This window comes from Rhinoraja longicauda, chromosome 19, assembly GCF_053455715.1.
Source record: "Rhinoraja longicauda isolate Sanriku21f chromosome 19, sRhiLon1.1, whole genome shotgun sequence".
NCBI classification, from domain to species: Eukaryota; Metazoa; Chordata; class Chondrichthyes; order Rajiformes; family Arhynchobatidae; genus Rhinoraja; species Rhinoraja longicauda.
In genome coordinates, this window is record NC_135971.1 from 9,593,762 (window position 1) to 9,723,482 (window position 129,721).

General features: G+C 47.5%; 3 protein-coding genes, 1 long non-coding RNA gene and 1 pseudogene across 6 annotated transcripts; 3 read left to right on the plus strand and 2 right to left on the minus strand.

Moving 5' to 3' along the window:
- Positions 1-2,248: 2,248 nt before the first annotated feature.
- LOC144603107 (proline-rich transmembrane protein 1-like) lies at positions 2,249-28,002 on the minus strand. Of its 2 annotated transcripts, none has more exons than XM_078416250.1 (4): positions 27,750-28,002; positions 24,609-24,901; positions 21,454-21,624; positions 2,249-2,521 (listed from the first exon to the last, which is right to left on the minus strand). In XM_078416250.1, exons 1-4 carry the CDS (start codon positions 27,766-27,768, stop codon positions 2,393-2,395), a joined length of 612 nt encoding a protein of 203 aa, XP_078272376.1. In that variant the 5' UTR covers positions 27,769-28,002; the 3' UTR covers positions 2,249-2,392. The 2 variants fall into 2 exon arrangements, with proteins under 2 accessions (XP_078272376.1, XP_078272375.1); XM_078416249.1 differs by lacking the exon at positions 2,249-2,521 and adding an exon at positions 12,224-13,417.
- Positions 28,003-45,287: 17,285 nt separating this feature from the next.
- Positions 45,288-87,258, minus strand: LOC144603106 (proline-rich transmembrane protein 1-like). The gene is made up of 4 exons (XM_078416247.1): positions 86,943-87,258; positions 51,444-51,742; positions 49,449-49,628; positions 45,288-46,418 (listed from the first exon to the last, which is right to left on the minus strand). The coding sequence occupies exons 1-4, from the start codon at positions 86,959-86,961 to the stop codon at positions 46,242-46,244; spliced, it is 675 nt and encodes a 224-aa protein (XP_078272373.1). The 5' UTR covers positions 86,962-87,258; the 3' UTR covers positions 45,288-46,241.
- A 6,490-nt stretch (positions 87,259-93,748) lies between these two features.
- On the plus strand, positions 93,749-100,785 carry LOC144603104 (E3 ubiquitin-protein ligase TRIM39-like; annotated as a pseudogene). The gene is made up of 3 exons (XR_013548541.1): positions 93,749-94,718; positions 94,808-94,903; positions 100,253-100,785. The product of XR_013548541.1 is annotated as an E3 ubiquitin-protein ligase TRIM39-like (transcript).
- Positions 100,786-103,515: 2,730 nt separating this feature from the next.
- On the plus strand, positions 103,516-110,414 carry LOC144602813 (nuclear factor 7, brain-like). The gene is made up of 7 exons (XM_078415936.1): positions 103,516-103,926; positions 104,022-104,117; positions 104,203-104,436; positions 105,067-105,089; positions 105,187-105,334; positions 109,470-109,985; positions 110,376-110,414. The coding sequence occupies exons 1-7, from the start codon at positions 103,516-103,518 to the stop codon at positions 110,412-110,414; spliced, it is 1,467 nt and encodes a 488-aa protein (XP_078272062.1).
- A 9,320-nt stretch (positions 110,415-119,734) lies between these two features.
- Positions 119,735-120,637, plus strand: LOC144603113 (uncharacterized). The gene is made up of 3 exons (XR_013548544.1): positions 119,735-120,127; positions 120,227-120,322; positions 120,408-120,637. It is a non-coding gene; the product is annotated as an uncharacterized LOC144603113 (long non-coding RNA).
- Positions 120,638-129,721: the final 9,084 nt, after the last annotated feature.

Here is a 129,721-nt window from a genome sequence, read left to right on the forward strand (position 1 = left end):
TTCCTGAACTGCAGCCAAAGAGGTACATGATAGCGCGACAATTTTCGGCCCACCTTACTCACCGTCGTCCCTTTGGTGCTGATGGAAGACGTTTCATTGAAATCGGCGTTATATTTTTAAAGTTATTCGCATTTTAAAGTTTAAATCTATCTCCTGGGGAGGGAGGGGGGGGGAGGGGGCAGGGAAGGAGGGGAGGAGGGAGGAAGGAGCGAGGATAAGGGGGGTTGAGGGGGATGGAGTGGGGGGGGGGGAGAGCGGAGGCGAGGGGAGAGGAGGGGGAGGGGAGGGGGGAGGAAGGAGTGGGGATAAGGGGGGTTGAGGGGGATGGAGTGGGGAGGGGGAGCCTCTGGAAGGCGGGAGGGGAGGAGGGAGGGGGAGGGGAGGGGAGGAGGGGAGGGGGGAGGGGAGGGGGAGGGTGGAGGGGAGGTGGGAGGGGAGAGGGGAGAGGGGGGGGAGGGGAGGGGGGAGGAAGGTGTGGGGATAAGGGGGGTTGAGGGGGATGGAGTGGGAGGGGGAGCCTCCGGAAGGCGGGAGGGGAGGAGGGAGGGGGTGGAGGGAAGAGGGGTGTGGGGGGAGAGAGGGGGGGAAGAGAGAGGGGGAGGGGAGAGGGGAGGGGGAGAGGGAGTGGGTGGAGGGAGGGTGAGGGGTGTGGGGGAAGAGAGGGGGGAGGGAGAGGGTGAGAGTGAGGGGGAGAGGGGGGAGAGGGGAGGGTGGAGGGGAGGAGGGAGGGGGAGGGGAGAGGGGAGGGGGAGAGGGAGGGGGTGGAGGGAGGGTGAGGGGGGAGGGGGGTGGAGGGAGGGCGAGGGGGAGGGGGGGATGGAGAAGAGGGCGGGCGGAGGAGAGGGTGCTGCACCAATGCAGGAGAGGTTTGGGCCCAATGGGTCCACTTGGCCTAGTATCCCTCTGAAGCTGGTCCATTCAGCTGTACCTGTCTCAATGTTTCTTAAACATTGTGATAGTCCCTGCCGTTCCATACACCCATTACAATTTGTATAAAAAATACCTCGGGTTCCTATTAAATCTTTCTCCTCTCACCTTAAACAAGAGGAGTTGAGTATAGGAGCAAAGAGGTCCTTCTGCAGTTGTACAGGGCCCTGGTGAGACCGCATCTGGAGTACTGTGTGCAGTTTTGGTCTCCAAATTTGAGGAAGGATATTCTTGCTATTGAGGGCGTGCAGCGTAGGTTCACTAGGTTAATTCCCGGAATGGCGCGACTGTCGTATGTTGAAAGACTGGAGCGACTAGGCTTGTATACACTGGAATTTAGAAGGATGTGATGAGATCATATCGAAACGTATAAGATTATTAAGGGGTTGGACACGTTAGAGGCAGGAAACATGTTCCCAATGTTGGGGGAGTCCAGAACCAGGGGCCACACAGTTTATGAATAAGGGGTAGGCCATTTAGAACTGAGACGAGGAAAAACTTTTTCAGTCAGTTATGAATCTGGAATTCTCTACCTCAGAAGGCAGTGGAGGCCAATTCTCTGAATGCATTCAAGAGAGAGCTGGAGAGAGCTCTTAAGGATAGCGGAGTCAGGGGGTACGGGGAGAAGGCAGGAACGGGGTACTGATTGAGAATGATCAGCCGTGATCACATTGGATGGCGGTGCTGGCTCGAAGGGCCGAATGGCCTCCTCCTGCACCTTTTGTCTATTGTCTAAACCTCTGTGCTCTAGTTGTCGATTCCGCTACTCTGAGCAAGAGACTCTGTGCATCTATCTACACGATCTATTCCTCCCATGGTGTAAGGGGCAGGTGAGAGAAGAACACAGACGAGTGGGGAGGGGTGGGGGGGCTTTTGAGAGGCAGATGCTTCTATCTCTGCTCATCTTTCAGCCGGCACACACCAAGTGAAGCAGTCAAAAATGGCGACAGGCAAGAAAAAACAGGCGCTGCTACATTTTATTTTACACGAAACCTAAGTGAAGCGAGCAGTGTTGAAATAACGGCTGCTACTGCAGCCAGACACTGTCGCCCACGACCATGGTTCCCCTCCGTACACGCTGAGCAGAGTACCCCCAACAACGTCCATCTCAGGCCTTGCCCGTGCCAAGTTGCAGAGGGATGATCGCCTTCGGCAGCGGCTGTCTGAAGTCACGCTGAAACTGGTTGGGCTAAGGGATTCCCTGCACCAGTCCGAACCAGGCTAATGCTCACAAAGTCGGCCGGTGGTCAGAGAGATGTAACCTACCCTCCCCTCCCCTCCCCCCCTCCCTCCACCCCCCCTCCCTCCAACCCCCCCCCCTTCCCACCCTCCCACCCCCATGCAGTCTTATCAACGTAGCATCAGCCCGAGTTGATGGAACGCATCTTTCTCTGTTGCCACCTGCCCACCGCCCACCTCTTCTTCCCCATCTCCGAGGGGGGCAATCAGTGGGCCGGGGCCGACCCTACAGCAGATGAGAGGTCCAGGTGAGGGACAGGAGGTGCAGGGTGCAGATGAAGCCTCTGCAGTACAGCTGGAGCGAGCAGGAAGAGGTCCACATGGGCCAAAGCCTATCCAGCACGAAGCCCGCCACCTGCCGAGAAGACACAGGACGTCAGCACAGAGTCAGAGAAACACACAGACACACTGCCGAGGAGTGCAAAGTCAGAGTCACACAGTCACAGAGGCACACAGACGCACTGTCACAGAGTGTAAAGTCAGAGTCACACAGTCACAGAGGCACACAGACGCACTGTCACACAGTCATAGAGACACACAGACACTCTGTCACACAGTGTAAAGTCAGAGTAACACAGTCACAGAGGCACACAGACACACTGTCACAGAGTGCAAAGTGCGTGCAGCATAGGTTTACTAGGTTAATTCCTGGAATGGCGGGACTGTCATATGTTGAAAGACTGGAGCGACTAGGCTTGTACACACTGGAATTTAGAAGGATGAGAGGAGATCTTATCGAAACGTGTAAGATTATTAAGGGGTTGGACACGTTAGAGGCGGGAAACATGTTCCCAATGTTGGGGGAATCCAGAACCAGGGGCCACACAGTTTAAGAATAAGGGGTAGGCCATTTAGAACTGAGATGAGGAAAAACTTTTTCAGTCAGAGGGTTGTGAATCTGTGGAATTCTCTGCCTCAGAAGGCAGTGGAGGCCAATTCTCTGAATGCATTCAAGAGAGAGCTAGATAGAGCTCTTAAGGATAGCGGAGTCAGGGGGTATGGGGGAGAAGGCAGGAACGGGGTGCTGATTGAGAATGATCAGCCATGATCACATTGGATGGCGGTGCTGTCTCGAAGGGCCGAATGGCCTCCTCCTGCACCTATTGTCTATTGTCTATTGTCTGCCGTGGAGTGCAAAGTCAGAGTCACACAGTCACAGAGACACACAGACATACTGTCACAGAGTGTAAAGTCAGAGTCACAGACAATAGACAGTAGACAACAGGAGCAGGAGTAGGCAATTCGGCCCTTCGAGCCAGCACCACCATTCAAGTAGTATAAGAAAATAACTGCAGTTCCTGGTACAAATCAAAGGTATTTAAATGCCGACCCACCGCTTCGCTCAACACCTGCACTCGGTCCGCATTGACCAAACTGATCTCCCGGTGGCCGAGCCCAGTCTGACCTTTCTGTCATGGGCCTCTTCCAGTGCCATAGTGAGGCCCACCGGAAATTGGAGGAACAGCACCTCATATTTCGCCTGGGCAGCTTGCAGCCCAGTGGTATGAACATCGACTTCTCCAACTTTAGATAGTTCCTGTCCCTCTCTTCCCCTCCTCCTTCCCAGATCTCCCTCTATCTTCCTGTCTCCACCTATATCCTTCCTTTGTCCCGCCCCCCTGACATCAGTCTGAAGAAGGGTCTCGACCCAAAACGTCACCCATTCTTTCTCTCCCGAGATGCTGCCTGACCTGCTGGAGTTACTCCAGCATTTTGTGAATAAGCACTGCCATTCAATGTGATCATGGCTGATCATTCTCAATCAGTACCCCATACCCCCTGACTCCGCTATCCTTAAGAGCTCTATCTAGCTCTCTCTTGGAAGCATCCAGAGAACTGGCCTCCACTGCCTTCCGAGGCAGTGAATTCCACAGATTCACAACTCCCTGACTGAAAAGGTTTTCATATGAAAATAACTGCAGATGCTGGTACAAATCGAAGCAATTTATTCACAAAATGCTGGAGTAACTCAGCAGGTCAGGCAGCATCTCAGGAGAGAAGGAATGGGTGACATTTCGGGTCTGAAGGAGGGTCTCCAAATTTGAGGAAGGATGTTCTTGCTATGGAGGGCGTGCAGCGTAGGTTCACTAGATTAATTCCCGGAATGGCGGGACTGTCGTATGTTGAAAGGCTGGAGCGATTGGGCTTGTATACACTGGAATTTAGAAGGATGAGGGGGGATCTTATTGAAACATATAAGATAATTAGGGGATTGGACACATTAGAGGCAGATAACATGTTCCCAATGTTGGGGGAGTCCAGAACAAGGGGCCACAGTTTGAGAATAAGGGGTAGGCCATTTAGAACGGAGATGAGGAAGAACTTTTTCAGTCAGAGGGTGGTGAAGGTGTGGAATTCTCTGCCTCAGAAGGCAGTGGAGGCCAGTTCGTTGGATGCTTTCAAGAGAGAGCTGGATAGAGCTCTTAAGGATAGCGGAGTGAGGGGGTATGGGGAGAAGGCAGGAACGGGGTACTGATTGATAGTGATCAGCCATGATCGCATTGAATGGCGGTGCTGGCTCGAAGGGCTGAATGGCCTACTCCTGCACCTATTGTCTATTGTCTATTGTCTATTGTCTATTCCTTTTCTCCTGAGATGCTGCCTGACCTGCTAAGTTACTCCAGCATTTTGTGAAAACGTTTTTCCTCATCTCCGTTCTAAATGGTTTACCCCTTATTCTTAAACTGTGGCCCCTGGTTCTGGACTCCCCCAACGTTGGGAACATGTTTCCTGCCTCTAATGTGTCCAATCCCTTAATAAACTTAAATGTCTATATATCTAGAGATATAGAAACACAGAGACATACGGTCATAGAGTGTAAAGTCAGAGTCATAGAGACATAGTTATAGAGACATAGAATTATAGAGAAACATAGAAAACATAGAAAATATGTGCAGGAATAGACCATTCGGCCCTTCTAGCCTGCACCGCCATTCAATATGATCATGGCTGATCATCCAACTCAGTATCCTGTACTTGCCTTCTCTCCATACCCCCTGATCCCTTTAGCCACAAGGGCCACATCTAACTCCCTCTTAAATATAGCCAATGAACTGGCCTCAACTACCTTTTGTGGCAGAGAATTCCACAGATTCACCACTCTCTGTGTGAAAAAAAACGTTCTCATCTCGGTCCTAAAAGACTTCCCCCTTATCCTTAAACTGTGACCCCTTGTTCTGGACTTCCCCAACATCGGGAACAATCTTCCTGCATCCAGCCTGTCCAACCCCTTACGGATTTTGTGAGTTTCTATAAGATCCCCCCTCAATCTTCTAAATTCCAGCGAGTACAAGCTGAGTCATATCATATCATATCATATATATACAGCCGGAAACAGGCCTTTTTCGGCCCTCCAAGTCCGTGCCGCCCAGTGATCCCCGTACATTAACACTACCCTACACCCACTAGGGACAATTTTTACATTTACCCAGCCAATTAACCTACATACCTGTACGTCTTTGGAGTGTGGGAGGAAACCGAAGATCTCGGAGAAAACCCACGCAGGTCACGGGGAGAACGTACAAACTCCTTACAGTGCAGCACCCGTAGTCAGGATCGAACCTGAGTCTCCGGCGCTGCATTCGTTGTAGAGCAGCAACTCTCCCGCTGCGCTACCGTGCCGCCCAATCCAGTCTTTCTTCATATGAAAGTCCTGCCATCCCAGGAATCAATCTGGTGAACCTTCTCTGTACTCCCTCTATGGCAAGAATGTCTTTCCTCAGATTAGGAGACCAAAACTGTACGCAATACTCCAGGTGTGGTCTCACCAATGCCCTGTACAACTGCAGCAGACATAGTTATAGACTCATCGACAGAGAGATATAGGGAATTGAATGCAACATCTCTAAGTTTGCGGATGACACGAAGCTGGGTGGCAGTGTTAGCTGCGAGGAGGATGCTAGGAGGCTGCAGAGTGACTTGGATAGATTAGGCGAGTGGGCAAATGCATGGCAGATGCAATATAATGTGGATAAATGTGAGGTTATCCACTTTGGCGGCAAGAACAGGAAAGCAGAGTATTACCTGAATGGTGACCGATTGGGAGAAGGGGAGATGCAACGTGACCTGGGTGTCATGGTGCACCAGTCATTGAAAGCAAGCATGCAGGTGCAGCAGGCAGTGAAGAAAGCGAATGGTATGTTGGCATTCATAGCAAGAGGATTTGAGTTTAGGAGCAGGGAGGTTCTGCTGCAGTTGTACAGGGCTTTGGTGAGACCGCACCTGGAGTATTGTGTGCAGTTTTGGTCTCCTAACCTGAGGAAAGACGTTCTTGCCTTAGAGGGAGTACAGAGAAGGTTCACCAGATTGATCCCTGGGATGGCGGGACTTACATATGAGGAAAGACTAGATAGACTGGGCTTGTACTCGCTGGAATTTAGAAGACTGAGGGGGGATCTTATAGAAACATATAAAATTCTTAAGGGGTTGGAGAGGCTAGATGCGGGAAGATTGTTCCCGATGTTGGGGGAGTCCAGAACTAGGGGTCACAGCTTAAGGATAAGGGGGAAGTCTTTTAGGACCGAGATGAGAAAACATTTCTTCACACAGAGAGTGGTGAGTCTGTGGAATTCTCTGCCACAGAAGGTAGTTGAGGCCAGTTCATTGGCTATATTTAAGAGGGAGTTAGATGTGGCCCTTTTTGCTAAAGGGATCAGGGGGTATGGAGAGAAGGCAGGTACAGGTTACTGAGCTGAATGATCAGCCATGATCATATTGAATGGCGGTGCAGGCTCGAAGGGCCGAATGGCCTACTCCTGCACCTATTTTCTATGTTTCTATATTTCTATAGAGTTAAAGGGTCACCGTCACAGAGTTTAGTTTAGTTTAATTTATTGTCATGTGTACCGAGGAACAGTGAAAGAGTCGTAGAGACATAGAGTCATAGTCAGAGGGTCGTAGAATCATAGAGACATAGTTATCTATGAGTCAAGGCCAGAGAAATATAGAGTGAAAAAAAGACTCACAGTCGTAGAGTTTAGTTTGGTTTAGTTTATTGTCATGTGTACCGAGGAACAGTGAAAGAGACATGGAGACATGGAGTCAGAGAGACCTGGTCATAGTAATTGCTACTCCAGAGACATAGTTATCTGGTCAGAGAGTCATAGAGACATAGGTATAAAGTCATGTAATGTAAGAAAATAACTGCAGACGCTGGTACAAATCGAAGGTATTTATTCACAAAATGCTGGAGTAACTCAGCAGTTCAGGCAGCGTCTCGGGAGAGAAGGAATGGGTGACGTTTCGGGTCGAGACCCTTCTTCAGACTGATGTCAGGTGGGCGGGCCGAAGGAAGGATATAGGTGGAGACAGGAAGATAGAGGGAGATCTGGGAAGGGGGAGGGGAAGAGAGGGACAGAGGGACTATCTAAGGTTGGAGAAGTCGACGTTCATACCGCTGGGCTGCAAGCTGCCCAAGCGAAATATGAGGTGCTGTTCCTCCAATTACTGTCATGGGCCTCCTCCAGTGCCATAGTGAGGCCCACCGGAGATTGGAGGAACAGCACCTCATATTTCGCCTATCAATCCCGCACATCCTGATCATCCACAATCAGTGACCCCTGCCTGCCTTCTCGCCATATCCCTTGATTCCGCTAGCCCCTAGAGCTCCATCTAAGGAGACAAAGCCCTCGAAGGTCAGCTGGCAGCGATAGCCAAGGCCGGAGAGACCACTACCTTCTTCAGACTGATGTCAGGTGGGCGGGCCGAAGGAAGGATATAGGTGGAGACAGGAAGATAGAGGAAGAACTAGGAAGGGGGAGGGGAAGAGAGGGACAGAGGGACTATCTAAGGTTGGAGAAGTCGACGTTCATACCGCTGGGCTGCAAAACTGCCCAGGCGAAATGTGAGGTGCTGTTCCTCCAATTCGCGGTGGGCCTCACTGTGGCACTGGAGGAGGCACATGACAGAAAGGTCAGACTGGGAGTGGGAGGGGGAGTTGAAGTGCTCCCTATGTCTGGAGACATAGAGTCATAGTCAACGAGTTCGTGGGTGGCTGCATTCGCCTTAGTGCTATCTGTACGGAGTTTGTACGTTCTCCCCGTGACCTGCGTGGGTTTTCTCCGAGATCTACGGTTTCCTCCCGCACTCCAAAGACATATAGGTTTGTAGGTTAATTTAAATGGTAAATATAAAAAAATATGGTATATCATATCATATCATATCATATATATACAGCCGGAAACAGGCCTTTTCGGCCCACCAAGTCCGCGCCGCCCAGCGATCCCCGTACATTAACACTATCCTACACCCACTAGGGACAATTTTTACATTTACCCAGCCAATTAACCTACATACCTGTACGTCTTTGGAGTGTGGGAGGAAACCGAAGATCTCGGAGAAAACCCACGCAGGTCACGGGGAGAACGTACAAACTCCTTACAGTGCAGCACCCGTAGTCAGGATCGAACCTGTTTCCGGCGCTGCATTCGCTGTAAAGCAGCAACTCTACCGCTGCGCTACCGTGCCGCCCTAGGATAGTGTTAATGTGCAGGAATCGCTGGTCCTCGTTGTATCTCCAACCGAAACTGAACTGAAAGAGTCACGGAGATATAGTGTCCAAGAGGCATAGATACATGGAGATGACACCTCATTTATTGCATCCGCTGCTCTAGATGTCAACTTATTTACATCGGCGAGACCAAACGCAGGCTCGGCGATCGTTTCGCTCGACACCTTCGTTCAGTCCGCCTCAACCAAACTGATCTCCCGGTGGCTGAGCTCTTCAACTCCCCCTCCCACTCCCAGTCTGACCTTTCTGTCATGGGCCTCCTCCAGTGCCATAGTGAGGCCCACCGGAAATTGGAGGAACAGCACCTCATATTTCGCCTGGGCAGCTTGCAGCCCAGCGGTATGAACATTGACTTCTCCAACTTTAGATAGTTCCTCTGTCCCTCTCTTCCCCTCCCCCTTCCCAGTTCTCCCTCTATCTTCCTGTCACCACCTATATCCTTCCTTTGTCCCGCCTCCCTGACATCAGTCTGAAGTAGGGTCTCGACCCGAAACTTCACCCGTTCCTTCTCTCCTGAGATGCTGCCCGACCCGCTGAGTTACTCCAGCATTTTGTGGAATAAATACCTTTGATTAGTACCAGCATCTGCAGTTATTTTCTTGCTATACATGGAGATAGAGTCAATTAGGATGACCCTCTGTCAGACCAGTGACCTGATTTCCCTGGTCACGACCATCCTCTGTCTATCTGCTTGGTTTTGTTCAGGTTAAAGGCTTTGTCCCAACACAATGGGTGAAGGCTCTTTGCATTCCCCACCCCACCCTACTGGAGATCCTTCCTGGGGCAACGTGGAGACAGGTGAGGAGGGAGGAAGGGGGGTGGGGGAGAGGGGGCATCTTACCCTCAGGGAGAGGCAAGAAGGCATCCTGGTTCACACGCGTACCCTCCAACCAGCCGAAACGTCTCCTTCCATTGGCGTGAGGGCGGAGATGGACGGCAAGGGAAGGCAATGGGGCTGGAGGACTCGTAGAGGAGATGGGGACACCATGACCAAGCCGGTGACCTCACAGTCGATCTTCTCCGTTGCCGTGGCGACGTGGCAGGCCTGCTGTCTTTGCACGGTGGCGCAGCGGTAGATTCCACAGGTTCACAACTCTCTGACTGAAAAAGTTTTTCCTCATCTCCATTTTAAATGGCCTAGCCCCTTATTCTTAAACTGTGGCCCCTGGTTCTGGACTCCCCCAACATTGGGAACATGTTTCTTGCCTCTAACGTGTCCAACCCCTTAATAATCTTATATGTTTCCATAAGATCTCCTCTCACCCAGTGTGTACAAGCCGAGCCGCTCCAGTCTTTCAACATACGACAGTCCCGCCATTCCGGGAATTAACCTGGTAGACCTACGCCCTCAATAGCAAGAATATCCTTCCTCAAATTGGGAGACCGAAACTGCACACAGTACTCCAGGTGCGGTCTCACCATGGCCCGGTACAACTGCAGAAGGACCTCTTTGCTCCTATACTCAACCCCTCTTGTTGTGAAGGCCAACATTCCATTGGCTTTCTTCACTGCCTGCTGTACCTGCATGCTTCCTTTCAGTGACTGATGCACTGGGACACCCAGATCTCGTTGTACGTCCCCTTTTCCTAACTTGATAATGCTGCCTGTCTCACTGAGTTACTCCAGCATTTTGTGTCTATTTTTGGTGTAAACCAGCATCTGCCGTTTCTTCCTACACAGGGTTTATTTTTCCGCATGAAATATAAGGTTAGACATCTTTGACACGGCTTTAGTCGTGACTGTAACAGACGCTTCCACACTAATGATCCATTTGCTCTTTGCTTGGATTCCTTGATAATAGGGCTTCAATACTTAACCACCCCATTTGTCAATCTAAAGCATCTTTCCTTTGAGGCATCTCGCCTTGAAAAGCTGCAATAATATCAGCTGTCTTCCAACGCTCTTAACAACCTCCCCTGTGCTGACATCATGTGTCATGTTGACCTGGCAATCTTCCACCCACGTTTGATGGCCATCCCTTAAACAGTTTCCCAGCCTGTTGTTCCTGGTCTCATTGCCTGGCGATCGTGCACCGAGAATACCATTGTGTGATAATCCTTCTGTGAAATCGGGGGTGGGTTGGGCGGCACGGTGGCGCAGCGGTAGAGTTGCTGCCTCACAGCGAATGCAGCGCCGGAGACTCAGGTTCGATCCTGACCACGGGCGCCGTCTGTACGGAGTTTGTACGTGTCTCCCCGTGACCTGCGTGGGTTTTCTCCGAGATCGTCGGTTTCCTCCCACACTCCAAAGACGTACAGGTATGTGGGTTAATTGACTGGGTAGAATGTAAAAAAACTGTCCGTAGTTTGTGTAGGATAGTGTTAATGTGCGGGGATCGCTGGGCGGCGCGGACCCGGTGGGCCGAAGGGCCTGTTTCCGCGCTGTACCTCTAAATCTAAATCCACAAACAGACGCACAGGTTTGTAGGTTAATTGGTGTTACTAAGTTAATAGCTGTCCATGTTGTCCATTCAAGATTTTCAAGATTCATACGGTTGGGTTTAGTGTAATTTAGAGACACAGCGCGGGTCCAGGCCATTCAGCTCACTGAGTCCACACCGACCAGCGATCCCCACACAATAGCACTATTTCTACACATAATTTACAAATTTTGGAGTGTCGTGGGAAACCGGGGCACCCGGAGAAAACCCACACGGTGACAGGGAGAACAATAGGCGCAGGAGGAGGCCATTCGGCCCTTCGAGCCAGCACCGCCATTCATTGTGATCGTGGCTGATCGTCCACAATCAGCAACCCGTGCCTGCCTTCTCCCCATATCCCTTGATTCCACTGGCCCCTAGAGCTCTATCTAACTCTCTCTTAAATCCATCCAGTGATTTGGCCTCCACTGCCCTCTGCGGCAGAGAATCCCACAAATTCACAACTCTGGGTGAAAAGGTTAATTCTCCTATTCAAGCTCTTCCTATTCACATACAAAGCTCCAGTACAGTGAGGATCGAACCCGGGTCTCTGGCGCTGTGGCATGTAAAGTCGTCCCTCCAACCCCCCCCCACCCCACCCCCCCCTCCTTCCCCCACCTCCCCTCAGTCCTTCCCTTCCTACCACCCTCTAGTAAAGAACACGCATCACTGAAGCTTCACGTCAGTTTCTGGCGGCTACAGTGTGCGTTCAGCGGTGAAATCTACTCTGGCAGCCGAGAATCTTGTTCAAAACAGAAAGTAGACAATAGTCAATAGACAATAGGTGCAGGAGGAGGCCATTCGGCCCTTCGAGCCAGTACCGCCATTCATTGTGATCGTGGCTGATCGTCCACAATCAGCAACCCGTGCCTGCCTTCTCCCCATATCCCTTGATTCCACTGGCCCCTAGAGCTCTATCTAACTCTCTCTTAAATCAATCCAGTGATTTGGCCTCCACTGCCCTCTGCGTCAGAGAATCCCTCAAATTCACAACTCTCTGGGTGAAAAGGTTCCTTCTCCTATTCAAGCTCCTCCTGTTCACATACAAAGCCCTAAACGGGCTGCCCCCTGCCCTGCCCCCCCCCCCCCAAAATCTTCTAACCCACCACTCAATCTCCAGGTCCCTCAGGTCGGCCGACTTGGGGCTACTGACTATCCCGCGGTCTAGGCTTAAGCTCAGGGGTGACCGCGCTTTTGCGGTTGCAGCTCCTAGACTGTGGAACAGCATCCCTCTCCCCATCAGAACTGCCCCCTCCATCGACTCCTTTAAGTCCAGTCTCAAAACCTATTTCTACTCCCTAGCGTTTGAGGCCCTCTGAGGGGGCGCTGTGAACTGTTTATGTATGTGCTGTTATGTTTGTGTGCCATTGTATGTTCGTTTCTTAGTACCTGAACTGATGTACAGCACTTTGGTCAAATGTGCTATACAAATAAAATTGACTTGACTTGACTTGACTTCTCACCTCAGTTTTAAATGGCCTCCCCTTTATTCTACGACTGTGGTTCTGAACTCGCCGAACATTTTCTCTGCATCTAGCTTGTATAGTTATGTATACTGAAGTGTGTGCACAAATGAATTTCACTGTACCTCAGTACAAGCGACAAATAAAGTCCCATTGAACCATTGAGTGCAACGTATTTCTGTACATGTTCACTCGGCTACAGGACTGATCGCAAAGACACTGTCAGGAGGAGAAATCGGAGGCATGCCCGAGTTGAAGCAATTCTTTGGGGTGGTCTTCTTCTCCATGTAGGTGCCAGGGAGGAAACTAGCGAGACGAGTGGGCTTGCTGCAGATGGGAATGTTCGACTGAGACATTCCCGAGACTCGGGATTCTGAGTTCTCCCCATCAATCTCTGATCCCCTCGTTGCCGAAACATTGGGATCACCAAGTTTGCCTGTTGGCGTTGGACACACAGCGAGCGTTTCTGCACAGTACTGGCCCAATCTCCAATCGGCCAAAATTCAAAGGCAACGGATTTTCTTCCCGAACGTCTCGATGGTGTTAAACCTCCTCGCTGCCCCAGAGAGAGAGAGAGAGAGAGAGAGAGAGAGAGGGGGAGAGAGTTTTATTTCCTGGAGGGCAGTGGAGAAGGGGTTCGAGCATCCAGGCCCACGTGTGCCTCGATCCGCTGGCCGGCTGGGGCTACGGTTCCCAGTCAGTGCCGCGGTGCTTGGCTTCGATGGCCACCACGATCACCAGGATGGTGCACAGGACCATGGCGGAGACGCCCACGGCCAGGCTGATGAAGGAGTAGTTCCGGGCCTGACGGGAGGCGATCTGGGCCGAGAGGTGGTCTCCCTGCGATGCCGCCTGACGAGTCTGCAGAGGTGACAAGATCAGCATCACAGGCCGCATGTTCACATGGGAGTTGCTATTTTGTATACTAGCCATTTAATTATGTTATTGACGTACGAACACATTAAGAAGTCGTTTACCGGTTACATTGCTATTGAGGGCGTGCAATGCCGGAGCAACTCAGAGGGTCAGGCAGCATCTCGTGATGCTGGGTGTCCCAACGAGATCTGGGTGTCCTAGTGCATCAGTCACTGAAAGGAAGCATGCAGGTACAGCAGGCAGTGAAGAAAGCCAATGGAATGTCGGCCTTCATAACAAGAGGAGTTGAGTATAGGAGCAAAGAGGTCCTTCTGCAGTTGTACAGGGCCCTAGTGAGACCACACCTGGAGTACTGTGTGCAGTTTTGGTCTCCAAATTTGAGGAAGGATATTCTTGCTATTGAGGGCGTGCAGCGTAGGTTTACCAGGTTAATTCACGGAATGGCGGGACTGTCGTATGTTGAAAGCCTGGAGCGACTAGGCTTGTACACACTGGAATTTAGAAGGATGAGAGGAGATCTTATCGAAACGTATACGATTATTAAGGGGTTGGACACGTTAGAGGCCGGAAACATGTTCCCAATGTTGGGGGAGTCCAGAACAAGGGGCCACAGTTTGAGAATAAGGGGTAGGCCATTTAGAACTGAGATGAGGAAAAACCTTTTTCAGTCAGAGAGTTGTGAATCTGTGGAATTCTCTGCCTCAGAAGGCAGTGGAGGCCAATTCTCTGAATACATTCAAGAGAGAGCTAGATAGAGCTCTTAAGGATAGCGGAGTCAAGGGGTATGGGGAGAAAGACTGGATAGACTCGGCTTGTACTCGCTGGAATTTAGAAGATTGAGGGGGGATCTTATAGAAACTTACAAAATTCTTAAGGGGTTGGACAGGCTAGATGCAGGAAGATTGTTCCCGATGTTGGGGAAGTCCAGAACAAGGGGTCACAGTTTAAGGATAAAGGGGATATCTTTTAGGGCCGAGATGAGAACGTTTTTTTTCACACAGAGAGTGGTGAATCTGTGGAATTCTCTGCCACAGAAGGTAGTTGAGGCCAGTACATTGGCTATATTTAAGAGGGAGTTAGATGTGGCCCTTGTGGCTAAAGGGATCAGGGGGTATGGAGAGAAGGCAGGTACAGGATACTGAGTTGGATGATCAGCCATGACCATATTGAATGGCGGTGCAGGCTCGAAGGGCCGAATGGCCTACTCCTGCACCTATTTTCTATGTTTCTAAGGGTGGCGGAATGTGAAGAGATGTGAGCATTAAGATAAGGATAAATTACTGAATGGGATTTAATGGTGGAGGAACAGACGGGAGACGGCAAGGAAATGAATGACTGAAGAAAGGAGTGTGGGTATGAGATAAGGTCAAGAAGATAAGGTTTGGAAGAACCCTATAAAAATAGACTGCCCAGTGTACTAAGTGGGCAGTCAGGCGGTCGATGTCCTGGTTGTTCCAGCAAATAAAGGCTTTTAACTTCTCGAAGAATTCTCCGTGTCGCCTGTCCTCATTTCGAGGCTCAGGGAACCACAACATTCACACGCTATAGGAGCAGAATTAGGCCATTCGTTCGGCCCATCGAGTCCACTCCGCCATTGAATTCCCATGGCTGATCTCAGCCTCCTAATCCCATTCTCCCACCTTCTCCCCATAACCCTTGACGCTCATTCTAACCAAGAGTTTGTCCATCTCCGCCTTAAAAATACCCACTGACCTGGCCTCCACAGCCCCCTGTGGCAGTGAGGTCCACATATTAACTACCCTCTGACTGAAGAAGTTCCACCTCACCTCCTTTCCAAAAGTGCGCCCTTTAATTCTGAGGCTGTGACCTCTGGTCCTAGATTCTCCCACCAAAGCGTACGAAGGAACTGCAGATGCTGGCTTACATGATCTTTTCTTGGATAGAGTGGATGTGGAGAGGATGTTGGAAAGATAGATCAGCGATGATAGAATGGCGGAGTGGACTTGATGGGCTGAATGGCCTAATTCTGCTCCTATCACTTGTGAACTTATGGTATCTCCCTCAGTCACGTCACTCACCACGGATCAATGTAACCATCGGTCCTGCCAGGGAAGAGGGGGACTAGAGATATGGAAGGGTAAGGTGTGAAAACGACAGACCAAAGTAGACACTGTTCAAGGAAATGTAGAATGGTTCATTGTGTAGGAATTGTGGTTCCTTGTCCAGGTGTCAACTTCTCTACATCGGCGAGACCAAGCACAGGCTCGGCGATCGTTTCGCTCAACACCTCCGCTCAGTCCGTCTCATCCTACCTGATCTCCCGGTGGCTCAGCACTTCAACTCCCCCTCCCATTCCCAATCTGACCTTTCTGTCCTGGGCCTCCTCCATTGTCAGAGTGAGGCCCAGTGCACATTGGAGGAACAGCACCTCATATTTCGCTTGGGTAGTTTACACCCCAGCGGTATGAACATTGACTTCTCTAACTTCAGATAGCCCTTGCTTTCCCTCTCTCTCCACCCCTCCCCCCTTCCCAGTTCTCCCACCAGTCTTCCTGTCACTTATTGCATTCTATCTTTGTCCCGCCCCCTCCCCTGACATCAGTCTCGACCTGAAACGTCACCCATTCCTTCTCTCCTGAGATGCTGCCTGACCCGCTGAGTTACTCCAGCATTTTGTGTCTACCTTAGAATGGTTCATTGTTGTCTGAGGGGCGTGAGAGGCGTATAATCTGTAAAATTAATCAGGAGGACAATAGACAATAGACAATAGACAATAGACAGTAGACAGTAGACAATAGACAATAGACAATAGACAATAGACAATAGACAGTAGACAATAGACAATAGACAATAGACAATAGAAAATAGGTGCAGGAGTAGGCCATTCGGCCCTTCGAGCCAGCACCACCATTCAATGTGATCATGGCTGATCATTCTCAATCAGTACCCCGTTCCTGCCTTCTCCCCATACCCCCTGACTCCGCTATCCTTAAGAGCTCTATCTAGCTCTCTCTTGAATGCATTCAGAGAATTGGCCTCCACTGCCTTCTGAGGCAGAGAATTCCACAGATTCACAACTCTCTGACTGAAAAAGTTTCTCCTCATCTCCGTTCTAAATGGCCTACCCCATATTCTTAAACTGTGGCCCCTGGTTCTGGACTCCCCCAACATTGGGAACATGTTTCCTGCCTCTAACGTGTCCAACCCCTCAATAATTTTATACGTTTCGAACAGGACAGTGAAACTAGTTGGAGAACCATGGTGGGGACGGGGGAGAGAGGGAAAGCAAGGGTTACTTGAAGTTAGAGAAATCAATATTCATCCCACTGTGTTGTGAACTGCCCAGGCAAAATATGAGGTGCTGTTCCTCCATTTTGTGTTTGGCCTCACTGTAACAGGGAGAAGGCCCACGACAGATACATACACCTGTATATGTAGCCAGCTGGACTATTTCTGAAAGAATTGTGAAAATTGGTCCGAAGAAGGGTCTCGACCCGAAACATCACCTATTTATTTTTCCAGAGATGCTGCCGACCCCCTGAGTTACTCCAGCTTTCTGTGTCCATCTTCAGCTTAAACCAGCACCTGCAGTTCCTTCCTACATATTTCATCTCGCACATAGTTCTCACTATTTATAGACACAATGTGTTGGAGTAACTCAGCGGGCCAGGCAGCATCTCTGGAGAGGAGATCTTATCGAAACGTATAAGATTATTAAGGGGTTGGACACGTTGGAGGCAGGAAACATGTTCCCAATGTTGGAGGAGTCCAGAACAAGGGGCCACCGTTTAAGAATAAGGGGTAGGCCATCTAGAACTGAGATGAGGAAAAACTTTTTCAGTCAGAGAGTTGTGAATCTGTGGAATTCTCTGCCTCAGAAGGCAGTGGAGACCAATTCTCTGAATGCATTCAAGAGAGAGCTGGATAGAGCTCTTAAGGATAGCGGAGTCAGTGGGTATGGGGAGAAGGCAGAAACGGGGTATTGATTGAGAATGATCAGCCATGATCGCATTGAATGGCGGTGCTGGCTCGAGGGGCCGAATGGCCTCCTCCTGCACCTATTGTCTGCTGCCTATTGTCTATAAAAAGGATGGGTGTCATTCCGGGTTGGGACCTTTCTTCAGATTGCAGAGGATTCTGAAGAAGGGTCCTGACCTGAAACATCGCCCATCCCTTTTGTCCAGAGATGCTGCCTGACCCGCTGTGTTATTCCAGCACTTTTGTGTCCATCTTTGGTATAAACCAGCATCCGCAGCTCTCCGTTTCTCCGTCTTATCAGTGTTTATCCCGTTGAATCTGCATTGATTAGTGTTTGAGCTTGATCTGCCAAGTGAAGCAAGTATTGGTGACAAGGGTCAATCACTTCTCATTAGCCTTCCGCTCATTTACGACTATAAATAGAAACTCTGAGCCAGTTCCTTGAAATCCCCTGTGACCTACTTGGGTGAGCAGTAGATATAATCACAGCTCAATATTTCTCACCAGGTTTGTCAACAGACAGGAAACACTGGAATTTAGAAGGATGTATACACTGGAATTTAGAAGGATGTATACACTGGAATTTAGAAGGACGAGAGATCGAAACGTATAAGATTATTAAGGGGTTGGACACCTTAGAGGCAGGGAACATGTTCCCAATGTTGGGGGAGTCCAGAACAAGGGGCCACAGTTTAAGAATAAGGGGTAGGCCATTTAGAACTGAGATGAGGAAAAACCTTTTTCAGTCAGAGAGTGGTGAATCTGTGGAATTCTCTACCTCAGAAGGCAGTGGAGGCCAATTCTCTGAATGCATTCAGGAGAGAGCTAGATAGAGCTCTTAAGGATAGCGGAGTCAGGGGGTAAGGGGAGAAGGCAGGAACGGGGTACTGATTGAGAATGATCAGCCATGATCACATTAAATGGCGGTGCTGGCTTGAAGGGCCGAATGGCCTCCTCCTGCACCTATTGTCTATTGTCTATTGAAACGCCATGGGTGTTGTATCTCCCTTGCACTGACTGCTCTTGCAACAAACCGTGCTGCTCTGCATTACAGTAGTTTAGTTTAGTTTTGAGATACAGTGCGGAAACAGGCCCTTCGGCCCACAATGTTACGTGCCAGACATGGCTACATGTTGGCGTAGCAGTAGAGTTGCTGCCTTGCAGCGCCGGAGACCTTGGTCTGATCCTGGCTATGGGTGCTGTCTGTACGGAGTTTGTACATTCTCCCTGTGACCTGTGTGCTCCGGTTTACTCCCACTCTCCAAAGACGTACAGGTTTGCCGGTTAATTGGCTTGGTAAAATTGTAAATTGTTCCTCGTGTGTGCAAGATAGTGTTAGTGTGCGGGGATTGCTGGTCGGCGTGGACTCGGTTAGCTGAAGGGCCTGTTTCCATGCTATATCTCTAAACTAAACCTGCACATTATGTACTGTTGCGCCACTGTGTCACCCAGCGTTACAGTGTTAGAGCATCACAACTGCAGAGAAAGTGCTGATAAAAAAAATGTGCAGGGGTCACAATGAGGTAGGTCGGAAGATTGAGAGCACACGCTAGCTTATGGGAGGACCGTTCAGTAGTCTGATAACAGCAGGGGAAGAAACTGTTCTTGAGTCTGATGGTGCGTGCTTTCTAGCTTTTGTATCCTCTGCCTGATAGACAATAGACAATAGACAATAGGTGCAGGAGGAGGCCATTCGGCCCTTTGATATGATCATGGCTGATCATTCTCAATCAGTGCCCCGTTCCTGCCTTCTCCCCATACCCCCTGACTCCGCTATCCTTAAGAGCTCTATCCAGCTCTCTCTTGAATGCATTCAGAGAATTGGCCTCCACTGCCTTCTGAGACAGAGAATTCAACAGATTCACCACTCTGACTGAAAACGTTTCTCCTCATCTCCGTTCTAAATGGCCTACCCCTTATTCTTAAACTGTGGCCCCTGGCTCTGGACTCCCCCAACATTGGGAACATGTTTCCTGCCACTAACGTGTCCAACCCCTTAATAACCTTATATGTTTTGATAAGATCCCCTCTCATCCTTCCACACCTGGACCCGTTTTCTGCAAAGCGTCGGAGAAGGCCGGAGCAAAGATACTAGAGGAGCAAGATAGACCACCCGGCCCTAAAAACCGCAATGCCTAATGGCGCCATTTTAGTAGGCGGAAATTTGCAGAAACATTTTAAAAGAAAAATAACAACAATCTGTGAATTGATAGATGAGATATATTCTGCATTTTAAATGGTATCATCACACATACTGCTCCCCCACAACACTGATTACACTGCGAGAGGGATAACGGATTCCACAGATTCACAACTCTCTGACTGAAAAAGTTTTTCCTCATCTCTGTTCTAAATGGCCTCCCCCTTATTCTTAAACTGTGTGGCCCCTTGTTCTGGACTCCCCCAGTGGGAACAAACGCAGGAAGACTTTGATCGACAGCCTGTAATGCTGAAGATAGACACAAAGTGCTGGAGTAACTCAGCGGGACAGGCAGCATCTCTGGAGAGAAGGGATGGGTGACGTTTCAGTTCCACACCCTTCTGCAGACTGGGATTCGGGGGAGAGGGAAACAAGAGAGATGGAAGTTTAAGGTGTGAAAACGAAAGATCAAAGGGGACAACGGTCAAGGAGAATATAAAATAAGATGATGTCATAAGTGATAGGAGCAGAATTGGGTCATTCAGCCCATCAAATCTACTCCGCCATTCAATAATCTATCTTTCCTAACCCCATTCTCCTGCCTTCTCCCCATAACCCCTGACACCCGTACTAATCAAGAATCTATCTATTTCTGCCTTAAAAAATATCCATTGACTTGGTATCACAAAATGCTGGAGTAACTCAGCAGGTCATGCAGCATCTAGGAGAGAGGGAATGGGTGACATTTCGGGTCGAGACCCTTCATCAGACTTGGCCTCCATTGACTTGGCCTCCACAGCCTTCTGTGGCAAAGAATTCCACGGATTCACCACCCTCCTGCTAAAGAAATTCCTCCTCGTCTCCTTCCTAGACGGCGCGGTGGCGCAGCGGTAGAGTTGCTGCCTTACAGCGGATGCAGCGCCGGAGACGTACTGGTTTGTAGGTTAAAGTCTGAGAGTCTGAAGAAGGGTCTCGACCTGAAACGTCACCCATTCCTTCTCTCCCGAGATGCTGCCTGACCTGCTGAGTTACTCCAGCACTTTGTGAATAAATACCTCTGGTTTGTAGGTTAATTGGCTGGGCAAATGTATTTAAAAAAAATTGTCCCTAGTGAGTGTAGGATAGTGTTAATGTGCTGGGATCGCTGGGCGGCGCGGACCCGGTGGGCCGAAGGGCCTGTTTCTGCGCTGTATGTCCAAATCTAAATCTAAAAATCTAAAGGACCATCCTTTAATTCTGAAGCCACGATCTCTGCTCCTGCACTATCTCACCGGTGGAAACATCCTCTCCACATCCACTCTATCCAGGCCTTTACACTAGTCGGCAAGTTCCAAAGGAGGTTCCAGCTTATCCTTCTAAATTCCAGCTTTTACAGGCCCAGAGCCTGTAACATGTTAACCCACTCATTCAATAGACAATAGACAATAGGTGCAGGAGGAGGCCATTCAGCCCTTCGAGCAAGCACCGCCATTCAATGCGATCATGGCTGATCACTCTCAATCAGTACCCCGTTCCTGCCTTCTCCCCATACCCCCTCACTCCGCTATCCTTAAGAGCTCTATCCAGCTCTCTCTTGAAAGCATCCAACGAACTGGCCTCCACTGCCTTCTGAGGCAGAGAATTCCACACCTTCACCACTCTCTGACTGAAAAAGTTCTTCCTCATCTCCGTTCTAAATGGCCTACCCCTTATTCTTAAACTGTGGCCCCTTGTTCTGGACTCCCCCAACATTGGGAACATGTTTCCTGCCTCTAATGTGTCCAATCCCCTAATTATCTTATATGTTTCAATAAGATCCCCCCTCATCCTTCTAAATTCCAGTGTATACAGTGTATACAAGCCCAATCGCTCCAGCCTTTCAACATACGACAGTCCCGCCATTCCGGGGATCTTGGGATCATTCTCCTCTGAACCCTCCACAGAGCCAGCAGGCTTTGTTTACCTCCAGTGCCTTGATGATGGCGATGATCCCTGTAGGCCAGAAGCAGCAGATGGTAGTCAACACCGCGATTGGGAGGTAATCGTGAGGCCACCTCTCGGGCTCCGTGATTCGGAATGCCGACGGCCCATTCGGAGCGATCCCAGGATATCCCGGTAGGTAAGGCTGAGGAGGCTGGGATTGAAAGGGAACAGTTCCACGTCAAACACTTCCTCAGGATGGTTCGAAGGTATCACAAAATGCTGGAAACATAGAAACATAGAAAATAGGTGCAGGAGTAGGCCATTCGGCCCTTCGAGTCTGCACCGCCATTCAATATGTTCATGGCTGATCATCCAACTCAGTATCCCGTATCTGCCTTCTCTCCATACCCCCCTGATCCCTTTAGCCACAAGGGCCACATCTAACTCCCTCTTAAATATAGCCAATGAACTGGCCTCAACTACCTTCTGTGGCAGAGAATTCCACAGATTCACCACTCTCTGTGTGATAAAAAAACGTTCTCATCTCGGTCCTAAAAGACCTCCCCCTTATCCTTAAACTGTGACCCCTTGTTCTGGACTTCCCCAACATCGGGAACAATCTTCCCGCATCTAGCCTGTCCAACCCCTTAAGAATTTTGTACGTTTCTATAAGATCCCCCCTCAATCTTCTAAATTCCAGCGAGTACAAGCCGAGTCTATCCAGTCTTTCTTCATATGAAAGTCCTGCCATGCCAGGAATCAATCTGGTGAATCTGGGTAACTCAGCGGGTCAGGCAGCATCCAGGAGAGAGGGAATGGGTGACGTTTCGGGCCGAGACCCTTCTTCAGACTGATGGTTCCAAACCCTTGATCTATCCGTGATCGGACTTAAACTTGCACTAAACGTTATTCCCCTACAGGTTTGTAAGTTAATCGGCTTCGGTGAAGATTGCAAATTGCAACTTTAGATAGTTCATCTGTCCCTCTCTTCCTCTCCCCCTTCCCAGTTCTCCCACTGTCTTCCTGTCCCCACCTACATCCTTTCTTTGTCACGCCCCCCCCCGACATCAGTCTGAAGAAGGGTCTCGACCCGAAACGTCACCCATTCCTTCTCTCCTGAGATGCTGCCTGACCTGCTGAGTTACTCCAGCATTTTGTGATACCTTCGATTTGTACCAGCATCTGCAGTTATTTTCCTACGTAAATGGTCCCTGGTGTGTAGGATAGTACTAGTTGTCGGGGATCGCTGGTCGATGCGGACAGGGTGGGCCGAAGGGCCTGTTTCTGCGCTGTGTCAATGGATCAATTTCCCTCCTGGGATAAATAAAGTTCTATCGTATCTATCGTATCTCTAAACTAATCTTGGCTGATGGTTGATACAAAATGCTGGAGTAACTCAGCGGGTCAGGCAGCATTTTGGGAGAGAGGGAATGGGTGACGTTTCGGGTCGAGACCCTTCTTCAGACTTTGAAACGTCACCAATGTCACAAAAACTAAGGAGCTGATTGTGGACTTTAGAAGGGCTCAAAATCCGAGGACGTGCACGCCACTGGAGATAAATGGGATTACTGTGGATAGGGTGAGCAGCTTTAAATACCTGCGAGTCCACATCACAGAGGATCTGACATCATGGACAACACACATTGCCGCACTGGTGAGTAAGGCAAGGCAGTGCCTTTACCACCTCAGACAGCTGAGGAAATTCAGAGTCTCTCTGAGGATCCTTCAGTGCTTCTACTCTGGGGCTGTGGAAAGCATCTTGTCCGGGAACATCACAATCTGGTTTGGGAACAACTCTGCCCAGGACAGGAAGGCTCTGCGGAGAGTAGTGCGTTCGGCTGAACGCTCTATGGGAACTACACTCGCCCCCCCCTGCAGGACCTATACATCAGGAGGTGCAGATCCAGAGCCAGCAACATTATGGGGGACCCCTACCACCCCAGCAATGGACTGTTCCAGCTGCTACGGTCAGGCAAACGCCTCCGCTGTCACGCTGTGAAAACAGAGAGGATGACACGGAGTTTCTTCCCACAGGCCATCAGGACTGTTGACTCTCATATGACCAGGGACTAATTTAATTTACTGTATTCATTTATTTCTTGTGTTAAAAAAATAATTCTATTCTGTTTTGTAGTTTTAGCACAATCCGCTGGTGATGCCATTTTCATTTCACTGCACATCTTGTATATGTGTGTGACAAATAAACTTGACTTGACTTGACTTGGCATTCCTCCTCTCCTGAGATGCTGCCTGACCCGCTCAGTCACTCCAGCATTTTGTGTCAACCTTCGATTTAAACCCAGCATCTGCAATTTTATTCCCCCTAGTCCTAGATGATTATCTACAGCAAGCCCATCTCCCGGACTGGAAAACTGATGTCCTAGTGCATCAGTCATTGAAAGGAAGCATGCAGGTACAGCAGGCAGTGAAGAAAGCCAATGGAATGTTGGCCTTCATAACAAGAGGAGTTGAGTATAGGAGCAAAGAGGTCCTTCTACAGTTGTACAGGGCCCTAGTGAGACCACACCTGGAGTACTGTGTGCAGTTTTGGTCTCCAAATTTGAGGAAGGATATTCTTGCTATTGAGGGCGTGCAGCTAGGTTAATTCCCGGAATGGCGGGACTGTCGTATGTTGAAAGACTGGAGTGACTAGGCTTGTATACACTGGAATTTAAAAGGATGAGAGGGGATCTTATCGAAACATATAAGATTATTAAGGGGTTGGACACGTTAGAGGCAGGAAACATGTTGGGGGAGTCCTGAACCAGGGGCCACACAGTTTAAGAATAAGGGGTAGGGCATTTAGAACGGAGATGAGGAAAAAAATTTGAGTCAGAGAATTGTAAATCTGTGGAATTCTCTGCCTCAGAAGGCAGTGGAGGCCAATTCTCTGGATGCTTTCAAGAGAGAGTTAGATAGAGCTGGACTGAGCTAGATAGAGTTCTTAAGGGTAGTGGAGTCAGGGGGCATGGGGAGAAGGCAGGAACGGGGTACTGATTGAGAATGATCAGCCAAGATCACTTTGAAAGGCGGTGCTGGCTCGAAGGGCCGAATGGCCTCCTCCTGCACCTATTGTCTATTGTCTATTGTCTCCTGAGATGCTGCCTGACCTGCTGAGTTACTCCAGCCTTTTGCGACACCTTCGATTTGTTTTTGCGATACCCCCTATTGTTGTCTATTGTCTATGGTACTTACATTCCCGATGGGATAGATGGGGATGAGCGTGGTGTAGGGCTGGAATTGTACGGCGTAGCCCGGGGGAGGGGGTGGAGGCGGGGCGACGTAGCGGGCAGGGCCCGGCAGCAGGGTGCTATATCCCGGGGGTTCTCCATGGAACTGCGTCTCTTGAACGTAGCCCCCCACCCCGACAGGGAGAGGGGGCGGGCGCGTCTGCACTGTGTAGCCCAGGGGCAAGGCAGCGTGGCGCCCCTCAATCACTTGGCTGTACGGGGGTGGCGATAACGTCGGCCGGGATGCATTGGATTGACCTGAAACGTACAGAGAGAGAGGAACAGTTACAGACAATAGACAATAGGCGCAGGAGGAGGCCATTCGGCCCTTCGAGCCTGTACGCACCGCCATTCAATGTGATCATGGCTGATCATTCTCAATCAGTACCCCGTTCCTGCCTTCTCCCCATACCCCCAGACTCCGCTATCCTCAAGAGCTCTAACCAGCTCTCTCTTGAATGCATTCAGAGAACTGGCCGCCACAGCCTCTGAATAAAAGGACTGGCCTTCAGAATGGAGGGAAGGAGGAATTTTTATTGCCACCGACAGCGGTGGAGACCAAGTCAATAGACAACAGGTGCAGGGGTGAGGCCATTTGGCCCTTCGAGCCAGCACCACCATTCAATGTGATCACGGATGATCATTCTCAATCATTACCCCTTTCCTGCCTTCTCCCCATACCCCCTGACTCCGCTATCCTTAAGAGCTCTGTCAAGCTCTCTCTTGAATGCATTCAGAGAACTGGCCTCCACTGCCTTCTGAGGCAGAGAATTCCACAGATTCACAACTCTCTGAGTGAAAATGTTTTTCCTCATCTCCGTTCTAAATGGCCTACCCCTTATTCTTAAACTGTGGCCCCTTGTTCTGGACTCCCCCAACATTGGGAACATGTTTCCTGCCTCTAACGTGTCCAACCCCTTAATAAGTTTAGCTTTACCGCTCTGACCTCGACCCAAAACATCACCTATTCCTTTCCTTCTGAGATGCTGCCTGACCCACTGACACTATCTTACAATTATTCAATATTGGATAATTTTATGGCAGGGATAGATTGATTCTTTTAGGATGATTCCACTAATGGGAAATCTACGACTAGAGGTAACAGCCTCAGAATTAAAGGACATCCCTTCAGGAAGATGAGGAGGAATTTCTCTCGTTAGAGGGTGGTGAAACTGTGGAATTCTTTGCTACAGAAGGCTGTGGATATTTTTAAAGCAGAGATAGATCGTTGATTAGTATGGGGTTCAGGGGTTATGGGGAGAAGGCGGGAGAATGGGTAAAGGAGGGAGAGATAGATCAGCCATGACTGAATGACGGAGTAGACTTGAAGGTGCAGGTGCAGCAGGCAGTGAAGAAAGCTAATGGCATGTTGGCCTTTATGACAAGAGGAGTTGAGTATTGGAGCAAAGAGGTCCTTCTGCAGTTGTACAGGGCCCGAGTGAGACTGCACCTGGAGTACTGTGTGCAGTTTTGGTCTCCAAATTTGAGGAAGGACATTCTTGCTATTGAGGGCGTGCAGCGTAGGTTCACTAGGATAATTTTTGGAATGGCGGGACTGTCATATGTTGAAACACTGGAGCGAATGGGCTTGGATACACTGGAATTTAAAAGGATGAGAGGGGATCTTATTGAAACATATAAGATTATTAAGGGATTGGACACGCTAGAGGCAGGAAATATGTTCCCAATGTTGGGGAGACTAGAACCAGGGGCCACAGTTTAAGAATAAGGGGTAGGCCATTTAGAACAGAGATGAGGAAAAACCTTTTCACTCAGAGAGTTGTAAATCTGTGGAATTCTCTGCCTCAGAAGGCAGTGGAGGCCAATTCTCTGGATGCTTTCAAGAGAGAGTTAGATAGAGCTCTTAATGATAACGGAGTCAGGGGTTATGGGGAGAAGGCAGGAATGGGGTACTGATTGTGGATGATCAGCCATGATCACATTGAATGGCGGCGCTGGCTCGAAGGGCGAAATGGCCTCCTCCTGCACCTATTGTCTATTGTCAATTGAAGGGTCGAATGGCCTAATTCTGCTCCTATCCCATAACCTATGACTTATTGCTGTTTAATAACTCACACAAATTATGTTGCAGTATTAAATCGATTAATAATGTCTTGAAAATATTAATAATAATGATGGGGGGATACGTTACTATATTAATACGATTAATAACCTAATTCTAATAATTGAGACAAAAACTTTGTAATATCAATAGATTAATAATATAACGCATTCATTACCAGAATCAATATGATGCAATATTATTTATTAGTTATTGCCAAGTAATGCCAATAACATATATTAATGATAACACAATGTTGCAATATTAATCTGCTTAATGCCCTTTAAAAAATAGTAATATTAAAATTACAATACAGTATTGATCTTCGTAATGTTGCAATATTAATCTGCTTAATTCCCTTTAAATAATAGTAATATTAAAATTACAATACAGTATTGATCTTCGTAATGTTACAATATTAATCGGCTTAATTCCCTTTAAAAAATAGTAATATTAAAATTACAATACAGTATTGATCTTCGTAATATTGCAATATTAATATGTTTAATGCTATGTTACAATATTACGAAGATCAATACTGTATTATAATCTTAATACAACTCCATTGCATCAATACGATCGATGCTGCATCACCAGGTTACTACGATCAATATCATGTCGCAATATCACTACGATCAATACCATATTGCAATATTAAAAGGATCAATATTGTATTTGCAAAATTAATACCGCTAATATTACGTGGCAATATTATCACGATCAATACTGCATTGTGATATGCGATATAATAGAATCAATATTGATTTTCAATATATTTGGTTAAGATATTGCAATTTGATCACAATGATCTCGCCGCGATATTGATGCCGATACGGCGATTGCCATTATTAGTACCATGCCGCACGTTTGTTGCGATAAACATCCTTTTGCCTCGGAAATGATGCGCATTTCGTTTCAACTGTGTATACGCTGGGGAATGTACCCTTAAATGCTCGAACACAACTCTTAAAGACAACTGAGCCGCAATTACAATCCAGAATCTGAGCTGGCAGACGTCAAAGTCAAAAGGGAAAATAGGTTTACCTGATTTGTCCGAAGACATGGTCTCTGTGTTTAAGTTGGGGCAAAGAAAATGCTTCACATTTGATGGAATTAAAGGGGGGGGGGGGGGGGGGGGGGAGAATCTAAAGGGATAAAACGGATTGCCACAATCCTTCTTCCTGCTTTTGTGTCGCCTGTTCGGAAGGATTGTTCACAGCAGCCCTCTCAACGTTGAACACAGTCAAAGCTTGCTCGCTGCTGAGAGACGCTTAAAACACAATGGCCCGCCCTCTGCCGCAAGTGCCCATTTCTGACTGCCTCCTCGCCACTGCGCCCGCCTGCTTCGCTTCTTAAGCCTTTGGATGGACACACATAGATAGGCACTGGACTCAACTCAGCGGGTCAGGCTGCATCTCTGGAGAAAATGGATAGGTGACGTTTCGGGTCGGAAGGCATCTGAAGAAGGGCTCGAGTCCTTTTCTCCATAGATAGACAATAGAAAACAGGTGCAGGAGGAGGCCATTCGGCCCTTCGAGCCAGCGCCACCATTCAACGTGATCATGGCTGATCATTCTCAATCAGTACCCCGTTCCTGCCTTCTCCCCATACCCCCTGACTCCGCTATCCTTAAGATCTCTACCTAGCTCCCTCTTCCAGAACAAGGGGCAACAGTTTAAGAATAAGGGGTAGGCCATTTAGGACTGAGATGAGGAAAAAACTTATTCAGTCAGGGAGTTGTGAATCTGTGGAATTCTCTGCCTCAGAAGGCAGTGGAGGCCAATTCTCTGAATGCATTCAAGAGGGAGCTGGATAGAGCTCTAAAGGATAGCGGAGTCAGGGGGTATGGGGAGAAGGCAGGAACGGGGTACTGATTGAGAATGATCAGCCATGATCACATTGAATGGCGGTGCTGGCTCGAAGGGCCGAATGGCCTCCTCCTGCACCTATTGTCTATTGTCTATTGTCTATTGACTGCATTCAGAGAATTGGCCTCCACTGCCCTCTGAGGCAGAAAAATTCCACAGATTCACCACTCTCTGTGTGAAAAAAAAACTTTCTCATCTCGGTCCTAAAAGACTTCCCCCTTATCCTTAAACTGTGACCCCTTGTTCTGGACTTCCCCAACATCGGGAACAATCTTCCTGCATCTAGCCTGTCCAACCCCTTAAGAATTTTGTATGTTTCTATAAGATCCCCCCTCAATCTTCTAAATTCCAGCGAGTACAAGCCGAGTCTATCCAGTCTTTCTTCATATGATAGTCCTGCCATCCCAGGAATCAATCTGGTGAACCTTCTCTGTACTCCCTCTATGGCAAGAATGTATTTCCTCAGATTAGGAGACCGAAACTGTATGCAATACTCCAGGTGTGGTCTCACCAATGCCCTGTACAACTGCAAACAGAACCTCCCTGCTCCTATATTCAAATCCCCTCGCTATGAATGCTAACATACCATTCGCTTTCTTCACTGCCTGCTGCACCTGCATGCCTACTTTCAATGACTGGTGTACCACAACACCCAGGTCTCGTTGCATCTCCTCTTCTCCTAATCGGCCACCATTCAGATAATAAAGGTATCTGAAGAAGGGCTCGATTCCTTTTCTCCAGAGATGCTGCCTGACCTGCTGAGTTACTCCAGCATTAGGCGTCTATCTATAGTATTATCCAGCATCTGCAGTTCCTTCCGACGCATGTTTACATATCGGTAGCTCTACTGCATGTAGAAACGCAATTGTTCTGCTGCCTCACAGCATCAGAGATAGCAACATACAAACATAGAAAATAGGTGCAGGAGCAGTAGGCCATTCGGCCCTTCGAGCCAGCACCACCATTCAATGTGATCATGGCTGATCATTCTCAATCAGTACCCCCGTTCCTGCCTTCTCCCCATACCCCCTGACTCCGCTATCCTTAAGAGCTCTATCTACCTCTCTCTTGAATGCATTCAGAGACTTGGCCTCCACTGCCTTCTGAGGCAGAGAATTCCACAGATTCACAACTCTCTGACTGAAAAAGTTTTTCCTCATCTCAGTTCTAAATGGCCTACCCCTTATTCTTAAACCGTGGCCCCTGGTTCTGGACCCCCCCCCCCCCCTAACATTGGGAACATGTTTCCTGCCTCTAACGTGTCCAACCCCTTAATAATCTTATACGTTTCGATAAGATCTCCTCTCATCCTTCTAAATCCCAGTGTATACAAGCCTAGTCGCTCCAGTCTTTCAACATATGACAGTCCCGACATTCCGGGAATTAATCTAGTAAATCTACGCAGCACGCCCTCAATAGCAAGAATATCCTTCCTCAAATTTGGAGACCAAAACTGCACACAGTACTCCAGGTGCGGTCTCACTAGGGCCCTGTACAACTGCAGAAGGACCTCTTTGCTCCTATACTCAACTCCCCTTGTTATGAAGGCCAACATTCCATTGGCTTTCTTCACTGCCTGCTGTACCTGCATGCTTCCTTTCAGTGACTGATGCACTAGGACACCCAGATCTCGTTGGGACACCCAGCATCACGAGATGCTGCCTGACCCGCTGAGTTACTCCAGCATTAGGCGTCTATCTATAGTATTATCCAGCATCTGCTGTTCCTTCCGACGCATGTTTACATATCGGTAGCTCTGGTGCAAGTAGCAACGGAATTGTTCTGCTGCCTCACAGCACCAGAGATAGAAACATACAAACATGGAAAATAGGTGCATGAGCAGTAGGCCATTCGGCCTTTCGAGTCAGCACCGCCATTCAATAAGATCAAGGCTGATCATCCAAAATCAATACCCCGTTCCTGCTTTCTCCCCATATCCCTTGAATCCCTTAGTCTTAAGTGCTATATATCTAACTCTCTCTTGAAAGCATCCAGTGAATTGGTCTCCCCTGCCTTCTGCAGCAGAGAATTCCACAGATTAACAACTCTCTGGGTAAAAAAAAGTTTTTCCTCATCTCAGTCCCAAATGGTCTAACCCTTATTCTTAAACCATACCCCTGGTTCTGGACTCCCCCAACATTAGAAACATTTTTCTTGCATCTAGCCTGTCCAATCCCTTAAGAATTTTATTTGTTTCGATTAAGATCCCCTCTTATCCTTCTAAATTCCAGTTAATATAAGCCCAGTCGAATCCATTCAGATCTGAGTTTCATCCTGACCTTGTGTGGTGTGTGTCTGTGTCTGTGTGTGTCTGTGTGTGTGTCTGTATGTGTGCCTGTGTGTGTCAACTTTTTTCACAAAGTGTGGTGGGTGTATGGAACAAGCTACTGGAGGAGGTATGTGTTAGGAGGAACTGCAGATGCTGGTTTAAACCGAAGATAAACACAAAAGGCTGGAGTAACTCAGCGGGACAGGCAGCATCTCTGGAGAGAAGGAATGGGTGACGTTTCGGGTCGAGACCCTGGAGGAGGTAGTTGAGGCAGGTACTATCACAATAGACAATAGGTGCAGGAGGAGACCATTCGGCCCTTCGAGCCAGCACTACCATTCAATGTGATCATGGCTGATCATTCTCAATCAGTACCCCCGTTCCTGCCTTCTCCCCATATCCCCTGACTCCGCTATCCTTAAGAGCTCTACCTAGCTCTCTCTTGAATGCATTCAGAGAACTGGCCTCCACTGCCTTCTGAGGCAGAGAATTCCACAGATTCACAACTCTCTGACTGATCACAACGTCTAAAAAACATGGAATTTTCTGCCACAGAAGGTAGTTGAGGCCAGTTCATTTGCTATATTTAAGAGGGAGTTAGATGTGGCCCTTGTGGCTAAAGGGATCAGGGGGTATGGAGAGAAGGCAGGTACGGGATACTGAGTTGGATGATCAGCCATGATCATATTGAATGGCGGTGCAGGCTCGAAGGGCCGAATGGCCTACTCCTGTACCTATTTTCTATGTTTCTATGTTTCTATGTTTAGAGGGATATGGGACAAATGCAGGCACGTGGGACTGGTGTAGTTGGGGCATGTTGGTCGTGCTGGGCAAGTTGGGCCGAAGGGCCTTTTTTCCCCACGCTCTGACGATGACACCATGAGGAACGTGATGGGATTTTTTCCCACACAGGGTTTGGTGGGTGTATGGAATGGTCTGCTTGAGGAGGAAGTTGAGGCAGGTACCAGGCAGGTGGGACCAGATGTAGATGGGACATGTTGGCCAGTGTGGGCAAGTTGGGCCGAAGGGCCCGTTTTCACGCTCTGCGACTCTTTGACTCGACGACTTGTCTATTGTCTATACACTGGAATTTAGAAGGATGAGAGGGGATCTTATCGAAACGTATAAGATTATTAAGGGGCTGGACACGTTAGAGGCAGGAAACATGTTCCCAATGTTGGGGGAGTCCAGAACCAGGGGCCACACTTTAAGAATAAGGGGTAGGCCATTTAGAACGGAGATGAGGAAAAACTTTTTCAGTCAGAGAGTTGTGAATCTGTGGAATTCTCTGCCTCAGAAGGCAGTGGAGGCCAATTCTCTGAATGCATTCAAGAGAGAGCTGGATAGAGCTCTTAAGGATAGCGGAGTCAGGGGGTATGAGGAGAAGGCAGGAACGGGGTACTGATTGAGAGTGATCAGCCATGATCACATTGAATGGCGGTGCTGGCTCGAAGGGCCGAATGGCCTCCTCCTCCACCTATTGTCTATTGTCTAACAGGCAGGTGGGACCAGATGGAGATGGGACATGTTGGCCGGTGTGGGCAAGTTGGGCCGAAGGGCCCGTTTTCACGCCCTGCGGCTCTGTGACTCTACGGCTTCTGGAGGAGAGCACCTCACCATCTGACGGCATGATTTCCAGCTGAGCGCTGATCAGATCGGAGACTGGGCAAAATTCAAGTGGAGCATTAAAGGATGCAATGGCCGGAGGGGTGGAGAGGGAAATAAAACCCTGGTTACAACACCAGACGTAGGGACTCGTGCAATTGCGTTAAATATTTGCTCTTTAAAAAAAAAAGCAACGATATTTCCAGACCCAAACCACTTTTTCTCCCCCCCCCCCCCCCCCCCCTCTGTGTCACAATAATCATAAATGTTTCTTTAACAGCTGCCTGATGCTGACAAGCAACTCGTGCGTTACATTCTATTCGCTCTCTCTGGCTTGTTGTTGTGGAGACGATATTAACCCTTCCACGCACGTTTCCATGTTAACAGCCTGCCGCTGTTCATATGGCAACTGGGTGAAAAGTAATCCCTTCCTCCACTGTCATTTTTTTGTTGTTGCTCTCTGGGGTGTTATTTGCAAAGTGTGTTAGCTGCCATGTTTCATTTCTGCCAGCATCTAGCTACTGGGATTGTCTATCACACAAACTAACATAAATACTGGGTAGTATAAGAAAATAACTGCAGATGCTGGTACAAATCGATTTATTCACAAAATGCTGGAGTAACTCAGCAGGTCAGGCAGCATCTCGGGAGAGAAGGAATGGGTGACGTTTCGGGTCGAGACCCTTCTTCAGACTGATGTCGGGGGTGGGACAAAGGAAGGATATAGGTGGAGACAGGAAGATAGAGGGAGATCTGGGAAGGAGGAGGGGAAGGGAGGGACAGAGGAGCTATCTGAAGTTGGAGAAGTCGACGTTCATACCACCGGGCCGCAAACTGCCCAGGCGAAATATGAGGTGCTGCTCCTCCAATTTCCGGCGGGCCTCACTATGGCACTGGAGGAGGCCCAGGATCCCCCTCGTTCTCACCTTCCACCCCACCAGCCAGCGGATCCAACATATCATCCACCAACATTTCCGTCACCTACAACAGGACCCCACCACTGGCCATATCTTCCCATCCCCTCCCCTCTCTACGTTCCGCAGAGACCGTTCCCTCCGCAACTCCCTGGTCCACTCGTCCCTTCTTACCCAAACCACCCTAACCCCGGGCACTTTCCCCTGCAACCGTACGAGATGCAACACCTGTCCCTTTACCTCCCCCCTCAACTCCATCAAAGGACCCAAACAGTCTTTCCAGGTGAGACAGAGGTTCACCTGCACCTCCTCCAACCTCATCTATTGCATCCGCTGCTCTAGATGTCAACTTATTTATATCGGCGAAACCAAGCGCAGGCTCGGCGATCGCTTCGCTGAACACCTGCGCTCGGTCCGCATTAACGCAACTGATCTCCCGGTGGCCCAGCACTTTAACTCCCCTCCCATTCCCAGTCTGACCTCTCTGTCATGGGTCTCCTCCAGTGCCATAGTGCGGCCCGCCGGAAATTGGAGGAGCAGCACCTCATATTTCGCCTGGGCAGTTTGCGGCACGGTGGTATGAACGTCGACTTCTCCAACTTCAGATAGTTCCTCTGTCCCTCTGTTCCCCTCCTCCTTCCCAGATCTCCCTCTATCTTCCTGTCTCCACCTATATCCTTCCTTTGTCCCGCCCCCCTGACATCAGTCTGAAGAAGGGTCTCGACCCGAAACGTCACCCATTCCTTCTCTCCCGAGATGCTGCCTGACCTGCTGAGTTACTCCAGCATTTTGTAAATACTGGGTAGGATGTGTGCCCGCTTGAGATTGATCAGTTTGCATCTCCTAGTTTGCTGGGACAGACTATCTCACCCTCCTATGTTCATGAGCACAGGCTGTATGGAAACATAAAAAAAACAAAGAAAATAGGTGCAGGAGTAGGCCATTCGGCCCTTCGAGCCTGCACCGCCATTCAATATGATCATGGCTGATCATCCAGCACAGTAGCCTGTACTTGCCTTCTCTCCATACCCCCTGATCCCTTTAGCCACAAGGGCCACATCTAACTCCCTCTTAAATATAGCCAATGAACTGGCCTCAACTACCTTCTGTGGCAGAGAATTCCACAGATTCAACACTCTCTGTGTGAAGAAAAACTTTCTCATCTCGGTCCTAAAAGACTTCCCCCTTATCCTTAAACTGTGACCCCTTGTTCTGGACTTCCCCAACATCGGGAACAATCTTCCTGCATCTAGCCTGTCCAACCCCTTAAGAATTTTGTAAGTTTCTATAAGATCCCCCCTCAATCTTCTAAATTCCAGCGAGTACAAGCTGAGTCTATCCAGTCTGAAGGAGCTGAACTAGGCCATGCGGCCCATCTATACAATGCAATTCAATCATGGCAGATCTCTCACTCCCTCTCAACCCCATTCTCCTGCCTTCTCCCCATTGCGGATGACACGAAGCTGGGGGCAGTGTTAGCTGTGAGGAGGATGCTAGGAGGCTGCAAGGTGACTTGGATAGGTTAGGTGAGTGGGCAAATGCATGGCAGATGCAGTATAATGTGGATAAATGTGAGGTTATCCACTTTGGTGGCAAGAACAGGAAAGCAGACTATTCTCTGAATGGTGGCCGATTAGGAAAAGGGGAGATGCAACGAGACCTGGGTGTCGTGGTACACCAGTCATTGAAAGTAGGCATGTAGGTGCAGCAGGCAGTGAATGGTATGTTGGCATTCATAGCAAAAGGATTTGAGTACAGGAACAGGGAGGTTCTACTGCAGTTGTACAGGGCATTGGTGAGACCACACCTGGAGTGTTGCGTACAGTTTTGGTCTCCCAAATCTGAGGAAAGACATTCTTGCCATATAGGGAGTACAGAGAAGGTTCACCAGATTGATTCCTGGGATGTCAGGACTTTCATATGAAGAAAGACTGGATAGACTCGGCTTGTACTCGCTGGAATTTAGAAGATTGAGGGGGGATCTTATAGAAACTTGCAAAATTCTTAAGGGTTGGACAGGCTAGATGCAGGAAGATTGTTCCCGATGTTGGGGAAGTCCAGAACAAGGGGTCACAGTTTAAGGATAAGGGGGAAGTCTCTTAGGACCGAGATGAGAACGTTTTTTTTCACACAGAGAGTGGTGAATCTGTGCAATTCTCCGCCACAGAAGGTAGTTGAGGGCCAGTTCATTGGCTATATTTAAGAGGGAGTTAGATGTGGCCCTTGTGGCTAAAGGGATCAGGGGGGTATGGAGAGAAGGCAGGTACGGGATACTGAGTTGGATGATCAGCCATGATCATATTGAATGGCGGGTGCCGGCTCGAAGGGCCAAATGGCCTACTCCTGCACCTACTTTCTATTGTTCTATGTTTCTATGTTGCCCCTCACACCTTGTACAAGAGAGAGTTAGACATAGGAAAAACGGAATCAAGGGATATGGGGAGAAAGCAGGAACGGGGTACTGATTGTGAATGATCAGCCATGATCGTATTGAATGGCGGCGCTGGCTCGAAGGGCCGAATGGCCTACTCCTGCACCCTATTTTCTATGTTTCTATGTTTCTATGATCATATTGAATGGCGGTGCAGGCTCGAAGGGCCGAATGACCTACTCGTGCACCCTATTTTCCATGTTTCTTTGTTTCTTTGCTCCTAGGAACAGAGTCCGAGTGTACTCAGCGTCTCCCTATAGCTCAGGCCCCTCGAGTCCTGGCACCATCCACGTAACACCATGCAATCCTATCCTGCATACGGCATTGAACGGTGACGCATTTAGCACAGCCTGACCTACTTGAAGATAAAATCACTCCGTCTCTCTCTCTCTCTCTCTCTCTCTCTCTCTCTCTCTCTCTCTCTCTCTCTCTCTCTCTCTCTCTCTCTCTCTCTCTCTCCTCTCTCTCTCTCTCTCTCTCTCTCTCTCTCTCTCTCTCTCTCTCTCTCTCTCTCTCTCTCTCTCTCTCTCTCTCTCTCTCTCTCTCTCTCTCTCTCTCTCTCTCTCTCTCTCTCTCTCTCTCTCTCTCTCTCTCTCTCTCTTGCGAGTTTAATTGAAACATCACCCCGGAGAGGTTTTCAGACATTTGCATGTGATATGTGTGTGACAAAGAAAGTGATTACATGCTGCGCACGTCGGCCACTTTGGCTGTGGCTCAGTGGGTAGCTTTTGTAGCTCTGAGTCAGAAGGTCATGGGTTCAAAATCTAACAAGGGGAACTCAGGCATAAAGCACTCGAAGCTGGGCAGAGGGAAAACAGCGCGTTGTCCAAACTGCAGCCTTCCAGAGAAAACATTGAATATGGACCATGTCCAAGTATAAGAAAGTTATTTGCATGTCGGCCTTCATAACGAGAGGATTTGAGCACAGGAGCAATTAAGTCCTTCTGCAGTTGTACAGGGCCCTGGTGAGACCACACCTGGAGTATTGCGTACAGTTTTGGTCTCCTAATCTGAGGAAGGATGTCCTTGCTATTGAGGCAGTGCAGCGTAGGTTCACGAGGTTAATCCCCGGGATGGCGGGACTGTCATATGAGGAAAGATTGAAAGACTAGGCTTGTATTCACTGGAGTTTAGAAGGATGAGAGGGGATCTGATAGAGATGTAAAAAAATCATAAAAGGAATAGACTAGCTCGTTGCAGGAATAATGTTCCCAATGTTGGGGGAGTCCAGAACCAGGGGGCACAGTCTAAGAATAAAGGGGAGGCCATTTAAAACTGAGGTGAGAAGAAACTTTTTCACCCAGAGTTGTGAATTTGTGGAATTCTCTGCCACAGAGGGCAGGGGAGGCTAATTCACTGGATGAATTTAAAAGAGAGTTAGATAGAGCTCTAAGGGCTAGTGGGATCAAAGGATATGGGGAGAAGGCAGGCAGCGGTTACTGATTGTAGATTATCAGCCATGATCACAATGAATGGCGGTGCTGGCTCGAAGGGCCAAATGGCCTCCTCCTGCACCTATTTTCTATGTTTCTATGTTTCTATTTACCTCTTTGCCTAATGTTTGTTCGTTTATTTATTTTTCGTTTCGTTTGGAGATACCGTGCGGAAGCAGGCCCTTCGGCCCAGTGGGTCCATGCCGACTAGCGATCGCCCGACACACACTCGCACTATCCAACACACTGGGGACAATTTTACAAATTGTTATTAAGGAAGCCAATTAAACTATAAATAGTTAAAGGCTTGGGTAGAGCGGATGTGGAGAGGATGTTTCCACTAATGGGAGATTCTAGGACCAGAGGTCACAGCCTCATAATTAAAGAACATTCCTTTAGGAACATGGGGAGGAATTTCTTCAGTCAGAGGGTGTGGAATCTGTGGAATTCTTTGCCACAGAAAGTTGTGGAGTCCAAGGCAAGTGTCATTTTTAAGGCAGAGATAGATAGATCTTGATTAGTACGGCTGTCAGAGGTTATGGGGAGAGGACAGGGGAATGGGGTTAGGAGGGAGAGATAGATCAGCCGTGATTGAATGGCGGAGTGGACTCGATGGGGCAAAGGGCCTAATTCTGCTCCTGTCACTTGTGACCTTAAACCTGTACATCTTTGGAGTGCGGGAGGAAAACAAAATCCATGCAGGTCTTTTTTAGAACTGAGATGAGGAAAAACTTTTTTAGAACTGAGATGGGGAGAAACTTTTTTAGAACTGAGATGAGGAAAAACTTTTTCAGTCAGAGAGTTGCGAATCTGTGGGATTCTCTGCCTCAGAAGGCAGTGGAGGCCAATTCTCTGAATGCATTCAAGAGAGAGCCAGATAGAGCTCTTAAGGATAGCGGAGTCAGGGGGTATGGGGAGAAGGCAGGAACGGGGTACTGATTGAGAATGATCAGCCATGATCACATTGAATGGCGGTGCGTACAGGCTCGAAGGGCCGAATGGCCTCCTCCTGCACCTATTGTCTATTGTCTATTGTCACGGGGAGAAAGTACAAACTCCGTGCAGACAGCACCCATAGTCAGGATCGAACTCGGGTCTCCGGCGAGGTGAGGCAGCAACTCTACCAGCTGCGCCACCGTGCCGCCTGTTGATTGCCCCTAGCGTGACTCCATGTCTCCATTATAACCTGATTGTTTACCAATTACAGCAAACCCAGACAGAGAGATGGTATAAATCGCTCTCCAAGATCCCAGATTCACTGTGTGAATGCCTGTGCACTAGGTTAAACCTGTGTGCACTAGGTTAATTCCCGGAATGGCGGGAATATCATATGTTGAAAGACTGGAGCGACTAGGCTTGTATACACTGGAATTTAGAAGGATGAGAGGGGATCTTATCGGAACGTATAAGATTATTAAGGGGTTGGACACGTTAGAGGCAGGAAACATGTTCCCAATGTTGGGGGAGTCCAGAACAAGGGGCCACAGTTTAAGAATAAAGGGGTGGGCCATTTAGAACTGAGATGAGGAAAAACTTTTTCAGTCAGAGAGTTGTGAATCTGTGGAATTCTCTGCCTCAGAAGGCAGTGGAGGCCAATTTTCTGAATGCATTCAAGAGAGAGATAGATAGAGCTCTTAAGGATAGCGGAGTCAGGGGGTGTGGGGAGAAGGCAGGAACGGGGGTACTGATTGAGAATGATCAGCCATGATCACATTGAATGGCGGTGCGTACAGGCTCGAAGGGCCTAATGGCCTCCTCCTGCACCTATTGTCTATTGTCATGCAGCTAAACTGAAAAAAAACACAAGCGAGACAAGTCGGCTAAATGGTACAAATTGCAAATTTTTATTTTATTTTTTTGTTTTTGACAGTTTCCTGAAGTTAGAATCCACTGAAATTTAACACCCTGTCTTTACTTGAGTCCGTTCGCCCATTCACTGCTTGTCGCATCTCATTCTCAGCATCAGACACACGCGCACACACACACACACACACACACACACGCACACACACACACACGCACACACACGCACACACGCACACTCTCACACAGGTACACACTCACACATCAGTGTGCATGTGAATGCACACGCAAGCACGCACACACATACAGGGAATGCAGTAATGGTGCTTTTGCTGTTGATGGGCGTCTTATCGTCAATGGGGGGGATAGGATGGGATGTCGTTTTTTTCCGCGGGAATATACTGGTGCTTGCTGGGTGAATTGGGAATGGTGCAAGTCAAGTGGAGATTGTGTGAACTTAATGCATTGGATTAACCCAACTTTCCATCCAAACTGTAACCCACGCAGATCTCCAATACTGTCTTGGCCTTGGGTAATCCAATCATCCCACATAACTTGGAAAATCACCCCCCCCCCCCCCCCCTCCCCAACGGTTATGGAGGATTATTGAGACTGATAATGGTGTTGTTACTCCAACACTGAGGCACGAGGAAGGTTGAGCCGGCAAACCCTCTCGCCCCCCGTGACGTTTAACTGCTCGAGCTGATACTTGAATTGTGGGATGGGATCTCGAGTTCCACATCCGTGCCCACTAGTCGGGGAATGCAAATCTGCCCCAACTTTCCACCACCAGTTTGGCCCTGCTCACCATCTCTCGGCCCAACTCTGAAGCTTTTGACCTTCGGCTGGTTGACCGGAACTATTCACGCAAGAGGTGGCTCGCAGTCTTAGAGTCATAGAGTGATACAGTGTGCAAACAGGCCCCTTCGGCCCATCTGGCCCACACCGGCCGCAATGTCCCGGCTACACTAGTCCCACCTGCCTGCGCTTGGTCCATAACCCTCCAAACCTGTCCCATCCATGTGCCTGTCTAACCATGTGCATGTCTTAAACGATGGGATAGTCCCAGCCTCAACTACCTCCTCTGGCAGCTTGTTCCATACACCCACCACCCCTTGTGTGAACATGTTACCCCCTCAGATTCCTATTAAATCATTTCTCCTTCACCTTGAACCTATGTCCTTCTGCAGGTGTACAGGGCCCTAGTGAGACCGCACCTGGAGTACTGTGTGCAGTTTTGGTCTTCAAATTTGAGGAAGGATATTCTTGCTATTGAGGGCGTGCAGCGTAGGTTTACTAGGTTAATTCCCGGAATGGCGGGACTGTCATATGTTGAAAGACTGGAGCGACTAGGCTTGTTTACACTGGAATTTAGAAGGATGAGAGGAGATCTTATCGAAACGTATAAGATTATTAAGGGGTTGGACACGTTAGAGGCAGAAACATGTTCCCAATGTTGAGGGAGTCCAGAACAAGGGGCCACACTTTAAGAATAAGGGGTAGGCCATTCAGAAACTGAGTTGGGGGAAAAACTTTTCCAGTCAGAGAGTTGTGAATCTGTGGAATTCTCTGCCTCAGAAGGCAGTGGAGGCCAATTCTCTGAATGCATTCAAGAGAGAGCTAGATAGAGCTCTTAAGGATAGCGGAGTCAGGGGGTATGGGGAGAAGGCAGGAACGGGGTACTGATTCAGAATGATCAGCCATGATCACATTGACAATAGACAATAGACAATAGTTGCAGGAGTAGGCCATTCAGCCCTTCGAGCCAGCACCCGCCATTCAATGCGATCATGGCTGATCACTCTCAATCAATACCCCGTTCCTGCCTTCTCCCCCATACCCCCTCACTCCGCTATCCTTAAGAGCTCTATCCAGCTCTCTCTTGAAAGCATCCAACGAACTGGCCTCCACTGCCTTCTGAGGCAGAGAATTCCACACCTTCACCACTCTCTGACTGAAAAAAGTTCTTCCTCATCTCTGTTCTAAATGGCCTACCCCTTATTCTCAAACTGTGGCCCCTTGTTCTGGACTCCCCCAACATTGGGAACATGTTTCCTGCCTCTAATGTGTCCAATCCCCTAATTATCTTATATGTTTCAATAAGATCCCCCCTCATCCTTCTAAATTCCAGTGTATATGAGAATCTATGCTATTAGCTGATATAGTCAATTAGAGATATTATATTTTGTTGTAGTAGAGATGGTTTCTTTTGTTGTTTTAGCTAATATAAAATGAATGCTTATTTTAGTGGAAAGCAGTAAGATGATGCTTGTGGCAGAAATGTTATCCTTGGGAACAGAATGTGTTTGTCCCTTTACGAATGATAAGGAGTGTACAGAAGAGATGGGCTATTGTCCACTCCCACTACTCTGTCTGACTGCGAGTGCTGTGTATTGAAACAGTAAAGCAAGGTCATGCAGCTACGAGATTGCTCGTCTATAGAGATAAGAAAGTTTCTTTCTTAGTAACAACTCCTTATTGGGTGCGTGTGAAAGTAGGAAAAGTTTTGAATCCACTCTAGGTAAATTGATGCGTTTCTCTAAAAACATGTGACTTATATTAATGGTTTGGTTTCTGAGCATGTGACCTGTATCAATGATTTTGTCTTCTCTGTAACCATGGGAATTGTAATTAGATGTGACCTTGTATTAGATGTGTAATTGGTCCTTGATTTCTTTTTGTCACACCTCTCTTTTTCTGTATAAAAAAGTAAACAATCGTGGAGAAGTTTATTCACAAAATGCTGGAGTAACTCAGCAGGTCAGGCAGCATCTTGGGAGAGAAGGAATGGGTGACGTTTCGGGTCGAGACCCTTCTGGAGAAGTTGTCCTTCCCCTCCCCTGAGTTGAGGTCCCTTCAGACACTAGTGTTGTGTCTGGAGATCTTCTCGGGAAGAACCCCGTGGTGGAATAAATCTGATGTGCTAATCCAGTATCACGCGTGATTATTCAGACTGAAGGTAAAGAATTTGATTGAACGTATACAAGCCTAATTGCTCCAGCCTTTCAACATACGACAGTCCTGCCATTCCGGAATCAACCTGGTGAACCTACGCTGCACGCCCTCAGTAGCAAGGATATCCTTCCTCAAATTTGGAGACCAAAACTGCACACAGTACTCCAGGTGCGGTCTCACCAGGGCCCCGGTACAACTGTAGAAAGACCTCTTTGCTCCGATACTCAACTCCTCTTGTTTGCGAAGGCCAACATTCCATTGGCTTTCTTCACTGCTGCTGTACCTGCATGCTTCCTTTCAGTGACTGATGCACTAGGACACCCAGATCTCGTTGAACATCCCCTCTTCCTAACTTGACACCATTCAGATAATAATCTGCCCTTCTATTTTTACTTTCCAAAGTGAATAACCTCACACTTATCTACATTAAACTGCATCTGCCATGTATCCGCCCACTCACACAACCTGTCCAAGTCACCCTGCAGCCTTATTGCATCTTCCTCACAATTCACACTACCCCCCAGCTTAGTATCATCTGCAATTTGCTAATGGTACTTTTAATCCCTTCATCTAAGTCATTAATGTATATTGTAAATAGCTGGGGTCCCAGCATCGAACCTTACCCCACTGGTCACTGCCTGCCATTCCGAAAGGGATCCATTTATCCCCACTCTTTGCTTTCTGTCTGTCAACCAATTTTCTATCCATGTCAGTACCCTACCCCCCAATACCATGTGCTCTAATTTTGCCCACTAATCTCCTATGTGGGACCTTGTCGAAGGATTTCTGAAAGTCGAGGTACACCACATCCACCGACTCTCCCCTGTCAATTTTCCTAGTTACATCCTCAAAAAATTCCAGTAGATCTGTCCTGGCCTACAGTGTCCCGGCCTACAGTGTCCTGGCCTACAGTGTCCGGCCCACAGTGTCCTGGCCCACAGTGTCCGGGCCTACAGTGTCCTGGCCTACAGTGTCCGGGCCCCACAGTGTCCTGGCCCACAGTGTCCTGGCCTACAGTGTCCTGGCCTACAGTGTCCAGGCCCCACAGTGTCCTGGCCCACTGTGTCTGGGCTCACAGTGTCCTGGCCTACAGTGTCCGGGCCCACAGTGTCCGGGCCTACAGTGTCCGGGCCCACAGTGTCCTGGCCCACAGTGTCCAGGCCCACAGTGTCCGGGCCCACAGTGTCCGGGCCCACAGTGTCCGGGCCCAGTGTCCTGGCCTACAGTGTCCGGGCCCACAGTGGTCCGGCCTACAGTGTCCGGGCCTACAGTGTCCGGGCCTATAGTGTCCCCCCCCCCCCCCGGGCCTAATACGGGACAATGGCGGTCTCGATCGGGACAAACCAATTTAGCCCAATATAGGGGATGTCCTGGCTAATACGGGACAGTTGGCACCCTGCTGACACACATCTCATTCCGTAGATACACGCAAAATGCTGGAGTAACTCAGCGGACAGGCAGCATCTCTGGGTAGAAGGAATGGGTGACGTTTCGGGTCGAGACCCTTCTCAGACCCGAAATGACCTGAAATGTCACCCGTTCCTTCTGTGCAGAGATGCTGTCTGTCCCGCTGAGTTACTCCAGCATTTGGAGTCTATCTTCGGTGCGAACCAGCATCTGCACTTCCTTCCTACACATCTCTCATTCCCTCAGGCTCTGTTTGTGAAAAGATAGGAACTGAAAGTATCACCAGCTCCAAGTGTCTTCCAAAAGACACACTGTTTTGACTTATAAGTAGATCATCTTTCTTCCTCAGCTTTTAATGTCCCTCTTCGAACCACCTCAGCAACAGCAATGGGGGGAACACCTTCACCAAAATTGCAGAGAGTTACGAACACACAGCCCAGTCCATCACGCAAACCAACCTCCCTTCCATCGACTCCATCTACACCTCACGCTGCCTCGGCAAGGCCAGCAACATAATCAAGGACCAGTCTCACCCCGGCCACTCCCTCTTCTCCCCTCCCCCATCAGGCAAGAGGTACAGAAAATTGAAAACGTACACCTCCAGATTCAGGGACATTTTCATCCCAGCTGTTATCAGGCAACTGAACTGTCCTCTCACCAACTGGAGAGCGTTCCTAACCCACCACCTACCTCACTGGAGACCCTTTAACACACTATCTTTAATCGGACTTTACAAGATTTTATCTTGCACTAAATGTTATACCCTTTATCCTGTATCTGAACTCTGTCGACGAGTTTTAGATTTAGATTTAGATTTGGAGATACAGCGCGGAAACAGGCCTTCGGCCCACCGAGGTCCGCGCCGCCCAGCGGTCCCCGCACACTAACGCTATCCTACACACACTAGGGACAATTTTTCACATTTACCCAGCCAATTAACCTACATACCTGTACGTCTTTGGAGTGTGGGAGGAAAACCGAAGATCTCGGAGAAACCCACGCAGGTCACGGGGAGAACGTACAAACTCCGTACAGACGGCGCCCGTGGTCAGGATCGAACCTGAGTCTCCGGCGTTGCATTCGCTGTAAGGCAGCAACTCTACTGCTGCGCCACCGTGCCGCCCTGATGTAATCATGTACAGTCTTTCCACTGACTGGATAGCACGCAACAGCTTTTCACTGTACCTCAGTACACGTGCCAATAATAAATTAAGCTATAAACTAAACTACTCAGACCACAACAGCTTGAGATGCACTTAAGGTGCTAATTAGCAACATTAAGACCCTACATCGAGACCAGGAACTGCAGATGCCGGTTTTACAAAAAAAAAATGACACAGGGATCTTTAGATGCTGCCTGACTCGCTGAGTTACTCCAGCACTTTGTGTTAAAATTTGATAAGCAAGTCAACGCTGTGGTAAAAGCCAGCTTCTTCCAACTTCGAACCACAGCTAAAATCAAACCTTTCCTCCAATTCGACGACACAGAAAAAAACCATTCACGCTTTCATTTCCTCCCGCCCTAGACTACTGCAACTCCCTATACACTGGGATCAGCCAATCTTCCCTGTCCCGCCTGCAACTGGTCCAAAACGCCGCAGTGAGACTGCTGACGGGTGCCCGTAAAAGGGACCACATCACCCCGATTCTGGCCTCTCTCCACTGGCTCCCTTTACGGTACAGAATCAACTTCAAGCTCCTCCTATTCACGTATAAAGCCCTAAATGGACACTCCCCCCCCTACATCAAAATCTTCTAACCCCCCTCTCTAACTCCAGGTCCCTCAGGTCGGCCGACTTGGGGCTATTCACTATCCCGCGGTCTAGGCTTAAGCTCAGGGGTGACCGCGCTTTTGCGGTTGCAGCTCCTAGACTGTGGAACAGCATCCCTCTCCCATCAGAACTGCCCCCTCCATCGACTCCTTTAAGTCCAGGCTCAAAACCTATTTCTACTCCCTAGCGTTTGAGGCTCATTGAGGAGGCGCTGTGAACTGTTTGCGTGCTACTGTATGTTTTAATTTTTTTTTCTATTGGAACCTAATCAGATGTACAGCACTTTGGTCAACGTGGGTTGTTTTTAAATGTGCTATAACAAATAAAATTGACTTGACTTGACTTGACTTTTTTTAGTCCTCACTGTCCGCATTTGGCCTATATCCCATCTAAACCTTTCCTACCCATGTCTTTTAGACGTTGTGATAGACACTTGCTCATTCCATATACCCACCCACTGTGTAAAAAAAGTTGCCCCTCGGGTTCCCACTCAACCTTTCCCCTCTCACCTTTAAACTAGCGTCCTCTGGTCATGGATTTCGCGACTCAGGGTCAGAGGCTCTGTCCATTTACTCTAGTCTGTTGCACGATTCTGGTCCTTTCACGAAGGCTTTAACACTCAGAAAGGCCGCCTGCCTCATCACCCTCCCCACGTACCAGCCAGATCCCTCCTCATACCACTCACTCACCCTCTTTCACTGCCCCTCTTGAGAAAGTGGTTCTGGGCTCATGGCATCTGCCTGTATTTTTTCACTGTACACATTGAATCAGCTGGAGTGTGCAGACCTCCTCTGCCCTTGTCAACGTAGCCAGCCGAGCTAAATAGAAGGCTATAATCTTAGCAGGACCGATTAGCAGTTTGTTCGTTTGTTGCGCGGATGTTGGTTAGATACAGACCGAGGGGCGTGGTGGGGAGAGGTAGGATATGGAGGCGGTGGAAGGGGGAGAGCGGGAGGAGGGACGGAGGGTGCGGCGGTGATGCTTTGAGGGGGATTTCCTGCGCGGGGCCACGCCTTCGGCGAGGCGCGGAGAAGGTGTGGACCGGTGAGGGGGGGGGGGGGGGGGCGGGGGGAGCCGGGCTAAGGGTCCCACTCGTCGTCGTGGTGCTGGGCGGCGATGACCACCACCACCGTCAGGATGGCGCACAGCACCATGGAGGCGATGCCCACGGCCAGGCTGATGAAGGAGAAGTTACGGGCTTCGCGGGACGCGATCTCGGCCGACACCATGTCCCCGCGGGCGATGGCCGTCCGCACCTGTGTCCCGGAGGGAAGAGAAAACAACGCGGGCGTTAGTTTGGTTTGGGGATACGATACATAGAAACATAGAGGCACGGTGGCGCAGCGGTAGAGTTGCTGCTTTACAGCGAATGCAGCGCCGGAGACTCAGGTTCGATCCTGACTACGGGTGCTGCACTGTAAGGAGTTTGTACGTTCTCCCCGTGACCTGCGTGGGTTTTCTCCGAGATCTTCGGTTTCCTCCCACACTCCAAAGACGTACAGGTATGTAGGTTAATTGGCTGGGTAAATGTAAAAATTGTCCCTAGTGGGTGTAGGATAGTGTTAGTGTGCGGGGATCACTGGGCGGCGCGGACTTGGTGGGCCGAAAAGGCCTGTTTCCGGCTGTATATATATGATATGATATGATATGATATGATATTTGGCCCTTCGAGCCAGCACCGCCATTCATTGTGATCATGGCTGATTAATTCATCCACAAGGGGCGCTGTGAGCTGTTTATGTATGTGCTGTTATGTTTGTGTGCCCATTGTATGTTCGTTTCTTAGTACCTGGACTGATGTACAGCACTTTGGTCAACGTGGGTTGTGTTTAAATGTGCTCGACTTGACAATCAGTAACCCGTGCCTGCCTTCTCCCCATACCCCATGATTCCGCTAGCCCCTAGACCTCTATCTAACTCTCTCTTAAATTTATTCAGTGAATTTCAGTATAGGAGTAAAGAGGTTCTTCTGCAGTTGTATAGGCAAGAGACAATAGAAAATAGACAATAGGTGCAGGAGGAGGCCATTCGGCCCTTTGAACCAGCACCACCATCCAATGTGATCATGGCTGATCATTATCAATCAGTACCCCGTTCCTGCCTTCTCCCCATACACCCTGACTCAGCTATCCTTAAGAGGTCTATCTAGCTCTCTCTTGAATGCATTCAGAGAATTGGCCTCCACTGCCTTCTAAGGCAGAGAATTCCACAGATTCACAACTCCCTGACTGAAAATGTTTTTCCTCATCTCAGTTCTAAATGGCCTACCCCTTATTCGTAAACGGTGGCCCCTTGTTCTGGACTCCCCCAACATTGGGAACATGTTTCCTGCCTCAAACGTGTCCAACCCCTTAATAATCTTATACGTTTCGATAAGATCCCCTCTCATCCTTCTAAATTCCAGTGTGTACAAGCCTAGTCGCTCCAGTCTTTCAACATATGACAGTCCCGCCATTCCGGGAATTAACCTAGTAAACCTACGCTGCACGCCCTCAATTGGAGATACTGTACATAGAAATATAGAAAATAGGTGCAGCAGGAGGCCATTTGGCCCTTCGAGCCAGCACCGCCATTCATTGTGATCATGGCTGATCAATTCATCCACAATCAGTAACCTGTGGCTACCTTCTCCCCATATCCCATGATTCCGCTAGCCCTGAGACGTCAATCTAACTCTCTCTTAAATCTATTCAGTGAATTTCAGTATAGGAGTAAAGAGGTTCTTCTGCAGTTGTATAGGGCCCTGGTTAGACCACATCTGGAGTATTGTGTACAGTTTTGGTCTCCTAATTTGAGGAAGGACATCCTTGTAATTGAGGCAGTGCAGCGTAGGTTCACGCGATTGATCCCCGGGATGGAGGGACTGTCGTATGAGGAAAGATTGAAAAGACTAGGCTTGTATTCACTGGAGTTTCGAAGGATGAGAGGGGATCTTATAGAGACATGTAAAATTATAAAATGACTGGACAAGCTAGATGCAGGAAAAATGTTCCCAATGTAGGGGGAGTCCAGAACCGAGGGCCACTGTCTTAGAATAAAGGGGAGGCCATTTAAAACTGAGGTGAGAAGAAACTTTTTCACCCAGAGAGTTGTGAATCTGTGGAATTCTCTGCCACAGAGGGCAGTGGAGGCCAAATCACTGGATGAATTTAAGAGAGAGTTAGATAGAGCTCTGGGGCAAGTGGAATCAAGGGATATGTGGAGAAGGCAGGCACGGGTTACTGATTGTGGATGATCAGCCATGATCACAATGAATGGCGGTGCTGGCTTGAAGGGCCGAATGGCCTCCTCCAGCACCTATTTTCTATGTTTCTATGTTTCTAATTCAAGTCAAGTCAAGTCAACTTTATTTATCACATACATATACAAGATGTGCAGTGAAATGAAAGTGGCAATGCCTGCGGATTGTACTACAACTACAAAACAGAATAGAATTAAAAAAATTAACACAAAAAATAAATTAATACAGTAAATTTAATTAGTCCCTGAGAGTTAACAGTCCTGATGGCCTGTGGGATGAAACTCCGCCTCATCCTCTCTGTTTTCACAGCGTGACAGCGGAGGCGTTTGCCTGACCGTAGCAGCTGGAACAGTCCGTTGCTGGGGTGGTAGGGGTCCCCCATAATGTTGCTGGCTCTGGATCTGCACCTCCTGATGTATAGGTCCTGCAGGGGGGCGAGTGTAGTTCCCACGGCGAGTTCAGCCGAAAGCATTACTCTCCGCAGAGCCTTCCTGTCCTGGGCAGAGCTGTTCCCAAACCAGACTGTGATGGGGTTTTTTTAGATTTTTTTTAGATTTAGAGATACAGCGCAGAAACAGGCCCTTCGGCCCTCCGGGTCCGCGCCCCCCAGCGATCCCCGCACACTAACACTATCCCACACCCACGAGGGATAATTTTTACATTTCCCCAGCCAATTAACCTACATACCTGTACGTCTTTGGAGTGTGGGAGGAAACCGAAGATCTCGGAGAAAACCCACGCAGGTCACGGGGAGAACGTACAAACTCCGTACAGACGGCGCCCGAAGTCAGGATCGAACCTGAGTCTCCGGCGCTGCATTCGCTGTAAGGCGGCAACTCTACCGCTGCGCCACCGGAGAAGATGCTTTCTACAGCCCCAGAGTAGAAGCACTGAAGGATCCTCAGAGAGACTCTGAATTTCCTCGGCTGTCTGAGGTGGTAAAGGCGCTGCCTTGCCTTGCTCCCCAGGGATTGGCCTCCACTGCCTTCTCGGGGTTGGCAGGTTACGGGCGGTGTGGCAAAGGGGCGCGGAGTCGGGCACTCACCTGGACGGCTTTGAATATGGCAAAGATGCCCGTCGGCCAGAAGCAGCACACTGTGGTCAGCACCGCGATGGGAAGGTAGTCATGAGGGGGCCGCGGTGGGTTGATCATCCCAGAGGAGTGTGGTATCTGCTGCGTCATCTGTGCCATCCCTCTGTCTCCGGGCAGATACGGCCCCATGTTCTGAGGGGAGATATCGCCAGGAAAGATATCGTCAAGCTTGAAAGGGTTCAGAGAACATTTACATGGATGTTGCCAGGACTAGAGGGTGTGAGCTGTCGGGATGCAACGAGACCTGGGTGTCGTGGTACACCAGTCATTGAAAGTAGGCGTGCAGGTGCAGCAGGCAGTGAAGAAAGCCAATGGTATGTTGGCATTCATAGCGAGGGGATTTGAGTATAGGAGCAGGGAGGTTCTGCTGCAGTTGTACAGGGCATTGGGGAGGCCACACCTGGAGTATTGCGTACAGTTTTGGTCTCCCAATCTGAGGAAAGACATTCTTGCCATAGAGGGAGTACAGAGAAGGTTCACCAGATTGATTCCTGGGATGGCAGGACTTTCATATGAAGAAAGACTGGATAGACTCGGCTTGTACTCGCTGGAATTTAGAAGATTGAGGGGGGATCTTATAGAAACTTACAAAATTCTTAAGAGGTTGGACAGGCTAGATGCAGGAAGATTGTTCCCGATGTTGGGGAAGTCCAGAACAAGGGGTCACAGTTTAAGGATAAGGGGGAAGTCTTTTAGGACCGAGATGAGAAAGTTTTTTTTCACACAGAGAGTGGTGAATCTGTGGAATTCTCTGCCACAGAAGGTAGTTGAGGCCAGTTCATTGGCTATATTTAAGAGGGAGTTAGATGTGGCCCTTGTGGCTAAAGGGATCAGGGGGTATGGAGAGAAGGCAGGTACGGGATACTGAGTTGGATGATCAGCCATGATCATATTGAATGGCGATGCAGGCTCGAAGGGCCGAATGGCCTACTCCTGCACCTATTTTCTATGTTTCTGTGTTTCTATGAAAGGAAAAGGCTGAGATATTCCAACCTTGCAGTAGAGGCAGAGGGGCGAGGTTGGAGTGTAAGGGTGCGTCCAGTGGAGGTGGGGTGCAGGGGCTTTGTAGCCATTTCCACTGTAAGGCTCCTGGGGGAACTGGGAATCAAAGGGCAGGCCCAAAGGAGGTCAATCAAAGAACTCGCAAATGCCGCCGAACGGAGCAGTCACTGGCTGTGGCTGAAAAGAAAAGATGCTGTCTGGGCTGCCACGTGACCATCTAGAGGCTAACCATAAGAGACACACCCAGGTCTGATAACCCTGCGGTGGGCCTGCCTCGACTGAGGGTGTCTTGTGATAAAAGGCCGAAACACCCAGTGACGTTGAGGTACACAACTGAAGATGTGTCTGAATGGTAGCAACATCACCTAGTGGTCACCCCCAAGAACAACACCTGTCAATTGTAGTGCAAACCTTAGGGATTGTAACATCTAGTCCTACTAATCAACCTTATGATGTATCTAAGGGATTTATTCACAAAGTGCTGGAGTAACTCAGCAGGTCAGGCAGCATCTCGGGAGAGAAGGAATGGGTGACGTTTCGGGTCGAGACCCTTCTTCAGACTGATGTCAGGGGGCGGGACAAAGGAAGGATATAGGTGGAGACAGGAAGATAGAGGGAAATCTGGGAAGGAGGGGGGGGGGAAGAGAGGGACAGAGGAACTATCTAAAGTTGGAGAAGTCGATGTTCATACCACAGGGCTGCAAGCTGCCCAGGCGAAATATGAGGTGCTGTTCCTCCAATTTCCGGTGGGCCTCGCTATGGCACTGGAGGAGGCCCATGACTGAAAGGTCAGACTGGGAATTTGGAGGGGGAGTTGAAGTGCTCAGCCACCGGGAGATCAGTTTGGTCAATGCGGACCGAGCGCAGGTGTTGAGCGAAGCAACAGAAGCTTTTCACTGTAGCTCGGTACACGTGACAATAATCTAAAGCGCTAACTGTACTTACGTTTGCCATGGGGTAGACTGGAACGTAGGCTCCCGCGCAAGGCTGGTACTGCACCGTGTAGCCTTGGGGCCCATAGCCCGCCATCCCCATTGGCCCTGCGGGGTGATTGGCGTGCATGGCGTATCCCTGGGGCATGCTGCTGTTGAACTGAGTCTCCTGGACGTAGCCTTCGTTGCCCACCGCCATGGTGGATGGGTGCATTGGCATGGAGTAGCCTTGCGACGTGCCATTTGCCGAGGCTTCCTGCACTGGGTAGGGCGGAGGGGACATGGGCATCTGATGCCCTCCATCCCGTAACGCTAGGTGAGCAGAGGAAACAAGAGCAAAGTTAAAAGCCGAGGCACAGAAGGACCTCGCATCACACATTGTCATTCTGCAGAGGTCCTTCTGCAGTTGTACAGGGCCCCAGTGAGAAATTTGCAGATGATACAAAGTTGGGTGGCAGTGTGAACTGTGAGGAAGATGCTACGAGGTTGCAGGGTGACTTGGACAGGTTGTGTGAGTGGGTGGATGCATGGCAGGTGCAGTTTAATGTGGATAAGTGTGAGGTTATCCACTTTGGTGGTAAGAATAAGAAGGCAGAGTATTATCTGAATGGTGTCAAGTTAGGAAAAGGGGACGTACAACGAGATCTGGGCGACCCAGTGCATCAGTCACTGAAAGGAAGCATGCAGGTACAGCAGGCAGTGAAGAAAGCCAATGGAATGTTGGCCTTCATAACAAGAGGAGTTGAGTATAGGAGCAAAGAGGTCCTTCTGCAGTTGTACAGGGCTCCACGCAGCTGGAGTACTGTGTGTGCAGTTTTGGTCTCCAAATTTGAGGAAGGATATTCTTGCTATTGAGGGTGTGCAGCGTAGGTTTACTAGGTTAATTCCCGGAATGGCGGGACTGTCGTAAGTTGAAAGACTGGAGCAGCTAGGATTGTATCCACTGGAATTTATAAGGATGAGAGGAGATCTTATCGAAACGTATAAGATTATTAAGGGGTTGGACACATTCGAGGCAGGAAACATGTTCCCAATGTTGGGGGAGTCCAGAACCACGGGCCACAGTTTAAGAATAAGGGGTAGGCCATTTAGAACTGAGATGAGGAAAAACCTTTTTCGGTCAGAGAGTTGTGAATCTGTGGAATTCTCTGCCTCAGAAGGCAGTGGAGGCCAATTCTCTGAATGCATTCAAGTGAGAGCTTGATAGAGCTCTTAAGGATAGCGGAGTCAGGGGGTATGGGGAGAAGGCAGGAACGGGGTACTGATTGAGAATGATCAGCCATGATCACATTGAATGGTGGTGATGGCTCAAAGGGCCGAATGGCCTCCTCCTGCACCTATTGTCTATTGTCTATTGTCCACGGGGCGGTCAGGCGGGGCGCAGAGTTGCTGCCTCACAGTGAATGCAGAGACCAGAGACCCGGGTTCCATCTCGACTTGCAGGAAAAATGTTCCCAATGTTGGGGGAGTCCAGAACCAGGGGCCACACACAGTCTAAGAATAAAGGGGAGGCCATTTCACACTGAGGTGAGAAGAAACCTTTTCACCCAGAGAATTTGTTGTGAATTTGTGGAATTCTCTGCCACAGAGGGCAGTGGAGGCCAATTCACTGGATGAATTGAAATGAGAGTTGGAAAGAGCTCTAGGGGCCAGTGGAATCAAGGAATATGGGGAGAAGGCAGGCACAGGTTACTGATTGTAGATGATCAGCCACGATCACAATGAATGGCTGTGCTGGCTCGAAGGGCCAAGTAGCCTCCTCCTGCACTTATTCCTCCCACACTCCAAAGACGTACAGGTACGTAGGGTAATTGGCTAGGTAAATGTAGAAATCGTCCCCAGTGGGTATAGGATAGTGTTATTGTGTGGGGATCGCTGGTCGGCGCGGACCCGGTGGGCTGAAAGGGCTTGTTTCTCTGCATTGTTTCTCTAAATTATGGATGACCTGCTGTGTCCATAGAAGATTTACGAGGAAGTAGCCAAGGCTCGGTGGACCTGTGCTCGGGAGTGGTTGAGCAGGCTCGGACTCCTTTCCTTGGAGCGCAGGAGGATGAGGGGCGATCTTATAGAGGGGTACAAATTCATGAGAGGTCTAGATCGGGTAGAGGCACAGAGTCTCTTGCCCAGAGTGGGGGGAATCAAAAACCAGAGGACATAGGTTCAAGGTGACGGGGGAAAGAATTAATAGGAACCAGAGGGATAACTTTCACACAAAGGGTGGTAGGTGTTTGGAATGAGTTGCTGGAGGAGGTAGTTGAGACAGGTAAAATCGCAATGTTTAAGAAACATTTAGACAGGTACATGGATAGGACAGGTTTAGAGTGGGTCAAACGCGGGCACGTGGGACTGGTGTAGACGGGACATATTGGCCGGTGTGGGCAAGTTGGGTTGAAGAACCTGTTTCCATGTTGTAAAACTGATTGACTCTCTAATTCTACAACCATCTCTCCAGCATCAAGAGATTCAGGAGTCAGGTCAAGAATGTTTAATTGTCATAGATACCGACAATGGAACAATTAAATTCTTACTTGCTACAACCTAACAGGCCTGCAAATATGATAACATAACAGATAAGTGCACAGTAATCAATAACACAATAAACTAATGCAAGGTAATCATAATAGTGCAAAAACTGATCTCCGTAATGCAATCAAGGACTCAGTCCGCAGCAGATCATAGTTGCTAAGGTTATTTTATTTTATTTTGGTTTAGAGATCCAGCCTGAAAACAGGCCCTTCGGCCCTTCGAGTCCATGCCGACCAGCCGCCACTAGTTCTATCCTACACACTTAGGAACAATTTACAGAAGGCAATTAACCTACAACTCTGGTCGTCTGGAGTGCGGAGGGAAACCGGGGCACCAGGAGGAAACCCACACGGTCCCAGAGAGAATGTACAAACCCCGTACAGACTCCCTACCTAGTCAGAATTGAACCTGGGTCTCAGGAGCTGTAAGGCAGCAACTCTGTCGCTGCGTCATTATGCCACTCTAAGACCAACATGTCCAATCTACACTAGTCCTACTTGCCTGCATTTGGCCCATATCAATAGACAATAGACAATAGGTGCAGGAGGAGGCCATTCGGCCCTTCGAGCCGGCACCGCCATTCAATGTGATCATGGCTGATCATTCTCAATCAGTACCCCGTTCCTGCCTTCTCCCCATACCCCCTGACTCCGCTATCCTTAAGAGCCCTATCCCTCTAAACCTGTCATATCCATGTACCTGTCTAATTGCTTCTTAAACGTTGTGACGGTCCCTGCCTCAACCACTTCCTCCGGCAGCTCGTTCCATACACCCACCACCCCTTGTGTGAAAGAGGTACCCCTCCGGTTCCTACAACTGTTTCAGGTTGATGCCTGTCTTCATAAAAACACATCGAACTGAAGGGTTTGTTCCACCTATCGCTCTCCACACACGCACGCACACACACACACACACACACACACATATATAGAAGGCAGACAGGCTCGATGAGACATATATTGACAATGTTCATGTAAATAAAGAGACAAATGGTGGGAGATGGATGGGGCTAGGTTAATGCAAATGTACAGCGTGGATAAACAGATGCACACCTACACAGATGCACAGAGAGATGGGTGGATGTGTCATTAAAACAAAACTTGCTTGCATTCAGCGTTTCGCGCATCCACAGACGGTTCCAATGTTCTTCACAGCCAGCAGCCTATATTTGTAAAGTGCGCTCTTTGTTTGCACACAGCAACGCTCCAGAAACCATCAGGATTTGAATGCTCAATTCACTGTTTTTTGGCAGAGTTTCGCCAGGGTAAATCGTGGTCAGGGCACCAGCCCGCCCTTGAGAGGGGATGGGAGGAGGAGACAAGGCCATCACACAAATCAACGCCCCACCTCGTATTTCGCTTGGGTCGCTTACACCCCAGCGGTATCAACATTGACTTCTCTAACTTTAGATAGCTCCTCTGTCCCTCTCTTTCCCCTCCCTCTTCCCAGTTCTCCCACTGTCTTCCTGTCTCCACCTACAATTGTTTCCTTTGTCCCGCCCCCTCCCCTGACATCTGTCTGAAGAGGTATAAGAAAATAACTGCAGATGCTGGTACAAATCAAAGGTGTTTATTCACAAAATGCTGGAGTAACTCAGCAGGTCAGGCAGCATCTCTGGAGAGAAGGAACGGGCGACGTTTCGGGTCGAGACCCTTCTTCAGACTGTCTGAAGAAGGGTCACAACCTGAAACGTCACCCGTTCCTTCTCTCCAGAGATGCTGCCTGACCCGCTGAGTTACTCCAGCGTTTTGTGACACCTTCGATTTGTACCAGCGTCTGCAGTTAGAAACATAGAAAATAGGTGCAGGATTAGGCCATTCGGCCCTTCGGGCCTGCACCGCCATTCAATATGTCATATCATATCATATATCATATATACAGCCGGAAACAGGCCTTTTCGGCCCACCAAGTCCGTGCCGCCCAACGATCCCCGTACATGAACACTATCCTACACCCACTAGGGACAATTTTTTTTTTACATTTACCCAGCCAATTAACCTACATACCTGTACGTCTTTGGAGTGTGGGAGGAAACCGAAGATCTCGGAGAAAACCCACGCAGGTCACGGGGAGAACGTACAAACTCCTTACAGTGCAGCACCCGCAGTCAGGATCGAACCTGAGTCTCCGGCGCTGCATTCGCTGTAAAGCAGCAACTCTACCGCTGCGCCACCGTGCTGATCATCCAACTCAGTATCCTGTACCTGCCTTCTCTCCATACCCCCTGATCCCTTTAGCCACAAGGGCCACATCTAACTCCCTCTTAAATATAGCCAATGGACTGGCCTCAACTACCCTCTGTGGCAGAGAATTCCACAGATTCACCACTCTCTGTGTGAAAATAACTTTCTCATCTCGGTCCTAAAAGACTTCCCCCTTGTCCTTAAACTGTGACCCCTTGTTCTGGACTTCCCCAACATCGGGAACAATCTTCCTGCATCTAGCCTGTCCAACCCCTTAAGAATTTTGTAAGTTTCTATAAGATCCCCCCTCAATCTTCTAAATTCCAGCAAGTACAAGCCGAGTCTATCCAGTCTTTCTTCATATGAAAGTCCTGCCATCCCAGGAATCAATCTGGTGAACCTTCTCTGTACTCCCTCTATGGCAAGAATGTATTTCCTCAGATTAGGAGACCAAAACTGTACGAAATACTCCAGTCTTTCTTCATATGAAAGTCCTGCCATCCCAGGAATCAATCTGGTGAACCTTCTCTGTACTCCCTCTATGGCAAGAATGTCTTTCCTCAGATTAGGAGACCAAAACTGTACGCAATACTCCAGTCTTTCTTCATATGAAAGTCTTGCCAGCCCAGGAATCAATCTGGTGAACCTTCTCTGTATATTCACAAAATGCTGGAGTAACTCAGCAGGTCAGGCAGCGTCTCGGGAGAGAAGGAATGGGTGACGTTTCGGGTCGAGACCTTCTCAATAGACAATAGACAATAGAGAATAGGTGCAGTAGTAGGCCATTCAGCCCTTCGAGGCAGCACCGCCATTCAATGCGATCATGGCTGATCATTCTCAATCAGTACCCCGTTCCTGCCTTCTCCCCATACCCCCTCACTCTGCTATCCTTTAGAGCTCTATCCAGCTCTCTCTTGAAAGCATCCAACGAACTGGCCTCCACTGCCTTCTGAGGTAGAGAATTCCACACCTTCACCACTCTCTGACTAAAAAAGTTCTTCCTCATCTCCGTTCTAAATGTACTCCCTCTATGGCAAGAATGTCTTTCCTCAGATTAGGAGACCAAAACTGTACGCAATACTCCAGCTATTTTCCTACACAACTTTTCACATGCATTGTACACAACACAATCTACCTCTCACGCCCCAGGATCTGCATCATCAGAAATCACACATGCAGGTGGTTCACAGAGAGAAGCAGACTGATCTTACACCCACACCTTGAAGGCGTTCATCACTGGAGCTTTGCAAGTGGCAGGGCCCAGCTTGAAAGTGAATTCCTCTCACAGTCTGATCCCCTTTGAGAAGCGTGGATCCCTGGGGCGATTTGTTCAGTGGCGTTATGTGCTGTGCCTTGCAACAGCAGGAAGCAGGGACTTCAGCATTTGAATGCGGAGACTAGAATTTGTAGAAGCATATAATTTAGAGCACAGGATGTTGCTGAGCCCATTGAATGCATGCCAACTCCAATCAGTTCACTTCTCCACTCTTTCTATTTTTGAAGCAAAATGTCATTGACTGCAACTTGTTTTCACCCGGTCTGCAGTGATCCATGGCCTGTATTACTGTTATTTTTTTTTGCATATAGAAAAATAGACATAGAAACATAGAAAATAGGTGCAGGTGTAGGCCATTCGGCCCTTTGAGCCTGCACCGCCATTCAATGTGATCATGGCTGATCATCCAGCTCAGTAACCTGTACCTGCCTTCTCTCCATACCCCCTGATCCCTTTATCTACAAGGGCCACATCTAACTCCCTCTTAAATATAGCCAATGAACTGGCCTCAACTACCTTCTGTGGCAGAGAATTCCACAGACTCACCACTCTCTGTGTGAAGAAATGTTTTCTCATCTCGGTCCTAAAAGACTTCCCCCTTATCCTTAAGCTGTGACCCCTGGTTCTGGGCTTCCCCAACATCGGGAACAATCTTCCCGCATCTAGCCTCTCCAACCCCTTAAGAATGTTATATGTTTCTATAAGATCCCCCCTCAGTCTTCTAAATTCCAGCGAGTATAAGCCGAGTCTATCCAGTCTTTCTTCATATGAAAGTCCTGCCATCCCAGGGATCAATCTGGTGAACCTTCTCTGTTCTCCCTCTAAGGCTAGAATGTCTTTCCTCAGATTAGGAGACCAAAACTGGACACAATACTCCAGGTGCGGTCTCACCAAGGCCCTGTACAACTGCAGCAGAACCTCCCTGCTCCTATACTCAAATCCTCTTGCTATGAATGCTAACATACCATTTGCTTTCTTCACTGTCTGCTGCACCTGCACGCTTGCTTTCAATGACTGGTGCACCATGACACCCAGGTCACGTTGCATCTCCCCTTTTCCTAATTGGCCACTATTCAGGTAATAGTCTGCTTTCCTGTTCTTGCCGCCAAAGTGGATAACCTCACATTTATCCACATTATATTGTCTCTGCCATGCATTTTCCCACTCGCCTTTCATTAATTTGTTCTATATCTCTCTCCTTGACCAAGTGGACCCGTTGGGCCCAAACCTCTCCAGCATTGGTGCAGCTCTCTCTCCTCCCCACCCCCCTGCAGCCCCTCAACACCCCCTCCCCCTTCCCTTCTCCCCCCTCCCTCCCCTCTGCCCCCCTCCCCTCCCCCCTCCTCCTAGGTGGGGATAGAGAGGGGCTATTCGAAGTTAAAGAAGTCAGTGTCCATACCGCTGGGGCGTAAACTACCCCAAGCGAAATATGAGGTGCTGCTCCTCCACATTTGCGCTGGGCCTCACCCTGACAACGGAGGAGGCCCAGGACAGAAAGGTCAGACCGGGAGTGGGAGGGGGAGTTGAAGTGCTGGGCCACCGGGAGATCGGGTTGGTTAAGGCAGACTGAGCGGAGGTGTTGAGCGAAACGATCGCCGGGCCCGCGCTTGGTCTCGCCGATGTAAAGAAGTTGGCATCTGAAGCAGCGGATACAGTAGATGAGGTTGGAGGAGGTGCAGGTGAACCTCTGCCTCACCTGGAAAGACTGTTCTGGATGGAGTCGATAATCTTGAAATTAATGCTTGTCACCACTAAATTGTGTGCGTAGTGTCTGATTGCTCACAAATTGGAGGCAGTAAAAGAGGAATAAAACTCGTAGAACCGGCTTAATTGTTCAATTATATCCTCGATTAGCTGCTCTCCATTTTTTGAGCGTTTCCTTTAATTGAATCCATTTCTCATCTTCTTGTCAGTTTATTTTATATAATTTCATCCGTTTTATAATGCAGCACAGATACATTAAGTCCCTCAGCAGATCAGAAGCTGAAGGAATGACTTGCATCTTTTTTCTCATAGCAGTAAATTTTTTGGGGGGGGGGTTTAGTTTTAGAGATGCATAGAAACATAGAAACATAGAAATATAGAAAAAAGGTGCAGGATGTGGCCATTTGGCCCTACGAACCAGCACCGCCATTCATTGTGATCATGGCTGATCATCCACAATCAGTTACCCGTGCCTGCCTTCTCCCCATATCCCTCGATTCCACTAGCCCCTAGAGCTCTATCTAACTCTCTCTTAAATCCATCCAGTGATTTGGCCTCCATTGCCCTCTGTGGCAGAGAATTTCCACAAATTCACAACTCTCTGGGTGAAAAAGTTCCTTCTCACCTCAGTTTTAACTGGCCTCCCCTTTATTCTAAGACTGTGGCCCCTGGTTCTGGATTCCCCCAACATTGGGAACATTTTTCCTGCATCCAGCTTCCCCAGTCTTATAATGTTATATGTCTCTATAAGATCCCCTCTCATCCTTCTCAAACTCCAGTGAATACAAGCCTAGTCTTTTCAATCTTTCCTCATATGACAGTCCCGCCATCCCAGGGATCAAACCCACGCGGTCACGGGGAGAACGTACAAACTCCATACAGATGGCAGCCGTAGACAGGGTCAAACCCAGGTCCCTGGCACTGCAAAGCAGCAACCCACAGCCGACTCACTCAGCTATCTGGACTACACTTCTTCCCACCCGGTCCCCTGCAAAAAGTCTATCCCTTACTCCCAATTCCTCCGTCTACGCCGCATCTGCGCTCGGGGTGAGGTGTTTCACACTAGGGCTTCAGAGATGTCCTCTTTCTTCAGGAAACGGGGCTTCCCCTCCTCCATTATAGATGAGGCTCTCACTAGGGTCTCTTCTACATCCCGCAGCTCCGCTCTTGCTCCCCCTCCCCCCACTCGCAACAAGGACAGAATCCCCCTCGTTCTCACCTTCCACCCCACCAGCCAGCGGATCCAACGAATCATCCGCCAACATTTCCGTCACCTACAACGGGACCCCACCACTGGCCATATCTTCCCATCCCCACCCCTCTCTGCGTTCCGCAGAGACCGTTCCCTCCGTAACTCCCTGGTCCACTCGTCCCTTCCTACCCAAACCAACCCAACCCCGGGCATTTTCCCCTGCAACCGCACGAGATGCAACACCTGTCCCTTTACCTCCCCCCTTAACTCCATCCAAGGACCCAAACAGTCTTTCCAGGTGAGACAAAGGTTCACCTGCACCTCCTCCAACCTCATCTATTGCATCCGCTGCTCGAGATGTCAACTTATTTACATCGGCGAAACCAAGCACAGGCTCGGCGATCGTTTCGCTGAACACCTGCGCTCGGTCCTCATTAATCAAACTGATCTCCCGGTGGCCGAGCACTTCAACTCCCCCTCCCATTCCCAGTCTGACCTTTGTGTCATGGGCCTCCTCCAGTGCCATAGTGAGGCCCACCGGAAATTGGAGGAACTGCACCTCATATTTCGCCTGGGCAGTTTGCAGCCCAGCGGTATGAACATCGACTTCTCCAACTTTAGATAGTTCCTCTGTCCCTCTCTTCCCCTCCTCCTTCCCAGATCTCCCTCTATCTTCCTGTCTCCACCTATATCCTTCCTTTGTCCCGCCCCCCTGACATCAGTCTGAAGAAGGGTCTCGACCCGAAACGTCACCCATTCCTTGTCTCCTGAGGTGCTGCCTGACCTGCTGAGTTACTCCAGCATTTTGTGAATAATAACCTTCGATTTGTACCGGCATCTGCAGTTATCTTCTTACATTATAACTCTACCGCTGCGCCACCGTGCCACCGTGATGCAGTGTGTGACATGTTTTTCTGCCCAGTTTTATCCCCAACGAGTCAAAGTAATTGTTTTCGTAGTTAAAGGGTTGAATTATTTCTTCATTTAACATTACCAATCAATAGCTTACATTTCGTGTAAGAAAATGACTGCAGATGCTGTTACAAATCGAAGGTATTTATTTCACAAAATGCTAGAGTAACTCAGCGGGTCAGGCAGCATCTCAGGAGAGAAGGAATGGGTGACGTTTCGGGTCGAGACCCTTCTTAAGACTGATGACGTTTCGGGTCGAGACCCTTCTTCAGACTGAAGAAGGGTCTCGACCCAAAACGTCACCCATTCCTTCTCTCCTGAGATGCTGCCTGACCCGCTGAGTTACTCCAGCGTTTTGTGAAATAAATAACTTACATTTGATGCCTTCAAAAAAGATTTTCTATTCTTGGAGGTTTGGTACGAGCCAATTAAGGAGTAGAACATAAAACATGGAACAGTACAGCACAAGAACAGGCCCTTCGGCCCACAATGTCAGTGCTGAGCATAAGCCGAGAGGGTGGCACGGTGGCACAGCGGTAGTGTTGCTGCTTTACCGGGTTTGATCCTGACTACGGGTGCTGTCTGTGTGGAGTTTGTACGTTCTCCCTGTGACTGCGTGGGATTTCTCCGGGTGCTCCAGCTTTCTCCCACATTCCAAACACCTACAGGTTAGTCGGTTATTTGTCTTGGGTAAAATTATAAAATTGCCCCGAATTACCTCTATTCTGGATACGCTGGGACTCTAAATAAGAAATAAGGAATCCGAGGGGTACATTTTTCACACAAAGGGTGGTGGGTGTATGGAACAAGCTGCCAGAGGAGGTAGTTTAATTTTTTATATCGCCATATCTATTTTGGAATTTGAATAGACAATAGACAATAGATGCAGGGGGAGGCCATTCGGCCCTTCGAGCCAGCACCGCCATTCAATGTGATCATGGCTGATCATTCTCAATCAGTACCCCGTTCCTGCCTTCTCCCCATACCCCCTGACTCCGCTATCCTTAAGAGCTCTATCTAGCTCTCTTGAATGCATTCAGAGAATTGGCCTCCACTGCCTTCTGAGGCAGAGAATTCCACAGATTCACAACTCTCTGACTGAAAAAGTTTTTCCTCATCTCAGTTCTAAATGGCCTACCCCTTATTCTTAAACTGTGGCCCCTTGTTCTGGACTCCCCCAACATTGGGAACATGTTTCCTGCCTCTAACGTGTCCAACCCCTTAATAATCTTATTCGTTTCGATAAGATCCCCTCTCATCCTTCTAAATTCCAGTGTATACAAGCCTAGTCGCTCCAGTCTTTCAACATATGACAGTCCGGCCATTCCGGGAATTAACCTAGTAAACCTACGCTGCACACCCTCAATAGCAAGAATATCCTTCCTCAAATTTGGAGACCAAAACTGCACACATGGATACTCCAGGTGCGGTCTCACTAGGGCCCTGTACAACTGCAGAAGGACCTCTTTGCTCCTACTGCAGAAGGACCTCTTTGCTCCTAACTCAGTGGGATTGGCAATATCTGGAATATTGCCAGACAATATGGGCCCCTCACCAGAAAAATAACATTGACACCCATGACAAGGTTCAGAGGCGTACAGCACGGTTTGTTCGTAACGACTACTCAAGACAGTCGAGCGTCTCCGATATGTTAAATGGCCTTGGCTGGGAGTCGCTGCAGTCGAGGTACACCAAAGCGTGCTGGTGTACTGTCTACAAAGAGACGCGTGGCATTATCCCCAGTAACATATCTCACGTCATTCAATACAATACCCAGAAATTGACCAGAGACAGTCCTCGGGTCACTTCATTTATACTAGGATTAGAGCAAAGAAAAATAGTTACCGACGGTCACTGCATCCATGGACTATCCCAGAGTGGAACATCCTTCCTTCCCGACACCGCCAGATGTTCACCAACCTTGTCACTCTTCAAAGTCACAACTTGACGACATGGACATGGATCGTCTCACCAAACTTGCCCACATAAAAATCTAAATAACCCTTTTGCAACCAACCAGCACCCACGCCAGCGAAACCTTCACGAGATGGCCCAGCTGTTGGAGGTTGCGCAGCAGAAAACAGAAGTTGTCTTTTTTTTTGTGTGTTGCATCTCTAGAGAGAAGGAATGGGTGACGTTTTGGGTCAAGACCCTTCTACACACTGATGACGGCAGTGGAAAAAAGGCAGGATGAATGTAAAGTATCACCGGACCGCAACTCAGAGAGCGATGGCGAACGAAACCTGGGGTGGGTTAGGATTCGATCGGCAAAGCACTGTCCGAGAGGAGGACTAGATTATTGCAAAGCAGGCATTTCTCAGTTACTTTTAGCCCAGGACCTGCAGTGGGAAGGGGAACAAGGAGCATTCAGACGTAATGATTAAAATTGGAAACATTGGGGTCAGGGCTCGGGAGAAATACGTTACAGAGCATTTTCTTGAAATTATGTCGGGGATTAACTGGCACACAGTTACGTGACAACAGCACAAGAGGGGAAGAGGGAGAGAGCAAGGTCTCAAGGAACGACAGCACAAGTTGGGAACGCGGGAAGTCCGAGCTGAAACAGAATATCCTCACAATGAAAGGTATTTATTCACAAAATGCTGTAGTAACTCAGCAGGTCAGGCAGCATCTCAGGAGAGAACGGATGGGTGACGTTTCGGGTCGAGACCCTTCGGGTCAATAGACAATAGACAATAGGTGCAGGAGGAGGCCATTCGGCCCTTCGAGCCAGCACCGCCATTCAATGTGATCATGGCTGATCATTCTCAATCAGTACCCCGTTCCTGCCTTCTCCCCATACCCCCTGACTCCGCTATCCTTAAGAGCTCTATCTAGCTCTCTCTTGAATGTATTCAGAGAATTGGCCTCCACTGCCTTCTGAGGCAGAGAATTCCACATCTCAGTATTTATTCACAAAATGCTGGAGTAACTCAGCAGGTCAGATGCTGCCTGAACTGCTGAGTTACTCCAGCATTTTGTAAATAAATACCTTCGATTTGTACCAGCATCTGCAGTTATTTTCTTACACTTATTTATCCTCACAATGGAGATTTCTCCAACATCTAGTTGGTTTAGGAACAGCTCCATCCAGGACTACAAGAAATTGCAGAGAATTGTGGATGATACTACACATAGACACATAGAAAATGGGTGCAGGAGAAGGCCATTCGGCTCCTCGAGACAGCACCGCCATTCAATGTGATCATGGCTGATCATCCACAATCAGTACCACGTTCCTGCCTTCTCCCCACATCCCTGGATTCCACTAGCTCTGAGAGCTCCATCTAACTCTCTTTTGAATGCATCCCATGAATCGGCCTCCACTGCCTTCTGAGGCAGAGAATTCCACAAATTCACAACTCTCCGGGTGAAAAAGTTTTTTCCTCATCTCCGGTCTAAATGGCCTACCCCTTCTTCTTAAACTATGGCCCCTAGTTCTGGACTCCCCCAACATTGGGAACATGTTTCCTGCACCTAGCGTGCCCACTCCCTCAATAATTTTACATGTCTCTATAAGATCCCTTCTCATCCTTGTAAATTCCAGTGAATACGATACAATAGACAATAGACAATAGACAATAGGTGCAGGAGGAGGCCATTCGGCCGTTCGAGCCAGCACCGCCATTCAATATGATCATGGCTGATCATTCTCAATCAGTACCCCGTTCCTGCCTTCTCCCCATACCCCCTGACTCCGCTAACCTTAAGAGCTCTATCTAGTTCTCTCTTGAATGCATTCAGAGAATTGGCCTCCACTGCCTTCTGAGGCAGAGAATTCCACAGATTCACAACTCTCTGACTGAAAAAGTTTTTCCTCATCTCCGTTCTAAATGGCCTACCCCTTATTCTTAAATTGTGGCCCCTTGTTCTGGACTCCCCCAACATTGGGAACATGTTTCCTGCCTCTAACGTGTCCAACCCCTTAATAATCTTATACGTTTCGATAAGATCTCGTCTCATCCTTCTAAATCCCAGTGTATACAAGCCTAGTCGCTCCAGTCTTTCAACATATGACAGTCCCGCCAATCCGGGAATTAACCTGGTGAACCTACGCTGCACACCCTCAATAGCAAGAATATCCTTCCTCAAATTTGGAGGAATTTCCTCCTCTTGCCCGTTTTATCGGCGAGCTGTGTTGTTATTTCCAGTGAGGTAATGTGAGATAACACTCCGTCTGAGATTTTCACTCCACTGATTTCAAATCAGTGAAAAAAAAAATCTAGCTTCGATTAAAATAGGTCACTGTCTCCCTCGGGTATTGAACCTGGCACTTCCTTTCCCTTGCAAGGCCAACAGCAGCGCTCCACAATCAGCCTTGCGAGTTGCAACTCAAACGCCACACGTACTTTCAAAAATAGTCATCAGAAAGAGAAGCAAAAATACTGCAGATGTTGGTTTACTAGAATGTTGCCTGGGTTTCAGCACTTAAGCTACAGAGAGAGGTTGAACAGGTTGGGTCTTTATTCTTTGGAGCGTAGAATGAGGGGGGACTTGATAGAGGTTTTTGAAATTTTAAGAGGGACGGACAGAGTTGACGTGGGTAGGCTTTTCCCTTTGAGAGTGGGGAAGATTCCAACAAGGGGACATAACTTCAGAAATAAGGGACAAAAGTTTAGGGGTAACAAGAGGGGTAACTTCTTTACTCAGAGTGTGGTGGCTGTGTGGAATGAGCTTCCGGTGGAAGTGGTGGAGGCAGGCTCGATTTTATTATTTAAGAGTAAATTGGATAGGTATATGGATGGGAGGGGATTGGAGGGTTATGGTCTGAGGGCAGGTAACTGAGATTAGGTCAGAGAAAGTGGTCGGCGTGGACTGGTAGGGCCGAACGGGCCTGTTTCCGTGCTGTAATTGTTATATGGTTATATGGTTATGGGGAGAAGGCATGATGGCGGCACGGTGGCGCAGCGGTAGAGTTGCTGCCTTACAGCGAATGCAGCGCCTGAGACTCGGGTTCGATCCTGACTACGGGCGCCGTCTGTACGGAGTTTGTACGTTCTCCCCGTGACCTGCGTGGGTTTTCTCCGAGATATTCGGTTTCCTCCCACACTCCAAAGACGTACAGGTATGTAGGTTAATTGACTGGGTAAAATGTAAAAATTGTCCCTAGTGTGTGTAGGATAGTGTTAATGTGCGGGGATCGCTGGGTGGCGCGGACTCGGTGGGCCGAAGGGCCTGTTTCCACACTGTATCTCTAAATCTAAATCTAATTCTAAAAGGCAGGAGAATGGGGTTAGGAGGGAGAGATAGATCAGCCGTGATTGAATGGTGGCGTAGACTTGATGGGCCAAATGACCTAATTCTGCTCCTATCACTTATGACCTGATGAGTGTTTTATTGTCATATGTACCAGAACGGACATTGCGGGCTGAAGGGCCTGTCCCTATGCTGTGCTGTTCTGAGTTCTAGACCTGGGATTCACTGTCAATTGGAAATAAAATTCCTACTTTGCTTCAAACTGTGGAATCTTTTCTGCACACCTGCGAATGCAAACTAGGGCTCGGTTTAACATATCTTCTGAAAGACAGCATCACCAATGGAACAAAGCCCACTCACTTCCGCACTGATTTCTAGGTGCAAGTGTAGGTGTTAATCCGATGAACTGGCAAATGTTTCTTAAACGTTGCAATAGTCCCAGCCTCTGGCAGCTCGTTCCACACACCTGCCACCCTCTGTGTGAAAAAGTTACCCCTCAGATTCCTATTAAATCGCTTCCCCTTCACCTTGAACCTATGTCCTCTGGTCCTCGATTCCCCCACTCTGGGCAAGAGACTCTGTGCGTCTATCCGATCTATTTCTCTCATGATTTTATACGCCTCTATAAGCTCACCCCTCATCCTCCTGCGCTCCAGGGAATAAAGACCCAGACTACGCAACCTCTCCCTGTAGCTCAGACCCTCTAGTCCCGGCAACATCCTTGTAAATCTTCACCGAACACTTTCAAGCTCGACAACATCTTTCCTGCTGTTTCCTGCTGTTGGTGCCAAGCTCAGCTTCAAAAACCTACGAGCACGTCTGAACCAGATTAGGAGGGCAGGACCCGCTGTTCCAGATGTCAACTTCTCCTCATCGGCGAGACCAAACGCAGGCTCGGCGATCGTTTCGCTCAACACCTTCACTCAGTCCGCCTCAACCCAACCTGATCTCCCGGTGGCTCAGCACTTCCACTCCCCCCTCCCATTCCCAGTCTGACCTTTCTGTCATGGGCCTCCTCCAGTGCCATAGTGAGGCCCACCGAAAATTGGAGGAACAGCACCTCATATTTCGCTTGGACAGCTTACACCCCAGCGGTATGAACATTGACGTCTCTAACTTTAGGTAGATTCTCTGTCCCTCTCTTTCCCCTCCCCCTTCCCAGTTCTCCCACTAGTCTTCCTGTCTCCGACTACATCCTTTCTCTGTCCCGCCCCCTCCCCTGACATCAGTCTGAAGGAAGGTCTCGACCCGAAACGTCACCCATTCCTTCTCTCCTGAGATGCTGCCTGACCCGCTGGGTTACATAGAAACATAGAAAATAGGTGCAGGAGTAGGCCATTCGGCCCTTCGAGCCTGCACCGCCATTCAATATGATCATGGCTGATCATCCAACTCAGTATCCTGTACCTGCCTTCTCTCCATACCCCCTGATCCCTTTAGCCACAAGGGCCACATCTAACTCCCTCTTAAATATAGCCAATGAACTGGCCTCAACTACCTTCTATGGCAGAGAATTCCACAGATTCACCACTCTCTGTGTGAAAAAAACCGTTCTCATCTCGGTCCTAAAAGACTTCCCCCTTATCCTTAAACTGTGACCCCTTGTTCTGGACTTCCCCAACATCGGGAACAATCTTCCTGCATCTAGCCTGTCCAACCCCTTAAGAATTTTGTAAGTTTCTATAAGATCGCCCCTCAATCTTCTAAATTCCAGCGAGTACAAGCCGAGTCTATCCAGTCTTTCTTCATATGAAAGTCCTGCCATCCCAGGAATCAATCTGGTGAACCTTCTCTGTATTCCCTCTATGGCAAGAATGTCTTTCCTCAGATTAGGAGACCAAAACTGTACGCAATTCTCCAGCACTCTGTGATATGTCTGAACCAGATATCCTCTTGCTTGCTTTATCAGGGAACTCTGCAGTTATCTCCGGTGCAGTAATGTGAGAGAACAATCCGTTCGAGGTTTTCACTCCACTGATTTCAAATCAGTGAAAAAAATCACCTGTAGTTTCTATCAAGTAGGCAAATTTGCACCTTCACAATGAGGTGACGGAAATTATGATTCACATTATGCTCTCCCAGTGGCAATGTCATCTAATGAGAGGGTTAATTCATTAACAGGAGCAAGTTAATTACTTATCCAATGTCAGCGGTTGGACTGGGCTTGGGATTATTTGAAAATATATAAATCAACATAACTGCAGATGCTGAAAACGTGAAATAACAGGACAGCACAATGAGGCAGCAGCAGAGAGCCACTACCTTACAGCGCCCGAAACCCAGGTACGATCCTGGCTATGGGTGCTGTCTTAGTTTAGAGACACATCGTAGAAACAGGCCCTTTCGGCCCACCGGGTCCGCGCCGATCAGTGATCCCACCAGGGACAATGTTTACATTTATACCAAGCCAATTGGGAGAAAACCAAAGATCTTGGAGAAAGCCCACACTGGTCACGGGGAGAACGTACAGACAGCGCCCGTAGTCGGGATCGAACCCGGGTCTCCGGCGCTGCATTCGCTGTAAGGCAGCAACTCTACCGCTGCACCACCGTGACCTCCATGTGCTGAATTTGTACGTTCTCCCCGTGACCTGCGTGGGCTTTCTCCGAGATCTTCAGTTTCCTCCCACACTCCAAAGACGTGCAGGTTTGTCGGTTAATTGGCTTGGTATATATGTTAAAAAACTGTCCCTAGTGGGCGCAGGGTAGTGTTAATGTGCGGGGATCGCTGGTGGAAGCGGACTCATTGGGGCTGAAGGGCCTGTTTCCACGCCATATCTCTAAACTAAAACTAAAAACAAAAAGTACAGAAAGCATTCAGTGGTATAAGCACCAAATGCAAGCAAATAGCACTTGTTCAGATAGACATCTTAGACAATAGACAATAGACAATAGACAATAGGTCCAGGAGGAGGCCATTCGGCCCTTCGAGCCAGCACCGCTATTCAATGTGATCATGGCTGATCATTCTCAATCAGTACCCCGTTCCTGCCTTCTCCCCATACCCCCTGACTCCGCTATCCTTACGAGCTCTATCTAGCTCTCTCTTGAATGCATCCGGAGAATTGGCCTCCACTGCCTTCTGAGGCAGAGAATTCCACAGATTCACAACTCTCTGACTGAAAAGGATTTTCCTCATCTCCGTTCTAAATGGCCTACCCCTTATTCTTAAACTGCGGCCCCTTGTTCTGGACTCCCCCAACATTGGGAACATGTTTCTTGCCTCTAACGTGTCCAACCCCTTAATAATCTTATACGTTTCGATAAGATCTCCTCTCATCCTTCTTGTCCCATGTGGACAAATTGGGCCAAAGGGCCTGTTTCCATGTTGCATGACTCTATGGCACTATGACACTATGTGGATAGATTTTTAAAAAAGATTTAGCGGGATATGGGCCAAATGCAAGGAAATAGGGTTTGTTCAGATATGTCGAACATGGATATGTTGGGCCAAATGGCCTGTTTCCATGCAACATGACTCTATGACTGCCTCGGCAAGGACAGCAGCATAATCAAGGACAAGTCTCACCCTGGCCACTCCCTCTTCTCCCCTCTTCCATCGGGTAAAAGGTACAGAAGCGTGAAAACGCACACCTCCAGATACAGGGACCGTTTCTTCCCGGCTGTTATCAAGCATCTGAACCATCCTACCACAACCAGAGAGCAGTGCTGAACTACTATCTACCTCATTGCTGACCCTTGGACTATCTTTGTCGTTGACTTTACTGGCTTTACCTTGCACTAAACTTTACTCCCTTTTCATGTATCTGCACACTGCAAATGGCTCAATTGTAATCATGTACTGTCTTTCCGCTGACTGGTTAACACGCAACAAAAGCTTTTCACTGTACCCCAGTACACATGACAATCAACTAAACTGATCTGAACTGAACTGAACATAGAAAAAAATAGATTGAAATGGATATGGGCCAAATGCCAGCAAATGGGACTTGTTTAGATAGAAGGTAGACACAAAATGCTGGGTCAAGCAGCATTTCGGGAGAGAAGGAATGGGTGACGTTTCGGGTCGAGATACTTACTCCAGCATTTTGTGTCTACCTTCGATTTAAACCAGCATGTGCAGTTTTTTCCTCCCTAGGCATCTTGGGCTGCATGGACAAATTGGGCCGAAGGGCCTGTGACAAATGCACGGATGCTAAAAAAAAAACCTCTCCTAAACTCCCTCAGTTTCTGAAAGGTCCTTTTTAATTGAATGGCACCAGATCACTGGTTCCTTTTCAGAATAAAAATCGCTTGCCATTCAATCTTACGGACTCCCTCGTAATTTAAAATAAAACAGCGGTGTTTCTTGCTCACTGCCGGCCTTTACACATCACAGAAGAACGATGATAATCCCCCGTAAACTGAATAAATCCCCCTGCAAGTACAATGAACGTATTAGGTGAGCGTTTTATTTCCAGGAGAACGATTCTCTTTGTACAAAACCCCTGCGTTGACATTCAGTGCACAGTGGGGTTTTTTGTAAAGACAATTATCAGCAAATACTCGGGTGGGGGTGGGAGAACAAGGCTGCACATTCTGCATCTCAATATTTTAATCGGCAATCTGTTATCTTCTAGGCGGAATGAATTTAAATCGATGTCACACAAGAAACAATCTGGAGCGTCCAATTTAGAATCAGATATAGTCGCAAAATGCGGGAGAGGGGAGGGGGGAGGGGAGAGGAGGAGAGGGGGAAGAGGGGAGGGGAGGGAGAGGGGAGGGGAGGGAGAGGGGAGGGGGTGAGGGGAGGGGGTGGGGAGAGGGGGGAGGGGTGGAGAGGGGGGGGAGGGGAGGAGAGGGGAAGAGAGCGAAGAGGGGGGAAATACGTGGTGAGGGGGAAAAGAGGTGGTGAGGGGGGAAGAGGGGAGGTGGGGAGGGGTGGGAAGGGAGGGAGAGGGGGAGAGGGGGCGTGGGGAGAGGAGGGAGAGGGGGTGTAGGGAGAAGAGGGAGAAGGGGTAAGGGGGAGTGGGGAGGGGGAAGGGGAGGTGTGGAGATGGGGGGAGGCGGAGTGGAAGGGGGAGAGGAGGAGAACGAAGACTCACGTGGCCATTGCACACGGACAGGTTCATTCAAAGAACATAGAACACGGAACATAGAACATGGAACCCAGAACATGGAACACGGAACGCAGAACATGGAACATAAAAAACAGAACGTGGAACATGGAATACAGAACATGGAACACGGAACACGGAACATGGAACACGGAACACGGAACACGGAACATGGAACACGGAACATGGAACACGGAACATGGAACACGGAACATGGAACACAGAACATGGAACATAGAACGTGGGGCATGGAATAGAGAACATGGAACACGGAACATGGAACACGGAACATGGAACATAGAACGTGGGACATGGAATAGAGAACATGGAACACGGAACATGGAACACGGAACATGGAACACAGAACATGGAACACGGAACACGGTACACAGACATGGAATATGGAACACGGAACACAGAACATAGACCAGTAAAGACTGTAGAAACAAAGACCCCCCCCCACCTCCTTTCTACCCCCAACCCCACCCTTGCCTCACCTTTGTCCTGCCTGGATTCCCACCTATTTCCACCCTCCACCCCCTTTCCCCCAATCCTCCCGATATACTCCCTCTGGCTTTACAATCTGCAACTCTTCAAAATGTGTGGAAAGGAACTGCAGATGACGGTTTTTCACCGAAGATGGACATCACCTGCAAATTACCGGGCCTGTGAAATGAGGCCTCACCGGTAAAATGGTGGACTTGCATACAAGGCTAGATTTGGAATAAAAATAAAACAGAAATTAGAAAAAGGTTGGGAAATAATAGGCAGGTGTGTTGCTTCTGACTTGGGAATACGCAGCTCTATCAGCGCCGAGAGGAAACTCATGTTCCACATTCCGACCAGACTGATGAAATGGGAAATGCAGCACTTTGCAGCCTCCTCTATGGATCTGCTATCAAAACCACTTTAATCCCTCAGTCAATCTGCACGGCAGATTGAAAAGGAAAATGATGTTGACTATGGGGTTTTGTGGATTAAAGGCAATCACACAATCTCCAAAACAAGAGGCATTGTGACAGATTGATATGTTTGTTCTAGTGCAAATCCAATACACAAGCACTGTGCTCTCAGGCGTGGGAGAGACTCCAGCAGCTCCACTATCAGCCTGAAAATGTCAATTCCTCTAATGAAACTCCTCCAAATAAACTGTGACTCCAAATAAACTCTGAACTACAAAGACTTGGGGGCATTGCATGATTATTGCTTGTTTTATCTATATATCTATATGTATATATATATGTCTAGTATAAGAAAATAACTGCAGATGCTGGTACAAATCAAAGGTATTTATTCACAAAATGCTGGAGTAACTCAGCAGGTCAGGCAGCATCTCAGGAGAGAAGGAATGGGTGACGTTTCGGGTCAAGACCCTTCTTCAGACTGATATATATATCTATTCAGATATATATATCTATATATCTATAATGTGTAGCAAGGGACTGCAGATTCTGGTTTAAACCAAAAATAGTCACAAAAAGCTGGATTAACTCAGCGGGTCAGGCAGCATCTCTTGAGAGAAGGAACGGGTGACGTTTCAGGTCGAGACCCTTCTTCAGACTAGTCTGGGAAAAGGGAAACGAGACATGTGGACGATGATGTCGAGAGATAAAGAACAACGAATGAAAGATAAGCAAAAAAAGTAACGATGATAAAGGAAACAGGCCATTGTTAGCAGTTTGTTGGGTGAAAAGGAGAAGCTGGTGTGACTTGGGTGGGGGAGGGATAGAGAGAGAGGGGGGGGGGAATGCCGGGGCTACTTGAAGTTAGTGAAATCAATACACACACCACTGGGCTGTGAGCTGCCCAAGCGAAATATGAGATGCTGTTCCTCCACCTTGCGTTTAGCCTCACTCTGACAATGGAGGAGACCGAGGACAGAAAGGTCAGGTCATTGTGGGAATGGGAAGGAGAATTAATGTGTTTAGCAACCGAGAGATCAGGTAGGTTCAGGTGGACTGAGCAAAGGTGTTCCGCAAAACGATCGCCCAGTCAGCATTTGGTCTTGACTCTACAAGAGTCCACATCTTGAACAACGGATACAGTAGATGAGGTTGGAGGAGGTGCAAGTGAACCTCTGCTTAACCTGAAAGGGTTGTTGGTATATATATAAGGTATGGAAGGGTACAAAGAGCATGTAAGGTGTGAAAAGGGCAGAAAAGGGTAGAAACATAGAAAATCTGCAGGAGTAGGCCATTCGGCCCTTCGAGCCAGCACCGACATTCAATATGATCATCCAGAATCAGTACCCTGTTCCTGCTTTCTCCCCATATCCCTTGATTCCGTCAGCCCTAAGAGCTCTATCTAGCTCTCTCTTGAATGCATCCAATGAATCGGCCTCCACTGCCTTCTGTGGCAGAGAATCCCACAGATTCACAACTCTCTGGGTGCAACAGTTTTTCCTCATCGCAGTCCTAAATGGCCTACCCCTTATTCTTAAACTGTGTGGCCCCTGGTTCTGGACTCCCCTAACATGGGGAACATTCTTCCTGCATCTAGCCTGTCCAATCCCTTAAGATTTTTCTATGCTTCTATAAGATCCCCTCTCATCGTTCTAAATTCCAATGAATTTCACTCCAGTCAATCTATCCTTTATATACTGATATTTATACCTACCTATATATATATATATTTACCTATATATATATATGTGTGTATATATATATATCAGTATATAAAGGATAGATCGACTGGAGTGAAATTCACTGGAATTTAGAACGATGAGAGGGAATCTTATAACTATATAAAGTCCCTCTGAAGAAGGGTCTCGACCCGAAACGTCACCCATTCCTTCTCTCCCGAGATGCTGCCTGGTCTGAAGAAGGGTCTCGACCCGAAACATCACCCATTCCTTCTCTCCCGAGATGCTGCCTGACCTGCTGAGTTACTCCAGCATTTTGTGAATAAATCGATTTGTACCAGCATCTGCAGTTATTTTCTTATACTATATAAAGTCCAATGTGTGTGTGTGTGTGTATATATATATATATATATATATATATGAGTCCAATGTGTATGTGTGTGTGTATATATACACACACACACACACACACACACACACACACACACACACACACACACACACACACACACACACACACACACACACACACACACACACACACACACACACACAATTGAACTTGTATTCTCATTATATATTATATATTATATTGTTTACAGATTGTTTACAGAGTCCTCCTCATGACCTACAAAGCCCTCCATAACCTGGCCCCATCCTACCTGACTGACCTCCTCCCCAGACACACTCCAACCCGTACCCTCCGCTCTGCTGCTGCTAACCTCCTGTCCCCCCCCCCCATCCGGACCAAACTCAGATCCTGGGGGGACAGGGCTTTCTCCATCGCTGCTCCCACACTCTGGAACTCACTACCCCAAACCGTCAGAGACTCCTCCTCACTCACCACATTCAAAACATCACTGAAGTCTCACCTGTTCAGCACTGCCTTCAACCACTGACCGTCACCTCACCTTCTGTCTCCTTTTCTGTTCGTTTACTTATTTATCTATTTATTTTATTTTCTATGTTTTAGTAAACCCTGCAAAGCGTCTTTGAGTGTTTAGAAAAGCGCTATATAAATGTAATGCATTATTATTATTACAACGTTTACACACAAAATGCTGGAGTAACTCAGCAGGTCAGGCAGCATCTCAGGAGAGAAGGAATGGGTGACGTTTCAGGTCGAGACCCTTCTTCAGACTGACCGGTCAGACTCAGCGGGTCAGGCAGACCCGAAACGTCACCCATTCAGTCTGAAGAAGGGTCTCGACCCGAAACGTCACCCATTCAGTCTGAAGAAGGGTCTCGACCCGAAACGTCACCCATTCCTTCTCTCCTGAGATGCTGCCTGACCTGCTGAGTTACTCCAGCATTTTGTGAATAAAAACCTTCGATTTGTACCAGCATCTGCAGTTATTTTCTTACACAACGTTTACATTATCTGTTGTGCTGCTGGAAGTAAGAATCTAATTCAATAAAGCTCTCTTGATTCGCGACGGTTTATTTCTGTTCAGAGGAGGAGAGTGGTGGCAAATTATTGGACTAGCGTGCAGTTTAGAAGACTGAAAGGTCATTGTGTCAAAACACATTAGATTCTGATAAAGCCTGGCAGGTCTCTTGCAGGTTGCTGCCTGGGGCGGAGGTGGAGGGCGATACGATCGAGGGTGTTTGTGTGTAAGTGCGGCGCAGTGGAATTAACCCACAAATCTGGAGTGTGGGAGGAAACCGGAGATCCTGGAGAAACGCCGTACAGACAGCATCCGTGGTCAGGATCGAACCCGGGTCTCCGAGGCAGCGAATCTGCCACTGCGCCACCGTCGAGCTGTATCTGTGTACAGCTGTGGACACTTCCCCGGACACATCTGGCTGTGGGAAACTGGCGCCTGTTGTGACAAATGCCAGCAGCTTCTTTGCAGAGCGACCCCTGCTAGCTGCCTGCTGCCGTTTCGTGCCATAGCAATATAATTTACATCTTCAGTTGAAATCTATAATTACTCTCCTCCCTCTTCTCCCTCTCTGCCATTCACTTAAACATTCTGAAGAATCTAGATGCAATTTTGTAACAAAAGGGAAACGATTACAACTGCGATGCTTTTTTAACTCTCTCTCTCTCTCTCTCTCTCTCTCTCTCTCTTCTCTCACAGAGAGTGGTGAGTCTGTGGAATTCTCTGCCACAGAGGGTAGTTGAGGTCAGTTCATTGGCTATATTTAAGAGGGAGTTAGATGTGGCCCTTTTTGCTAAAGGGATCAGGGGGTATGGAGAGAAGGCAGGTACAGGCTACTGAGCTGGATGATCAGCCATGATCATATTGAAGGGCCGAATGGCCTACTCCTGCACCTATTTTCTATGTTTCTATGTTTCTCTCTCTCTCCCTCCCCTCCATCTCCCTCTCCTGCCCTCTCTCTCTCCCTCTTCTCGCCCCTCCCCTTCCCTCTCTTTCCTCTCTCTCTCCCCCTCTCCCTCTCACTCTTCCCTCTCACACTCCCCCTCTCACTCTCCCCCTCTCTCTCTCTCTCTCCACTCACTCTCCCTCTCTCAATCTCCCACCTCTCACTCTCCCCCTCTTCCACTCTCCCCTCTCTCACTCTTCCTTCTCACACTCCCCCTCTCTCACTCTCCACCTCTCTCCCCTCTCTCACTCCCGCTCCCCCCTCTCTCTCCCCCCCCTCTCTCTCTTTCTCCACTCACTCTCCCCCTCTCACTCTCCCCTTTCTCAATCCCGCTCCCCTCTCTCACTCTCCCCCTCTCTCTCACCGCTCTCACTCTTCCCTCTCACACTCCCCCTCTCACTGTCCCCCTCTCTCTCTCTCTCTCTCCACTCACTCTTCCTCTCACTCTCCCATCTCTCACCCTCTCACTCTCCCCTCTTTCACTCTCCCCTCTCTCACTCTTCCCTCTCACACTCCCCCTCTCTCACTCTCCACCTCTCTCCCCCCTCTCTCTCCCCTCTCTCACTCCCGCTCCCCTCTCTGACTCTCCCCCTCTCTCTCTCTCTCCACTCACTCCCCCTCTCATTCTCCCCTCTCTCACTCCCCCCCTCTCTCTCCCCTCTCTCACTCTCCACCTCTCTCTCCCCCTCTCACACCCGCTCCCCTCTCTCACTCCCCCTCTCTCTCCCCTCTCTCACTCTCCACCTCTCTCTCCCCCTCTCACACCCGCTCCCCTCTCTCACTCCCCCTCTCTCTCCCCTCTCTCACTCTCCCCTCTCACTCTCCCCTCTCTCACTCTTCCCTCTCTCACTCTCCATCTCTCACTCTCCTCTTTCTCACTCCCCCCTCTCTCTCTTCCCCCCCTCTCCCCCTCTCTCTCTCCCCTCAATCAACCATTCATTGTGATCGTGGCTGATCATCCAGAATCAGTACCCCGTTCCTGCTTTTTCCCCATATCCCTTGATTCCTTTAGCCCAAAGAGCTAAATCTAACTCTCTCTTGAAATCTCTCCCCTCTGTCTATAATCCTCTTTGCTGCTTTTTTGATCCCCTCGGGCCAAACATCAACAATAGCCATTAGAATGGGTGAGCCATCAGATTCCCTGTGGACATCAATCGAACGGCAGTTGCAGCTGCAACCAAGCAGTAAATCTTCAATCATCAACTATCCAATTGTCCAGGAATCCTGATGACTCAGCATCTTGGCTTATTCACAGAGTCATGCACCTGTGCAGAAAGGAAACAGGCCCTTTGGCCCAACCTGTCCATGCCGAGCAAGTTGGCAATCTGCGCTAGTCGCATCTGCCTGCAATAGACAACAGACAATAGGTGCAGGAGGAGGCCATTCGGCCCTTCAAGCCAGCACCACCATTCAATGTGATCATGGCTGATCATTCTCAATCAGTACCCCGTTCCTGCCTTCTCCCCATACCTCCTGACTCCACTATCCTTAGGAGCTCTATCTAGCTCTCTCTTGAATGCGTTCAGAGAATTGGCCTCCACTGCCTTCTGAGGTACAGAATTCCACAGATTCACAACTCTCTGATTGAAAAGGTTTTTCCAAATCTCAGTTCTAAATGGCCTACCCCTTATTCTTAAACTGTGCCCCCTTGTTCTGGACTCCCCCAACATTGGGAACATGTTTCCTGCCTCTAACGTGAACAACCCCTTAATAATCCTATACGTTTCGATAAGATCTCCTCTCATCCTTCTAAATACTAGTGTATACAAGCCTAGTCGCTTCAGTCTTTCAACATATGATAGTCCCGCCATTCCAGGAATTAACCTAGTAAACCTACGCTGCACGCCCTCAATAGCAAGAATATCCTTCCTCAAATTTGGAGACCAAAACTGCACACAGTACTAGAGGTGCGGTCTCACCAGGGCCCTGTACAACTGCAGAAGGACCTCTTTGCTCCTATACTCAACTCCTCTTGTTATGAAGGCCAACATTCCATTGGCTTTCTTCACTGCCTGCTGTTCCTGCATGCTTCCTTTCAGTGACTGATGCACTTGGAGCATGCCCCTCTGAACCCTTCCTGAGACACACAACACGGCAACAGTCCCTTCGGCCCATCTAGTCCATGCCGACCTATGATCACCCGCACGCTAGTTCTATCCTGCACGCACTACGGATGATTTACAGAAGCCATTTAACCTACAAACCTTCACGTCTTTGGATCGTGGGAGGAAACCGGAGCACCCGGAGAAAACCCACGCGGTGATGGGGGAGAACGTACAAACTCCGTACAGACAGTACCAGAGGTCAGGATCGAACCCGGGTCTCTGATGCTGTTTCCGGGGCTGTAAGCCTCCGTGTCTCTAACTATGAAGACGTTCAGAGTGTGAGGTGGGGGTCTGGGGTACAAGTGGTGTGTGTGTGGCCAGGCGCAGTGATTGATCTGCAACCCAGCTGGGATCTGAAGTGCCTGCATATTTTCCCACTCCATTCAAGCAGGAAACTGTAACCCATTTTGTTTAACATCCATCATATACAGCTGTTATAAACTATTATTAAAGGCAGCAGGATACTTGGAAAACACTCAAAGTAGTCAGGCATCATGGTTTGGTGAAAGTAAAATCATATTTAAATGTATTCTGTGTGTTCTGTTGCTTTTTATTGGTATGACTGTGTGGCAAATGAAATTCCTTATATGTTGCAAAACATACTTGGCTAATAAAGTATGATTATGATGATTATTTGATTTAATTATTGGAGTTCTTTAAAGTAACGTTGATAAAATGAAACTGGTGAAAGTATAACATTTAGAATTACACACATTTGATCAATGGCATTACTCAAAGGTTATTACTCTAAATGATAGCTCATAGAGTTAGAAATATCTTTTTGACACAGGTAGAAAAATGCCTGTTTTTGACAATAGACAATAAACAATAGGAGCAGGAGGAGGCCATTCAGCCCTTCGAGCCAGCACTGCCATTCAATGTGATCATGGCTGATTATTCACAATCTGTACCACGTTCCTGCCTTCTCCCCATACCCCCTGACTCCGCTATCATTGAGAGCTCTATCTAACTCTCTCTTGAAAGCATCCAGAGAATTGGCCTCCACTGCCTTCTGAGGCAGAGAATTCCACAGATTTACAACTCTCCGAGTGAAAAGGTTTGTCCTCATCTACGTTCTAAATGGCCTACCTCTTATTTTCAAACTGTGGCCCCTGGTTCTGGGCTCCCCCAACATCGCAGGTTCACCAGGTTAATTCCTGGAATGGCGGGACTGTCGTATGTTGAAAAACTGGAGCGACTAGGCTTGTATGCACTGGAATTTAGAAGGATGAGAGGGGGTCTTATTGAAATATATAAGATTATTCAGGGATTGGACAACTTAGAGTTAGGAAACATGTTCCCAATGGTGGCGGTGTCGAGAACCAGGGGCCACAGCATAAGAATAAGGGGTAGGCCATTTAGAACGGAGGTGAGGAAAAACCTTTTCAGTCAGAGAGTTGTAGAACTGTGGAATTCTCTGCCACAGAAGGCAGTGGAGGCCAATTCTCTGGATGCTTTCAAGATAGAGCTGTTAATGATAGCGGAATCAGGGGGTATGGGGAGAAGGCAGGAACGGTGTACTGATTGAAAATGATCAGCCATGATCACATTGAAAGGCAGTGCTGGCTCAAAGGGCCGAATGGCCTACTCCTGCACCTATTGTCTATTGTCTATTGGCAGAAGGAGGCTACAGATGAACATGGAAAAATAAATTGAATGGACATAGATCTGTCAGCATCGACTAAAGTATGAAAAAAGCAAAATTGGCCTTTTTGACAGGAAATATCAGCAAACAAGAAGCATCTATATCTAAGTGCAAGGATAAAGATTTCATGAATCAAGTAAGGCCTATTTCAAAGCAATTAAAATGATAAAAGTTGAAATATCGCAAAGTAATGTCAATTTAAATAGGAAATAGAGCAATCTGATTAATTGAAGGCGTAATTGGAGTTGAAGCTGTTTTATTTTTATGAAAACTAACCTTATTATGGCTCAGGCAAAAAGGAACCCAATTTTCCTTTGTTCTTTGTATAAATTCTGCCTGCTAAGTATAACTAGACTAAGTGGATCCATTGGTCCCAAACCTCTCCTGCATTGGTGCAGCACCCTCTCCTCTCCCCCTCCACCCTCCTCTCTCTCCCCCTCCCAACTTCCCCCTCTCCCCTTCCCAATTCCCCCTTCCCCCCTCCCCTCCCCCCTCCCCCACTCAATCCCCTCAACCCCCCTTATGCTCCATCCCACCCCCTCCTTTAAACTTTAAAATGTGAATAACAAAAAATATAACCGATTTCAATGAAACTTCTTCCATTAGCACCAAAGGGACGACGGTGAGTAAGGTGGGCCTAAATTTATTGTGATATTGTGTACCATTTTGGCTGCAGTTCAGGAACAAACAAACAAACAAACAAATAAACGAGAGTTTTAGTATGTAGATAAAGAAAAATAGAAGGCCATTCTTTAAGTTGATGGCAACTACATGAGGTTAGAGAAATCCACAAAATGTCCACGTCTGTTCAGCACAATTGAACTATTATTTGGGACTTTGAAAGAGAAATTTGGAGCAAAAGACAAGCGTAATGAGAACCAGCCAGGAAAGGTCTACCATGGTTCCTCCAGTTCCTCCCAAACGTCCACTTCCAGTTTCGTACCAATCCCCACATCCACGCTTTTCCAGTCCACCCAGTGCTCTTTCTCCTACAAGCCAGTCTCGCCATGACCCCATCTCTGAGCTTCAACTATTTCCAGCCCTCGACGTCCAAGCTTCCACTGGCATTATTCGTCTAGCACTGATAGCTCTCCATCTCCGAAGACAGGCACAAAAAGCTGGAGTGACTCCAGCGTCTCTGGAGAGAAGGAACGGGTGACGCTTCGGGTCGAGACCCTTCTACAGACCCGAAACGTCACCCGTTCCTTCTCTCCAGAGATGCTGCCTGCCCCGCTGAGTCACTCCGGCCCTTTGTGCCTATCTTCGGGTTAAACCAGCATCTGCAGTTCCTTCTTACCTAGCTATCCCATCCCCAATCTTTCTTCTAAACTATATTCTGGGTCCGCGACCCGAAATGTCACCTAGGGTCTCGACCCGAAACGTCACCCATTCCTTCTCTCCCGAGATGCTGCCTGACCTGCTGAGTTACTCCAGCATTTTGTGAATAAATACCTTCGATTTGTACCAGCATCTGCAGTTATCTTGTTATGTTACCTATCCATGTTCTCCAGAGATGCTGCCTGACCCGCTGAGTTACTCCAGCACTCCGTGAAACGTCACCTATCCATGTTCTGCAGAGATGCTGCCTGACCCGCTGAGTTATTCCAGCACTCTGTGAAACATCACCTTTCCATGTTCTCCACAGATGCTGCCTGACCCGCTGAGTTACTCCAGCACTCCGTGAAACGTTACCTATCCATGTTCTCCAGAGATGCTGCCTGACCCGCTGAGTTACTCCAGCACTCTGTGAAACGTCACCTTTCCATGTTCTCCACAGATGCTGCCTGACCCGCTGAGTTACTCCAGCACTCTGAAACGTCACCTGTCCATGCTCTCCAGAGATGCTGCCTGACCCGCTGAGTTACTTGGCAACTTGGTGTCTATTTGTAAACCGGCGTCCTTGCAGTTCCTTGTATTGATATGAAGCGCCCACCTTGGCTTTCAAGGAGACGCGGCTCGGCGCAAACAGGTTACAATTGCCGTGACATCTGCTGAGTCCGTGCACAGGAGAGGGAGTTTATTTTGCGCATATGGCCGCAGCTTCCAGCCGAAGAAATGCCACCTGGACCAGGCAAAGACACAGACTCGCACAGCATGGCTCACGGGGGTAAGAATGCATGATCTGTGGAGTTTCATCTTCAGCTGATAGAAGGCACAGATGAAGCATATTGTCAAGGCACACACGTCCCTGGATCCATTCCCAGCGCAAAACAGATTCACAGATGCCTGTTAGGGTGTGAAGTGTGCCTCGCAGTTTCCAACAGCACAAGATGTCTTTTCCAACGATAAAGTGCCGGGGATAATCCTCCACATATACCAATAAAACTCTCTGAGGTATCACAAAATGCTGGAGTAACTCAGCAGATCAGGCAACATCTCGAAGAGAAGGAATTGGTGACGTTTCGGGTCGAGGCCCTTCTTCAGTCTGAAGAAGGGTATAGACAATAGACAATAGGTGCAGGAGGAGGCCGTTCGGCCCTTCGAGCCAGCACCACCATTCAATGTGATCATGGCTGATCATTCTCAATCAGTACCCCGTTCCTGCCTTCTTCCCGTACCCCCTGACACCGCTATCCTTAAGAGCTCTATCCAGCTCTCTCTTGAATGCATTCAGAGAATTGGCCTCCACTGCCTTCTGAGGCAGAGAATTCCACAGATTCGCAACTCTCTGACTGAAAAAGTTTTTCCTCATCTCAGTTCTAAATGGCCTGCCCCTTATTCTTAAACCGTGGCCCCTTGATCTGGACTCCCCGCAACATTGGGAACATGTTTCCTGCCTCTAACGTGTCCAACCCCTTAATAATCTTATACGTCTCGACCCGAAACGTCACCAATTCCTTCTCTCCAAGATGCTGCCTGACCCGCTGAGTTACTCCAGCATTTTATGATACCTTCGATTTGTACCAGCATCTGCAGTTATTTTCCCACAATAAAACTCTCTTATATATTTGGGTAGAAGGAAGGCCCGAAGAAGGGTCTCAACCCAAAACGTCACCCATTCCTTCGGTCCAGAGATGCTGCCTGGCCCGCTGAGTTACTCCAGCATTTTGTGTCCATCTTCGGTTTAAGCCAGCACCTGCAGTTCCTTCCTGCATCTACATACTAAAACTCTCGTTTGTTTGTTTGTTTGTTTGTTTGTTTGTTTGTTTGTTTGTTTGTTTGTTTGTTTGTTCCTGAACTACAGCCAAAACGGTACACGTTAGCGCGACAATTTTAGGCCCACCTTACTCACCGTCGTCCCTTTGGTGCTAATGGAAGAAGTTTAATTAGGTTCGGTGTTATATTTTTAAAGTTATTCACATTTTAAAGTTTAAATCTATCTCCTAGGGAGGGAGGGAAGGAGGAGGAGTATAAGGGGGTTGAGGGGAATGGAGTGAGGGGAAGGGGGGAGGGGGAGAGAGGATGGAAGGAGGGGGAGGAGGGGGGAGGATAAGGGGATGGAGTGGGGGAGGGGGAGAGGGAGATGGAGGGAGGGGGGAAGATGGGGGAGGGAGAATAAGGGGGTTGAGGGGGATGGTGGGGGGAGGGAGGAGGGAGAGTGGAGGGGGAGGGGAGGGGGAGGAGAGGGTGCTGCACCAATGCAGGAGAGGTTTGGGCCCAACGGGTCCACTTGGTCAAGTATACTAATAGAACTCTCTTATATATATTTCAATGGAAGGAAGGAGTGACGTTTTGTTTATGAAGACCCTTCTTCAGACCCGAATCCTTCACCCATTCCTTCTCTCCAGAGATGCTGCCTGACCCGCTGAGTTACTCCAGCATTTTTTTTGTCTATCTTCGGTTTATTCTTGCATCTGCAGTTCTTTCCGACAACTCTTATATATTTGCTGTATAGAGTCACCAGCATGCTGACTATATTTTAAATCATTGGCGCCCACAGGCAGATGGATTTATTTTTCTTTGGTCAGGATTCATAAAATGCTCCCCTTTGAAATTGTTTGGAGTTGAGCGTGGTTCATTATTTGTCACGTGTGCAGTGAAATAGCTTTCTTCTTGCGTGGCTCAAAAGACACAAAAAGTGCTGGAGTAACGACAAACTGATCGCAGGAAATTGTGTTTTGTTGATCAGCCTTGCCCAGGATGATGCACCAAGACTTGACTTGATTCGAAAGCTTTGAATCAGCCCAACTCATCCACGCTGTCCGAGATGCCCCTTCGAAGCTGATCCTATTTGCCCCAGTTCGGTCCAGACCCGTCGAAATCATTTCTATCTGTATACTTGGTCAAGTGTCTTTGACAACAGCGCGGTGGCACAGCGGTAGAGTTGCTGCCTTACAGCGCCAGATACCCCAGTTCTATCCTGACAGTCTGTGTAGAGTTTGTACATTCGCCCTACTACCGTGTGGGTTTTAAAAATCTATTCACCTGTCCAAATGATTCTTAAATGTTGCAATAGTCCCTGCCTCAACTACTTTGACATAGAAAACATAGAAAGTAGGCCCTTGGAGCCAGCTCCGCCATTCATTGTGATCACGGCTGATCGTCCACAATCAATAACCCGTGCCTGCCTTCTCCCCATATCCCTTGATTCAACTAGGCCCCTAGAGCTCTATCTAGGAGTTGAGTATAGGAGCAAAGAGGTCCTTCTACAGTTGTACCGGGCCCTGGTGAGACCGCACCTGGAGTACTGTGTGCAGTTTTGGTCTCCAAATTTGAGGAAGGATATTCTTGCTATTGAGGGCGTGCAGCGTAGGTTCACTAGGTTAATTCCCGGAATGGCGGGACTGTCGTATGTTGAAAGGCTGGAGCAATTAGGCTTGTATACACTGGAATTTAGAAGGATGAGGGGGGATCTTATTGAAACATATAAGATAATTAGGGGATTGGACACATTAGAGGCAGGAAACATGTTCCCAATGTTGGGGGAGTCCAGAACAAGGGGCCACAGTTTAAGAATAAGGGGTTGGCCATTTAGAACGGAGATGAGGAAGAACTTTTGCACAGAGAGTGGTGAAGGTGTGGAATTCTCTGCCTCAGAAGGCAGTGGAGGCCAGTTCGTTGGATGCTTTCAAGAGAGAGCTGGATAGAGCTCTTAAGGATAGCGGAGTGAGGGGGTATGGGGAGAAGGCGGGAACGGGGTACTGATTGAGAGTGATCGGCCATGATCGCATTGAATGGCGGAGCTGGCTCGAAGGGCTGAATGGCCTCCTCCTGCACCTATTGTCTATTGTCTATTGTCTAACTCGCTCTAAAAATCCATCCAGTGATTTGGCTTCCACTGCCCTCTGTGGCAGAGAATTCCACAAATTCACAACTCTCTGGATGGAAAAAGTTCCTTCTCACTTCAGTTTTAAATCCCCCCCCCGCCCTTTATTCTAATTTATTCTTCTGGCAGCTCGTTCCATACACCCACCACCACTTGTGTGAAAAAGTTTCCCCCTCGGATTCCTATTAAATCTTCCCCCCTTCACCTTAAACCTATGTCCTCGAGTTCTTGATTCCCCTAATCTGGGCAAGAGACTCTGTGCGTCTACCTGATTTGTTCCTGTCGTGACTTTGTGCATCTTCAAAAAGACCACCACTCATCTTCCTGTGCTCTTATTTCGGAATCAAAATGTAACTCGATTAGTTTGTCCAAATGCAGCTCTGCCAGCTCTGCTGTGAAAGTGGGGCGGCTGCACTGGTCTTGAAACAGTCATTTGAATTCCCCTCCAGCAGGTTTCGGATCACATTAGCCCCCACTGTCAGCACAGCTTGAATCTCCGGCAATGCTTAATGTGATAGGGGCGAGAGCGAGAGAGAAAGAGAGAGACAGAGAGAGAGAAAAAAAGAGAGAGAGAGAGACACAGAGAGAGAGACACAGAGAGAGAGAGAGAGAGAGAGAGAGAGAGAGAGAGAGAGAGAGAGAGAGAGAGAGAGAGAGAGAGAGAGAGAGAGAGAGAGAGAGAGAGAGAGAGAAAGAAAGAAAGAGAGAGAGAAAGAGAGAGAAAATTGGGTGGATAGAGAGGGGGGGGAGAAAGAAAGAAATTGGCAGGCAGCTTGATCGGGAGAGGGGAGGGGGGGAGGGAGAGGGGGTGGGGGAGGGGGAGGGGGAGGGGAGAGGAAGAAATGATTAGCTCAGCTTCTGAAATCAGTTGGCCTATCGGCAATATTCAAAACAAACGAATTATCCGTTGGGGTGTCCGGACATGTGAAATATTGCTGATGAATAACGTGGACCTTTCCCCTTGAATGGAATTCCTCTCCACCACTACCCTTCGTACGGAAAGGTGCACATTTCGCCTCGCCGATGCGATGAAAAAAATCTGAACCTTGTAATCCAATTCACCGAGCTTGCAAAATGTAAAACTAAACGCCGTCATTTACATCAAAGATATTGATCACGATTCACCTCAATCAATTACCCCCCCGTCCTCCCTCCCCGCAACCCAACCCAACTCCATCTATCGAAACGCGTTACACAAACGCTCGCTGTCACAGACACATAGAAAGGTAGAAAAAATAGGTGCAGGAGGATGCCATTTGGCCCTTCGAGCCAGCACCGCCATTCATTGTGATCATGGCTGATCATCCACAATCAGTAACCTATGGAAGGCAGAGAAAACGTTTGCAGTCTGCAGCAGTATCAGTTTGGATTTAGCATCGTAGTTCCCCGTGCAACTGACCCACTAGAAAATGCAGCACGGGTAAAACAAAAAACCTGCTGCAGATCAATGAGCAGCCGGGAAATTTCCCCTGGAACTGACTGTGTAATGTAACACGGAGGGTAATGTTCGATCATTGATTGCTGGCGTCTCTCAGCACAGAAGCCCTCAGTCTGCTGTTTACACGCGGAGGAGGTGGGGAGGGGGTGGAAAAAGCCTACCTTGCTTTTCTGTTGACATCTTGCGGGTGAACGGGGAGCGACGCCGCAAGGAGGTGAACCAGAGACCGCCGTTTGGAAAATGAACTGCGAGCCTTTCTACATCAACAACGCCACGACAACAAATCCGCGGCGAGAAGGGCGGGCAGCGTGCGGAACTGGATGGAGAGGGGCTTAGACCGAGACTGGGGAGAGTGAGAGAATCATCGACACGGAGAGACGGAGGGAGGGAGGGAAAGGGAGAGAGCGAGAGAGAGAGAGAGAGAGAGCTCTTAGAAGAGGCAAGGGAGGGGGGTCGCTGTGCCGGGGAGGTTTTTTTAAAAATCAATTTGCCTCTATGGGTAGTAATCACCGTGCGTCAAGCAAGCGGTGGAGGGCGCGAGTGAACATGTTGAAATTAACTCTTTCACGCCGTGGTTAGAGAATGGAACGGGGAATTGAACTAAGAGTCGGGCAAATTAACGGCGCCAAAGGAAATCCTTCAGGCCACCCCGCCATGATAGCCCAAAAATTGGACATCCGTTTGCAATTGTCGAAACACGGGAGAGTTGCTGCCTCACAGCGCCAGGGACCCGGGTTCGATCCTTGACGAAGGATCTAGATTCTCGCCTTAGCGGGAGTACAGAGAAGGTTCACCAGATTGATCCCTGGGATGGCAGGACTTTCATATGAAGAAAGACTGGATAGACTAGGCTTATACTCGCTGGAATTTAGAAAACTGAGGGGGGATCTTATAGAAACATATAAAATTCTCAAGGGGTTGGAGAGGCTAGATGCGGGAAGATTGTTCCCGATGTTGGGGAAGTCCAGAACCAGGGGTCACAGCTTAAGGATAAGGGGGAAGTCTTTTATGACCGAGATGATAAAACATTTCTTCACACAGAGAGTGGTGAGTCTGTGGAATTCTCTGCCACAGAAGGTAGTTGAGGCCAGTTCATTGGCTATATTTAAGAGGGAGTTAGATGTGGCCCTTGTGGCTAAAGGGATCAGGGGGTACGGAGAGAAGGCAGGTACAGGTTACTGAGTTAGATGATCAGCCATGATCATATTGAATGGCGGTGCAGGCTCGAAGGGCCGAATGGCCTACTCCTGCACCTATTTCTTTTTCTATGTTTCCAAGGGTGCTGCCTGCGCGGAGTTTGCACGTTTTCCCCGTGACCGCGTGGGTTTTCTCCGGGTGCTCCGGTGCCCGCCCACATTCCAAATACGTGCAGGATTGTCGGTTAATTAGCTTGTGTGGGTGATTGCTGTCGGCGCGGAATCGGTTGGGGGTGGGATTGGGGGGGGGGGGGGGGAGGTGGGCGAAGGGCCATTTCCTGTGCTGTATCTCTAAACTAAACCGCAGATACTGGTCCTCACCGGATAACGCAAGACCTATATACACGTGGAAAGTATGTTTCCAGTAATGGGAGAGTCCAGAATCGGAAAGGAACCGTAAAGTTTGTCAGAATAAGAGGACAAGAGGCAGCCTCGGGATAAAAGGACACCCCTTCAAAATGGATACGAGGAGGAATTTCTTTAACCTGAAGTTGGTGAACCTGGGGAATTTATTGCCACAGACGGCTGTGGAGGCCAACACATTGGATATTTTTTAGGCGGATTTTGATCAGAACTTAATTAGAAAGGACAAGGGGACCCGTTGAGTCCAAACCTCTCCCGCATTTGTGCAGCAGCCCCTCCTCCCCTTCACCCCTCCCCCTCACCACTCCACCTTCCCCTTCATCCCTCCCTCCCCTTTCCCCATCCCCTCTCCCCCCACCCACTCCACCATCACCATCACCCCTTTCCCCACTCCCCCCATCCACTTCACCCCTTCACCCCCTCCTCCTGGACCCCCCGCTGGTCCTCCGGGGGGGGGGGGGGGGGGGTTGGGGGAGCGCATTTATTAAAGTTTATTAGGTAAATTGTTTTAAAAAGTAACAAAAGTGGGTTTACTCACACCACAGGAAAATGGCGAGTAGGGTGGGCCTAAGATTATCACGCTGACCTGCACCGTTTTGGCTGTGCAGAGGGCATGGTGCACACGTAAACATATACACACAAACAAACCGAGAGTTTTAGAGATGGATGGATGGATGGATGGAAGGATAGATAGATAGATAGATAGATAGATAGATAGATAGATAGATAGATAGATAGATAGATAAATAGATAGATAGATAGATAGATAGATAGATGGATGAATCGACAGACAGACAGACAGACAGACAGACAGACAGACAGACAGACAGACAGACAGACAGACAGACAGACAGATAGATAGATAGATAGATAGATAGATAGATAGATAGATAGATAGATAGATAGATAGATAGATAGATAGATAGATAGATAGATAGATAGATAGATAGATAGATAGATAGATAGATAGATAGATAGATAGATAGATAGATCGATCGATGGGTAAATGGGTAGATGGAGGTTCTGCTGCAGTTGTACAGGGCCTTGGTGAGACCGCACCTGGAGTATTGTGTACAGTTTTGGTCTCCTAATCTGAGGAAAGACATTGTAGCCTTAGAGGGAGTACAGAGAAGGTTCATCAGATTGATACCTGGAATGGCAGGACTTTCATATGAAGAAAGACTGGATAGACTAGGCTTATACTCGCTGGAATTTAGAAGACTGAGGGTGGATCTTATTGAAACATATAAAAATTTTAAGGGGTTGGAGAGGCTAGATGCGGGAAGATTGTTCCCGATGTTGGGGAAGTCCAGAACCAGGGGTCACAGCTTAAGGATAAGGGGGAAGTCTTTTAGGACCGAGATGAGAATACATTTCTTCATACAGAGAGTGGTGAGTCTGTGGAATTCTCTGCCACAGAAGGTAGTTGAGGCCCGTTAATTGCCTATATTTAAGAGGGAGTTAGATATGGCCCTTGTAGCTAAAGGGATCAGGGGGTATGGAGAGAAGGCAGGTAAAGGTTTCTGAGCTGGATGATCAGCCATGATCATATTGAATGGCGGTGCAGGCTCGAAGGGCAGAATGGCCTGCTCCTGCACCTATTTTCTATGTTTCTATGGGTAGATGGGTAGACAGACAGACAGACAGGCAGGCAGGCAGGCAGGCAGGCAGGCAGGCAGGCAGGCAGGCAGGCAGGCAGGCAGGCAGGCAGGCAGGATGGATGGATGGATGGATGGATGGATGGATGGATGGATGGATGGATGGATGGATGGATGGATGGATGGATGGATGGATGGATGGATGGATGGATGGATGGATGGATGGATGGATGGATGGATGGATGGATGGATGGATGGATGGATGGATGGATGGATGGATGGATGGATGGATGGATGGATGGATGGAGCAACGACATTCATGTCCATAAGTGCCAAAGAAGAACTTCCCCCTGGGGCCGAATCAAGCTGGGCTGAATAGAAATGCCTCAACAGACTGAGAGCTGGTGTTGGTCGTTGCAAAGCCACTCTCAAGATGTGGGGTTATATAGACACTGAAGACGTCATCTGCATATGTGGCAGATTATTATCTTAATGGTGTCAGGTTAGATAAGGGGGAAGTGCAGCAAGACCTGGGTGACATTGTACACCAGTCACTGAAAGTCGGCGTGCAGGTACAGCAGGCAGTGAAGAAAGCTAATGGCATGTTGGCCCTCATAACGAGTCAATTTCAGTATAGGAGTAAAGAGGTTCTTCAGCAGTTGTATAGAACCCTGGTAGGACCACATCTGGAGAATTGTGTACAGTTTTGGTCTCCTAATTTGAGGAAGGACATCCTTGTAATGGAGGCAGTGCAGCGTAGGTTTACGAGATTGATCCCCGGGATGGCGGGACTGTCATATGAGGAAAAGGCACGTGATAGATGCAGAATTAAGCCATTCGGCCGATCAAGTCTACTCCGTCAATCAATCATAATAATAATAATAATAATAATAATAATGTATTACATTTATATAGCACTTTTCAAATCATGGCTGATCTATCTCTCTCTCTCTTAACCCCATTCTCCTGCCTTCTCCCCATAACTCCTGACACCCGTGCTAATCAAGAATCCATCTATCTCCGCTTAAAAAATATCCATTGACTTGACCTCCACAGCCTTCTGTGCAAAGAAACCTGATCTGATAAGGGGGACTAAAGGTAAAAGCCATTAATTAGGAGGCAGTGGTCACAATATGATCAGTTTAAATCTACAAATTGAGAGGGAGAAGGGAAAATCGGAAGCGTCAGTATTACAGTAGAGCAAAGGGGATTACAGAGGCATGAGGCAGGAGCTGGCCAGATTTGACTGGAAGGAGGCCCTAGCAGGGAAGACGGTGGAACAGCAATGGCAGATATTCCTGAGAATAATGCAGAAGTTGCAGGATCAATTTATCCCAAAGAGGAGGAAAAATTCTAAGGGGAGTAAGAGGCACCCGTGGCTGACAAGGGAAGTCAAGGACAGCATAAAAATAAAAGGGAAGAAATATAACATAACGAAGAAGCGTGGGAAGCCACAGGATTGGGGACTCTTTTAAAGAGCAACAGAAGATAACTAAAAAGGCAATATGGGGAGAAAAGATGAGGTACGAGGGTAAGCTAGCCAATAATATAAAGGAGGATAGTAAAAGCTTTTTTAGGTATGTGAAGAGGAAACAAATAGTCAAGGCAAATGTGGGTCCCTTGAAGACAGAAGCAGGGTAATTTATTATGGGGAACAAGAAAATGGCGGACGATTTGAACCGGTACTTTGGTTCTGTCTTCACTAAGGAAGATACAAGCAATCTCCCAGATGTTCTAGTGGCCAGAGATCCTACGGTGACGGAGGAACTGAAGGAAATTCAAATTAGGCAGGAAATGGTGTTGGGTAGACTGATGGGACTGAAGGCTGATAAATCCCCAGGGCCTGATGGTCTGCATCCCAGGGTACTTAAGGAGGTGGCGCTAGAAATTGTGGACGTATTGGTGATCATTTTGCGATGTTCTATAGATTCAGGATCAGTTCCTGTGGATTGGAGGGTAGCTAATGTTATCCCACTTTTTAAGAAAGGAGGGAGAGAGAAAACGGGAAATTATAGACCAGTTAGTCTGATATCAGTGGTGGGGAAGATGCTGGAGTCAATAATAAAAGACGAAATTGCAGAGCATTTGGATAACAGTAACAGGATCGTTCCGAGTCAGCATGGATTTACGAAGGGGAAATCATGCTTGACTAATCTTCTGGATTTTTTTGAGGATGTAACTAGGAAAATTGACAGGGGAGAGCCGGTGGATGTGGTGTAACTTGACTTGCAGAAAGCCTTCGACAAGGTCCCACATAGGAGATTAGTGGGCAAAATTAGAGCACATGGTATTGGGGGTAGGGTACTGACATGGATAGAAAATTGGTTGGCAGACAGAAAGCAAAGAATGGGGATATATGGGTCCCTTTCAGAATGGCAGTCGGTGACTAGAGGGGTACCGCAAGGCTCGGTGCTGGGACCACAGCTATTTACAATGTATATTAATGACTTGGATGAAGGGATTAAAAGTACCATTAGCAAATTTTCAGATGAAACAAAGCTGGGTGGCAGTGTGAACTGAGGAAGATGCAATGAGGTTGCAGGGTGACTTGGACAGGTTGTGTGAGTGGGCGGGTGCATGGCAGATGCAGTTTAATGTGGATAAACATCCACATGTGAGGTTATCCACTTTGGTGGTAAGAATAGGAAGGCAGATTATTATCCGAATGGTGTCAAGTTAGGAAAAGGGGACGTACAACAAAATGTAGGTGTCCTAGTGCATCAGTCACTGAAAGGAAGCATGCAAGTACAGCAGGCAGTTAAGAAAGCCAATGGAATTTTGGCCTTCATAACAAGAGGAGTTGAGTATAGGAGCAAAGAGGTCCTTCTGCAGTCGTAGAGGGCCCTAGTAAGACCGCACCTAGGTTTACAAGGTTAATTCCCGGAATGGCGGGACTGTCATATGTTGAAAGACTGGAGCGACAAGGCTTGCATGTACTGGAATTTAGAAGGATGAGAGGGGATCTAATCGAAACATATAAGATTATTAAGGGGTTGGACACGTTGGAGGCAGGAAACATGTTCCCAATGTTGGGGGAGTCCAGAACCAGGGACCACAGTTTAAGAATAAGGGGTAGGCCATTTAGAACGGAGATGAGGAAAAACCTTTTCAGTCAGAGAGTTGTAAATCTGTGGAATTCTCTGCATCAGAAGGCAGTGGAGGCCAATTCTCTGAAAGCATTCAAGAGAGAGCTAGATAGAGCTCTTAAGGATAGTGGAGTCAGGGGGTATGGGGAGAAGGCAGGAACATGGTACTGATTGAGAATGATCAGCCATGATCACATTGAATCGTGGTGCTGGCTCGAAGGGCCGAATGGCCTACTCCTGCACCTATTGCCTATTTTCTATAAGAACTCTACAGATTCACCACCCTGAGTGAAGAAATTCCTCCTCATCTCCTTCCTAAAAGAACTTTAAATCTGAGGCTATGACCTCTAATACTAGATTCGCCCGCTGGTGGAAACATCCTCTCCACATCCACTCTATCCAAGCCTTTCACTATTCGATGTTTCAATGAGGTTCCCTCCTCACCTTCTCCTGAGTCATAGCCACTCCACTAACTTCCACGCCCCGACTCTCTTGAATTTCAGGCACTTTGCTGTAGTTATCTAGCTCTTCAATTCCTCTGCCATTTCTGTATTCCCATTATCACCACCCCTGTGTCTTATTTTGAGCCTCATAAAGGAAGACTTTGCCTATTGAAACATAACGAACTAGTTTGCAGCAAAGGAAGCCCTTTGTTTCGGAAAGGGCTTTGTTTAGTGTCATCCTAAATATTCCTGAATAAGATAACGATATTTGTCAATTTGTCGGTATGGTCATTTGCAAAATCCAATTCCGATTCTTCTGGTCCTTTTGAGACTTTTCGCCAATTCTTTAGATGGAATGTTGGCCCAGGGAAAGGTGAGGCTGGAACCATAAGGTTGAAAGGTGAGGGCGGAGTAGCAGCTGTCGTGAAAGATAAGACCTGAGCCCAGACCGGAGTCCACGTTGGAAGCAGGGTGAAGGTGCAGTTGGCAATGCAATGGTATGGAATGGAGCCAAGAAATGGGAAACAAAAACACAAGGGAACATAGATAGGCCAGCAGCCGGCAGCAAGGATTACTGAATTTCAAATATATCGTGTCTATCTTTGGTAGAAAGCAGAGTGTGCGGTTCATTTTTATCAGATTCCTTCAACTGTTTCTTCCAGCCATTTTATCCCGCCCCAGTCGTATTGAGGCACTCCTAACGTTTATCAACCGCTCCCACAAGTGGAATTTATTGGGGGTAATCAAGGGACTTTGACTCTCGCGTTACGTGTTCCTTATCTGATACTGCAGAGCGCACTTTGCACAAGAACGTTGAATCAGGAATAACCAGAAGGTAAAATGGCTTCGGCAGAGGAGGATGAGAGTTTAGCAGAAGAACTAATTTGTCCCGTTTGCCTGGATATCTTCACCGATCCGGTGTCCCTGCCGTGCGGACACAACTACTGCCGCTCCTGTATCACACAGTGTTGGGACAAGGAGGGGAGAAATTCCTGCCCGAAATGTAGAAAGGAGTTTGCAGACCGCACCCTGATTGGGAATTGGGCCTTGTCAAGCCTGGCTGAGAAAACTCACAAATTAAAGCTGAATCAGAAAGAAAAGAAAAGTAAACTTCACTGCGAGAAACATCAGGAAGAACTGAAGCTGTTTTGTGAAACTGACAAGATATTGGTCTGTGTGGTTTGTCGAGACGCGCGGGAACACAGAGACCACCGCTGCATACCGGTAGAAGAAGCTGTTGAAAACTACAAGGTAAAAGCAAACATCTTATGATCACATTCATTCTACATCGTTTTTCCCATATCCATCTCTTTAATTTTTTTTTACAAACCCATTTTCAGGCTCAGATCAAACCTTCCCTGGAATCTCTCACGAAAGAAAATTCAGAGACAAAGGAAATGGAACAATTGCAGAAAACAAAGATTTCTGGAGTTCGGGTAAGGTCTCCTCCTGTGCTGTGTGCTGCCGTGTAGATTTGTTCCCCTTGAAACAATACAATAATATCCCCGTTTCTCTAAACAGGAACAGTCTCGCAGTCTGCAGTCCCACATCACATCTGAATTCACTAAAAAGCGACAGATTCTCGCTGAGGAAGAGCAGCGCTTACTCAAAGATCTCAGGGAAGCAGAGGCGAAGAGCCTAGATTTGATGGAGAAAAATCTTCAAGCAATTCAAGAGAAGTTAAATTCTACGCAGGAGAAACTCATAGAGATGCAGGAACGGATGGATCAAAAAGACAGTGTGATATTTCTCATGGTAAGAATTTCTTATCAGTTTAGGCCAATCCAAGAGCACACAGAAAATGCATAACCTCTCGGGAATAAGTAGACTTTGACACTAAATGTATGATTGTTCCTCTGTTTCGCAAATTAAATGTTACCTTTAAACTGACACTAAAATCTAGGTACACCTGCATGCTGTGAGTGTGCCTGGTGTGGCGGGTGTGAGAGGCAGTTGATTAATTAATGGGAACTAACATTCAGTTGCACACCTTGACACTTATGCCAGATATCTATCTATCTATCTATCTATCTATCTATCTATCTATCTATCTATCTATCTATCTATCTATCTATCTATCTATCTATCTATCTATCTATCTATCTATCTATCTATCTATCTATCTATCTATCTATCTATCCATCTATCTATCTATCTATCTATCGATCTATCTATCTATCTGTCTATCTATCTGTCTGTCTATCTGTCTGTCTGTCTGTCTGTCTGTCTGTCTGTCTGTCTGTCTGTCTATCTATCTATCTATCTATCTCTAAAACTCAGATATTGTGTGTATGTATCAATATATATATATATATATATAGATATCAATATATATATATAGCTTTCTGAGATTTTGAAATTTGGTTGTGGACATGTGGACCTGCATCCAAGATGGTAAACCACAGCGCCACAATTTTAGCGCCACCGTTATCACCGCTCTCATGGCGACTGTTTAAAATAAGCACACAAGTCGCAGCGGGCAGCTTCTTCTCCTCCTCCTCCTTCAGCGACCGCTTCCACCGACGGCCCCATCGCGATTGCAGAAAAATGGCGGCCGCTCTCCTCCTCCTTCTGACGCTCCGCCATCTTGTGCGCACCTCCCGCCGCGCCACCGGCCTCGAGTAGTCACAGCCCACAGCCGCTGCGCCGCCCGCCTCGAGTAGTCTCAGCCCCCGCCGCCCTATCCGTCTCCCAACTCTGCGGGTCTCAGCCGCCGCACTGTCCGCCTCGAATAGACCCGGCTCGGCCAGGCCACAGAATCGGCCGCACTCCGGAGCTCCCTCCTCCTCCCTCCACGCACGGATAGTGATAAGTGGCTTTCGCCGCCAACGGGTCCGCAGGGGGGAGTGGGCGTGGGGACCCAGTGGGTGGAGGGGAGGGTGGGGTTAATAGGTGAGAGGAGAGAGTGTGGAAGGAGGGGGTGGGGTGTCAGAGAGTAGGAGTGAGTGAGAAAGGGGGGTGCGGAAAGGGGAGTATGGAGAGTGGGGTGGGGGAGTAGAGAGTGTGGGGGAGGTGGTGGAGGAGGAGAGAGTTGGGGTGGGGGGGGAGTGGAGCTGGGGAGGAGGGCAGGCAGGAGTGGGGAGGAGGGAAGAGTGGGGATGGGGGAGAGTGGCAGTGGGGATGGGGGAGAGTGGCGGTGGGGATGGGGAGAGTGGCGGTGGGGAGGAGAAGGGGTGGGGGGAAGGGAGACAGTAGGGGTGGGGGCGGGGGAGAGGGTGGTGGCGGGGGGAAGAGAGAGTGGGAGTGTGGGGGAAGGTGTACAGTGGCGATGGGGAAGAGAGGGAGAGTGGCGGGAGGGGGGAGTGGGGAGAAAGGGGGGTGAAGAGAAAGGGGATGGGGGAATGGGGGGAAGGGGGGTTGTGGGGGAAAGGGGGAGGGGGATTGGAGGAAAGGGGGGTGGGGGAAAGGGGGGTTGGTGATAGGGGGTCAAGGGGAGGAGAGGGTGCTGCACCAATGCAGGAGAGGGTTGGACCCAACGGGTCCACTTGGTCGTGTATCATCTAAATCCTGTTTGTATAATCAGTGTTTGATAACTGGGTGTTTTGCGTGACCCATTGTATGAAATCCTTTGCTAATGCAAAAACCATTATCAATACATTCATTTTAGAGTTGCAAGTAAACATGTCCCGTTTGGTCCACCACGCCGTTAACTTACCCACAGCGAGAAAATCCACCAGGTTTGTCTGCAGCGACACCAGGGATATCTCAAACCTGGGCCTGCCTATTGAATTATTTTTGACATTATCCATTGAATTATTTTTGACAAAATACATTTTCTTCCTCTTTCATCTTTGTCCTGTGTTCATCCTATCTGCACCGTTCCCGCGCTCTGTGCGTCAGAAGGTGTGATAATGCAGAATTTCCAACAGGCTGCAAGATTTAGTAGAAAATCCTGCTGTTAGATTGTCTGTGGTCAGTGTAAATCAATTAAAATTTGTCTTTTATTGATTCAGGAGGAAATTCGTCGGAAGAGGAGGTAGGAAATGTTCTGTACTGAAACCATGCATGATTTTTTTTTTTAAATTCAGAAAATCATTGTTGTTCATTCTGTAACCCAGCTGCTTATATTTACAGGATTAGTGACGAGGATTACACGTTGTCTGTAGAAGATGGGGCACCTGACGTTGCAAAATTCGATCGTCCCTTTTTACTGAAGAGAGTGTTGAGCGAATTGTCCTGTGGTAGTCCGCAAGGTAATGTTGATATAATTTATTTTTCTGGTGTAATAGAGATCGCTAGATGTTAGTTGGATACAAAAAGTGATATAAGTAATGGACACTTTAATAAAAACATATAGCCACCTGAACAACTATTCAACAACAAACACCTCATCACTATGTACCTACGATAATATTATGCCTCTGATCACTATTCCAAGCAACTCTCTCTCTTACTCGTTCAGCCCGTTGACTTCAACTCTGTTCATGGACATCCCCTGTTCCATGAATATTCCTAGCCGCTTCTCTTTTTATTTCCCCTCTCCCATGTAGATGGTTCTCCTTAATATACTTACTCCTAAACTCAGCGGAATCCATTCACGTCGGGGTAAAACTAATCCAGACTCGCAGGGCAGCAGAATCGAGCCGGTCTTGTGCTTTAATAAAAGCTCTATATTCGACACAACGTTACACCCTAATTGTAACCGTTACTTGATCGCATATATTTCTCTCTCAGTCGCAGGAACACGGTCTATTTCTCTTGGTGATCATTCTTTGCAAGAAGTTGTGAACCTGTCTGGAATATCATGACAAGTGTTACCACCCCTCTGACAATGTATTAATGCACACCCCTCATTTCGATTGCAGCGTCTGTGCCCAATTTATCTCTGCCTCCTCCTGTTGTACTTCGTGGTCCGGTACTTGTTGTACCTTTGTTGTGACTCTGGAAGGACCACGAGTACACATGTTTAAGATGTTATCATGGTGGAGCTTAACTCCAGGCTGTTTATTCCAATGCCGCCTGGATCCAGAGTGACCGCCTAATCACACCAATCACTTATATACACAGGCATACAAAGTAGTCCTTGGATACACAAAGTAGTCCCAGCAATATCACAACATCCCCCTTGTCTTATATATTACAACATCCCCCTTGTCTTATATAAAATTGTTTTCTTTACCATTCGAGGGCTAAAATATATTTAACAAACAAAACCAAAACACCATTGCTTTTTGTAAACAAAACCAATAACACAAACTAAACACAATTAAACACAATTGCTTTTTTTCGCGATCATGGTGGTCACTCCTCTGCGGAATTTCACTCATCGCCGGGTGGTCACTCATCTCCGGGTGGTCACTCACTCCGTGTGGTCACTCATCTCCGGGTGGTCACTCATCTCCGTGTGGTCACTCACTCCGTGTGGTCACCACAGATATATACATTTATACAAAAGCATCAAATATAATACATTAAGCTTTCATTACACAGATCACTACACAGGTCATTAAACACAAAATATTCATTTTGTTCCATATCTTCCCCTCAAGAAGACGTGCTGTGTAGATCAAACGTAGTGTAGGCTCTAGATGCTCCACCACCATGATTTGCCTGCCACTGCTGGCCTCCCACTGCTGGGCTGGCACTGCTGGGCTCCCACTGCTGGGCTGGCACTGCCGGGTTGGCACTGCTGGGCTCCCACTGCTGGGCTCCCACTGCTGGGCTCCCACTGCTGGGCTCCCACTGCAGGGCTCCCACTGCTGGGCTCCCACTGCTGGGCTCCCACTGCTGGGCTCCCACTGCTGGGCTCCCACTGCTGGGCTCCCACTGCTGGGCTGGCACTGCTGGGCTCCCACTGCTGGGCTGGCACTGCTGGGCTCCCACTGCTGGGCTCCCACTGCTGGGCTCCCACTGCTGGGCTCCCACTGCTGGGCTCCCACTGCTGGGCTCCCACTGCTGGGCTCCCACTGCTGGGCTGGCACTGCTGGGCTCCCACTGCTGGGCTGGCACTGCTGGGCTCCCACTGCTGGGCTCCCACTGCTGGGCTCCCACTGCTGGGCTGGCACTGCTGGACTCCCACTGCTGGGCTGGCACTGCTGGACTCCCACTGCTGGGTTGGCACTACTGGACTCCCACTGCTGGGCTCCCACTGCTGGGTTGGCACTGCTGGGCTCCCACTGCTGGGCTGGCACTGCTGGACTCCCACTGCTGGGTTGGCACTACTGGACTCCCACTGCTGGGCTCCCACTGCTGGGTTGGCACTGCTGGGCTCTCACTGCTGGGCTGGCACTGCTGGGCTCCCACTGCTGGGCTGGCACTGCGTGGTCCGGTACTTGTTGTACCTTTGTTGTGACTCTGGAAGGACCACGAGTACACATGTTTAAGATGTTATCATGGTGGAGCTTAACTCCAGGCTGTTTATTCCAAGGACGCCTGGATCCAGAGTGACCGCATAATCACACCAATCACTTATATACACAGGCAGACAAAGTAGTCCTTGGATACAAAAAGTAGTCCCAGCAAAATCACAACATCCCCCTTGTCTTATATATTACTACACCTCCCTCCCTCTCAGGTTTATACATCAGCTTTTCTCCGTAGTCAGGAATTTACATTCCACATTGCAATCTCTCCTCCTTCAATCAATCTCTGCCACAAAACGAATTAAACGGGTGGCATAAAAATGTTGTCCATCCAATATAGTTTGGTGCATCTCCGGGAAATGTGGTCGTTTTCCGCCCGCCTGTGCCCGAGGCCGATCGGCCTCTCCCCCGGTCCCGGGGCAGTGCTGCCCGAGTCTCCCCCCGACCCCCGGGGACTCTCTGATTCTCTGCTTCTCCCACCAGTCTCCGTCACCCTGGATGTTGAAACAGCGGGTCCGGGGCTCGAGGTGTCTGAGGATCGGAAGAGGGTGAGATGGACCGGGACACGGAGGAGTCTCCCTGACACCGGGAAGAGGTTTACAGGCAGTGCGTGTGTGCTGGGATCGGAGGGATTCACATCGGGGAGACATTACTGGGAGGTGGAGGTGGCGGGGAGTGAGGGCTGGAGTCTGGGAGTCGCCGCAGAGTCTGTGGAGAGGAAACAATGTGTCACACTGACCCCGGTGACTGGAGTCTGGAGCATCAGGCGGTGGGATGACCAGTTTGATGCAGTCACCTTCCCTCCATCCCGTCTCCCCGCCCGTCCCATCCCCGTGAGGATGGGAGTTTATCTCAGTTACGAGTCCGGGACAGTTTCATTTTACGACGCGGACAACAAGTCCCATCTCCACACCTTCACTGGGAATAAATTCACGGAGAAACTTTATCCTTTCTTCGAGCCTTGGTATAAAGGCTACTGGCTGAGAATCTGCTCCGGTTCCGCTCCGGGTGTGTAAAAGGGTCGGGTCCCGGGACCGGCGTCAGGAGCGGGGCTCAGGTGCTGTGGGGCAGAAACCCGGTGGACAACAGGTCGGCGCTGAACGGCTCCCATTTAATCCCCAAATTCCGCGTCGTAAAAAACCCCAGTGAGCGCGGAAATAAAACCAGGGGGAATGTAAATGTGGGAAGACTGAAATAAAGAGCAACTGAAATAAGAGCTGTCGATCCATTCATTTTAACGCGTTAACTGCGTCCGGCAACGGAACAGAAATTACTTTAGTGAAAATATAAAGATTGAAACAATCGTCCTTCCCGCGGGTTCAGCAGCGGCCGCGGGCGGCGGGTCCTGAACTCCCCCGAGTCCTAAAGTCCGCCGAGTAATTGTGTCTTGTGCAGGGGCACCTGGAAATGGGCGTTAAGGAAACGTGCAATTAACAGAGGCGAACTAAAAATATGGAGGGGAGATTGAGGGGGTTGGGAGGCCGGGGGGTGGGGGGGGGGGAGAGAATGCACAGAATGCGCGGCACAGGTCGCTGCTGATTATGTGAAAACGTTAAATTCATGGTTGAATCCCGCAGCCGTGCGCTGCCCGGAGAGGATTTAACAGATTATTATACTCGTGACTTTTAACCGATCAGGAATGCAACGCGTAACTTTTGATCGAAACCTATAAAACTAGACCCATTATCAGTCAGGATGTCCAACGGTGGAAACGAAAGACACAAAGTGCTGGATTAGCTCAGCTGGTCACGTCGTAACTCTGGAGAACACGGGTGGGTGAATAGACAAGAGGCGAAGGGTTTGGACACGAAACGTCGCCTATCCATGTTCCCCTGAACCGTGCCCACCTGCTCAATTGCACCTTATGTGTGTTTTCTTTGCAAATCAGCAGTTCCTCGTGTCACGGTGCCAACTGATGCAACTGTCTGAGATTCTGCTCTACGGTATATGTTGGGATTATGTATCCAGATTATTATCGCTTCTTCTTTTAAGGCCAGTCATCTTGATTCATACGCCCCAGTTCCTCTCAACTAACAAACATCAGAATGTTTTCACGTGTTGATATATCATTGCATTTGATCGGTTACCGGGCCAGGGAATCATTCGATACGACGAGGGCTGATGAGATGACACAGGGAGCAAAGGTGGAGTGAAATGGATCGAGAGGAACAGTGGGGCAGGTTGTAACACACGGAACTCTAGCTGAAGTTGGGTGACAGGCGAATGGTGGAACCTCAGTAGGTAACCGCTACACAGCAACATCCAACTCATACTTTTCTGATTCTGACACGTAATTGCACACGGAAATCAAACAGGTAACATGTTGGTAGCAGTCAAAGGAAACGGTTTATTTTCCCCTCACCACACAGCACTGGCCCGTTCATTCCACTTTCTACATCTTCACCGACAGTATCCCAGCCCGGCATTTCATCCCAGCATCTAATCATAATTGCATGTGTTCCGGTCCCATCCCATAGCCACCTATCCACGTGAAGACAATATTTCATCCCTATCATTCTATGTTATCCGACATTCCCGCGCACTAACTGGATAGTATCGGTAATTTACAGAGGCCAATTAAACCTACAAACCCGCACTTTATTTTCGGTTGTAAGGGGAAATCGGACAACCGGAGGAAACCCACGAGGTGAGAGAGGTTAAACCAGCAAACTGCACACAGACGGCACGCAGGGTCAGGATAGAACCCGGGTCTCTGGCGCTGTGAGGCAGCAGCTCTACCCAGTGTGCCTGCTCTCTGCCCTTCCCCTTTCTAAGAAACGCCGCTATTTCTCCCCCCCCCCCCCCCCCCCCCAGCAGATGCTGCTCGACCCGCTGCGTCTCTCCGGCAGTTTGTTTCTTCTGCGCTTCTTTCCCGCTCCAGACATAATCAGGCAGATTTAGTGTTTTGTGTAGGAAGGAACTGTAGATGCTGGTTTACACTGAAGATGGACACAAGATGCTGGAGTGAATCAGTGGGTCAGGCAGCATCTCTGGAAAAAAAGAATAGGCGACGTTTCAGGTTAAGACCCTTCTTCAGAATGTGAGTCAGCGGAGAGGGATACTGGAGGTTTGAAAAAGGTACAAACGAAATACGAGCCGGCACCGATCACCAATGATCGCCAGAGCCCACAATGGTCCATTGTTGGCAGTGGAAGAGGCGATAACGAAGGAATACGAACAGTGAAACTATCAGGACCACTCAGAGGACGGAGGGACGGGCAGAGTGGGAGCGCAAGAGTTAATTGAAATTAGAAAAATCAATATTCATGCCGCTGGTTTGTAAGCTGCCCAAAGGCTGTTCCTCCAATTTTGCGTGAGGTCTCATTCAGACAGCGGAGGAGGCCCAGGACAGAAAGGGCAGTCCGGGAATGGGAAGGTGAGTTACAATGTTTGGCAAACGGGAGATCGCGGAGGCCAAGGTTCAATGTCTTGTCAACTGTTCCCTGTAGTGGAGTTCGCCTGGAGTTGCCACGACACCTTGTGCCCTCGCCCTGTCTGAAGAAGGGTCTCCACCCGAAAAACGTCACCCATTCCTTCTCTCCGGAGACGCTGCCTGTCCCGCTGAGTTACTCCAGCTTTTTGTGTCCATCTCCGCCGGTTGAAACCACCATCTGCAGTTCCTTCTTGCCCACTCCTCCCCTTTAGTGTTCGTGCCCTGACACTGTAGCGCGGCGATTGGACAATCGCGACATCTCAGGTGTTCAGCGCCTCCCCGAAAGCGGAATCAGGAAGTGGCGAGAATCAACATGGCCACCGAACGGCAGGTTGAGAGTTTACGCCAAGAACTAATTTGTCCCGTCTGCCTGGATATCTTCACCGACCCGGTTTCCCTGCAGTGCGGACACAACTTCTGCCGCTCCTGTATCACACAGTGTTGGGACAAGGACGGGAGAAACTCCTGCCCGGAATGCAGAGCGGAGTTTGCAGACCGCACCCTGATTGGGAATTGGGCCTTGTCAAACCTGGCTGAGAAAACTCACAAATTAAACCTGAATCCGAAAGAGAAGGAAAGTAAACTTCACTGCGAGAAACATCAGGAAGAATTGAAGCTGCTTTGTGAAACTGACAAGATATTGGTCTGTGTGATTTGTCGAGACGCGCGGGAACACAGAGAGCACCGCTGCATACCGGTAGAAGAAGCTGTTGAAAACTACAAGGTAAAAGCAAACATCTTATGATCACATTAATTCTACATCGTTTTTCGCATATCCAACTGTTTAATTTCCTTTTTTTTTTACAAACCCATATCCAGGCTCAGATCAAATCTTCATGCGAATCTCTCACGAAAAAAAAATCAGAGACACAGGAAATGGAACAATTGCAGAAAACAAAGATTTCTGGATTCATGGTAAGGTCTCCTCCTGTGATGTGTGATGCCGTGTAGATTTGTTCCCCTTGAGACAACATAGTAATATCCCCATTTCTCTAAACAGGAACAGTCTCGCAGTGTGCAGTCCCACATCACATCAGAATTCACTAAAAAGCGAAAGATTCTCGCTGAGGAAGAGCAGCGCTTACTCAAAGAACTCAGGGAAGCAGAGGCGAAGAGCCTAGATATAATGGAGAAAAATCTTCAAGCAATTCAAGAGCAGTTAAATTCCATGCAGGAGAAACTCACAAAGATGCAGGAACGGATGGATCAAAAAGACAGTGTGATATTTCTAATGGTGAGAATTTATTTTCAGTTTATGCCAATCCAAATGCACACAATAAATGCACAACTTCTCGGCAATAAGCGGAGAACTTTACGCTAAATGTTTGATGGTTCCTATGTTTCCCAAGTTAAATATTACATTTAAACTGACACTAAAATCTTGGTACACCTGCATGCTCTGAGTGTGCCTGGTGTAGCGGGTGTCAGAGGCAGTGCATCAATTAATGAAAACTAACATTCAGTTACACACCTTGGCACTTATGCCAGATATACCATCTAAATCCTCTTTTTTGTATAATCAGTGTTTGATAACTTTAGGTGTTTTGCTTGGCCCATTGGATGAAATCCTTTGATAATGTAAAAAAACATTATCAACACATTCATTTTAGAGTTGCAAGTAAACATGTCCCGTGTGGTTCACCTTTCCTGTCTATTGAAATATTTTTGACATAATACATGTTCTTCCTCTTTCATCTTTGTCCTGTGGTCCCTCATCCCATCTGCAACGTTCCCGCGCTCTGTGCGTCAGAGGGTGTGATACTGCAGAATTTCCAACAGGTTGCAAGAATTAGTAGAAAATCCTGCCGTTGGATTGTGTGTGGTCAGTGTAAATCAATTAAAATTTGGCTTTTATTGATTTCAGGAGGAAATTCGTCGGAAGAGGAGGTAGGAAATGTTCTTTACTGAAACAATGCATGATTTAAAAAATTAACTCAGAAATTCATTGTTGTTCATTCTGTAACCCAGCTGCTTATATTTACAGGGTTAGTGATGATGAACACATATTGTCTGTAGAAGATGGGGCACCGGACGTTGCAAAATTCGATCGGCCCTTTTTACTGAAGAGAGTGCTGAGCAAATTGTCCTGTGGTAGTCCGGAAGGTAATATTGACTTAATTTATTTTTCTGAAGTAATAGAGATCGCTAGATGTTAGTTGGATACAAAGAGTGATATGAATAATGGACACATTAATGAAAACATACAGCAATCTGTTGAAAACAACAGCAGGGGGACCAACATTCTGCCAGGCAGGTTTGCTAGTGCAACAAGTGTGGCTTTAAACTAACTAGTGGGGGGGGTTTGACAAGTTGGGAATATGAAGATGGAGTTAAAGGGGAAGCGAATACAGGAGAAATTGCGAAGGAATCTCGAATGAATGGGAAGAGAAGTCCTAGAAGGAATAAGAGAGTAAGATCAGGGCCAATTGTGACCGGTGTGAGAGGGGAGGTGAATACCAAAGTTAAAGTGTTGTATTTAAATGAGCGAAGTATAAAAAATAAAGTGGATGAGCTTGAGGCTCAGTTAGACATTGGCAAGTATGATGTTGTGGGAATCACTGAGACATGGCTACAGGAGAACCAGGGCTGGGAACTGAATATTCAGGGGTACACAACATATAGAAAAGACAGACATGTAGGCAGAGGGATGGGGTCGCTCTGTTGGTAAGGAATGATATTCACTCCCTTGCAAGGGGTGACACAGAATTAGGAGACGTAGAATCAGTATGGATAGAAATGAGGAATTGTAAGGGTAAAAAGACCCTAATGGGAGACATCGACAGGCCCCCAAACAGTAGCCTCGACATAGGGTGCAAGTTGTATCAGGAGCTAAAATTAGCATGTCGCAAATGTAATGTTATGGTGGTTATGGGAGATTTCAACATGCAGGTAGACTGCGAAAATCAGGTTGGTAATGGACCCCAGGAAAGAGAGTTTGAGGAGTGCCTCTGAGACGGATTCTTAGATCAGCTTGTACTGGAGTCTCCCAGGGAGAAGGCAATTCTGGATTTAGTGTTGTGTAATGAACCCGATCTGATAAGGGGACTCGAGGTAGAAGAGCCATTTGGAGGCAGTGATCACAATATGATAAGTTTTACTCTACAAATTGAGAGGGAGAAGGGAAAATCGGAAGTGTCAGTATTACAGTATAGCAAAGGGGGTTACAGAGGCATGAGTGGCCAAAATTGACTGGAAGGAGGCCCTAGCAGGGAAGACGGTGGAACAGCAATGGCAGGTATTCCTGGGAATAATGCAGAAGTTGGAGGATCAATTTATCCCAAAGAGGAGGAAAGATTCTAAGGGCAGTAAGAGGCACCCGTGGCTGACAAGTGGTCAAGGACAGCATAAAAATAACAGAGAAGAAGTATAACATAGCAAAGAGTGGGAAGCCAGAGGATTGGGACTCTTTTAAAGAGCAACAGAAGATAACTAAAAAGGCAATATGGGGAGAAAAGATGAGGTACGAGGGTAAACTAGCCAATAATATAAAGGAGGATAGTAAAAGATTTTTTAGGTATGTGAAGAGGAAAAAAATAGTCAAGGCAAATGTGGACAGAAGCAGGGGAATTTATTATGGGGAACAAGGAAATGGCAGACGAGTTGAACCGGTACTTTGGATCTGTCTTCACTAAAGAGGATACAAACAATCTCCCAGATGTTTTAGTGGCCAGAGATCCTAGGGTGATGGAGGAACTGGAGGAAATCCACATTAGGCAGGAAAACGTTTTGGGTAGACTGATGAGACTGAAGGCTGATAAATCCACAGGGCCTGATGGTCTGCATCCCAAGGTACTTAAGGAGGTGGCTCTAGAAATCGTGGATGCATTGGTGATCATTTTCCAATGTTCTATAGATTCAGGGTCAGTTCCTGTGGATTGGAGGGTAGCTAATGTTATCCCAATTTTTAAGAAAGGAGGGAGAGAGAAAACGGGAAATTATAGATCAGTTAGTCTGACATCAGTGGTGGGGAAGATGCTGGAGTCAATTATAAAAGACGAATTTGTGGAGCATTTGGAAAGCAGTAACAGGATCGTTCCGAGTCAGCATGGATTTAGGAAGGGGAAATCATGCTTGACTAATCAACTGGAATTTTTTGAGGATGTAACTAGGAAAATTAACATTGGAGAGCCGGTGGATGTGGTGTACCTCGACTTTCAGAAAGCCTTTGACAAGATCACATACAGGAGATTGGTGGGCAAAATTAGAGCACATGGTATTGGAGGTAGGGTACTGACATGGATAGAAAATTGGTTGACAGACAGAAAGCAAAGAGTGGGGATAAATGGGTCCCTTTCAGAATGGCAGGCAGTAACTAGCGGGGTACTGCAAGGCTCGGTGTTGGGACCGCAGCTATTTACAATATACATTAATGACTTGGATGAAGGGATTAAAAGTACCATTAGCAAATTTGCAGATGAAACAAAGCTGGGTGGCAGTGTGAACTGTGAGGAAGATGCTATGAGGTTGCAGGGTGACTTGGACAGGTTGTGTGAGGGGGCGGATGCATGGCAGATGTAGTTTAATGTGGATAAGTGAGAGTTTATCCACTTTGGTGGTAAAAATAGGATGGCAGATTATTATCTGAATGGTGTCAAGTTAGGAAAAGGGGACATACAACGAGATCTGGGTGTCCTAGTGCACCACTCTCTGAAAGGAAGCATGCAGGTACAGCAGGCAGTGAAGAAAGCCAATGGAATGTTGGCCTTCATAACTAGATGAGTTGAATATAGGAGCAAAGAGATCCTTCTGCAGTTGTACAGGGCCCTAGTGAGACCGCAACTGGAATACTGTGTGCAGTTTTGGTCTCCAAATTTGAGGAAGGATATTCTTGCTATTGAGGGCGTGCAGCGTAGTTTACTAGGTTAATTCCTGGAATGGCGGGACCGTCATATGTTGAAAGACTGGAGCGACTAGGCTTGTGTACACTGGAATTTAGAAGAATGAGAGGGGATCTTATGGAAACGTATAAGATTATTAAGGGGTTGGACACGTTAGAGGCAGGAAACATGTTCCCAATGTTGGGGGAGTCCAGAACAAGGGGCCACAGTTTACGAATAAGGGGTAGGCCATTTAGAACTGAGATGAGGAAGACATTTTTCAGTCAGAGTGTTGTGAATCTGTGGAATTCTCTGCCTCAGATGGCAGCAGAGGACAATTCTCTGAATGCATTCAAGAGAGAGCTAGATAGAGCTCTTCAGGATAGCGGAGTCAGGGGTTATGGGGAGAAGGTAGGAACGGGGTACTGATTGAGAATATTCAGCCATGATCACATTAAATGGCGGTGCTGGCTCGAAGGGCCGAATGGCCTACTCCTGCACCTATTGTCTAATGAACAGCTATTCAACAACAAACACCTCATCACTATGTAACTGCGATAATATTATGCCTCTGATCATTATTCCAAGGAACTTTCTCTCTTTCTCGTTGATCTTTTTGACTTCAACTCTGTTCATGGACACCCTCTGTTCCATGCATATTCCTTGCCGCTTCCCTTTTTATTTGCTCTCTCGCACGTGGATGGTTCTCCTTAATATACTTACTCCTAAACTCGGTGGAATTCATTCACATCGGGGTAAAACTAATCTAGACTCACTGGGCAGCAAAAACGAGCCAGTCTTGCGCATTAATAAAAGCTCTATATTCGACACAACGTTACACCCTGATTTGTATTCACAAAATGCTGGAGTAACTCAGCAGGTTAGGCAGCATCTCGGGAGAGAAGGAATGGGTGACGTTTCGGGTCGAGACACTTCTTCGTTACACCCTGCGTTACACCATGATTGTAACCTTTACTTGATCGCATATATTTCTCTCTCAGTCACAGGAACACGGTCTATTTCTCTTGGTGATCATTCCTTGCAAGAAGTTGTAAACCTGTCTAGAATATCATGAAAAGATTTACAACCCCTCTGATAATGTATTAATGCACACCCTTCGTTTCGATTGCAGCGTCTGTGCCCAATTTATCTCTGCCTCCTCCCTCCGTCTCAGGTTTGCCACCAGCTTTTCTCCTTAGTCAGGAATTTACTTTCCACATTGCAATCTCTCCTCCTTCAACCAATCTCCGCCACAAAACGAATTAAACGCGTGGGATAAAAATGCTGTCCATCCGATATAGTGTGGTGCAACTCCGGGAGATGTGTTTGTTGTCCGCCCGCCTGTGCCTGCGGCCGAGCGGCCTCTCCCCCGGTCCCGGGGCCGCGCTGCCCGAGTCGCCCCCGACACCCGGGGACTCTCTGATTCTCTGCTTCTCCCCCAGTCTCCGTCACCCTGGATGTGGAAACAGCGCATCCGGAGCTCGAGGTGTCTGAGGATCGGAAGAGGGTGAGACGGACCGGGACCCGGAGGAGTCTCCCTGACACCGGGAAGAGGTTTACAGTCCGGGCGTGTGTGCTGGGATCGGAGGGATTCACATCGGGGAGACATTACTGGGAGGTGGAGGTGACGGGGAGTGAGGGCTGGAGTCTGGGAATCGCCGCAGAGTCTGTGGAGAGGCAGAGATCGGTCACACTGACCCCGGAGACTGGAGTCTGGAGCATCAGGCGGTGGAGTGATGGGTTTGATGCACTCACCTCCCCTCCATCCCGTCTCCCCGCCCGTCCCATCCCCGGGAGGGTGGGAGTTTATCTCAGTTACGAGAACGGGACCGTTTCATTTTACGATGCGGACACCAAGTCCCATCTCCACACCTTCACTGGGAATAAATTCACGGAGAAACTTTATCCTTTCCTCGAGCCTTGGCATGAAAGCCAGTGGCTGGAAATCTGCTCCGTTCCGCTCCGGGTGTGTAAAAGGGTCGGGTCCTGGGACCGGCGTCAGGAGCGGGGCTCAGGGGCTGTGGGGCAGAAACCCGGTGGACAACAGGTCGGCGCTGAACGGCTCCCATTTAATCCCAAAATTCTGCGTCGTAAAAAAAACCCCAAGTGACCGCGGAAATAAAACCAGGGGGAATGTAAATGTGGGAAGAGAGAAATAAAGAGCAACTGAAATCAGAACTGTCGATCCGTTCATTTTAACGCGTTAACCGCGTCCGGCAACGGAACAGAAATTACTTTTGTGAAAATATAAAGATTGAAACAATCGTCTTTCGCGCGGGTTCAGCAGCGGCCGCGGGCGGCGGGTCCTGAGTTCCCCCGATTCCGAAAGTCCGCCGAGTAATTGTGTCTTGTGCAGGGGCGCCTGGAAATGGGCGATAAGGAAACGTGCAATTAAGAGAGGCGATCTAAAAATATGGAGGGGAGATTGAGGGGGTTGGGAGGCCGGGGGGTGGGGGGGGGGGGGGAGAATGCACAGAATGCGCGGCACAGGTCGATCCTCATTATGTGAAAACGTTAAATTCATAGTTGAATCCCGCAGCCGTGCGTTGCCCGGAGAGGATTTAACAGATTATTATACTCGTGACTTTTAACTGATCCGGTGGGCAACGCGTAACTTTTGATGGAAACCTATAAAACTAGACCCATTATCGGTCAGGATGTCCAACGGTGGAAACGAAAGACACAAAGTGCTGGATTAGCTCAGCATGTCACGTCGTAACTCTGGAGAACACGGGTGGGTGAATAGACAAGAGGCGAAGGGTTTGGACCCGAAACGTCGCCTATCCATGTTCCCCAGAACCGTGCCCACCTGCTGTACTGCACCTTATGTGTGTTTTCTTTGCAAACCAGTAGTTCCTCGTGTCACGGTGCCAACTGATGCAACTGTCTGAGATTCTGCGCTACGGTATATATTGGGATTATGTATCCAGATTATTATCGCTTCTTCTTTTAAGGCCAGTCATCTTGATTCATACGCCCCAGTTCCTCTCAACTAACAAACATCAGAATGTTTTCACGTGTTGATACATCATTGCATTTGATCGGTTACCGGGCCACGGAATCATTCGATACGATGAGGACTGATGAGATGACACAGGGAGCGAAGGTGGAGTGAAATGGATCGAGAGGAGCAGTGGGGCCGGTTGTAACACACGGAACTCTAGCTGAAGTTGGGTGACAGGCGAATGGTGGAACCTCATGCGGACACCGACGTGGCACTGTCCACCCTACACGATGTGTTGTGTCAACACCAAAACAAGAACCCTGATGCGGCTGTGCTGGTGGCTGGAGACTTCAATAGGGGAAATCTCAAAAAGGTCATGCCCAACTTCTACCAATAGACAATAGACAATAGGTGCAGGAGTAGGCCATTCAGCCCTTCGAGCCAGCACCGCCATTCAATGCGATCATGGCTGATCACTATCAATCAGTACCCCGTTCCTGCCTTCTCCCCATACCCCCTCACTCCGCTATCCTTAAGAGCTCTATCCAGCTCTCTCTTGAAAGCATCCAACGAACTGGCCTCCACTGCCTTCTGAGGCAGAGAATTCCACACCTTCACCACCCTCTGACTGAAAAAGTTCTTCCTCATCTCCGTTCTAAATGGCCTACCCCTTATTCTCAAACTGTGGCCACTTGTTCTGGACTCCCCCAACATTGGGAACATGTTATCTGCCTCTAATGTGTCCAATCCCCTAATTATCTTATATGTTTCAATAAGATCCCCCCTCATCCTTCTAAATTCCAGTGTATACAAGCCCAATCGCTCCAGCCTTTCAACATACGGCAGTCCCGCCATTCCGGGAATTAATCTAGTGAACCTACGCTGCACGCCCTCCATAGCAAGAATATCCTTCCTCAAATTTGGAGACCAAAACTGCACACAGTACTCCAGGTGCGGTCTCACCAGGGCCCGGTACAACTGTAGAAGGACCTCTTTGCTCCTATACTCAACTCCTCTTGTTACGAAGGCCAACATTCCATTGGCTTTCTTCACTGCCTGCTGAACCTGCATGCTTCCTTTCATTGACTGATGCACTAGGACACCCAGATCTCGTTGAACGCCCCCTCCTCCTAACTTGACACCATTCAGATAATAATCTGCCTTTCTATTCTTACTTCCAAAGTGAATAACCTCACACTTATCTACATTAAACTGCATCTGCCATGTATCCGCCCACTCACACAACCTGTCCAGGTCACCCTGCAGCCTTATTGCATCTTCCTCACAATTCACACTACCCCCCAACTTAGTATCATCTGCAAATTTGCTAATGGTACTTTTAATCCCTTCGTCTAAGTCATTAATGTATATCGTAAATAGCTGGGGTCCCAGCACCGAACCTTGCGGTACCCCACTGGTCACTGCCTGCCATTCCGAAAGGGACCCATTTATCCCCACTCTTTGCTTTCTGTCTGTTAACCAATTTTCTATCCATGTCAGTACCCTACCCCCAATACCATGTGCCCTAATTTTGCCCACTAATCTCCTATGTGGGACCTTGTCGAAGGCTTTCTGAAAGTCGAGGTACACCACATCCACTGACTCTCCCTTGTCAATTTTCCTAGTTACATCCTCAAAAAATTCCAGTAGATTTGTCAAGCATGATTTCCCCTTCGTAAATCCATGCTGACCCGGAACGATCCCGTTACTGCTATCCAAATGCTCAGCAATTTCGTCTTTTATAATTGACTCCAGCATTTTCCCCACCACTGATGTCAGACTAACTGGTCTATAATTACCCGTTTTCTCTCTCCCTCCTTTCTTAAAAAGTGGGATAACATTTGCTATTCTCCAATCCACAGGAACTGATCCTGAATCTATAGAACATTGAAAAATGATCTCCAATGCTTCCACTATTTCTAGAGCCACCTCCTTAAGTACTCTGGGATGCAGACCATCAGGCCCTGGGGATTTATCAGCCTTCAGTCCCATCAGTCTACCCAAAACCATTTCCTGCCTAATGTGGATTTCCTTCAGTTCCTCCATCACCCTAGGTTCTCCAGCCCCTAGAACATTTGGGAGATTGTGTGTATCTTCCTCATTGAAGACAGATCCAAAGTAACGGTTTAACTCGTCTGCCATTTCTTTGTTCCCCATAATAAATTCCCCTGCTTCTGTCTTCAAGGGACCCACATTTGCCTTGACTATTTTTTTCCTCTTCACGTACCTAAAGAAGCTTTTGCTATCCTCCTTTATATTATTGGCTAGTTTACCCTCGTACCTCATCTTTTCTCCTCGTATTGCCTTTTTAGTTAACTTTTGTTGCTCTTTAAAAGAGTCCCAATCCTCTGTCTTCCCACTCTTCTTTGCTATGTTATACTTCCTCTCCTTAATTTTTATGCTGTCCCTGACTTCCCTTGTCAGCCACAGGTGTCTCTTACTCCCCTTAGAGTCTTTCCACCTCTTTGGAATAAATTGATCCTGCAACCTCTGCATTATTCCCAGGAATACCTGCCATTGCTGTTCTACCGTCTTCCCTGCTAGGGCCTCCTTCCAATCAATTTTGGCCAGCTCCCGCCTCATGCCTCTGTAATCCCCTTTGCTTTACTGCAATACCGACACTTCCGATTTTCCCTTCTGCCTTTCCATTTGCAGAGTAAAACTTATCATGTTGTGATCACTGCCTCCTAATGGCTCTTTTACCTCTAGTCCCCTTATCAGATCAGGATCATTACACAACACTAAATCCAGAATTGCCTTCTCCCTGGTAGGCTCCAGTACAAGCTGTTCTAAGAATCCATCTCGAAGGCACTCTACAAACTCTCTTTCCTGGGGTCCATTTCCAACCTGATTTTCCCAGTCTACCTGCATGTTGAAATCTCCCATAACCACCGTAGCATTACATTTTTGACACGCCAATTTTATCTCCTGATTTAACTTGCACCCTAAGTCGAGGCTACTGTTTGGGGGCCTGTAGATAACTCCCATTAGGGTCTTTTTACCCTTACAATTTCTCATTTCTATCCATACTGATTCAACATCTCCTGATTCTATGTCACCCCTTGCAAGGGAATGAATATCATTCCTTACCATCAGAGCAACCCCACCCCCTCTGCCCACCTGTCTGTCTTTTCTATACGTTGTGTACCCCTGAATATTCAGTTCCCAGCCCTGGTCCTCTTGTAGCCATGTCTCAGTGATCCCTACAACATCATACTTGCCCATGACTAACTGAGCCTCAAGCTCATCCACTTTATTTTTTATACTACGCGCATTTAAGTACAACACTTTAACTTCTGTATTTACCTCCCCTCTCACATCGTTCACAATTGGCCCTGCCCTTAATTTCTTTTCCGCTCTAGAACTTCTGTTCCCATTCTTCCGAGAGTCTTTTGCAATATCTCCTGTATTCCCTTTTACCTCATCTTCATATTCACAATTTGTTAACCCCTCCCCCCCACTACTTAGTTTAAAGCCACAGGTGTCACACTAGCAAACCTGCCTGCCAGAATGTTTGTCCCCCTGCTGTTAAGATGCAACCCGTCCCTTTTGTACAAGTCACCCCTAGCCCAGAAGAGATCCCAGTGGTCCAGAAATCTAAATCCCTGCTCTCTGCACTAGTCCCTCAGCCATAAATTCATACCCTCTATCTCTCTGTTCCTGGCCTCACCAGCACGAGGTACCGGTAGCAGTCCAGAGATAACTACCTTCGACGTCCTACTTCTCAGCGTTTTTCCCAACTCTCTAAACTCCCGCTGTAGCACCTCCTTCCTCTTCCGCCCGACGTCATTCGTGCCCACGTGCACAACGACTTCAGGTTGATCGCCTTCCCTCGCTAGGATTTTCTGAAGCCGGTCTGTGATGTGTTGAACCCTGGCACCAGGGAGGCAACAGACCATCCTCAAGTCCCTCCTGCTGCCACAGAATCTTCTATCCGTCCCTCGGACTATGGAGTCACCGACCACTACGGCTCTTCCAGACTTCGGTCTCCCCTGTCGTGTATCCTTGCCAACAGGTCCGCCACTCGGACTGGAAACGTCTTCTGCCCCGACAGTTCCCAAGAGGGTATACCTATTTGCAATAGGCACAGCCACTGGGGTCTCCTGTAGTCCACGTCCACTCCCCCCGGAAACAGTCTCCCACCTTCGCTCGACCTGGACCGTTGGCGTGACAGCCTCACAATAGGTCCTGTCGAGGAAACTCTCGCATTCCCGGATGGCCCTGAGGTCATCCAACTGCCTCTCCAACTCCACCACACGTCCCTTCAGGAGCTGCACCTGGACACAGTTCTTGCAGGTGTAGCTCCCAGAAGCTCCCGCGACGTCCCCGTCTTCCCACATCCTGCAGGAAACACACCGCACCAACTTTTCCGCCATCACCTTGTGCCTATAACCAGCTCTGGCTTAAAACAATGGTATCCTCCTCACCTCAGCCTACTCGCCGAAGACTCGCAGCCAAAGACTCGCACTTTTCTCACTGGGCTGCACCTGAACAGGGCTGCACCCTTTTGTAAGCCTTGCTTATATCACCAATTTAAATTGCCTGATTGTCCAATTTACCTGACTTCTCACTTAAACTGCCTGTTCAACTGTGATTAGCACTTACTTTACTGCTCAGCCAACGGGCGTCCTTGCTCTGCTCCCGGACTTTTCAAATTGACTACTACTTCCTTTTGGCGCTCTTTTTAAACTGCCTGTTCAACTGTGATTAGCACTTACTTTACTGCTCAGCCAACGGGCGTCCTTGCTCTGCTCCCGGACTTTTCAAATTGACTACTACTTCCTTTTGGCGCTCTTTTTAAACTGCCTGTTCAACTGTGATTAGCACTTACTTTACTGCTCAGCCAACGGGCGTCCTTGCTCTGCTCCCGGACTTTTCAAATTGACTACTACTTCCTTTTGGCGCTCTTTTTAAACTGCCTGTTCAACTGTGATTAGCACTTACCAACACATCACGTGTGTCACCAGGGGGGAAAGAACTTTGGACCACTGCTACACGCCGTTCAGGAAAGGCTACAAGGCCGTTTCTCTCCCTCCTTTTGTGAAATCTGACCACGCTGCCATTTTCCTGCTGCCGGAGTACAAACAACGGATAGTACGGGAAGCGACAGTGACGAGGGACGTAAAGCGGTGGGCTGACCATTCAGGATGCACTGAGCGAAGTCGACTGGAACATGTTCCAAGCAAGTTCCAGAGACGTAAATGAGTTTGCGGAAGCGGTTACGGACTTCATTGCCACAATAGCCGATAACATCATCCCCACGGTAAGGGTCAGTATCTTCCCTAACCAAAAACCCTGGGTGGACAGGTCTATTCGCGTGGCCTTGAATGCTCGCACCGCTGCTTACAACTCCGGCCTGGCATCCGGCAACATGGACGACCACTAGGGAGAGTCCTACCGACTGCGAAGGGCAGTGAAGGATGCAAAAAAAAAGGTACCGGGACAAGATGGAGTCACAGATGGAGCAGTAGGACACCAGGCGCCTTTGGCAGGGGCTACGGACTATAACTAGCTACAGGTCCAGCACCCACTCAACCGGAAGTGCCGGCTCCTCCTTAGCTGATGACCTGAACTCCTTTTACGCACGGTTTGAGACGGGTAACACCACCAGCTCGCCGTCTAAAAACAGCACCGAAGGGGCGCTGGCTAGCATGGCTGGAGGGGGATCCACCGCCGGGGATGTGCACACATTCTCGGTGTCCGAGCATGAGGTGAGGTGGGCTCTGACGCGTGTGAACACGAGGAAAGCTGGAGGCCCAGATGGTATATCTGGGCGAGTAGTAAAGTCTTGTGCTACTCAGCTTGCTCCAGTGCTCACCACAATATTCAACCTGTCCTTGGCAAAGTCCGTGGTCCCTGCATGCTTCAAAAGATCCATCATTGTACCGGTGCCGAAGAATGCCTCTCCAGCGTGTTTAAATGACTACCGACCGGTGGCCCTCACCTCGGTTGTCATGAAATGCTTTGAGAGGCTAGTCAAGAAGCACATCTGCGCCCTCCTTCCTCGCAACATGGACCCACTACAGTTCGCATACCGTCCGAACAGGTCCACGGATGATGCGGTCTCCCAGGTTCTGCACACCGCTCTCTCTCATCTGGACAGCCAGGGGGGCTATGTGAGGATGCTGTTCATTGACTTTAGTTCAGCATTCAACACAATAGTCCCCAGCAGACTGGTTGAGAAGCTGCTGGAACTGGGGCTTAGCACCCCTCTGTGTGCCTGGGTCCTGGACTTTCTCACTGCCAGGCCCCAAGTGGTCAGGATGGGGGAACACACATCTAGCTCCCTCACCCTGAACATAGGATCCCCCCAGGGCTGCGTCCTTAGCCCCCTACTGTACTCCCTGTACACACATGACTGTGGGGCCAGGTTCAGCTCAAACTCCATTATCAAGTTTGCTGATGACACTGTTGTGGTGGGCCGAATCTCCAACAACGATGAGAAGGCCTACCGGGAGGAGGTGGCTGATCTGGCACTCTGGTGTCAGGACAATAGCCTCCTCTTGAATGTCACTAAAACAAAGGAGCTGATTGTGGACTTCAGAAGGGCTAAACATCCAAGGACGTACACGCCACTCGAGATAAATGGGTCTATTGTGGATAGGGTGAGCAGTTTCAAATACTTGGGAGTCCGCATCGCAGAGGATCTGACGTGGGCAACGCACATTGCCGCACTGGTGGGTGAGGCTAAGCAGCGCCTTTACCACCTTAGACAACTGAGGAAATTCAGAGTGTCGCTGAGGATCCTTCATTGCTTCTACTCTGGGGCTGTAGAGAGCATCCTGTCCGGCAACATTACAGTCTGGTTTGGGAACAGCTCTGCCCAGGACAGGATGGCCCTGCAGAGAGTAGTGCGTTCGGCAGAACGCACCATGGGAACTACACTCGTCCCCCTGCAGGACCTATACATCAGGAGGTGCAGATCCAGAGCAAGCAAGTTCATGAGGGACCCCTGCAATCCCAGTAACGGACTGTTCCAGATGCTACGATCAGGCAAACGCCTCCGCTGTCACGCTGTGAAAACGGAGAGGATGAGACGGAGCTTCTTCCCACAGGCCATCAGGACTGTCAACTTTTATAACCCCAGAGACTAAATTTTTGTCGACACTTTTTGTGCTATGTTTAGTAACTTATTAACTTTATTTATATGCTGTAACTGTAATTCTTTTTGTGCACAACCCGCAGGCATTGCCACTTTCATTTCACTGCACATCGAGTATGTGTATGTGACAAATAAATTTGACTTGACTTGAGGTAACCGCTACACAGCAACATCCCACTCATACATTTCTGATTCTGACACGTAATTGCACACGGAAATCAAACAGGTAACATGTTGGTAGCAGTCAAAGGAAAGGGTTTATTTTCCCCTCACCACACAGCACTGGCCCGTTCATTCCACTTTCTACATCTTCACCGACAGTATCCCAGCCCGGCATTTCATCCCAGCATCTAATCATAATTGCATGTGTTCCGGTCCCATCCCATAGCCCCCTATCCACGTGAAGACAATATTTCATCCCTATCATTCTATGTTATCCCACATTCCCGCGCACTAACTGGATAGTATCGGCAATTTACAGAGGCCAATTAAACCTACAAACCCGCACTTTATTTTCGGGTGTAAGGGGAAATCGGACAACCGGAGGAAACCCACGCGGTGAGAGAGGCTAAACCAGCAAACTGTACACAGACGGCACGCAGGGTCAGGATAGAACCCGGGTCTCTGGCGCTGTGAGGCAGCAGCTCTACCCAGTGTGCCTATTCCCTGCCATTGCTCTTTCTAAGAAACGCCGCTTCCCCCCCCCCCCCCCCCCCCCCCCCCAGCAGATGCTGCTCGACCCGCTGCGTCTCTCCGTCAGTTTGTTTCTTCTGCTCTTCTTTCCAGCTCCAGACATAATCAGGCAGATTTATTGTTTTGTGTTGGAAGGAACTGCAGATGCTGCTTTACACCGAAGATGGACGCAAGATGCTGGAGTGAATCATTGGGTCAGGCAGCATCTCTGAGAAAAAAAGGAATGGGCGACGTTTCAGGTTGAGAACCTTCTTCAGAATGTGAGTCAGCGGAGAGGGATACTGGAGGTTTGAAAACGGTACAAACGAAATACGAGCCGGCACCGATCACCAATGATCGCTAGAGCCCACAGTGGTCCATTGTTGGCAGTGAAAGCGGTGATAACGAAGGAATACGAACAGTGAAACTATCAGGACCACTCAGAGGACGGAGGGACCGGGAATGCGAGAGTTAATTGAAATTAGAAAATCAATATTCATGCCGCTGGTTTGTAAGCTGCCCAAAGGCTGTTCCTCCAATTTTGCGTGTGGTCTCATTCAGACAGTGGAGGAGGCCCAGGACAGAAAGGGCACTCCGGGAATTGGAAGGGGAGTTACAATGTTTGGCAAACGGGAGATCGCGGAGGCCAAGTTTCAATGTCTTGTCAACTGCTCCCTGTAGTGGAGTTCGCCTGGAGTTGCCACGTCACCTTGTGCCCTCGCCCTGTCTGAAGAAGGGTCTCCACCCGAAAAAAGTCACCCATTCCTTCTCTCCGGAGACGCTGCCTGTCCCGCTGAGTTACTCCAGCTTTTTGTGTCCATCTCCGCCGGTTGAAACCACCATCTGCAGTTTCTTCTTGCCCACTCCTCCCCTTTAGTGTTCGTTCCCTGACACTGCAGCGCGGCGATTGGACACTCGCCACATCTCAGGTGTTCAGCGCCTCCCCGAAAGTGGAATCAGGAAGTGGCGAGAATCAACATGGCCACCGAACGGCAAGTTGAGAGTTTACGCCAAGAACTAATTTGTCCCGTCTGCCTGGATATCTTCACCGACCCGGTTTCCCTGCAGTGCGGACACAACTTCTGCCGCTCCTGCATCACACAGAGTTGGGACAAGGACGGGAGAAACTCCTGCCCGGAATGCAGAGCGGAGTTTGCAGACCGCACCCTGATTGTGAATTGGGCCTTGTCAAACCTGGCTGAGAAAACTCACAAATTAAACCTGAATCCGAAAGAGAAGGAAAGTAAACTTCACTGCGAGAAACATCAGGAAGAACTGAAGCTGTTTTGTGAAACTGACAAGATATTGGTCTGTGTGATTTGTCGAGACGCGCGGGAACACAGAGGACCACCGCTTCATACCGGTAGAAGAAGCTGTTGAAAACTACAAGGTAAAAGCGAACATCTTATGATCACATTGATTCTACATCGTTTTTTCTCATGTACAGCTCTTTCATTTCGCTTTATGTTTTTTACAAACCCATTTTCAGGCTCAGATCAAATCTTCCCTGGAATCTCTGTCGAAAGAAAATTCAGAGATACAGGAAATGGAACAATTGCAGAAAATAAATATTTCTGGATTCATGGTAAGGTCTCCTCCTGTGATGTGTGATGCCGTGTAGATTTGTTCCCCTTGAGACAACATAGTAATATCCCCATTTCTCTAAACAGGAACAGTCTCGCAGTGTGCAGTCCCACATCACATCTGAATTCACTAAAAAGCGACAGATTCTCGCTGAGGAAGAGCAGCGCTTACTCAAAGATCTCAGGGAAGCAGAGGCGAAGAGCCTAGATATAATGGAGAAAAATCTTCAAGCAATTCAAGAGAAGGTAAATTCCATGCCAGGAGAAACTCACAAAGATGCAGGAACGGTTGGACCAAAAAGACAGTGTGATATTTCTAATGGTGAGATTTATTTTCAGTTTATGCCAATCTAAGTGCACACAATAAATGCACAGCCTCTCGGGAATAAGCGGAGGCCGTGACACTAAATGTTTGATTGTTCCTCAGTTTCCCAAGTTAAATATTGCCTTTAAACTGACACTAAAATTTAGGTACACTTGCATGCTATGAGTGTGCCTGGTGTGGCGGGTGTCAGAGGCAGTGTGCATTAATTAATGGGAACTAACATACACACCTTGGCACTTATGCCAGATATCTATCTATCTATCTATCTATCTATCTATCTATCTATCTATCTATCTATCTATCTATCTATCTATCTATCTATCTATCTATCTATCTATCTATCTATCTATCTATCTAAAACTCTCTATCTATCTCTCTAAACTCTCTCTATCTCTCTCTAAAACTCTATCTTGCTCTCTCTCTCTAAAACTCTCTCTCTCTCTCTCTCTCTCTAAAACTCACCTATCTCTCTCTCTCTCTAAAACTCTCTCTCTCTCTCTCTCTCTTCTCTCTCTCTCTCTCTCTCTCTCTCTCTCTCTCTTTCCCTCTCTCTCTCTCTCTCTCTCTCTCTCTAAAACTCTCTCTCTAAAACTCTCGTATCTCTCTCTCTAAAACTCTCTCTCCCTCTCTCTTAAAACTCCTCTCTCTCTCTAAAACTCTCTCTCTCTCTCTAAAACTCTCTCCCTCTCTAACTCTCTCTCTCTCTAAATATCTCTCTCTGTCTCTCTCTAAAACTCTCTCTCTAAACTCTCTCTCTCTCTAAACTCCCTCTCTCTAAAACTATCTCTCTCTCTCTCTAAAACCACCCTCTCTCTCTCTCTATAAAACTCTCTCTGTCTCTAAAACTCTCTCTCTCTCTAAAACTCTCTCTCTCTAAAACTCTCTCTCTAAAACCTCTCTCTCTCTAAACTCTTCTCTCTCTCTAAACTCTCTCCTCTCTCTCTCTCCTCTCTAAAACTCCTCTCTCTCTCTCTCTCTCTCTAAACTCTCTCTCTCTCTCTAAACTCTCTCTCTCTAAAACTCTCTCTCTCTCTCTAAAAATCTCTCTCTAAATCTCTCTCTCTCTCTCTCTAAAACTCTCTCTCTCTCTCTCTCTAAAACTCTTCTCTCTTCTAAAGCTCCCTCTCTCTCTAAAACTCTCTCTCTCTCTAAAAACTCTCTCTCTCTCTCTAAACTCTCTCTCTCTCTAAACTCTCTCTCTCTCTCTAAAACTCTCTCTATCTCTAAAACTCTCTCTCTCTCTAAAACTCTCTCTCTCTGTCTCTAAAACTCTCTCTCTCTATAAACTCTCTCTCTCTAAAACTCTCTCTCTAAAACTCTCGCTCTCTAAAACTCTCTCTCTCTAAATCTCTCTCTCTCTCTCTCTAAAACTCTCTCTCTAATCTCTCTCGCTCTCTCTAAAACTCCTCTCTCTCTCACTCTCTAAAACACTTTCACTCTCTCTAAAGCTCTCTCTCTCTCTAAAACTCTCTCTCTCTCTCTCTAAAACTCTCTCTCTCTCTCTAAAACTCTCTCTCTCTCTAAAACTCTCTCTCTCTCTCTAAAAACTCTCTCTCTATCTCTAAAACTCTCTCTCTCTAAAACTCTCTCTCTCTCTCTCTCTAAACTCTCTCTCTCTCTAAACTCTCTCTCTCTCTCTCTAAAACTCTCTCTCTCTAAACCTTTCTCTCTCTCTCCTCTCTCTAAAACTCTCTCTCTCTCTAAAACTCTCTCTAAAACTCTCTCTCTCTAAAACTCTCTCTCTCTCTCTCTAAAACTTTCTCTTTCTCTCTAAAACTCTCTCTCTCCTCTCTCTCTCTAAAACTCTCTCTCTCCCTAAAACTCTCTCTCTCTCTCTCTCTCTCTCTAAAACTCTCTCTCTCTCTCTCTAAAACTCTCTCTCTCTCTCTAAAACTCTCTCTCTCTCTAAACTCTCTCTCTCTCTGTCTCTCTAAAACTCTCTCTCTATCTCTAAAATTCTCTCTAAAACTCTCTCTCTCTCTCTCTAAAACTATCTCTCTCTCTCTCTCTCTCTCTAAAACTCTCTCTCTCTCTAAAACTCTCTCTCTCTATCTCTCTCTCTCTAAAAATCTCTCTCTCTCTCTCTAAAACTCTCTCTCTCTCTCTCTCTAAAACTCTCTCTCTCTCTAAAACTCTCTCTCTCTCTCTAAAACTCTCTCTCTCTCTCCCTCTCTCTAAAACTCTCTCTCTCTCTCTAAAACCTTTCTCTCTCTCTAAAACTCTCTCTCTCTCTCTAAAACTCTCTCTTTCTCTCTCTAAAACTCTCTCTCTTATACTCTCTCTCTCTAAAACTCTCTCTCTAAAACTCTCTCTCTCTCTCTCTAAAACTCTCTCTCTCTCTCTAAAACTCTCTCTCTCTCTAAAACTCTCTCTCTCTCTCTCTCTCTCTAAAACTCTCTCTCTCTCTCTCAAAACTCTCTCTCTCTCTCTAAAACTCTCTCTCTCTCTAAACTCTCTCTCTCTCTGTCTCTCTAAAACTCTCTCTCTATCTCTAAAATTCTCTCTAAAACTCTCTCTCTCTCTCTCTAAAACTATCTCTCTCTCTCTCTCTCTCTCTAAAACTCTCTCTCTCTCTAAAACTCTCTCTCTCTATCTCTCTCTCTAAAATCTCTCTCTCTCTCTCTAAAACTCTCTCTCTCTCTCTCTAAAACTCTCTCTCTAAAACTCTCTCTCTCTCTCTAAAACTCTCTCTCTCTCTCTCTCTCTAAAACTCTCTCTCTCTCTCTAAACCCTTTCTCTCTCTCTAAAACTCTCTCTCTCTCTCTAAAACTCTCTCTTTCTCTCTCTAAAACTCTCTCTCATACTCTCTCTCTCTAAAACTCTCTCTCTAAAACTCTCTCTCTCTCTCTCTAAAACTCTCTCTCTCTCTCTAAAACTCTCTCTCTCTCTCTAAAACTCTCTCTCTCTCTAAAACTCTTCTCTCTCTCTCTCTCTCTCTAAAACTCTCTCTCTCGCTCTCTAAAACTCTCTCTCTCTCTAAACTCTCTCTCTCTCTCTAAAACTCTTCTCTCTAAAACTCTCTCTCTCTCTAAAACTCTCTCTCTCTAAAACTCTCTCTCTCTAAAACTCTCTAAAACTCTCTGTCTCTCTCTAAAACTTTCTCTCTCTCTAAAACTCACTATCCCTCTCTCTCTCTCTCTAAAACTCTCTCCCTCTCTCTAAATCTCTATCTCTAAAACTCTCTCTCTATAACTCTCCTCTCTCTCTAACATCTCCCCTCTCTCTAAAACTCTCTCTCTCTCTCCCTCTCTCTGTCTCTCTCTCTCTCTCTCTCTCTCTCTCTCTCTCTCTCTCTCTCTCTCTCTCTCTCATCTCTCTCTCTCTCTCTCTCTCTCTCTCTCAAACTCTCTCTCTCTCTCTAAAACTCTCTCTAAAACTCTCCCTCTCTCTCTCTAAAAACTCTCTCTCTCTAAACTCTCTCTCTCTCTCTAAAACTCGCTCTCTCTAAAACTCTCTCTCTCTCTAAAACTCTCTCTCTCTCTCTCTCTCTAAAACTCTCTCTCTCTCTAAAACTCTCTCTCTCTCTCTCTCTCTCTCTCCCTCTCTAAAATTCTTTCTCTCTCTCTCTAAAACTCTCTCTGTCTCTAAAACTCTCTCTCTCTCTCTAAAACTCTCTCTCTCTCTCTCTCTCTCTCTCTCTCTCTCTAAAACTCTCTCTCTCTCTAAAACTCTCTCTCTCACTAAAACTCTCACTCTCTCTCTAAAACGCTCTGTCTCTATCTCTCTCTAAAACTCTCTCTCTCCCTAAAACTCTCTCTAAAACTATCTCTCTCTCTAAAACTCTCTCTCTCTCTAAACTGTCTCTCTCTCTCTCTCTCTAAAACTCCCTCTCTCTCTAAAACCATCTCTCTCACTAAAACTCTCTCTCTCTCTAAAACTCTCTCTCTCTAAAACTCTCTCTCTCTCTAAAACTCTCTCTCTCTCTCTCTCTAAAACTCTCTCTCTCTCTCTCTCTAAAACTCTCTCTCTTTCTTTTATTTTAATTTTTTTATTTTTTATTTTTGGAAAAGCATATGTACAAATCGAGATTTTTTTAAAAAACACATTTGTTACAAAGTTTCTTACATAGCTTCAATTTTTAAATTTTTGAAGTGAGAAAGTAAAAATAAAAATATAAAACTATAAACTTGGGAGAGAGAGTAAGAGGGTTAAAAAAAAAAAAAAGATCTAACAATAAAAAATTAACGGGAGTAGATCGGGAGACAAAAACCACAGCTGTACATCCAACCCCTAACTCAAGTTTCAACTTTTTATTTAAATTTTTTTTAATTTTTTTTTATTTAGTCCTGTGCCAAACCCATTTACTTTTCTAAAAATTCAATAAATGGAGGACCATATTTTTAAGAATAACTCAGGTTTGTCGATTAAGGCAAACCTTATTTTTTCCAAATGCAGGGTCTCTGTCATTTCCATAGTCCACATTTTAATTGTGGGGGTATTGGTTTTTTCCAAAATTTAAGTATTAGTTTTTTCGCAGTTATTAGACTGTAATCAAGAAATGTACCTGACTTACTGTAAAATTTTGTAGTATGTTCTGATAATCCTAATATATTAATTTTGGGTCCCATATCTAATTTTTTATTAATAACTTTAGAAACTATTTTAAAAATCATTTTTGAATTATGGTTTAATAATAGCGAAAAAACTCATACTTAAATTGTGGAAAAAGTCTACTCACCAACATTTAAAATGTGGATCGGTAATATGTTGGAAACAGCACATTTGGAAAGAAATGAGGACTCCTCCTAATAGAAAAAAAAGACCAATTCTTATTGAGTTGGTCTCCATTTATTGACCTTGTGGAATCATGCGGTGTAATATCAGCATAAAATTAAAAATTCTGGGGTTTGACTGAAAATTGATTAAGAATATTAAAAAACATCGATTGGTTGCGTGGGAGAATCTCCTTTTTGCTTTACTCTCGCACATTTTTTTTTTTTTTCTTTCTTTTTTTTCTTTTTTTTTTTTTTTTTTCACTCTATACTCACTAATTTATTCTTTACTCTTCACTACTTCTTTCTTTCTCATTCTTTTTAAAAAAGGAAGTTGTACAAATAATGTTTTAATAATTCTTGGCACCTGTAAAAAGGAACCATTAAAATGTAATGTGCTTACTTCCAAAGAAATTTAAAAAATAAAAAATAAAAAAATAAAAAAATCTCCAACCAGAAGTTTTGCATTTTTATACAAGTTACGAAAATATGAGTTAAATTAGCTTCTTGAAATTGACATTTATCACACATAGGAGAGATACTAGGAAAAATCCTATTTAATTTCGTCTTCGAATAATGTAATCTATGTATTATTTTAAATTGTATTAAGGAATGTCTAGTATTCAATGAACATTGATGTATATGTTGTAAACTTTCATCCCATATATCTTGCATTATAACTTGATTCAATTCGTCCTCCCATGCTCGTCTATAAGATTCTGATGACGGAATGTCAATGTCAAGGAGAATATTGTAAATAAAAGATATTAATTTATTTGAGTTATAATGTCGATTCAGGCATACATCAAGTATTTCTGGACCTCTAAACTTATATTCTTGCATGTGTGATTTACATAATCTCTAAGTTATAAATATCTAAATAATTATTAACATGTAATCCGTACTTCTGCTGTAACTCCTGAAACGAAAGAAAAGTTCCCTTATGATAAAGATCTCCCACCCTTTTGATTTCATAACTTTTCCATTGAGCAAAGCCTCTATCTAAGACAGACGGTTTAAAAGAAGGATTATTCGCAATAGGAAGGAAAACAGATAATTTACTCAATTTTAACGTAAGCTTTAATTGTTTCCAGGTACGGATAACACTATGTATAATGGGATTACCTCCATATGTTTTTTTATTTAAATTTATTGGAGCTAAGAGGATCGCACCAATATCAAATGGTAAACATCCTCTTTCTCCATCTTTAACCAATCCGATTGTTGATCAGAATCATCCAACCAGCAGGTTATATTTTTAATATTAACCGCCCAATAATAAAATAAAAAGTTAGGTAAAGCAATTCCTCCATTAATTTTAGACTTACATAAGTGTCTTTTATTTATTCTATGAGTCTTGTAGTCCCAAATAAAATTAGTAACAATTGAATCAATTTTTAAAAAAAACTTTTTTGGAAGGTAGATCGGAATTGCTTGAATAAATATAATAGCTGTGGAAGAAAGATCATCTTTATAGCATTACTACGACCAACTAATGATATAGGAAGTGTTTTCCAAAATTGGATATTTCTGTGTAATTTAGCAAGTAAAGGAGGAAAATTTGATTTAAATAAAGAGTATATTTCTAGTCACGTAAATTCCAAGATATTTAAACTTTTCATAGGCAATTTTAAAAGGAAATTTGTTGAAGTATGGCCGGATTATGCTCCATTATTGGCATAATTTCACTTTTTATACCAGTTAATTCTATAACCTGAAAATGAACCAAATTGAGTTATGAGATTAATAAATTCGGAATGCTAATTTCTGGCTTTGTAATATATATTAATACATCATCCGCATATAAAGAAATTTTATTGGTTGTATGTTTAGTGTTGTAGCCATAAATATCTGAATTTGATCTAATACTCTCAGCAAGTGGTTCTATAATAAGGGCAAATAAAAGTGGTGATAGTGGACATCCTTGTCTACAACCCCTAGCTAAATGAAATTTAGATGACAGCATTTGATTAGTTAATATTCTAGCTGTTGGGGATGTATATAAAAGTTTCACCCATGCACAAAAATTTTCACCTAGTTGAAATTTTTCCATCACTGAGAAAAGATAGGGGCCATTCTACTTGATCAAATGCTTTTTCAGCATCTAGCGAGATGATTGCTAAATCTTCATTTAATAGTCTATTTGAATAAATTATATTAAACAAGCGTCCTCAAGTTGAAAAATGAATATCGTTTGGCTATAAAGCCTGATTGATCGGGGTGTATCAATTTGTCTATAACTAGACTTAATCTCTGAGCTAAGATTTTCGCTAATATCTTCTGATCAGTATTTAAAAGAGCTATCGCCCTATACGAACCAGGGTCTTCAGAATCCTTATCTTTTTTAGGAATGAGGATTATTGTTGATTCAGTCAGAGTTGTGGCAATCTCTGTTGTTTAAAGGCGTGACTATATACAGTTTGCAAACGTGGAGAGATCAACCACTGAATTTTTTATAAAACTCATTATTTAAGCCATCAGGGGCCAGGAGTCTTCCATTTTTCATGGATTTAATAGTCTCTTCAACGTCTTTCATAGTTATTTCTGCGCCCAGTAAATTTCTATCACTCACATTCAAACCGGAAGGTTACATTCCTGCAAAAACTTTTGCATCTGCGCAGAAGTATCTGTTATTTTTGATGAATATAATGACTGATAAAATTGCAAAAATCTCTGATTAATATCCTTAGGTAATTTAAGCAAATCTCCATTTTCTGATCTAATTTTATGAATTGTAGAATCATCTTCTAATTTACGGAGTTGACGTGCTAGCAATTTCTGTGGTTTATCTCCAAATTCAAAATGTTTTTGTTTAGTATATTGAAAAAGCCTTAAAATATGAGCTGAAAGGATATAATTTAACTTATATTTGAGAGCTGCAATTTTATTATGTATTTCAATAGAGGGAGCGATGGCATTTGTTATGTCTAACTGTCTTATCTGACTTTCCAGGTCATTCTGTTCAGCTCGGTTCTTCTTGTTTTGAGACGCTTGAAAAGCAATAATACATCCTCTCACAAACGCTTTAAATGTTTCCCACAGCAGGGACGCAGGTGTTTCAGGAAGGTCATTTGCGTTAAAAAAAATCTCAAATTGCGATTTAAGATAATCATAACATGCTTTTTCATTTAAGATTTGCGGATTAAATCTCCAATTAGTCTGTTTCCCCGTTACTCCTTGGAGTTTTACCCTAAATGTTTAAAGGGGCATGATCGGATATAATAATATTATGATATTTTGAATTATACGTATAAGGAATAAGTTTGGAGTCCACCAAGAAATAATCAATTCTTGAATAAGTTTTATGCACAGGTGAATAAAAGAATACTCTCGGCCTGAAGGATTATCAATCCTCCAAACATCTTTTATATTTGCATTATTTATATAAGAGTTTAATAATTCACACGACTTGGATTTTGTTTTCCTTTGAGTGAAGATCTATCCAAATAAGAATCAATGTACAATTTAAATCTCCTCCAATTATCAAGTTATATTGTCCAAATTCTGGAATGGTATTAAATATTTTTTAAAAAATAACGGATTATCAAAATTGGTGCGGTAGACATTCACCAATATCAATTTTGTAGAATATAGTTCTCCCACTAATATAACATATCTACCTTCAGTGTCGACTATAGAGGAAGTATTTATAAATGGTATACCCTACGAATTAAATAGCAACACCTCTTGATTTAAAGGGAAACGATGAGTGAAATACTTTATCAATCCATTTGCCTTTCAGTCTATTATGTGCTACATTTTTTAAGATGAGTTTCCTGAAGGAACATTATGTCTGCATCAATAGATTTTAAATGTGAAAGTACTTTACCTCTTTTAATTGGTTCATTAACACCCTTGACATTCCAACTACAAAATGTAATACCTTTAACCCCTGTTTTCCTAATAGAATCTTGCATCTTAACCGATAAATGGTCTATAATAAAGCAAATGGTCTGGCACCCGGACTACAACATTTTTCTTGAATGAGGGGTGATGATCTTTTGTACAGCGTAGAGTGCCTCCCGGAAATATCTCCTAAAAGTATATAATTTCTGAAAAATAACATGATAATAAAAGTTAAATCTAAAAAAAAAATCAATATATAAAAGGTTAAAAGAGTGCAGGAAAAAAGAAGAGACAACTAAAAACTACAAACTACAATTAGTGCAGTTAGTGTTAGCCACCCTAAGGTGGCAAAAATCTAAGGACTTCCGTGAGATGTAAAAAGAAATTAATACTAGCTCCGTTTTTTAACACAGTTATTTTTTTTTTTTTCCCTGTTTTAAATATATATACTTTTAGAAGCAAGGGGAAAATAAACAGGACAGGCCCAAAGGAATTTAATCCAAAATCCAAAATAGGGT

Bases quoted from the DNA above. Each gene is read 5' to 3' on its own strand.
- LOC144603107 (XM_078416249.1), bottom strand. The intron at 21,625-24,608 runs GTAAGTACCATA...TTTCAATCCCAG, and splicing joins CCATCTATCCCATCGGGAAT to CCTCCTCAGCCTTACCTACC. The intron at 13,418-21,453 runs GTAAACAAAGCC...TCACCTCTGCAG, and splicing joins CCATCATCAAGGCACTGGAG to ACTCGTCAGGCGGCATCGCA.
- LOC144603106 (XM_078416247.1), bottom strand. The intron at 49,629-51,443 runs GTAAGTACAGTT...ATCTCCCCTCAG, and splicing joins CAGTCTACCCCATGGCAAAC to AACATGGGGCCGTATCTGCC. The intron at 46,419-49,448 runs GTGAGTGCCCGA...TCCGGGACACAG, and splicing joins CCATATTCAAAGCCGTCCAG to GTGCGGACGGCCATCGCCCG.
- LOC144602813 (XM_078415936.1), top strand. From the start codon at position 103,516: ATGGCCACCGAACGGCAGGTTGAGAGTTTACGCCAAGAACTAATTTGT. The intron at 105,335-109,469 runs GTAATAGAGATC...CCAGTCTCCGTC, and splicing joins ACTTAATTTATTTTTCTGAA to ACCCTGGATGTGGAAACAGC. The intron at 109,986-110,375 runs GTGTGTAAAAGG...TGTCTTGTGCAG, and splicing joins TCTGCTCCGTTCCGCTCCGG to GGGCGCCTGGAAATGGGCGA.